At 50.3% G+C, this 144,179-nt stretch overlaps 1 pseudogene; it reads left to right on the top strand.

The window, feature by feature from the left end:
• Positions 1–75,241: 75,241 nt before the first annotated feature.
• On the top strand, positions 75,242–139,621 carry LOC141157703 (cytochrome P450 4B1-like; annotated as a pseudogene).
• The last annotated feature ends 4,558 nt before the right edge of the window (positions 139,622–144,179 follow it).

Here is a 144,179-nt window from a genome sequence, read left to right as displayed (position 1 = left end):
TAAATTAGAACAGAATTCATGCTTCTTTCTTTAGCTGCTTTTTGGCTGGACTCCAGAATGTGACCGATCTCTGCTGTAGTTACCCTCTGACACAGCTCGATATAACACACACGTCCTCCTCCTCGTCCACCTTTTCTCCAGATATTAGGGTGGAGTCATTATACAACCAGCTTGTAAATTAGTAATCGGGAAATGCCTTTTGCCATACTTACCTGAGCACAGACATAACAGATTATGGATAATCGGTCTGAGATTGATTATATCTAATAAACCTCTCACCTACTATGTGCCGATTATATTACCAATTTCTTCCCATTTCGACACCATGGCTTGGTTACGGCTGCTTCACTCCGTTTAGCTCCAATACGAAATCTGTTGCACAGCCCCCAAGCAATATTGTATGGATTAAAAAAAGCACATGTTCATTAATGTCAAGTTATCAAGTGCCATTTATAATACTGATGGCCTTCATTGTGGTGGAAGCTCAAGAAACCCTGGTGCAGCTGCTACTTTTCCTATTTGTGGCACCCTGCTGTTCACAGGTACCACAGGACCCAGGGTGCATGGATGGACTTCTGTACAAGAGGCCCTCATTACATACAAACACCTCCACCCTTCCACCTCATACCACCAGAGGGAGCCCGTTTGGGATATATATATGGAGGGTGGAGCCAGGCAGTCAATCAGTGAGAGAGAGTCAGACAGAGTCAGGGAGTCTGAGATCATGCTGACGCTGAGAGCAGCGAAGACGCAGCACGTCTGCTGCTGAGTTCTGAGGGCCCCGAGTGTGGCCGAAGGCAAAAGGAGAAAGGAGAGAGGAGTTTAGGGGGCAGAGGAGCATCATAGGCTCACCCCGAATATACAAACCGGACACCGGGTCCGCGCCTACAGGGCCCTTTATACCCAATAGGGACCACCGGCATTCCAGGAGGACTACAAGTCCCTGACAGACCTGAAGCTAGACCCATTACAGGACCAGGAATGACGAAGGCCCCGGCGATCAGGGATAGTGGTTTCCAGCAGAAGGTCCCACTACCGAGCGACAGGTGAAGTAACAGCACGACACATAAGCTAGGCCCAGTTGTAGGCTGGCCAGGAGCATACAGAGAGGCAGGCACGAACCAGGAGACCTTATATCCGCTAACTGGGGAGAAGTCCTGAAGTGCACCCATCCTACTGAGTACCCTGGACCGTACCTGACATCCGCTCCAGTAAAGGTATTGAAGCGAATCCCCTGTCTCTGTCAATTACTCCTGCTGTGCCATCCCACCTGCACTACAAGTCCCAGCATCACCACCCACCAAACTCCACACTGCCCCGGGGGCCCGCTTCACCTGTGGGGAGCAGAAACACCTCAGCTGCCATCCCAACACCCCGGAGGTCTGAAGCAGCGCTGGTAATCATTACCAGGTACCACAGGTGGTGTCACAAACTATTTACTTTATTTTTATGTCTATCCAAGTTACAATCCCCTTTTTGGTTGACCGCCCTGGGCCACGGACTGGGCCAGCCACTGTGACATATCCCCCCAGCATCCATAGGACCGGCTGCCGAGTACCCCATTGCCCCGGGGGCGCGTCATATTCCCTCCCTACTGATAAACCCTTTATGTATGTGTGGCACCCCAGGGGTCTGGTCTCCACAGTAATAGCAATGTTATGTCTGAGAGCAGGTGGGAGGTCTCTTGGTCAGGAATCCTACGCATGCCACACCTCCTGCCCAGTCCTGGGAGGGGAAGAACTTCCCCTATATAAAGCTGGGGCTGAGGCAGGGTTAGGGAGTAGAGAAGAGTAGAGAGAAGAAGAGGAGCAGCATAGGAAAGAAAGATCAGGAGCTCAGTGGGAGCAGTGCTAAAAGGAATCAGGGGCTGGCAGCTGAAGAGCTCGCCCTGATTGAAGAGTTACCACCGGACCCGGAGTCCGAGGCTGTGGGGATTAACCCAGACCCAGCAGCAGAAACCGCCCGGCAGGGGATTTCAGGTCCTCTGGCCAAGAAACCCGAAGGCACGGTCACACGCGTGGGACCAGCACCGCCGTCGTGGAGCGGAAGCCACTAGAAGGCCCCGAGTCACTGGCCATACGGGTGAGCACCACACGGTACACTCAGGGACGTGGGCTACTTTTACCCGCCTCTAGCAAGGTAACCAGAAGAGTACAATTAGTTGGGGAGGCCTACAACTCCGCCTGGCCAGGGGAGATCCCATCTGCTCAAAGACTGACCAGGCCCCGATCGCTAGCCAGTACTCCGGGAGGGTCTATCTTTATCACCAGTAAAGACCCTGAACTACACCGCATCGTCTCTGAGTGGTTCCTGCTACCCCCATCATCCACGTCGGCTGCCCTGAGGCCATACCCCTCCCGTTGGGGGTTATACCATCTACGCTGCACTATCCTACCACCGGCCTCAGCGGTCTGCCCTGCAGCGGCAGCTCCATAGCTGCATTCAACGGGTGGCGTAGTCGTCCTACATCTACTGCTAATATACCGCCACTTAGTCTGACTCCCTGGGCACGGACCGGGTCACCGCCACGAGACTACTACCCCCAACAGGCCCGGCTCCGGGTAGTCCCCGCGTGCGCAACGCTACACCAAGTAGGCCCAGGGGTGCGTCAACTTTTGGCGTAGTCGGCAGGATTTCGTGCCCGCAACCACCGGGTACTGCGTGCCTGAAAAAGACTGTTCAAACTTACCAGTGGTGAAGATTCCCGCCATCCGTGGAGGTTTCCCGCCATCCGGCGCCATCTTCTACCTTCTTCCCGCCTTCCGTGGAGTTTTCCCGCCGTTGGACGCCATCTTGAAGACGCCGCGCGGGAAGAAGAGGGGCGTGGACTCCGAAAGCGCGCGAGAACTGAAGCCCCGCCTCACGTCCGGACGTTGCGCAAGGTCCTGGAAGGAGCCCAGCAGAAGCCGACGTCACAGGAGCGCGACGGAAGATCCTCAACCCTGACGATCCACTGCGGAGCCGCGGCCTACGGAAGAGGATCATCGCAAGGTAGGCCACGGTCCACTAGGGGGGAGGAAGATGTCGGATACGGAGGAGAGCTTCACTGCCTCAACCCCCGCCAGCGCCACCGCTGCTGCAGTCATGCCTTTCACCATGCCCTATATCCCGGGAGCAGCCTGGCTACCCCAGTACTCAGGGGAGTCACATACCCTGAATGACTTTAAAGAAAAGCTGGATAGCCTCTTCCAGGTGTACCCCCTCACAGAGGAGCAAAAAGTGAGCATCCTGGTGGCCCAACTAACCGGGGCAGCCCAAAGGAAGGTAAAGTCCTGGCCACCTGGGAGGAGGACTGTCGCAGGGATACTAACCCGGCTGAGGGACACCTTTGATACCCGCACCTCAGCCGAGATTAAGCTTAGATTCTATGGGTGCAAGCAGCGAGCACATGAGAGTATAAGGGACTATGCACTAAACCTACAAGAGGCCCTGAGAGCCATTAAGCAGACCGACCCTGACGGCGTGGGAAACGAGGACAGGCTGTTGACCGAACAATTTATAGAGGGACTATATTGCAATGCCCACCGAACCCAGTTGCGGCAATGGCCTTACAGGATCCTCATCTGGACTTTGCACAGTTCAAGGACAGAGCCATCCGGGTGCTCCGAGAACCGGCACCGGGTGGCGTGGTGACCCACAGGCGCCCTACTACCGCTTACCACCAGGAGGCGGCGCCCTTGTCGACAGGGCCTGTGGGAGCGGACGCGCAGGCTTTGAACAATGACCCGGCTCCGGACCTGCACCATCAGGTCCAAGAGCTAGCTAAAAGCGTTGCTGCGCTAACCCGAACTGTGCAGTCTTTACAGGTTTCCACTCCAGGGAAGATCCAGCTGGCATCCGGACCGGAGGACATCCCGTGGCGTCGACCAAGGAGGACCCCACCGGCCAGAGGAAGACCCAGCGACCGGTACAACGAGGACGGACAACCCATCTGCCGCCGCTGCAATCAACCCGGACATATGGCAAGGTACTGTCCTTTAAACTGGCACAACCTGGGGTAGAGGGCCAACCCCCAGGAAAAAGATCACCAGGCCCATCGAACTGGCGCGACAAATATGTGGGAGGACGTCCAGTCTTGCCTGTGGTGCTGGATGGCATTCCTATGAGTGCCCTACTGGACACCGGGTCACAGGTCACCACCATCCCGTACGTGCTCTTCAAGCAGTACTGGAATGACTCGGATATAACCCGCTACCCTGACGACGACTTGAGTATCATTGCCAGCAATGGTCAACCCGTGCCGCAGATTGGATTTAAAGAGATGACCATTAAAATCGGTAGAGTCGAACTGGCAGCACAGGGATTGATCATTGTGGACATTGACAAGCGTGAGAGTCACCCAAAGATAACTCTAGGAACTAATGTGATTGAAAATTGTCTTGCAGAGGTGATTTTCATTTTACAGCAGGTTGCCAAGAACGCCAGCTCCGGCCAGCAGCGAGTGCTCCAGAAAGAGATCCGGGCACTGATGCGACGGCAACAAGTGGAACTCTCCGGCGGTGAGATTGGTAGCGTAAGAATGTGTGACCCTTTCCCTATTGCCATGCCCCCGAAAAGTGAAATGATGATTTGGTGCCGGGCAGCTATTGGTCTGAGAGGTAGAGATTACCAGGCCATGGTAGAGCCAGTCTACTCAGACAGTAGGCCCACCATTTTGACAGCCCGGGGGGTAGTTGATGTACGCCATGGGAGGGTGCCCGTTCGTATAATAAATATCGGGAAAAGGGAAGTATACCTGCCCCGGTATGCTACGCTAGCCAAATTATATACTATCAACCAAAATTCTATACAGTCTGTGGAACCCTTGCCTCCATCTCATCCGGAGGAAGGTAACGGCTCTGAGAAAATAATGGAGGATTGGTGTCAGCAACTACATTTGGGTACTGACTCCACTCCCTCCCACCAGAAACAGGGAGTCTACCGGGTGGTTCAAGAGTACGAGAGAGTGTTTAGTAAACACCCGTTAGACTTCGGGCGAGTAAAGGGGGTAGAACACCACATCCCCACGGGAGACCATCCTCCCATAAAAGAGAGGTATCGACCCGTACCCCCTGCACACTACCAACACGCCAAGGGGATGCTTAGAGACATGAAGGAGGCTGGGGTAATCAGGGATAGCTGTAGCCCCTGGGCAGCTCCACTAGTCTTGGTCAAAAAGAAAGACAACACCATGAGAATGTGTGTAGATTACCGGAAAATCAACCGTATCACACACAAAGATGCGTACCCCTTACCAAGAATAGAGGAGTCTTTGGCTGCTTTAAAATCTGCTAACTTCTTCTCCACCTTGGATCTCACTAGCGGGTACTGGCAGGTTCCTGTAGCAGAGGCGGATCGGGAGAAGACCGCATTCACCACCCCGATGGGACTTAGCGAGTTTACCTGCATGCCGTTTGGACTCTGCAACGCACCAGGAACCTTCCAGCGACTGATGGAGTGCTGTCTGGGACACCGGAACTTTGAGACGGTCCTGTTATACCTGGACGATGTCATCGTCTACTCCAAGACCTACGAGGACCACCTGAAGCACCTGGCGGAAGTGTTCGAAGCTCTGGCAAGTTACGGCCTAAAGGTGAAACCCTCCAAGTGTCACCTCCTGAAGCCAAAGGTGCAGTACCTGGGACACGTGGTGAGTGCTGACGGAGTGGCTCCCGACCCTGATAAGATCACCGCAATTAAGGAATGCCAAGCCCCTCCAGCGTAAAGGAAGTGAGGCAGTTCCTCGGGTTGGTAGGCTACTACCGAAGGTTCATTCCCGGTTTCACCAAAAAGGCAGCTCCTATGCAGGACCTCCTGATAGGCCAGTCCAGGAAGGCCAAGAACCAGAAGCCACCCTTCAGATGGGAGAAGCTGGAAGAAGAGTCCTTCCGCCAGCTGAAGATGGCCCTCACGGGGGATGAAATCCTGGCGTACCCGGATTACAGCCAGCCCTTTATCCTCTACACCGACGCCAGTAACATCGGGCTAGGAGCCGTACTATCCCAGATCCAGCAGGGGAAAGAACGGGTTATTGCTTACGCCAGCCGAAAACTGCGACCCACCGAAAGAAACCCTGAGAATTACAGCTCATTTAAGCTAGAGTTCCTGGCAGTGGTGTGGGCAGTCACCGAACGCTTTAAGCACTACCTCGCTTCTTCCCGGTTCACCGTGTACACGGATAACAACCCGTTGACACACCTGGACACTGCAAGACTCGGTGCCCTAGAGCAGAGATGGATGGCCCGCTTGTCCAACTATGAGTTTACAATCAAATACCGGGCAGGACGCTCCAATACCAACGCAGACGCCCTGTCCAGGATGCCAAACCTACCGGACGTAGGGGAAGATTCAGAGGAACTGGAAGAAGTTGAGCTCCCCGCGTTCCACCGTCATGGGACTATCCAGTATTCCCACCGTGTAAGGAGTAAGCAATCCGCTACGTTCAACCCCTTACCTCATTACAACTGGGAGGAGACGCAAGACAGTGACCCTGCCGTCCGACTGGTAAAGGAGATGCTGACTCGGCCAGATGCACGCCTTGACCCAGATGCTCCGGAGGAAGCCAAGCAACTGTGGGCTGAGAAGAGTCGACTGTTCCTTTATAAGGGAAAGTTGTGCCGCAGAATGGTTAACTCCCGGACGCATGAACTAATCTGGCAAGTAGTGGTGCCAAGAAGAGACGCAGCTATGGTGATGGAGGCATATCACGACGGAGCTGGGCATTTCAGATGGAAGAAGCTGGAGTTCCTGCTGCGTGGGCGGTTCCATTGGGTAGGCATGAGAGGAACCATCGAGAGCTGGTGCAGAGACTGTGGCCCATGCAACTTAAGAAGGAGGGACCGTGCCAGCCAGAAGACTCCCCTGCGGTCCATCATCACCAGACAGCCGTTGGAACTGGTAGCCTTGGATCATGTAAAGCTGACCCCAAGCAGAAGTGGCTACGTCTACGCGTTAATCATCGTGGATCACTACTCCCGGTTCTTGGTTGTCGTCCCCGTCAAGGACTTAACGGCTCACACAGCAGCTAGAGCCTTCCAGCAGCACTTCTGCCGTCCGCATGGATACCCGGAGCAGGTGCTGACGGACCAGGGGCCCGCCTTTGAAGCGGAGGTCTTCCAGGAGTTCTGCACCCTGTATGGATGCCGGAAGATAAGAACAACACCCTATCACCCGCAAACTAATGGACTTTGTGAGAAAATGAACCAGGTGGTGATAGATCTCCTGAAAACATTGCCCCTGGAGGAACGCAGTCTGTGGCCTGAGAAGCTGCCCGACCTGGTGGACCTATACAACCACATCCCTGTAGGTTCCACCAACTGTACCCCGGCTTACCTAATGAGGGCAAGACCTGGTAAGCTTCCTGTTGATCTGGAGATGGGAGTCCTGACACCCGAGGACACTTCACCAGAAGCAGACTGGGACACAGAGAGGCAGCAGCAGTACCGGAAAGTACAGGAGAGCGTGGAGCGAAGTCTCTGTCAAGCTAGGGAAAGACAAGAGAAAACTTACAACCAGTATGCTCCCGCTGTTCCCCTGGTGCCCGGAGAGCAGGTCTTGAAGAGGAAAAGACGGCTCCACAAGTTGGACGACCAGTGGGAGAAGGACCCGTACACCGTACTGCCCTCGAGCCACGACAACCCAAAGATCTGTACAATCAGTAAAGACGGAGGGGAAACCACAGCCATTGTATCCCGGGATCACCTGAAGAAGTGTCCTGAACAGCTACGGAACCCTGAAGAGGAACAAGAAGACCCTCGACCCGTAGAGGAAAGGGAAGATATGGTTAGTACTGTGCTCGGAGACTTCCCTCGGTCTTGGACTCAAGTCAATGGTGCTGTTGTGGTACCCGTCCTCACGTTCCTCCAACCAGCATCCCAAGTGCCTACGGAGACACAGGTAGAACTGGAAGAACAGCCGGTCCAGGAGGCAGAAGACCCTACACAAGCAGACCCGGAGAATCAACCCTCTGCTTATAGTGAGCCTGCCATACCCCTAGTGAGCCAAAGAGTCCGTAGACGGCTGCCCAGTTTACCCTTGACAGCTCCTATACCCTGTAGCTCAGGACCAGTCAGCCAGCTCCGTAGGTCCACTAGGGTCACTAGAGGCCAGCTGCCCATACGGTGGAGGATCTAAATGTTCAAGCTATTTTATTAATGTTTACCTGTTTATTGTTGCTTGTGTATAATTATGTGTTTCTAGTTATTTGTAGGAGTCTTTGGTGGATTTACCGGGAATCCTTTGTGCATATAGTTGGAGCGTAACCCAGGACGGACTAAAGACTGTTAAGGACTCGGGGCAGGACAGACCCCTACCTGGTTACGTCTCCCTGTTCTTGGTGAAATGGACACCTTTGTTTTCTTCAAAGACTGCACCCGGTTGCGGACGTTCCGTGACCATCCTAATGTGTTTTTCTTTATTGTACTGTTTCTGTTTTTACTTGTTATGTTTTACAAAAATATGTTTAGTCCCGGAGTACTAAATTTCACTAGGGGGGAATGTGGCACCCCAGGGGTCTGGTCTCCACAGTAATAGCAATGTTATGTCTGAGAGCAGGTGGGAGGTCTCTTGGTCAGGAATCCTATGCATGCCACACCTCCTGCCCAGTCCTGGGAGGGGAAGAACTTCCCCTATATAAAGCTGGGGCTGAGGCAGGGTTAGGGAGTAGAGAAGAGTAGAGAGAAGAAGAGGAGCAGCATAGGAAAGAAAGATCAGGAGCTCAGTGGGAGCAGTGCTAAAAGGAATCAGGTGCTGGCAGCTGAAGAGCTCGCCCTGATTGAAGAGTTACCACCGGACCCGGAGTCCGAGGCTGTGGGGATTAACCCAGACCCAGCAGCAGAAACCGCCCGGCAGGGGATTTCAGGTCCTCTGGCCAAGAAACCCGAAGGCACGGTCACACGCGTGGGACCAGCACCGCCGTCGTGGAGCGGAAGCCACTAGAAGGCCCCGAGTCACCGGCCATACGGGTGAGCACAACACGGTACACTCAGGGACGTGGGCTACTTTTACCCGCCTCTAGCAAGGTAACCAGAAGAGTACAATTAGTTGGGGAGGCCTACAACTCCGCCTGGCCAGGGGAGATCCCATCTGCTCAAAGACTGACCAGGCCCCGATCGCTAGCCAGTACTCCGGGAGGGTCTATCTTTATCACCAGTAAAGACCCTGAACTACACCGCATCGTCTCTGAGTGGTTCCTGCTACCCCCATCATCCACGTCGGCTGCCCTGAGGCCATACCCCTCCCGTTGGGGGTTATACCATCTACGCTGCACTATCCTACCACCGGCCTCAGCGGTCTGCCCTGCAGCGGCAGCTCCATAGCTGCATTCAACGGGTGGCGTAGTCGTCCTACATCTAGTGCTAATATACCGCCACTTAGTCTGACTCCCTGGGCACGGACCGGGTCACCGCCACGAGACTACTACCCCCAACAGGCCCGGCTCCGGGTAGTCCCCGCGTGCGCAACGCTACACCAAGTAGGCCCAGGGGTGCGTCATATGCTCAGTCATGTTGTACAGCTATACTCTTGACTGTGGGTAGAAATTTAAAGGGAATTGCACCCTTCACCATAGTGCATACTACTCATCCAAGCTCTTCCCTGTCTCAGCCCTTGAAGCACCAACTGGTGTCTTAAGTCGTCCATTTCTCCTCAACTGTAGGGAAAGTTGGTGGAGCATATGATGGTACGTTGCCAAAGTCTCTTTTGTTCTGCAAAAGAGCTAGTGTGCATACTATTCTCCCATGGAGCATTTCCTATAATAGAAAAACAAGGGTAGTTTCCGGCACAACCGGCTGGATAAAAAATATAAGTTTATTGAATCAAGTTAAAAGTCCATTAAAAGTTAAAAACCTCGATTTTTTTATCCAGTTAGTTGTGCCGGAAACTACCCTTACATAGTTACATAGTTATGACGCACCCCCTGGGCCATATTCTTTAGGGGAATACCCGGAGCCGGATCAGATGGGGGTTGTAGTCTCCGAGTGGCTGTGACCCGGTCCGTGCCCAGGGTGTCAAGCTCAGAGTATGTGGCAGTCCTACAGATGTTACAAAGTTCTTTATGTCGACTACGCCACCCGTTGGATTGCGGTCACTACGGCCGCCGCTGCAGCAGGGTCCGCTGAGGCTGATGGTGTTGGTGCAGCTTTAGATAGTATAACCCCCAACGGGAGGGGTATGGCCTCAGGGGGTCAGGTGCAGAGGATGGGGGTTGTGGTGGTGCAGCGTAGATGATAAGTAAAGACAGAGTCGGGTTGTGCAGTTCAGGGTGTTTACTTACTGCAGATATTCCGGTCACTCCGGCCTTGAGTGACCACCCGAGCCGTGCTGCGTCCACCAGGTCCTGGATTCAGCCAACCCCCAAGCAAGTCCGGAGCGTGTCCCTGAGCCCTCCTTCTTGTCCTTTCTTCTGGCCGTCCCCACCAGGGATCCACCTAGGTCCAGCTCCCTCGGGCCTTCTGTTGGGAGACCCTTGGCCTTGGGTTCCCTGACCCTACACGTGGTTTGCCTTCAGGGTGGATGTAGTGGGTGGCCGTGGCAGATCCTGCCCACGGCCTCCGGTCTCTGGCTGAGGTATGCTTTAGCCCCCACCAGTTTGGGATCCGGTACCCTATTGCCAACTCTTCACCCTAGGGTTGTACTTGGGTTCTCAGAGTTCCTTCTGTCTCCCCCTCTCTGGGTCTTTCTTGTTCTCCTCTCTCACTCTCTCTGGGCCTTGGAGCTGCTCTTCTCCTCTGCTCTCTTCCACTGCTCTGCAAAGTCTTCACTACAACAGGCTGACTGACTGACCCTGATCTTAGATGGTGCCCACCTTAAATACTCCCTCTATGTGTGAGCTCAGGTGACCAGCACCCAATGAGCTCCTATCTTTACCCAGGCTGCTCCCCCTATCTGCCCCTACACTACTGGGATGTACCACCCCCCCTCCCACTCCAGCCAGGAACAGACTCGGTCGTACCTGCACATTTCTAAGTGGGAGTACCGTTGGTCTGTTCCTCGGAAATGGGATGTGTGTAGTGCATGCAGCTTTCTGAGCTCAGTTCCACACTCCATCCTTACCCGGGAGTGGAATATCACACCTCTGGGTTGAGGTGCAATACCCCTGTAGCAGCCGAATCCTCAGGGTGCTACAGTTACATAGTTTATAAGGCCGAAAAAAGACAAGCGTCCATCCAGTTCAGCCTGTTTTTTTTCTGTGTCAACTGCAATTGTCAAAAGATACGGCACCCACTGGATTCTAATCACAGCAACGGATACATCTATGTTACCAGCGTGAACAGCTCTAACCCTTCCCCTCTCCCCTAATTCCTTCATTTCCTATAAGAATTTATTCTGAACTGGACTTTTTAAGAACTAGTACTTTCCAAAGACCAAGCAAGAACAAGCCCAACAATAACTCCCCTTCGACAGCCAAGCCCCAGAGCTACCCCATCACCAGCGCCAATCACTGGTCTAACTGACACCTCACATGCACTAACACCATCTCCATCTTCAGTGTCAGGCTCAGATGTTGGCGCCTCTTACTCTTAGTTGGCAGCCAAGGAACCAGTCTTTGCTGCTTTTGCCTTTTGCGATGCCACCGATGTGTATCATGCCTTGTCAATCCCAGCATCACAGAACCCAAAAGTGCACAATCCTCACTAAATACATCATCACACACAATGTATAGAGTAAATGTATACATTATATTATACAGAAGAAGCTGCTGGGAGCCTACAGCGCTTTCACGGGCCCTAAACGTCACTGGTTGTATGGTAATGCCACTGAGGTGGGCTGTATTTTAATTTTCTGCTTTTGTTTTTCTGTTGCTCAAAAATACAGATTTGTAACCAAATTTGGGTGACTTATTGTTTGCGCACCATGATAACTCCTTGGGTAAAGAATACCTCTACTTTTGACCCTACTGCACACTTGGCGGTACCATTGTTGTACAACTCCGGGAAAATTTTGTGCAAGGGTCCAAGTTTAATTAAATGGACCCATGCATGATGCTCTGTTACGGATCCGGGTGGTGGAACCTCTGTGCTGCGGTGCAAGGAGGGGACAGAGGGGCGTGACTAAGTATCAACTCGGTCTGACCAAGGTCGCACGGTGGCTCAGTCGACTCAGTGAACCAGGGAGGAACCGAGCAGAGGGACCAGGTGCCACTCTGGGACCGACCTTGTATGAGAGCAGGTGACTCCCACGGGTCAGAAGGCATGAACTGACGGGTACAGCGGATGAGCTTCGGCTGGCAGGCTGACGGGTAGTCCGGGTAGACAAGCAGGCTGATTAGGCAGATAGTCAGGCGAGTGTTCTGCGTAGGCAAGCTGGCGGCACAACAGGTGGCTGGCTGGTGCTTCCAGGTAAGCGGGCTGGCAGGCATGGCAGGAAAAAGGCGGGTGCTTCCAGGTAAGCGGGCAGGCAGGCACGGCAGGTAACAGGCAGGTGCTTCCAGGTAAGCAGGCAGGCAGAGCCCATAGACAGACTGGCGGACTGGACTGTAGACAGATTGTTGGACTGAAGATAAGTCAGGCTAGCGGACTGAGCAGAAGATCAGACTGGCGAACAGGAGTGACTTGCAGAGGACCTGGGGGCTGAAGCAAAGTAAGAATCACAAAGCAACAACCTTGCACGGGCACCTCCATATTGGAGGAGGTGCCTCTTATAGGGAAAGCCCTCCGGTGATTGGCCGGGGACTTTTTAGGACGGCGCGCGCGGCCTCTTTAAGAGGGAGGGAGCATGCGCGCGCGCCCTAAGCGCAGAGCCAGGGAAGCTGCTTGCACCAGCAGCAGCTGCAGGGAGGCCGGAAGACGCTGGAGCAGGACCGCGGCGGTAAGGGGGACGGTGTCTCTGCCTGGCAGGGGGCAGAGACGCCGATGCTACATGCTCTACTGGTCTGGTTGGGTGGTAACATCAACTGGTGCCATGCTGGAAGGTCAGAACCCATAAAACTGTAGGCATTTTTAAAGGCTTATTCCCTTTACAGTGCTCGACTATCCCAGTTGATTCCAGTCCCACAGAGAATAATTGGAGTAGCAGCCCCCTACTACTCATCAACGGGCCATTTCAAATGCCCCATTCTTAAAAAAAATGAATGGGGGGTGCCACATATCGTTTGGAAAAGTGATAACTTTCAATAATAGGAATAATCCTTTAATGACGCCTCGGCCATTTAACCCTTTTATCATTGTGGTCCGTGGCCTGGCATGATCAAAAGGGAATCCTCAAATTTATTCATAAGACCTAGTGGTAGAAATTTAGGGCTGCCTATCATTTGCAAAGCGTTTTTCTATACTATATGGCCTGCAAAGTGCTACTGATCTGACCAGTGGGGGTTTGGGTCAGGAGATTTCCACTGATCGCTGAAAACACTGCTCAGAAAGGTGCAACCTCCTGCAGGAGCGCATGCACAGAGCAGTGTAGGGGCTCTACAGTAAGTCTATGGGTCCAAACATCAATTTGTGAGAGTGGTCTAAGAACCCATAAACTTACTACTGAGCCCATACACTGCTCTTTGCATGCGCTCGTGCAGGAGTTGCGCCCCTCAGAGCAGTGATCAGTGGGGGTCTCAGGATCCAAAACCACATTGATTAGCAGCACTATACAGCCAATATAATTTTTAAAACGTTTTTGCAAATGACAGGTAGCCTTTAAGTCTTGGGACTAGTACACTAGCTATCTCACATGCTGCAGTTTTAGGTTGTGTTTGTATGTATTGTGCAATGACTGGAGAGCTTCACCTTTGCTTCGCATGCCATAAAATTGCTACTTACTGTGTATTAATTAGAGACAGAGAATTAAAAAGGGATCAAACTCCAGAGCAGTGGGCAACGGGCAAGTAATTAGTTCTTGCATTTTGATAGGACAGTGAACCATGTCCTCTATTTGGACTTTTCTTTTTGTTTGTAGACTTTTATGCTCTTTGTGTGACTTTTACGTTGCTTGAAGTCTTCAAGGTTTATGTGAGGTCGCGGATCCAGAGCTCTTATCCTACTGATAATGTAGGTGTTACATGACATCACTGACTGAAGTGAGCACGGTATCTCTTTATAATCAGCAAAGTCAAGTTCTCGTTTAATCATTGTCTACACTGGGTGAAAGTTTCAAAATTCATTGCTAAATTGGGATGAAGATCCGTATGAGCCGCCAAGCAAAACACTGAAGGGGAATGTCATTTTTCAATTGTTTTGAAACAAGGATAGTGGAAAATATTTTAAAATATTCCTCTCTCCCTTCCCTCCTACTTTCTTTCCTGATTCTTCAAAAAAGAGCAAAATGACATTATCGCCAAATGTATTCTAGACCATCAGAGAGGTCCAGCTCACGGTGCGGTTTTCCACCTCTGTAGGCCAACATCTTCTAACTTTTTCAAATTTCTGTGCACATTTTCGTTATATGGACAATACATTAGGATATAATTAGTAACTAATGCATCCAATGGCTTAAATGGGCTTTCCAACCCTACAGGATTGATGACCTATCATATAAATAAATGAATATGCAAAACATTTTGACTGTTCCATCCCCGGGACCCATTTGCTAGGGAGCCACACTCTAAAGCTCCCAGGCCTTCTTGATCCTGGTCCTTGGTTGGGTTGAGACGTTCCTCGTCTGCAACCTCCCTCTCGTCCCATAGATCGGGGTACGAGAGCTGTGTCCCATGCCGGTGCAGGCGCACACAGGATCTGCGCTCCCGGAGGGAAGTCACTTTACACACAGTTCATGACAGCACAGTACGACCACTTGACAGACACACTGTCAGAGACCACACAGGTCTGTAGAGCTGGGCAGGTCCACACAGGACCAGAGCTGAACCACCGAAGAACCAAGAAGAGACTCTTCACCGAAGGACAGAACGAAGGACCAAGATCTAAGATGGCATTCTGTTAAATATGAAATTGGAAGTGTCACAAACTAACTGTTCCTCCACCCACACCCACTAACTGGTTCCTACCACTTTGTGTTCCCCAGTCTCCCTGTAATCAGGGGAGCAGCACTAGTGCATACTAGCTCCCTCTGGTGGGAATGTGTGGTGTTGGATGCAAAACTAGGTAGCTACCATCACACCGGACTTACCTCAGAGGAGGAACACCACACTCCATTAAAGAAGTGCAACATTCCTGTGGCGGCCGAACCCTCAGGGGCGCCACACTACTGCTTTAAATTGATTTTGTAACTATATATTTGCCTCATTTTATGTTATTTAAATTTCTATGTCTTGTAATATAGCGTGAATATTTTTTTAAAATGTACATACTATTGCCCAAAGGGCAGCTTTGCTTTTTCCTTCATAGTCCCATGAGTTGGTAAGTAACATTTCCAAAATTTACTATATATAACCAGGCTTTCATATTCACAAGTTTGTGGCTCTGGAAGTCCTAAAAAAATTAGACTTGAATGGAAACCCCAACTGAGCCATTCATCTAAATGAGGTACTTTTGTGGTCTATCTGGCCTCTGTAACCAGCAGTGTTCATTAGTGTTGAGCGAGCACTAAAATGCTCGGGTGCTCGAAACTCGGGTCGAGCTCGCCGTGATACTCGGGTGCTCGACCCAAGCAACGAGCCCAATGTTAGTCTATGGGAGACCTGAGCATTTTTGCGGCGGCACCCCCGGCAGTCTGTAGAAAGCCTAAAAAGTGCCCAAAATGATAGTGACAGTGCTCAAAAGACATGGGGACAGCATGGGCATCGCCCCAGGAAGCATTTCTGACCCCCAACGCAATGCTGTCAACAACGTGGTCAGAGGTATTAAGCCACTTTTACGGGCTCACAATAAAACGTTCAAAAACGAAACTGAAATGGTTTTCCTGTGAAATATGTCAAGGAACTTCCTTTCCAGGGTAAAGACTTGTGTAAAAGGTAAAATAAATAACCAAAAACAAAAATACTCCTCCACACCTTGGGCTATGTTCACAAGTATTTTTATGCGGTTTTACACTTTTGTATTGCTTTCAACCGTGACAAATGTATTCACCGGGAAATGTCATTTTAACATTTTACAATCTTATCTGGCCATGTGGTGTGTGACACATGCATACAGTGCTGAAAAGACATGGGAACAGCATGGGGAAGACCCCTGGAAGCATCTCTGACTCCCAGGTCACTGCCTAAAAGTGTGCCCATCAGAAGTGATCCTTTCCGCATCAGAAGGAGCAGACTTGCAACTATCCCCGTGCAAGTCCTTGTCCCAGGGCAGTGTTCAATTGTACCTCCCCCATTCCTTGCAATGCAAGCGCAAGCATGCAGCCTGCCACCCACCCCCAGGCTGCAATACCATACTGCTAGCTTGCTTGCACTTGAAATGGGGCCTTTTAGTTTGGAGGAGGCCGAAGCTGGCCACTACCTCACGGCTGCTTCGGCAGCGAGGTATCCATACTCAGTCCCCAGCCGGCCGGCGGCTGGGTATCCACGCTCGGTCCCCAGCCGCCAGGGGGCGGCCGGGTGTCCATACTCGGTCCTCAACCGCCCCGCGGCCAGGTGTCCACACACGCTCCCTAGCCGCCTGGGGGCAGCCGGGTGTCCATAAACAGTCCCCAGCCGCCCCCATTTCTCTTTGGAACATCCCCCTACACACTTTTCTTAGCCCGGCCTGCTTTAGGGCAGCATTGGACGAGCCCACCAGAGAACCAGACTCCTCCAGTGGGCCCTGGCTTCTCCATCAGGGGAGTTGAGAGTGCCAAGGTGAGGAGCATGATGATGATGATAGAAGTTAGCATCTGCTTTGTTTTCTTGGAATGCAAACGTAGGTGTGCAACCAAACACCCACCCACCCCCAGGCTGCAATACCATACTGCTAGCTTGCACTTGAAATGGGGCCTTTTAGTTTGGAGGAGGCCGAAGCTGGCCACTACCTCATGGCTGCTTCGGCAGCAAGGTACCCATACTCAGTCCCCAGCCGCCCGGCGGCCGGATGTCCATGCTCGGTCCCCAGCCGCCAGGGGGCAGCTGGGTGTCCATACTCGGTCCCCAGCCGCCCCCATTTCTCCTTGGAACATCCCCACACACACTTTTAGCCCGGCCTGCTTTAGGGCAGCATTGGACGAGCCCAACAGAGAACCAGACTCCTCCGGTGGGCCCTGGCTTCTCCATCAGGGGAGTTGAGAGTGCCAAGATGAGGAACATGATGATGATGATGATGATGATGATGATGATGATGAAGTTAGCGTCTGCTTTGTTTTCTTGAAATGTAAGTGCATGTATGTAGTAGTGGCTAGTCCTGAGGTGGTCAGTGTTTTGGCGCATATCCTACCTCCTCCGAGGATTGATGGATATTTTCCTGCTACTATCCCAGTTCTATGACTCCCGTTAAATCACTGCTTCAGGTGATGAATGATGGATGAGGTGGTGGCAAAGGAGAAAGAGCAGGAGGAACAGGGACTATTCACATCAATATCAGGTCAGTCAACCACACATGTCTTGTAGGATATGTTTCTGTACCAAAAGGAGCGGTTCGGCTACACAGTTAAAGGGCATGCAGTGAGTGCAATGCCTACCAAAAATTTCGAGGCACTCCAATGCCCCTTGGAAGTGACATGGAGGTCAGAGGGCCTTAACTAAATCGTTTTTTCCATTTATAGCAACTGGGTCTCCTGTGCACTGTTGACCTAAGCAGTGAATGGAAGGCTTTCCAAAAATTATGAGGAAATGCAATGCCCCTTGAAACAGACGAGGATTACAGCATACTAAAAACCTTCTACCCATTATTGGGAAGTGGGTCTCCCTTAGTGTTCGCCTATGCATTGAAAAGCAAAAGCTGACTAAAATTAGGAGGAAATGCAATGCCCGTTGGAAGAATGGTGGAGGTCGCAGTGAAATAAAAAGACAATATCAATGCCCCTTGGAAAAGTGGTGGAGGTCGCAGTAGCTTAACAAGATGGTTTTAATACCCCTTGGAGAAGTGGTGGAGGTCGCAGTAGCTTAACAAGACAGTTTTAATGCCCCTTGGAAGAGACATGGAGGTCGCAGTAGCTTAATAAGACGGTTTTAATGCCCCTTGGAAAAGTGGTGGAGGTCGCAGTAGCTTAACAAGACTGTTTTAATGCCCCTTGGAGAAGTGGTGGAGGTCACAGTAGCGTAACAAGACGGTTTTAATGCCCCTTGGAAGAGATGTGAAGGTCGCAGTAGGTTAACAAGACGGTTTTAATGCCCCTTGGAGAAGTGGTGGAGGTCGCAGTAGCTTAACAAGATGGTTTTAATGCCCCTTGGAGAAGTGGTGGAGGTCGCAGTAGCTTCTTCTTTATCTCTCTCACCTAGGCTCTTCTCCCACGATTGCTCAGTTTGGCTGGACGGCCAGGTCTAAGAAGACTTCTGGTGGTTCCAAACTTTTTCCATTTAAGGATTATGGAGGCCACTGTGCTCTTAGGAACCTTGAGTTATGCAGAAATTCCTTTGTAACCTTGGCCAGATCTGTGCCTTGCCACAATTCTTTCTCTGAGCTCCTTGGGCAGTTCCTTTGAGCTCATGATTCTCATTTGGTCTGACATGCACTGTGAGCTGTGAGGTCTTATATAGACAGGCGTGTGCCTTCCCAAATCAAGTCCTATCAGTTTAATTAAACAGCTGGACTCCAATCAAGGAGTAGAACCATCTCAAGGAGGATCACAAGGAAATAGACAGCATGTGACTTAAATATAAGTGTCTGAGTAAAGGGTCTGAATACTTATGACCATGTGATAATTCAGTTTTTCTTTTTTAATAAATTTGCAAAAATTTCTACAATTCTGTGTTTTTTTTTCAGTCAAGATGGGGTGCAGAGTGTACTTTAATGAGAAAAAAAATGAACTTTTTAGAATTTACCAAATGGCTGCAATGAAACAAAGAGTGAAAAATTTAAAGGGTTCTGAATACTTTCCGTACCCACTGTAAGTATTAAATATAATGGCACATTATGGTTAAAGGGAATCTATCACCAGGTTTTCCCAATATAAACTAAGACCACCACATTTACTGCCTCTTTTACAGTAGTCTAGCAACCTGTATATAGTCTCCAACCCCCTCTACATATCTCCAAAAATATCTTTTATTATCCCCCCATATGGCATGCTCCAGTCCAATGGACGTCTCTGGTCTTGCTTGGCCCCTCCTCTCTCCTACCACATTTGCTGCCTCTTTTACTGTAGTCTATCAACCTGCATATAAGCCCCCAACTCCCTCTGTATATCCCATAAAAAACTTTTTAAAATCCCCTCTCATACGGCACGGTTCGGTCCAATGGGAGTTGCTAGTCTTGCTCGGACTCTATCCTATGTCACACAGGGCCTCAAATCTTGCTCTTGCGCAGGCGCACTTCTCTCTGTCAGAGTAAAGTCCTGTAGTGTGCACGCGCCGGCTTTACTTACAGATCATCGGCGCTCTTTGGCCTCTCGGCAAATTATAAGACTTTGCTCTGACCTCAACAGAACAGAGAAATTCTCCTGTGCAGGAGAACAATTAGGGGCACTGAGTGGATCACATTGGACGTGTCATCCACTTGAAGCAGAGCAGGAGGACGGTGTTTGCGGAGAGAGAGGAGACTCCGAGAAAGACCAGCAACGCACTTCAGACCGGACTGCACCGTATAGGGAGATTATAAAAAGTATTTTGGGATATACAGAGGAGGTTGCTTCACAAGAGGACATCACGTCACGGGGATGCGAAGAGAAGGTGAGTATTTTTTTTTAAAACCAGTGGCTATAATTTTACTTGGACGACTATGGGCTGTGCATTATACTATATGGATCACTATGGGCTGTGCATTATACTTTATTTATGATTATGGGCTGTCCATTATACTTTGTGGAGGACTATGAGCTGTGCATTGTACTTTATGGATGACTATGGGTTGTGCAATATACTACATATATGACTATGGGCTGTGCATTATACTTCATGAATGACTATGGGCTGTGCATTATACTTTATGAATGACTATGGGCTGTGCATTATACTTTATGAATAACTGTGCGCTGTGCATTATACTTTATTTATGATTATGGGCTGTCCATTATACTTTGTGAAGGACTATGGGCTGTGCATTATACTTTATGAATGACTATGAGGTGCACTATATTATATGGAGGACTATGGGGTGTGCATTCTACTTTATGTATGACTATGGGCTGTGTATTATACTATATGGAGGACTATAGGATGTGCCTTCTACTATATGGAGGACTATAGGATGTGCCTTCTACTATATGGAGGACTATGGGCTGTGCATTATACTATATGGAGGACTACAGGGAGTGCATTATACTATATGGAGGACTATTGGGAGTGTATAATACTATATGGAGGACTAAGGGGAGTATATTATACTATATGGAGGACTATGGGCTGTGCATTATACTATATGGAGGACTATAGGATGTGCCTTCTACTATATGGAGGACTATGGGCTGTGCATTATACTATATGGAGGACTATTGGGAGTGTATAATACTATATGGAGGACTAAGGGGAGTGCACTATACTATATGGAGGACTATTGGGAGTGTATAATACTATGTGGAGGATTAAGGGGAGTGCATTATACTATATGGAGGACTATGGGCTGTGCAGTATATTATATGAAGGACTATGGGCTGTACATTATACTTTCTGGATGACTATGATGTGCATTATACTTTATGGATTATTATGGGTTGTGCATAATGTGGCGCCCCTGAGGGTTCGATCGCCACAGAGGTACTGCACCTCACCCAGAGGTGTGGTATCCCCTTCTCTCAGGCAAGGAGGGAGTGCTGCCCGGAACCCCTACACCCGCATTCAACACTACACTGCTCCAGGCCAGCTGGAAGGGCAACATTCATGTGCGCAGCTGCTGAGCCCTGTCCCTGGCTGGAGTGGGGGGGAACCCAAAGGTAGGGGGAACCAGTGGTGGGTGTGGGTGGAGGAAGCAGTTTAGGGGAGCACTATAGAGTGAGATATAAAAGGGAAGCCATCTTAGGGTGGCAGGTTCAGTCAGTGGAGAACAGTCTGAGAGCAGAGTCTCTTTAGGAGCTCTGCTCCACAAGTAGGGCCCAGTCCTAGAGGCCCATGAGGGGAGCAGAGGAGTAGGCTCCAATCTACAGAAGGGATCCTATGGGGTACGGCGAGTGCAGGACGGCACCCGTAAGCCCCGAGTCTGTCAGAAGACAGAGGGATCGTAGGCAGCAAGAAGGGGACCGGCCCCTGGTCCTGCCGTGTAGCTCCAAGTCTCGGCTGGGAAAACCGGAGGCTTCTGGCTTATATAGTCAGTTGCCGAAGCCTCACTCTAATCCCTGTGAGGGTCAAGCAGGTCCGGGAACTCCAACAAGACAGGAGGGACTTCAGAGCACCCGAGCGGGATTGAGAGTGGGAAGCGCAGGGCAGGAGGGCGAAAGACCCAGCGTGAAGACGGTCTAGCTAGGAACACAAGAAAGTGGGGTTCTGTCAGGTACTCCCAAGCTGTCTGAGGAAGTGCTGAACCCCTGCCTGGTGAATGCAGCGCGACGTGGGAGGCTGACACCTGTACAGTGCACCAGTGGAACTGTCATAAGAATTGTGAGTAAAGACTCGGATGACTGCACCGCACTGCCTCCGTCCATTCTTTCATCTGCGCCACCTCTCCCTCCTGGCACCACAACGCCCAGCGCAACCTACACTACCTACACTGCCCTGGAGCTAGCTCTACCTGTGGAGAGCCACACCACCCCTGCTGCCGTAACACCAGCTCCAGAGGACTGCTCCCCAGCGGCGGCACCCTTTAGCCGCAATCCACAGGTGGCGTCACGAACACTTTCCAAATCCCCTATAAATAATATAAATAATTCCCCCCTTTTTGATTGACCGCCCTGGGTCACGGACCGGGCCAGCCACCGTGATATCCCCCACCGGCATCAATAAGAGGCCCGGCTGCCGAGCACCCCACGGCCCAGGGGGCGCGTCACATTATACTTTATGGAGGACTATAGGCTGTGCAGTATATTATATGGAGGACTATGGGTTGTGCATTATACTAGTTGGGGGACTATGGAGGATGCATTATACTATAGAGATGACTATGAGCTGTGCGTTATACTATATGGAGGACTATGGGGAGTGCTTTATACTTCTGCAATGGGCCCCTTTGATTTCTATGTACGCCCCGGGTGAGTATAATAGTTTATTTTATTCTTTACATTAAAGAACAGCGGTAGAATGAGGGACATATACCAAGATGGGGGATATATACCAGGATGGGGCCAGGATGAGGGACATATGTACCAGGATGGAGGGTGCATATATATATATTTATTCAGGATGGGGGGGACCCAGTCCAAATCTTGCAACGGGGCCCATCAGATTCTATTTATGCCACTGCCTGAAAGTGTAACCATCGTTTTAATTTTTATTTCCAAAATCAATAGTTCACATGAAAATAAACAACATTGTAATATCTTATCAGAGAGATCTGTTTCTTTCTCCTCCAGGACTGATCTTTCACTCTCATTTCATGGGCAAAATCTGTAAAATCTGATAGATATTACACATAAATTAAGAATATTGAGAATGAACAATCAGTCCAGGAGGAGAAAGAAGCAGATTTCACTTATAAGATATATTACAAAGTTTCTTATTCTCATGTTTATTATTGATTGATAAATAAAACGACGGCTACTCTTTAAATCAGTCAGATAATATACTATTAATATACTCATGAATAGTTTATAGTAAATTAGAACAGAATTCATGTTTCTTTCTTTAGCTGCTTTTTGGCTGGACTCCAGAATGTGACCGATCTCTGCTGTAGTTACCCTCTGACACAGCTCGATATAACACACACGTCCTCCTCCTCGTCCACCTTTTCTCCAGATATTAGGGTGGAGTCATTATACAACCAGCTTGTAAATTAGTAATCGGGAAATGCCTTTTGCCATACTTACCTGAGCACAGACATAACAGATTATGGATAATCGGTCTGAGATTGAATATATCTAATAAACCTCTCACCTACTATGTGCCGATTATATTACCAATTTCTTCCCATTTCGACACCAGGGCTTGGTTACTGCTGCTTCACTCCGCATAGCTCCAATACGAAATCTGTTGCACAGCCCCCAAGCAATATTGTATGGATTAAAAAAAAGCACATGTTCATTAATGTCAATTTATCAAGTGCCATTTATAATACTGATGGCCTTCATTGTGGTGGAAGCTCAAGAAACCCTGGTGCAGCTGCTACTTTTCCTATTCCTTCCCTACAGATAAGCCCTTTATGTATACTCGGTCATGTCGTACAGCTATACTCTTGATTGTGGGTAGAAATTTAAAGGGAATTGCACCCTTCACCATAGTGCATACTACTCATCCAAGCTCTTCCTTGTCTCAGCCCTTGAAGCACCAACTGGTGTCTTAAGTCGTCCATTTCTCCTCAACTGTAGGGAAAGTTGGCGGAGCATATGGTGGTACGTTGCAAAAGTCTCTTTTGTTCTGCAAAAGAGCTAGTCTGCATACTATTCTCCCATGGAGCATTTCCTATAAGAGAAAAACAAGGGCAGTTTCCGGCACAACCGACTGGATAAAAAATCTAAGTTTATTGAATCAAGTTAAAAGTCCATTAAAAGTTAAAAACATATATTTTTTTATCCAGTTAGTTGTGCCGGAAACTACCCTGTTTTTTTTCTCTCTCTCAACTGCAATCGTCAGCAGATACGGCACCCACTGGATTCTAATCACAGCAACGGATTCATCTATGTTACCAGCGTGAACAGCTCTAACCCTTCCCCTCTCCCCTAATTCCTTCATTTCCTATAAGAATTTATTCTGAACTGGACTTTTTAAGAACTAGTACTTTCCAAAGACCAAGCAAGAACAAGCCCAACAATAACTCCCCTTTGACAGCCAAGCCCCAAAGCTACTCCATCACCAGCGCCAATCACTGGTCTAACTGACACCTCACATGCACTAACACCATCTCCATCTTCAGTGTCAGGCTCAGATGTTGGCGCCTCTTACTCTTAGTTGGAGCCAAGGAATCAGTTATTGCTGCTTTTGCCTTTTGTGATGCCACTGATGTGTATCATGCCTTGTCAATCCCAGCATCACAGAACCCAAAAGTGCACAATCCTCACAAAATACATCATCACACACAATGTATAGAGTAAATGTATACATTATATTATACAGAAGAAGCTGCTGGGAGCCTACAGCGCTTTTCCGGGCCCTAAACGTCACTGGTTGTATGGTAATGCCACTGAGGTGGGTTGTATTTTAATTTTCTGCTTTTGTTTTTCTGTTGCTCAAAAATACAGATTTGTAACCAAATTTGGGCGACTTATTGTTTGTGCACCATGATAACTCCTTGGGTAAAGAATACCTCTACTTTTGACCCTACTGCACACTTCATAGAATCATAGAATGGTAGAGTTGGAGGGGACCTCCTGGGTCATCTGGTCCAACCCCCTGCTCAAAGCAGGATTCACTAAATCATCTCAGACAGATATCTGTCCAGCCTCTGTTTGAAGACGTCCATTGAAGGGGAACTCACCACCTCTCGTGGTCGCCTGTTCCACTCATTGATCACCCTAACTGTCAAAAAGTTTTTTCTAATATCTAATCTGTGTCTCCTACCATTCAGTTTCATCCCATTGCTTCTAGTCTTTCCTTGTGCAAATGAGAATAAAGATGATCCGTCTACAATGTGACAGCCCTTGAGATATTTGTAGACAGCTATTAAGTCTCCTCTCAGTCTTCTTTTTTGCAAGCTAAACATTCCCAAATCCTGTAACCGTTCCTCATAGGACATGGTTTGCAGACCGGTCACCATTCTGGTCGCTCTTCTCTGAACTTGCTCCAGTTTGTCAATGTCTTTTTTAAAATGTGGTGCCCAAAACTGAACACAGTATTCCAGATGAGGTCTGACCAAAGAGGAGTAAAGTTCGATAATGACTTCACGTGATCTAGACTGTATGCTTCTGTTAATACATCCCAGAATTGTTTTTGCCTTTTTTGCTGCTGCATCACACTGTTGACTCATGTTCAGTCTATGATCTATTAGTATACCTAAGTCTTTTTCACATGTACTGTTGCTTAGCTCTATTCCTCCCATTTTGTATATGCTTTTTTCATTTTTATTGCCCAGATGTAGTACTTTGCATTTTTCCCTGTTAAAATACATTCTGTTAGTTACTGCCCACTGCTCCAGTTTATTTAGGTCTTTTTGAATCCTCTCTCTCTCTTCTCTAGTATTAGCTATCCCTCCTAGCTTTGTGTCATCAGCAAATTTAATCAGTTTATCCTCAATTCCTTCATCTAAATCATTGATAAAGATGTTGAACAATACAGGTCCCAGGACAGAGCCCTGTGGTACCCCACTTGAGACATTCATCCAACTGGATGTGAAGCCATTTACGACCACTCTTTGAGTCCAATCACTAAGCCAGTTATGAATCCACCTAACAGTTGCCTTGTCCATTCCATACTTGGTAATTTTTTCAATAAGGATGGTGTGAGATACTTTGTCAAATACTTTGCTGAAGTCAATATATACTATATCTACAGCATTTCCCTGGTCCACCCAGTCAGTGATTCTGTCATAGAAGGAAATTAAGTTAGTCTGACATGACTTGTTAGTTACAAACCCATGCTGACTCTGGTTAATCACTTCATTCTTATCCAGGTACTTACATACATGTTGTTTAATAATTTGTTCAAAGATCTTTCCTGGTATAGAAGTGAGACTCACAGGCCTATAGTTCACTGGGTCCACCTTCTTCCCCTTTTTGAAGATAGGAACATTTGCTCTTCTCCAGTCTTCTGGGACTTCTCCTGTTCTCCAAGAATTTTCGAAGATTACGGAAAGAGTGGTTCTAAAATTTATTCTACGATCTCCTTCAGTACTCTGGGGTGTAATTCATCTGGACCTGGAGACTTGAACTCATTTATGTTAGTTAAATATTCCCTCACAATCTCTCTCTTTACAGATAACTTGGATTCTTCTATTCCTTTAATAGGACAGTGAAGATCAGTTGATGTTACATTTTCTTTCTGAGAGAAAACAGATGCAAAATAGGAATTAAAAAGTTCGGCCTGCTCAACATCCTTTCTTACCATTTCACCATTTTCATCCTGTAAAAATCCTATAGCATCTTTGACTTTTCTTTTACTTTTTACATACCCCAAAAATCCTTTTTTATTGCTTTTGACATCTCTTGCAAGCCTTAATTCATTGTCAGCTTTAGCTAACCTGATATGTGCCCTTCAGGTTCTGCAGACTGCATTATAATCTTCTTTAGATATGCCTCCCTCTTTCCATTTGATAAACATTTCTTTCTTTCTTTTTAGCATGTGTTTAAGTTCTGTGTTCATCCATCCTGGTTTCCTTAAATGCTTCCCATTCTTCCTACTTTTTGGGATTGTTAATGATTGTGCTTTGAGAATCTAATTTTTAAAAATTTCCCATCCTTCCTGGACATTTTTGTCCTTAAGGACATCCAGCCATTGGAGCCCTCCTATTCTCTTTCTGAGTCACTTAAAATCTGCCTTTCTGAAATCTAACCCTGAAGTTTGAGTCTTCACATGTCTTCCTCCTCTAGTTATCCAAAATTCTATAATAGCTTGATCACTGCCTCCTAGGGTCCCAGCCACTTTTACCTCCTCAACCATTTCCTCCCTGTTTATAAGGATTAGATCCAAAGTAGCAGATCCCCTTGTTTTCTGCCCTACCTTTTGGAAGATAAAGTTGTCAGCAAGAGAGGATAAGAATTAGCTTGACCTCTTAGCTTTACTTGAGAGAGATTCCCAACAAATGTCTGGATAGTTGAAACCTCCCATGACCACTACGTCATATTTTTTGGAGAACTTGGTCATTTGATACATAAAGAGTTCATCCATATCTTCAGCTTGCCCAGGTGGCCTGTAGTAAATGCCTACAATGGTGTCCTTTCCGTTGTTTTCTCCTTGTATTCTCACCCAAACAGTTTCCACAGAACTCCCAGTCTCTGAAGCTTCAATCTCTGTGCAGATATACGCTTTTCTAACATACAATGTGACACCTCCTCCTCATTTATCAAGTCTGTTTCTTGCAAATAAGTTGTATCCTTTTAGCCTTGTATTCCAATCATGTGTATCGTCCCACCAAGTTTCAGTGATTCCAATAACATCATATTTCTTTTCCTGCATTAGTAGTTCCAATTCTCCTTGTTTTTTGCCCATGCTTTGTGCATTTGTGGCGCCCCTGAGGGTTCAGTCGCCACAGAGGTACTGCACCTCACCCAGAGGTGTGGTATCTCCTTCTCTCAGGTAAGGAGGGAGTGCTGCCCGGAACCCCAACACCTGCATCCAACACTACACTGCTCCAGGCCGGCTGGAAGGGCAAGACGCAATGTGTTTCCTGCTTAGCCCTGTCCCTGGCTGGAGTGGGGGGAACCAAAGGTAGGGGGAACCAGTAGTGGGTGTGGGTGGAGGAAGTAGTTAGAGGGAGCACCATCACAGTAGGTATATATAGGGAAGCCATCTTAGGGTGGCAGCACACAGTAGGGGAGCAGTTCAGAAGAACAGCTCAGGACAGTTCAGAAGAACAGTCCGGGGGCAGAGTCTCATCAGGAGCTCTGCTCCACAACTAGGACCTAGTGTAAGAGGCCCAGGAGGGGAGCAGGGAGTAGGCTCCGTTCTAAGAAAGGATCCTAGGGGGTATGGCGAGTGCAGGGCGGCACCCATACGCCCCGAATCTGTCAGAAGACAGAGGGATCATAAGTCGCATTCTAATTCCAGTGACGGTCAAGCAGGTCTGTGAACTCCGACGGACAGGAGGGACTTCAGAGCACCCGAGCAGGATTGAGAGTGAGCAGCACAGGGAAGGAGGGAGAAAGACCCAGTGTGAAGTCGGTCTAGAGAGGAACACAAGAAAGTGGGGTTCTGTCAGGCATTCCCAAATCAACTGAGGAAGAACTGAACCCCTGGCTGGTGAACGCAGTGCGACGCGAGTGGCTGTAAGCTGACAGTGCACCCTGAGGAACTAAAGAACTGTGAGTAAAGACACGGATGACTGCACCGCACTGCCTCTGTCCAATTATTTTGTCTGCGCCATCTTTCCCCCTGCACTACAACGCCCAGTGCAACTTCTACTTCCTACACTGCCCTGGAGCTAGCTCTACCTGTGGAGAGCCACACCATTCCTGCTGCCGTATCACCAGCTCCAGAGGACTGCTCCGCAGCGGCGGCTCCCCTTAGCCTCATTCCACAGGTGGCGTCACAAACTTTCTAAAAATCCCCATATAAAAATATCCCCCTTTTGCACTGACCACCCTGGGTCACGGACTGGGCCAGCCACCGTGATATCCCCCAGCAGCGACAAGAGGCCCGGATGCCGAGTACCCCACGGCCCTGGGGGCGCGTCAGCTCTGGCGTCACGAACAGGATACATGACCAGCCCGTATCGGCGGGTGAAGTGTGCCTAAAGAACTGTGTTATGTTACTGAACGTGGCGCCTGCCCCAGAAGAACGGACGCCATTATGTGCGTGCTAAAGGACAACAATACGGAACCTCCCATCGTGGGCCGGGTCCCAGAATGGCGCCAAAACCATACCCTGCCCCTTGCAACAGTGACTGTACTCATAGATGTGTCCATCAAGGCAGGGAGGCCGTCACAGGGAGTGACCGACAGCAGATTGCCATGGGACGGCCCCCGAAAGAGGAGGAGGAGACAAGGAATGGAGACAGGGTGTGGTCCTAACCAGTCTAGACAGACCGTGTGACGCCTCTTCTCGGAAGCCCTTTATTTACCGTGGGAGATGGGGGACTCGGAGTCGGGTCCTATGACGGAGAAATGGGGTGCAGCCGTGGCCCGGACCCGACCCGTGCTCAGGGCTGTCACATTAAAAAGGATGGTGTGGGCTTATCCGGGTTGAGTGGCTGATTTACGACTACGCCACCTGTGGCACCTGGTGAAGGCCACCAGCGCCGCTGAAGTCTGCTGAGGCATGGTGTCACGGTGGCCAAAGTTATTACTACTCCCCACAGGCGGAGCAAGGCCTCAGGGCAGAGGGACAGGAGGATGGGGGTAGTAGTAGAGGAGATCGGGCGCCGCGTCGTGCGGTGTAGCGCAGAATAAACAGTCAGGAGGCCATAGGGGTGAACTTCCAAGGCTTTACTCACTTTAGAGTTGGCAGAAGGAAGGCGACTCCCTGCTCCCCGCAGAGTCCTGCGGTCACCAGGGACGGGGGTCCGACAACCTCCGAGTAAGTCCAGCATTCCATCGGGACCCTTCACCAGAGTGTTCCTGAACTACAGACCGAATCCTTTCCTGACCGTGTGTGTGTGTGAATAGGCCGGGTCTCCCTCTGAGCTCCTCTCAGAACAAGGGTACGGGTGGCAGCTCCGCTCCGTCCGATACCCGGTGGGATCCGCAGAGCCTACCGGGCTTTCCCGACCAGGACATGGAGTAGCAAGGTCGGGTGTCGGGGCCGGTACCCCTCTTGCAGCCGGACTCCCTCTGAATACATCAGCATGGCAAGGACAGGTGGCGTACACCGCTCCGTCTGCATCCTGCCTGGGATCCATTTGCTATGGAGCCACACTCTTAAGCTCCGGGCCTTCTTGGTCCTGGTTCTTGACCGGGTCGAGACATTCCCCGTCTACAACCTTCCCCTCGTCCCAAGGCCGGGACACGAGGGCTGTGTCTCCATCCGATGCGGGCCCACACAGGATCCGCGTTAGGGTGGGAGATCACAGTACACTCAGCAGATGACAGCATAAAGACAGTCAAGTTGCGATCAGTGTACAGTCAAAAGAACCAAGAGCCAAAATGGCTTTTTATTAAATATCAAATTTAAAGTGTAACTATCTTGTAAGTCCTCCACCCTCACCCACTAACTGGTTCCCCTCACTCTTGGTTCCCCAGTCTCCATGTAACCAGGGGAGCAGCACCTAGTGCATTCTAGCCCCCTCTGGTGGAGAAATGTGGTGTTGGATGCAAGGGTTGGGTCCCGACCATCACGCTGTTCTTACCTCAGAGGAGGAACACTACACTCCATTAGAGAAGTGCAGCATCCCTGTGGCGGTCGAACCTTCAGGGGCGCCACAACCGCACCCAGCAGCCAGCATGGACGGAAGCCAAAATCAAGCCTCCGCCTCTGGCCTGCAACAGCAAGTGCCCCCCCTCAACCTGGAGGGAGCGACAAGCAAGCTGTCCCCGGAGGATGCTGAATTCCTCCAAGCAGAGGTGCAGGAGCTGAGCCGCAGAGTCAAGGAGGAAGAGGACATGCCCCTGCAGCTTGAGGCTGATGACCCGGCCGGGTCAGCCAGCAAGAATCAGAAATACCCCAGGTGGGATTCCCACTATTAATCCAGCAAGTGGGACTGAACACTGCGTACATAGTCACCCGTAAGGGTGCAGTAGTTGAAGTTTAAAATAATGTTTCAAAGAGTGTGTGTTTCCCTAATTACTAGTGTTGAGCGAACATGCTCGACACTGCTCGGTACTCGCCCGAGCATCACGCTACTCGGGATGTTCGGCGAGCACCGAGCATTTCCGGGTTACTCGGGCGGGAGCTCGGGTCTCCGCCTTGCATGTTTGGCGCTCTTTACAGAGCCAATGAACATGCAGGGATTGCCAGCCAGTCACTGTAATGCCGCAGCCATGTTGTTTGTGGGCATTACAGTGATTGGCTGGCCGCACAGCGTCACCTCGAGTATTTAAAACCGGGCGCCGCCATCTTGGACACAGTCGCTCCGGATCAGACAGTGTAGGGACAGCGCTGCTGATTTAGGGAGAGATATATCCTGCAAAATAGTTAGTGTAGGGTCTGTAAAGGCTGCCAGATCAAACAAACAGTCCTTCTCAGGACTAATATCCATCCCAGGTATATCAGGCAGGCAGGCTGTATAGGAGACGCAGTGGTTATACCAGCAAACGCTGCATTACAGTCCTGTGTGCTGCTCCTGTTGCTGAAATTGCTGGACTTAGCTCCAGGTCCCGGGGGCCAGGAAAAATCCTTTTTTTTAATCTAAATCCTCTTTTTTTTTCCTCCTTCACAATGTACAAATACCCATCTTATTAACCTTTTGGTCCCCCCCCCCCCCAAAAAAAAAGTTTGCCTCTGATTTTTCAGACACAAATATATCTTTTGAAAATAGCCTGGTGTAGGCCAGAGAGACAGAAGTGTGCTTTTGCTGTTCCACGGTAAAAAATCTCTATTATCCTGCTTTTTGCATTTTTTGCTGTAAAAAAAAAAATAGTGTCTCCCTGATTTTTCAGACACAAATATATCTTTTGAAAATAGTCTGGTGTAGGCCAGAGAGACAGAAGTGTCCTTTTGCTGTACCACGGTAAAAAAGCTCTATTATCCTACTTTTTGCATTTTTTGCTGTAAAAAAAAAAAAAAAATAGTGTCTCCCTGATTTTTCAGACACAAATATATCTGTTGAAAATAGTCTGGTGTAGGCCCGAGAAATACAAGTGTGGTTTTGCAGTTCCACGGTACAAACCTCTGTATTATCCACTTTTGGGCCATTTGTATCTAAAAAAAACAGTTTGAGTGTGTCGCTCACGGTTCAGCCGCAAATATATATATATTTTAAAAAGCCTGGTATACACCAGTAAATTATTACTGTGGTTTTGATGTTCCACGGTAAAAAATCTCTATTATCCTGCTTTTTGCATTTTTTGCTGTAAAATAAAAAAAAAAAAGTGTCTCCCTGATTTTTCAGACACAAATATATCTGTTGAAAATAGTCTGGGGTAGGCCAGAGAGACAGAAGTGTGCTTTTGCTGTTCCACGGTAAAAAATCTCTATTATCCTGCTTTTTGCATTTTTTGCTGTAAAAAAAAAAAAAATAGTGTCTCCCTGATTTTTCAGACACAAATATATCTGTTAAAAATAGTCTGGTGTAGGCCAGAGACAGAAGTGTGCTTTTGCTGTTCCCCGGTAAAAAATCTCTATTATCCTGCTTTTTGCATTTTTTGCTGTAAAAAAAAAAAAAATTAGTGTCTCCCTGATTTTTCAGACACAAATATATCTGTTGAAAATAGTCTGGTGTAGGCCCGAGAAATACAAGTGTGGTTTTGCAGTTTCACGGTACAAACCTCTGTATTATCCACTTTTGGGCCATTTGTATCTAAAAAAAACAGTTTGAGTGTGTCGCTCACTGTTCAGCCGCAAATATATATATATTTTAAAAAGCCTGGTATACACCAGTAAATTATAACTGTGGTTTTGCTGTTCCACGGTAAAAAATCTCTATTATTCAGGTTTTGGTAGTTTTTTCTGTAAAGAAAAACAGTAGTGTCTCCTGACTGTTGTGACACAAAAATATATCTGTTGAAAATAGTCTTGTGTAGGCCCGACATCCCAGTGTGGTTTCGCAGTTCCACGGGTCAAATCGCTGTACTATCCAGTTTTGGGCCTTTGGTATCTAAAAAAAAAGCAGTTTGAGTGTGTCGCTCACTGTTCAGCCGCAAATATCTCTATTTAAAAAAGTGTGGTATACCCCAGTAAACAATAACTGTGGTTTTCCTCTTCCACGGTTCTAATCTACTCTTTATTACCCTTTTTCCATTGATAGTGCAAGTGTAAGCTATTTTACTTCATTTACAATGGGCAAGGCGCGTGGCAAGGGAAGTAGAAGTGGACGTTCTGGTGATGGTTCGTGCAGAGGACGGGGCCGTGGCCAAGGTGAAAATGTGCCACAACCAACAGCCACATCTTCTCGCTCCCACTTCTTGACCGAATTACTAGGGAAGCACAGAACAACACCAGTATTGAGAACTGATCAGTGTGAACAGGTTATTAATTGGATAGCAGACAATACTTCCAGTTACCTGGGCACCACCACCTCCGGTCTGTCTTCCACACGGTCAACTCTTAGTAGCCGTGAGTCTCGACCGCATACTCCTCCTCACCCTGATGCTCCTTCCTCCCACCATGCCGAGTGTCGTCAGACAGCAAGTGATCCCAGACTTGGACACTCTGAAGAGCTGTTCACTGGTCCATTTCCATATTTGGGCCCCTTGCCTGATACGCTTGAAGTGGTGGAAGAGGAGATCCCATGTTGCGATGCCCAAATATTTGAACAGCCACGGCCACAGGAAGTCGACGTTGGCAATCTGTCACAAGAGGTGGACGATGACGAGACACAATTGCCAGGAAGTGAGGAGGAGGATCGTGGTGCGCAAGTGGAAGAGGAGGAGGTGGTGGATGATCTAGTAACTGACCCAACGTGGAAGGAGGACATGCAGAGTGAGGCCAGCAGCACACAGGGGGAGGGAGGCAGAGTACCCCAACAGGCAGGAAGAAGCAGTGTGGTGGCCGCAGACAGAAGGCAGGCAACCGTTCCCCGTAACACCAACATGAGGGACGTTGCCAGTACAAGCGGTAGGTCTTCCAGAGTCTGGAATTTTTTTAAAGACTCTGCTGATAACCCCAAAAAGGCCATATGTTCCACCTGCCATTCCAGCATCAGCAGGGGTGACAAAACTACCAGCTTGACCACCACCAGCATGATCAGGCACATGGCAGCAAAGCACCCGACTTTGTGGGGCGAAACCCAGGGTCCACGACCAGTGTCAGCGGGTGTCACCACTGCTTCTTCCACTGTTGTGCGTGCAATAGAACCCCCTGTTGTGTGTGCAAGGCAATCCCCTGTCCATACTGCATGTAAAGATGCCCCCTCCTCTCAGTCTTCACTTGTTATGGCAGTTTCTCAAGAAACAGCATCAACGTCCACGTCCACGTCCCACCGCAGCGTTCAATTGTCCATATCCCAGACCTTTGAACGAAAGCGGAAATTCGCAGCTAACGCCCCACAGGCCACAGTCCTAAATTCGCACATTTCACGACTGCTTGCATTGGAAATGCTGCCTTTTAGGCTGGTGGAGACGGAATCCTTCCGCAATCTTATGGCGGTGGCCGTCCCTCGGTACTCGGTCCCCAGCCGACACTATTTTGCCCGGTGTGCCATCCCCGCACTACACAAGCACGTGTCCCAAAGCATCTGCCGTGCCCTCAACAACGCAGTTACTGGGAGAGTCCACCTGACAACGGACACGTGGACAAGTGCTTGTGGCCAGGGATGGTACATCTCTCTGACGGCACACTGGGTAAACATAGTGGAAGCCGGGACCCAGTCGGACCTTGGGACGGAACACATCCTCCCCACACCGAGGATTGCGGGCCCTATGTCAGTCAGAGTTGCCCCCACAGTGTACAGCTCCTGCGCATCCTCCTCCTCCTCCTCCTCATGTTCAGCCTCCATCTCAGATATCACCACATCAGTTACAAGCTGGAAGCATTGCAGTACTGCCTCCGCCAAGCGGCAACAGGCTGTGCTGAAACTCATAAGCTTAGGTGATAAACCTCACACTGCTTGTGAGTTGTGGACAGTTGTGAAAGAGCAGGCAGATCTGTGGCTGAGACCGCTGAACCTACATCCCAGCATGGTCGTGTGTAACAATGGCCGTAACCTGGTGGCGGCTCTGAGGCGAGGTGAGATCACACACGTACCATGCATGGCTCATGTGCTTAACCTCGTGGTTCAGCGGTTTCTTAAATTGTACCCCGAGTTGCCAGATCTGCTCGTGAAAGTACGCCGCCTGTCAGCTCATTTTCGCAAGTCGGCTACAGCTTCCGCCGCCCTTGCTGTGTTGCAGCAGCGTTTGCAGCTTCCGGCACACCGACTGGTGTGTGATGTCCCCACACGTTGGAACTCTACCCTCCACATGTTGCAAAGGATTTGTGAGCAGAAGAGAGCAGTTGTGGAGTACCAGCTGCAACAAGGCCGTCGATATTCAGGTCAGACTCCACACATAAGACATCAGGAGTGGACCTGGATGTCTGACATATGTACCATCCTGACAAACTTTGAGGAGGCCACCAAGATGGTGAGTGGCGATGACGCCATCATTAGTGTCAGCATCCCACTTGTCTGTCTATTGCAACTCTCTCTGCAGAGAATTAAAGAGGAGGCATTGCAGCCAGAGTATGATGAGATGGATCAAGAAGCCGTAGCGGGCGATTACACACAGCCCAGCCTCATCTCATCCCAACGTGCATTGGGAGACAATGAGGGAGAGGAGGAGGAAGAACAGGAGCTGCTATCATGCGTTGTAGACGGTAGTACCTGTACAAGTGTCATACCGTCGGTTCAGCTTGGGTGGCCTGAGGACAGGGGGGATGTGGAAGAGGAGGAGGAGAGCATGGTCAGTCGTCATCTTGGTGAGGACACGGAAATCTTGCCCGTTACCAGTCTGGCACGCATGGCTGACTTTATGTTACGCTGCCTTAACCGTGACCCTCGCGTTGTCAAAATGTTGGGTGACAGTCATTACTGGTTGGTGACACTTGTAGACCCCCGCTACAAGGAGAACTTTCACTCTCTTATTCCTGAGGTGGAGAGTTCGTTGCCCAACCAAGGCGTACAGGCGAGAGAGATGCAACTCCAATCCAGCAGAGGCAGGGGAACACTGTCAACGTTCTGGGACAGTTTTCTGACACCCGCCCAGCTTACAGGCCCTGAGGCGCGGGGTACTCTCACAAGGAGTGGAAAGTTTCAAAAGATGGTGAGGGAGTACCTTGCCGATCGTACCAGCGTCCTCCGTGATTCCTCTGTGCCTTTTAATTATTGGGTATCCAAGCTGGACACTTGGAATGAACTCACTCTGTACGCCTTGGAGGTCCTGGTCTGCCCTGCCGCTAGCGTGCTATCGGAGCGTGTTTTTAGTGCCGCTGGGGGAATTATAACTGATAAGCGCACTCGCCTGTCAACTGACAATGCTGACAAGCTGACACTTATCAAAATGAACAAGGGCTGGATTGGGCCAGACTTCTCATCACCACCAAATGACAGCAGAGTAACATAAAGTCAAATCCACTGTGTTATTTCGGGAGGTGTATTCACATGCACCACTTCACACCCACACATGGGTATACACTTCCTCGTTTCGGCTGTTTAATCTTCTTCTCCTTATCCTCAGCCTCCACCACCACTATACCACCAGGGTGCCAGCATTGCAAGTTCCTCCATCCTAATTTTTGGCAGCTTTTGCTGGGAAAGCATAAGCAAATACCATGGGACACCCACTCCCCAATAATGGGACTTATGTTTGTAATATGCTGTACTGCATGGCTCTTGTAAGGGGCATTGCAAGTTGCTCCGTCCTAATTTTTGGCAGCTTTTGCTTGCAAGGCATAAGCAAATACTATGGGACACCCACTCCCCAATAATGGGACTTATGTTTGTAATATGCTGTACTGCATGGCTCTTGTAAGGGGCATTGCAAGTTGCTCCATCCTAATTTTTGGCAGCTTTTGCTGGGAAAGCATAAGCAAATACTATGGGAGACCCACTCCCCAATAATGGGACTTATGTTTGTAATATGCTGTACTGCATGGCTCTTGTAAGGGTCATTGCAAGTTGCTCCGTCCTACTTTTTGGCAGCTTTTGCTGGGAAAGCATAAGCAAATACTATGGGAGACCCACTCCCTAATAATGGGACTTATGTTTGTAATATGCTGTACTGCATGGCTCTTGTAAGGGGCATTGCAAGTTGCTCCGTCCTAATTTTTGGCAGCTTTTGCTTGCAAGGCATAAGCAAATACTATGGGACACCCACTCCCCAATAATGTTTGTAATATGCTGTACTGCATGTGACGCGCCCCCTGGGCCGTGTGTACACGTGTGTGGGATACCCGGTGCCGGGTCTCTGGGGTCTGTAGTCTCCGTGGCGGTGACCCGGTCCCGTGGCTCAGGCTGGTCAAACCAGTGGCAGTCTTTCTTAGGTTTTGAGGTTAATTGTCCGACTGCGCCACCCGTGGATTGCGGTCAGGGAGCACCACCGCTGCGAGGCAGACCGCTGAGGCTGGTGTTGTGTGCGCAGCATAGAATGGGATAACTCCCCTCGGGAGGAGTATAGCCTCAGGGCAGTGAGTGTGGATGATGGGGGTGATGGTGCACGAGCGCAGCAGGAACGACTCAGAGTCTTTGCAGTGCAGTTCAGGGTCTTTACTGATGATTATAAGGTAGACCCTCCCGGGAGTACTGGCTAGCATAAGAGGCCTGGTCAGTCTGTGAGCAAGCAGGAGTTCCTCTGGCCAGGTGGAGTTGTAGGCCTCCCCGTCTGTCTGCACTCTTCCTGGCTACCTTGCTGTAAGCGGGTAGAAGTAGCCCACGTCCCTGAGTGTACCGTGTAGTGCTCACCCGTATGGCTGGTGACTTGGGGCCTTCTGTTAGCCTCCGCTCCACGACGGCGGTGCTGGTCCCTTGCTTGTGACTGAGCCTCCGGGCTTCTATGGCCAGAGGACCTGAAATCCCTTGCCGGCTGGTTTCTGCTGCTGGATATATAAGTCCTCACAGCTTCGGACTCCTGTGTCCGGTTCCTATTGTCTTCTGCCAGGGCGAGCTCTGCTCAGCTTCCAGCCCCTGGTCTTTAGCTCCTAGCTCCTACAGAGCTCCTTGCTGTTACTTTCCCTTGCTCTCACTCTGACTCTGACTGTTCTCTGACTCACTCAACCCCGCCCCAGATCCAGTTTATAAGGGCAGAATTCTCCCCTCCCAGGACAGGGGCAGGAGGATGTTGCATGTTTAAGGGATCCTGACCAGGAAACCTCCCACTTGCTCTCCGACGTAATATCTCTATTACTGTGGTGACCAGACCCCTGGGGTGCCACACATGGCTCTTGTAAGGGGCATTGCAGTTCCTCATAATTTTTGGAAAGCCTTCCATTCACTGCTTAGGCCAACAGTGCACGGGAGACCCAGTTGCTATAAATCGAAAGAAAGGTTTAGTTAACGCCCTCTGACCTCCATGTCATTTCCAAGGGGCATTGGAGTGGCTCGAAATTTTTGGTAGGCATTGCACACACTGTATGCCCTATAACTGTGTAGCCGAACCACTCCTTTTGTTACAGAAACATATCCTACAAGACATATCTGGTTGACTGGCCTGATATTGATGTGAATGGTCCCTGTTCCTCCTGCTGTTTCTCCTTTGCCACCACCTCATCCATCATTTATCACCTGAAGCTTTGTTTTAACGGGAGTCATAGAACTGGGATAGTAGCAGGAAAACATCCAGCAATCCTCGGAGGAGGTAGGATATGCGCCAAAACGCGGACCACCTCAGGCCTAGCCACTACTACATACATGCGCTTGCATTCCAAGAAAACAAAGCAGATGCTAACTTCTATCATCATCATCATGCTCCTCACCTAGGCACTCTCAACTCCCCTGATGGAGAAGCCAGGGCCCACCGGAGGAGTCTGGTTCTCTGGTGGGCTCATCCAATGCTGCCCTAAAGCAGGCCAGGCTAAGAAAAGTGTGGGGGAAGGTGACAGGAGAAATCAGGGCGGCTGGGGACCGAGTATGGACACCTGGCCGCCACCTGGCGGCTGGGGACCGAGCGTGGACACCCGGCCGCCGGGCGGCTGGGGACTGAGTATGGATACCTCGCTGCCGAAGCGGCCATGAGGTAGTGGCCAGTTTCGGCCTCCTCCAAACTAAAAGGCCCCATTTCAAGTGAAAGCTAGCAGTATGGTATTGCAGCCTGCGGGTGGGTGGGTGGTTGGCTGCATATTTTCGCTTGCATTGCAAGGAATGGGGGAGGTACAATTGAACACTGCCCTGGGACAAGGACTTGCACGGGGATAGTTGCAAGTCTGCATCTTCTGATGCGGCAAGGATCACTTCTGATGGGCACACTTTTAGACAGTAACCTGGGGGTCAGAGATGCTTCCAGGGGTCTTCCCCATGCTGATCCCTTGTCTTTTCAGAACTGTATGCATGTGTCACACAGAACATGGCCAGATAAGGTTGTAAAATGTTAAGATGACATTTCCCGGTGAACGCATTTGTCACGGTTGAAAGCAATACAAAAGTGCAAAAACGCATGAAAAATGCTACTTGTGAACATAGCCCAAGGTGTGGAGGAGTATTTTTGTTTTTGGTTATTTATTTTACCTTATACACAAGTTTTTACCCTGGAAAGGAAATTCCTTAACATATTTCACAGGAAAACCGTTTCAGTTTCGTTTTTGAACGTTTTATTGTGAGCCCGCAAAAGTGGCTTAATACCTCTGACCACGTTGTTGACAGCAGTGACCTGGGGGTCAGAAATGCTTCCAGGGGCGATCCCCATGCTGCCCCCATGTCTTTTGAGCACTGTCACTATCGTTTTGGGCACTTTTTAGGCTTTCTACAGACTGCCGGGGGTGCTGCCGCAAAAATGCTCGGGTCTCTCATAGACTAACATTGGGCTCGTTGCTCGGGTCGAGCACCCGAGTATCACGGTAAGCTCGGCCCGAGCTTCGAGCACCCGAGCATTTTAGTGATCGCTCAACACTATCAGTCGTCATCTTGGTGAGGACACGGAAGTCTTGCCCGTTACCAGTCTGGCACCCATGGCTGACTTTATGTTACGCTGCCTTAACCGTGACCCTCGCATTGTCAAAATGTTGGGTGACAGTCATTACTGGCTGATGACACTTTTAGACCCCCTCTACAAGGAGAACTTTCACTCTCTTATTCCTGAGTTGGAGAGGTCTACAAAAATGGGGCAGTACCAGAAGGCCCTTGCTGCAGAACTATTAAAAAAATTCCCATCTGAACACAGTAGCGGCAGAGGTCACAGTTCACTGCCCAACTAAGGCATACAGGTGAGAGAGACGCAACTCCAATCCAGCAGAGGCAGGGGAACACTGTCAATGTTCTAGGACAGTTTTCTGAGACCTGCCCAGCTTACAGGCCCTGAGGCGCAGGGTACTCTCACAAGGAGTGGAAAGTTTCAAAAGATGGTGAGGGAGTACCAGCGTCCTCCGTGATTCCTCTGTGCCTTTTAATTATTGGGCATCCAAGCTGGACACTTGGAATGAACTCACTCTGTATCCCTTGGAGGTCCTGGCCTGCCCTGCCGCTAGCGTGTTATCGGAGCGTGTTTTTAGTGCCGCTGGGGGAATTATAACTGATAAGCGCACTCGCCTGTCAACTGACAATGCTGTCAAGCTGACCCTTATCAAAATGAACAAGGGCTGGATTGGGCCAGACTTCTCATCACCACCAAATGACAGCAGAGTAACATAAAGTCAAATCCACTGTGTTATTTCGGGAGGTGTATTCCCATGCATCGCTTCACACCCACACATGGATATACGCTTCCTCATTTCGGCTGTTTTTTGCTCTTCTCCTTATCCTCAGCCTCCACGACCACTATACCACCAGGGTGATCGTGGTCCATGTTGCCAGCATTGCAAGTTCCTCTGTCCTAATTTTTGGCAGCTTTTGCTTGGAAGGCATAGGCAAAGACTATGGGAGACCCACTCCCCAATAATGGGAATAATGTTTTTAATATGCTGTACTGCATGGCTCTTGTAAGGGACATTGCAAGTGCCCCCTTCCTAATTTTTGGCAGCTTTTGCTTGGAAGGCATAGGCAAAGACTATGGGAGACCCACTCCCCAATAATGGGAATACTGTTTTTAATATGCTGTACTGCATGGCTCTTGTAAGGGGCATTAAAATCGTCTTGTTAAGCTACTGTGACCTCCACGTCTCTTCCAAGGGTCGTTAATATTGTCTTTTTATTCCACTGCGACCTCCACCACTCTTCCAAGGGGCATTAAAAGCGTCTTGTTAAGCTACTGTGACCTCCACGTCTCTTCCACAGGGCGTTGATATTGTCTTTTTATTCCACTGTAACCTCCACCACTCTTCCAAGGGGCATTGATATTGTCTTTTTATTCCACTGCGACCTCCACCACTCTTCCAAGGGGCATTAAAACCGTCTTGTTAAGCTACTGTGACCTCCACGTCTCTTCCACGGGGCATTGATATTGTCTTTTTATTCCACTGTAACCTCCACCACTCTTCCAAGGGGCATTAAAACTGTCTTGTTAAACCACTCTGAACTCCACGTCTCTTCCAAGGGGCATTAAAACCATCTTGTTAAGCTACTGTGACCTCCACATCTCTTCCAAGGGGCATTAAAACTGTCTTGTTAAACCACTCTGAACTCCACGTCTCTTCTAAGGGGCATTAAAACCGTCTTGTTAAACCACTCTGAACTCCACAGCTCTTCCAAGGGGCATTGACATGTTGTTTTTAATTACCTCTAACCTCCACGACTCTTGCAACGGGCATTGCATTTCCTCCTAATTTTTGTCAGATTTTGCTTTTCAATGCATAGGCGAACACTAAGGGAGACCCACTTCCCCAATAATGGGTAGAAGGTTTTTAATACGCTGTAATCCACGTCTGTTTCAAGGGGCATTGCAGTGCCTAATAATTTTTGGAAAGCCTTCCATTACCTGCTTAGGCCAACAGTGTACAGGAGACCCAGTTGCTATAAATGGAAAAAACGGTTTAGTTAAGGCCCTCTGACCTCCATGTCACTTCCAAGGGGCATTGGAGTGCCTCGAAATTTTTGGTAGGCATTGCATTCACTGTATGCCTTATAACTGTGTAGCTGAACCGCTCCTTTTGGTACAGAAACATATCCTACAAGACATGTGTGGTTGGCTGGCCTGATATTGATGTGAATGGTCCCTGTTCCTCCTGCTCTTTCTCCTTTGCCACCACCTCATCCATCATTCATCACCTGAAGCTTTGTTTAACAGGAGTCATAGAACTGGGATAGTAGCAGGAAAACATCCAGCAATCCTCGAAGGAGGTAGAATATGCGCCAAAACGCTGACCACCTCAGGCCTAGCTGCTACTACATACATGCGCTTGCATTCCAAGGAACAGAAAGCTAAGGAGGTGGATGGCCTCATGATCATGAATAATTTACTCGTTGTGTAGGAGGCCGACCACTGCTGCTGTCTACCTTCTGAACTTTGTGTTGAAGCCTGATTGACCCAGGACCCGCAATCCTCTATGTCTGGAGGACGTGTTGCATCCCAGTGTCCAACTGTGTCCCGGCTTCCACAATATTAATCCAGTGTGAAGGCGTCAGTGAGATGGACCATTCCTGGCCACATTCACTTGTCCACGTGTTTGTGGTTAGGCTGTCCTTCCCACTAAATGCACTGGGGAGGGCACAGGTAATGTTTTGGTATGCGCGCTTGTGTATAAGGTGCACCGGGACAAATAGGGGTGGCTGGGGACCGCTTATGGACACCCGGCCACCCCCACGCGGCTGGGGACTGTGTGTGGGCACCCGGACGCGGAGCGGCTGGGGACTGAGTATGGACACCCGGCCGCCCCCTAGCGGCTGGGGACCAAGCGTGGACACCCGGCCGCCGAGCGGCTGGGGACTGAGTATGAATACCAGGCTACCGACGCAGCCATGACGTGGTGGCCAGATTTCACCTCCACATGCCTAAAATGCCCAATTTCAAGTGCAAGCAAGCTAGCAGTATGGTATTGCAGCCTGGGGGTGGGTGGGTGGCAGGCTGCATACTTGCGCTTGTATTGCAAGTTATGGGGGAGGTACAATTGAACACTGCCCTGGAACAAGGACTTGCACGGGGATAGTTGCAAGTCTGCATCTTCTGATGCGGCAAGGATCACTTCTGATGGGCACACTTTTAGGCAGTGACCTGGGTGTCAGAGATGCTTCCAGGGGTCTTCCCCATGCTGTTCCCATGTCTTTTTAGCACTGTATGCATATGTCACACAGCACATGGCCAGATAAGGTTGTAAAATGTTAAAATGACATTTCCCGGTGAATGCATTTGTCACGGTTGAAAGCAATGCAAACGTGCAAAAACGCATAAAAAATGCTACTTGTGAACATAGCCCAAGGTGTGGAGGAGTATTTTTGTTTTTGGTTATTTATTTTACCTTATACACAAGTCTTTACCCTGGAAAGGATGTTCCTTAACCCCTTTCCGACCTGGTCAGTAATAGTACGCACCAGGTCGGGAAGGCCGGTTCAGCGGGGGCTCTGGCGGTGAGCCCGCACTGAAGCGAGCACATGTCAGCTGATTATTGGAATCGCAATCCACCCGCGGCTGTTAACATGTTAAATCTCTGACAGTGGCATTTAACTCACGCTTCCGGGAGTCCTAAGCTCCGCCCATCAGTGACCCCGTCACGTGATCGCGGGTCACCAATGGATGGGCATGACAACTCAGGGTCTGCAGCAGACGCCTGTGGTTGTCATGTCTCAATTGCTATGAGCGCCACCTAGTGGTCAGCGCTCATAGCAAGTGAGCATTTCTCCTGCATACAAGCGATCTGCTCATCGCTTGTATGCAGTAGAAGCAATCAGACAACTGCTGCTTCTAGTCTCCTCTGGAGACTATAGGAGCAAGCAGAAAGTGTAAAAAAAAAGTTTTTAAAAATATTAAAAAAATAAAAAATATATAAAAGTTTAAGTCACCCCACTTTCGCCCCATTCAAAATAAAATATATATATATAAAAAAAAAAACACATACACATATTTGGTATCGCCGCGTTCAGAATCGCCCGATCTATCAATATAAAAGAAGAATTAATACAATCAGTAAACGGCGTAACGAGAAAAAAATTTTAAACGCCAGAATTAAGTTTTTTTGGTCGCTACAACTTTGCAATAAAATGCAATAACGGGCGATCAAAACATCGGATCTACCCCAAAATGGTATCAATAAAAACGTCAGCCCGGCACGCAAAAAATAAGCCCCACCTGGCCCCAGATCCCGAAAAATGGAGAAGCTAAGGGTCTCGGAAAATGGCGTCATTTTTTTTGGTTTTTTTAGCAAGCTTTGGATTTTTTTTTCACCACTTAAATAAAAAAGAACCTATAAATGTTTGGTGTCTATGAACTCGTAACTACCTGGAAAATAATTATGGCAGGTCAGTTTTAGCAGTCTGTGAACGTGGTAAAAAAAGGACCCAAAAAACAACTGTGGAATTGCATTTTTTTGCAGTTTCACTGCACTTGGATTTTTTTTCCCATTTTCCAGCACATGATATGGTAAAACCAGTGATGGTGTTTAAAATTACAACTCGTCCCGCAAAAAATAAGCCCTCACATGGCCATATTGAACGAAAATTAAAAAAGTTCTGGCTCTGGGAAGAAGGGGAGCAAAAAAAGAAAACACAAAAACAGAAAGACCCATGGTCGTTAAGGGGTTAACATATTTCACAGGAAAGCACTTTCACTTTTGTTTTTGAACGTTTTATTGTGAGCCTGTAAAAGTGGCTTAATACCTCTGACCACGTTGTTGACAGCAGTGACCTGGGGGTCAGAAATGCTTCCAGGGGCGATCCCCATGCTGTCCCCATGTCATTTGAGCACTGTCACTATCGTTTTGGGCACTTTTTAGGCTTTCTACAGACTGCCGGGGGAGCCGCCGCAAAAATGTTCGGGTCTCCCATAGAGTAACATTGGCCTCGTTGCTCGGGTCGAGCACCCGAGTACTAATTACCCATCAGGGTATATAGATTCCAGGCTGGGGACTGTGAACAGCCAAGGACTGATTATGTAAATAGTTCTGCACTTCTAAAGGTGCACCCTATTGGTTTTATATCAGCAACAAATGACCTCAGAAGAAAAACCCGTTTGGCGTGGCGGAAGACGTGGTCCTGCACAAGGATCATCTATGCCTTGCAGCCACGCCCAGGGCCTACGTTGAGGGTTTGCGGACGGGTCCCTCATGCTTCTACTTTTACACCCTGTTGCAGAATTTTGTATGGAAAAATGCCTATAATGTTTGATTAATGTAACCTGTAACGTTCAAAGTGAAGTGCCTCCCATAAAGGGAAGAAATGTTTTTGTTATTGTCTTATATACGATGCATCTAAAAACTGCATGTCATGTATACCATGTTTTGCTCTGTTCCAGCCCGCAGACGTGCTGTGTTTTACCAGGGGGGAGTGTGGCGCCCCTGAGGGTTCAGTCGCCACAGAGGTACTGCACCTCACCTAGAGGTGTGGTATCTCCTTCTCTCAGGTAAGGAGGGAGTGCTGCCCGGAACCCCAACACCTGCATCCAACACTACACTGCTCCAGGCCGGTTGGAAGCGCAAGACGCAATGTGTTTCCTGCTAAGCCCTGTCCCTGGCTGGAGTGGGGGGAACCAAAGGTAGGGGGAACCAGTAGTGGGTGTGGGTGGAGGAAGTAGTTAGAGGGAGCACCATCACAGTAGGTATATATAGGGAAGCCATCTTAGGGTGGCAGCACACAGTAGGGGAGCAGTTCAGAAGAACAGCTCAGGACAGTTCAGAAGAACAGTCCGGGGGCAGAGTCTTATCAGGAGCTCTGCTCCACAACTAGGACCTAGTGTAAGAGACCCAGGAGGGGAGCAGGGAGTAGGCTCCGTTCTAAGAAAGGATCCTAGGGGGTACGGCGAGTGCAGGACGGCACCCGTACGCCCTGAATCTGTCAGAAGACAGAGGGATCGTAAGCCGCATTCTAATTACAGTGACGGTCAAGCAGGTCTGTGAACTCCGACGGACAGGAGGGACTTCAGAGGACCCGAGCAGGATTGAGAGTGAGCAGCGCAGGGCAAGAGAGAGAGAAAGACCCAGTGTGAAGTCGGTCTGTGGCACCCTGCTGCGCATTGGTGCCACAGAACCCAGAAGGGTGCATGGATGGACTTCTCCACAAGAGGCCCTCACACATTCACACACCTCCACCCTACCACCTCAGACCACCAGAGTGAGCCCGTTAGGGATATATATAGGGAGGGTGGAGCCAGGCAGCTCAGTTTGTGTTTAGTGTTCAGAGAGGGACACAGCTCAGAGTTGAGCAGAGAGCGTGCTGACGCTCAGAGAGTAGCTAAGAGAGTGTAGCACCCTGAGGATTCGGCTGCTACAGGGGTATTGCACCTCAACCCAGAGGTGTGGTATTCCACTCCCGGGTAAGGATGGAGTATGGAACTGAGCTTAGTAGGCTGCATGCACTACATACATCCCATTTCCGGGGGACAGAACAACGGTACTCCCACCAGTATATGTGCAGGTACGACAGCGTCTGTCCCTGGCTGGAGTGGGAGGGGGGTGGAACATCCCAGTAGTGTAGGGGCAGATAGGGGGAGTAGTCTGGGTAAATGTAGGAGCTCATTGGGTGCTGGTCACCTGAGCTCACACATAGAGGGAGTATATAAGGTGGGCACCATCTTAGGACAGGGTCAGTCAGTCAGTCAGTCAGTCAGTTAGTGAGTCAGTGAGTCAGCAGTACTCCAGGAGAGGAGAAGGAAGAGGGACCCAGAGGCGCAGGACGAGAGGGGACCCCAAGAGCCCGTATGAGAACTGATAAGGGTGAAGGGTCGGCAAAAGGGTACCGGATCCCAAGCTGGCAGAGGCCAAAGCACACCTTAGCCAGGAACCGGAGGTCGTGGGCAGGATCTGCCACGACCCTCACCAAATCCACCAGAATGGCACACCGAGCATAGGGTCAGGGAAGCCAGAGAAGGTTCAACCACCAAGAGACCCGAGGGAGCCGGACACAGGTGGATCCCTGGTGGGAACGGCCAGAAGAAGGGAGAGTCAGAAAGGAGCTCAGGACCATACTCAGGAATTGCCCGGGAGTTGGCCGAGTCCAGGACCTGGTGGACGCAGCACGGCTTGGGTGGTCACTGCTGTACAGAGTGACCCGAGCAACACCAGTGAGTAAAAACCCTGAACTGCATTTCATGCCTCTGAGTCTCCTTGCTGCACCTTCACAACCACCATCCTCCACGTCTGACCCCCTGAGGCTATACCCCTCCCGTTGGGGGTTATACTACCACAGCTGCACACACACCACCAGCCTCAGCGGACCATCCTGCAGCGGCGGCCTTTTGACCGCAAACCAACGGGTGGCGTAGTCGACACTAAAAACATCTACAAGGACTGCCGCACACTGAGTTTGACACCCTGGGCACGGACCGGGTCACAGCCACTCGGAGACTACAACCCCCATCTGATCCGGCTCCGGGTATCCCTAACAACATGGCCCAGGGGGCGCGTCAACTTTGGCGTAGTCGGCAGGATCACGTGCCCGCAACCACCGGGTACTGCGTGCCTGAAGAAAAGTTCGCATTTACCTCAAAAAGAAGTCTCCCGCCGGTTCCGGAGGGTCCCCGCCATCGGACGCCATCTCGGATCAGTTCCCGCCATTTGCCCGTCATCTGCAGTCTTTTCCCGCCATCCACAGAGTTTCCCGCCATTGGGAAGCGGTTCCCGCCATCTGAGAAGATTTCCCGCCTTGGCAGAGCGGACGCCATTATGGGCGTGCCAAAGGATGGCAAGAGGCCACCTCCCATCGTGGGCCAGGACCGAAAATGGCGCCAAAAGTGGAAACCGCCCCCACCAGCAGAGACTGTGATGATTGATATGTCCATCAGCGTGAGAGAACTGCCCCTGGGACTGGCAATCACAAAGTTGCCCCAGGACCGCCCTCAGTATGGGCGTATACAGAACAAAAGAAAGAAGATGGAAGCAGCTTGGAGGAGTCTGGAGGAGAGTCCAGAGAGAACACACCCGGAGATGGAGGGAGAGTCAGGCAGCACCGACCCAGTGGTCAGGAGCCTGTTGCAGGTCGCCACTCCAGAAGGCCTGCTGGAGATCCTGGCGCAGCTCCCCGGAGATCGGGAGCGTGCACAGACCGCGCTGGAGGGCCTAGCACGAAGGATGGCCCGGGTGCAGCAGGAAACACTGGCGGAGTGGACCCGAGAGATGGCCCGGCAGGCCGGAGCCCGCCAGCGAAGCATGCCACCCGCAGCGAGGAGCAAGTCCACCTCTGAGGACGGCGAAGGATGGACGACGGCCGGAGACGACGCCGCGGAGGGAGCCGAAGAGATGAAGGCAGGTAAGGGAGACGACAACATCCCGTGCCCAGAAGCCGTAAACCTGCCCCAGCTCCCCGTCGCAGAGCCCGAAGCCCCATTCACCGTTCCCGTAGCCGCTGCGTCATCGCTCCAAGCTAGGCCTCAAGCGGCCGGAGCCGCGGCCACGCCCCCTGTGACGTCACGGGCCTCAATTCTGAGCACGGCCAAGCAGGAAGCGCCACCGGCCTGGTCGCAGGGCCGAGTACCCCCGGGCGCAGCAGTACCAACAGCGCCCTATACCACAGCCGAGCCACCGGCCTGGTCTCTGGGCCAAGTAACCCCGGGCGCCGCCGTCTTCACGGTGCCCTTCACCTTCAGGGTGCCCTTCACCTTCAGGGTGCCCCAGGCCTGGTCGCAAGGCCTGGTGAACCCGGGCGCCGCTACCACCACCGCGCCCTCAACGTCCACAGCGCCACACCTGGGTGAAGACCTGTTTGCCCAGCAGACTTGCCCGGATGGGCAGCCCCCTGTGTGGCCACCGGAGTACCACCATCCCCGACTCCGGAAAGAAAGACCCCTGGATGAGCCCCTGATCCCGGCTCCGGCGCCCGCCAAGATCACCCCACTCTCGTTGGAGGAAGCCCAGTTCGAGTGGGACTTTACCGGTGAGGACCTAATGGGATTCACCGAGGAGACCCGGGCAGCCGCAGCCCAGCGTGCGGAGTGCTGCCGGCAACAGTTGGAGGTTTTTGCTAAGGAGCGACGAGAGAGGCGGGTCCGCGAGGAGCGGCTCCAAGTGAAGAGCGCCGAGCAGAAGAGCCGAGCCCGCAGAAACCCCCGTGCTGCCCACGGTCCCCGTGCCAGCGGGACTGTAATAAAATTCCAGTTGGAGCACGGGTGGGGTTTCATCCGGGACCACAAGACCCCCGGCGACGTCTTTGTCACCCGCAGAGACGTTGAAAGTCATCTGCCGGAGGGACACAGAGGTCGTGACCTATACCTGGGTGATGAGGTCACCTTCACCCGGCATCAGTGCGCCAAGGGCCCGTATGCCCTGCATGTGCATAGACTGACTGAGGAGGAGCTACGGGGTGAGGAGGATCAAGAGGACCCGGACGGGTCTAAAGATTACCCTCAGCCAAGAGCACACCGCCACTGATGAACTGTAAATAGAATATGTAAATAGTTACCCGTGTGGGTACAAAAACTGCTGCTACCAAAGTGTAGTCCCCGTCGGGACCAGCAAGTGAATACCCGTGTGTCCCTATCCCCTAACAGGCTGAGGACTGTGAACAGCCATTCCTTTTCCTCACTGGCCGAGGACTGAGAGCGGCCATATTCCCCTTTTGTACATAGTTGCGCTTTTTAAGGCGCCCCCTACCGGTTTTATAGGAAACTGTTGTTTTTTCTACCAGAGACTGTGGCACTTTACCCGGTCACAAGTTGCACCGTGGCCGGAGGAACAAGAAAAAGTTTTATGCTGATGATATAATGTTTATATGTTCTATATGTTTATGTTATGAAAAAAAAAAAAATTGTATGTTTTTGGATGTTTATTCTTTTACAGCCCGAGGACGTGCTGTGATTTACCAGGGGGGAGTGTAGCACCCTGAGGATTCGGCTGCTACAGGGGTATTGCACCTCAACCCAGAGGTGTGGTATTCCACTCCCGGGTAAGGATGGAGTATGGAACTGAGCTTAGTAGGCTGCATGCACTACATACATCCCATTTCCGGGGGACAGAACAACGGTACTCCCACCAGTATATGTGCAGGTACGACAGCGTCTGTCCCTGGCTGGAGTGGGAGGGGGGTGGAACATCCCAGTAGTGTAGGGGCAGATAGGGGGAGTAGTCTGGGTAAATGTAGGAGCTCATTGGGTGCTGGTCACCTGAGCTCACACATAGAGGGAGTATATAAGGTGGGCACCATCTTAGGACAGGGTCAGTCAGTCAGTCAGTCAGTCAGTTAGTGAGTCAGTGAGTCAGCAGTACTCCAGGAGAGGAGAAGGAAGAGGGACCCAGAGGCGCAGGACGAGAGGGGACCCCAAGAGCCCGTATGAGAACTGATAAGGGTGAAGGGTCGGCAAAAGGGTACCGGATCCCAAGCTGGCAGAGGCCAAAGCACACCTTAGCCAGGAACCGGAGGTCGTGGGCAGGATCTGCCACGACCCTCACCAAATCCACCAGAATGGCACACCGAGCATAGGGTCAGGGAAGCCAGAGAAGGTTCAACCACCAAGAGACCCGAGGGAGCCGGACACAGGTGGATCCCTGGTGGGAACGGCCAGAAGAAGGGAGAGTCAGAAAGGAGCTCAGGACCATACTCAGGAATTGCCCGGGAGTTGGCCGAGTCCAGGACCTGGTGGACGCAGCACGGCTTGGGTGGTCACTGCTGTACAGAGTGACCCGAGCAACACCAGTGAGTAAAAACCCTGAACTGCATTTCATGCCTCTGAGTCTCCTTGCTGCACCTTCACAACCACCATCCTCCACGTCTGACCCCCTGAGGCTATACCCCTCCCGTTGGGGGTTATACTACCACAGCTGCACACACACCACCAGCCTCAGCGGACCATCCTGCAGCGGCGGCCTTTTGACCGCAAACCAACGGGTGGCGTAGTCGACACTAAAAACATCTGCAAGGACTGCCGCACACTGAGTTTGACACCCTGGGCACGGACCGGGTCACAGCACTCGGAGACTACAACCCCCATCTGATCCGGCTCCGGGTATCCCTAACAACATGGCCCAGGGGGCGCGTCAAGAGCAGCACGCTGGCTGCTGTGCTTAGGCGAGCCAAGGCCTACAGCACGTGTGAAAGCCTAGTGAGGGCCTTGAGGGCCAAAGGCAAGAGGAGAAAAAGAAGTAACAAGGGGGCAGAGGACCATACCAGGCTCACCCCGATATATATACCGGACACCGGGTCCGCGCCTACAGGGACCCTTAATACCCAGTAGGAACCACCGGAACCCCTGGAGGACTACAGGTCCCAGGTTCACCAAGTGCTGATTGCAGTATCAGGGATAGGAGTCACGGAGGCCCCAGCATCCAGGGAGAGTGATCTCCAAAGAGAAGGCCCTACCACTAGGTCAGCAGGTGCAAAGAGAGACAGTAACCAAGCTAGGCCTAGTTCCAGGCAGGCCAGAAGCTTAGCGAGTACAGCAACGGATCAGGAGGCCCTATACCCGCTCACTGGGGAGAGTCCAAAAGTGCGCCCTTCACCTGGAGAACCCTGGTCCGTGCCTGCAGCATCACCAGTAAAGGTACTGAAGTTTACCCCCGAGTGAGTGTCCGTCTTTCCTCGGGAACATCCTGCCGTCTCTTCCCTGCATCATCATTCATTACACCCTGCGCTGCCCTGAGGCCTGCTCCACCTGTGGGGAGCCATTCCATCACAAGCTGCCCTACCATCTGCCTCAGAGGACTGCTCCGCAGCGGCGGCACCCCTTAGCCGCATTCCACAGGCACATGTCTGTAGGTGTATTCTTGCACCTTCTTCCTATTGGTCTGCATCCCTGCCTCCCTTCCCTTGCCAGTGCGCTCCAACGTGGAACGCTTGGCTGAGGTGATCTATTTTCTGTCTCTGCTCTTCTGTGTCGTCACTTCTGGGATTCCCTGGTCATGTGCATCGTATTGATGCGTGCGTGCTCTGAAATCCCCTGACTGTCTGGGCACTTCCTGGTCTGTGTGTGCGGTGGTGCGTTCCACTGTGAACCGCACGCCATTCCCCTCCAGCCAGGTGCAGACTTCATTATGAGACACAGTCTGTTTGCACATGTTCTCAATGGAAACTACTAAAACATGGATATGGGACTACTTCCTGGGATCCTCTCAGTACTGCTTGATGTGTGGACTTTGAAATTATTTTAACCTTTCATAATTCATCTCATACTTTGTCCTCAACCTCTCCACCTTGTCCATTTGGGATTTTTGACTTTCTTTTAGTATATATATGTGACACCCCAGGTGTCTGGTTGCCACAGTGATAGAGATATTACGTCTGAGAGCAGGTGGGAGGCCTCTTGGTGAGGAATCCTATGCATGCCACACCTCCTGCACAGTCCTGGGTGGGGAAGAACTTCCCCTATATAAAACTGGGGCTGAGGCAGGGTTAGTGAGTAGAGAAGAAGTAGAGACAGAGAAAAGAAGCAAATATAGGAACAGAACATCAGGAGCTCTGTGGGAGCAGTGTTACAAGGAGTCAGGTGCTGGCAGCTGCAGAGCTCGCCCTGACTGAGAAGATTTCTTACCGGACCCGGAGTCCGAGGCTGTGGGGACTAACTCCTACCCAGCAGCAGAATCCGTCAGGCAGGGGATTCCAGGTCCTCTGGCCAAGAAACCCGAAGGCACGGTCACACGCATGGGACCAGCACCGCCGTCGTGGAGCGGAAGCTACTAGAAGGCCCCGAGTCACCGGCCATACGGGTGAGCACCACACGGTACACTGAGGGACGTGGGCTACTTATACCAGCCTCTAGCAAGGTAGCCAGAAGAGTACAGTTAGTTTGGGAGGCCTACAACTCCGCCTGGCCAGGGGAGATCCCATCTGCTCAAGGACTGACCAGGCCCCAATCGCTAGCCAGTACTCCGGGAGGGTCTATCTTTGTCACCAGTAAAGACCCTGAACTACACCATACCGTCTCCGAGTGGTTCCTGCTACCCCCATCATCCACGTCGGCTGCCCTGAGGCCATACCCCTCCCGTTGGGGGTTATACTATCACGCTGCACAATCCTACCACCGGCCTCAGCGGTCTGCCCTGCAGCAGCAGCTTCTTAGCTGTACTCAACGGGTGGCGTAGTCGTCCAACATCTACCGCTGATACATCGCCGCTCAGTTTGACTCCCTGGGCACGGACCGGGTCACCGCCACGAGACTACAACCCTCAACAGATCCGGCTCCGGGTAAGCTCCCGCGTGCGCAACGCAGCGCGACACAGGCCCAGGGGCGCGTCATATACCTCCAGCATCTGGGACACCAACATTACACCCCTGATGAAGCCATAAACATTTGGTGTAACGCGTAGGTTATTTATATTTCTTTTTCCTTTTCTCTGTGCATCTCTACTATTTATTTGGTACTGTCTTTATTCCTATATTATTATTATTATATACTTGATTCATTTATGGGCTTAGATATTGGAGCTTATATATTTTTTTTTCTATGCTCCTTGATTAATTTATTTATTTGTATCATGCCATATATGCTTTAGTGATATTTGGAATTATGTACCATCATTATTGATATATACCGATTGTGCACAGACTTATGATATATTATTGTTTTGCTTATTTATAATTTTTTTTCCTTTTTGGGTGATTTTTTCTTCCTGTTTTTTGTCCTATGTGTTTTTTAATCATGTTTTTTATTAGAATGTTCCATTTTCTATGTCTTGAGAATAATAAAATTTTGCATATATTTATATATTATCGTTCCTATATCTGATTATTTATTATATTTGGTGCCCTTGAGTTGTCCCAATTTTCCTTTATTTTGCTCTTTTGCATTCCACAGGTGGCGTCATGAACACTTATAATCCCCTATAAATATTCTCCCCTTTTTTACTGACCGCCCTGGGTCGCGGAACGGGCCAGCCACCGTGATATCCCCCAAGCAACTAGAGGCCCGGCCGCCGAGTACCCCACGGCCCAGGGGGCGCGTCAGCTTTTGGCATCACGAACAGGATTCCGAGCTAGTTTCCACCAGGTACTGTGAGCCTTAAGAGACTGTGTTACTCTCTGTGGTGAGGTTTTCCTGCCATTCCCGAGATTTCCCGCCATTGTCCGCCATCTTCCTGTCGCCGCGCGGGAAGAAGAGGGGCTTAACCGCGGGAATCAGAGAGGCGTAACCGCTGGAAGCTCGTGAAGTTGAGGACACGCCCCTCCCCTGACGTCTTACCAGGAAGCGTCAGGTCCTGGAAGGAGCCGGAGGACACTCTGACGTCAGACGCGAGCGACTCAAGGACCTGGAAGAAGACCGTCGCCCGCGGAGCTGCGGCCTACCTGATAAAGAAAGTGAAGAAGGTAGGCTCCGGTTCACTAGGGGGGCGCAACCAAGGCCGACGACCAGCACCGGTTAACGCTCCCGTTGATACCCATGGCCCTGCCGTATTTCCCTGGAGCGAAGTGGCACCCCCAGTATAATGGCAAACCGGAAAACCGGACACCCTGTCCGGATTCAAGAGAAAAATATGCGGTGTGTTAGACATGTATTCTATGACCGGTAAACAGAGAGCCGCTGTTGTGCTGGGACAATTGACTGGTGCTGCGGAGCGGGAAGTTGAAACCTGGCCAGCCGCAGACCAGGAATCATTATCCATCATCTTTAAGAGACTGCAGGCTGTGTTTGAAAACCGCACGAGACGGATCTCCGGATGAGGTTCTACAACTGCGTCCAGAAGCCTGAGGACAGTGTCCGGGACTATGCCTGGCGCTTACAGGAGGCCCTGCGGGCCCTGAAACAGGTTAGTCCAGCCAGCATACAAAATGAAAATAAAATGCTGACGGAACAGTTCATCCGGGGGTTGAGGTCCCAGGAGGAGAGCAGAACTGTACCGTGGTCGGCCTTAGACCATCCAGATGCCACCTTTGACACCCTTAAGGACATGGCTATAAAGGGTCTGCAACCCCTGGAAACATCAGATACTGCTGTCCAACGTTACCAGGGTGGGGACACCCCAGTGCCCGCAGCACCCACTGCTCCTTCATTAACGGCTGAAACAAAGATGCAAACAGTGCCTCCTAGTGAGCTGGACAACCTGCGCTCCGAAGTGTGCCAGTTAAGTAAAACCCTGGCCACTGTCCTGAGCACCCTGCAGCTACAGACGGAGCCTGAGCTGGAAGGAAGGATCCTACTCGCCGACAGCCCTGAGGATGTCCCCTGGATGAGGAGAAGAAGTAGGACAACGCCACCCCGTAGGAGGACAACGCCACCCCGGAGGAGGACAACGCCACCCCGTGGGAGGACGACCAACATCGCCCTCCAGGAGAATTCATCTGCTACCGCTGCCAGAAGGCAGGCCACACAGCGCGGAACCGTCCTTTAAACAAGCAAACCCTGGGGCCGAGGGCCGACACCCAGGAGTAGATCAACCAGGCCCATCAAATTGGTACCATCGGTTCGTGGGAGGAAGACCTTTCCTGTCCATTGTGCTGGATGGCATCGCGACACCTGCCCTGCTGGACACTGGATCTCAGGTAACCATCATGCCTGATGTCCTCTACAAAAGGTTCTTGTCCATAGACGAACTCCAGCCGCCATCCCCGAACTTCTCCGTGTATGCCTCTAACGGCCTTCCTCTTAACCTAGTAGGGGTTAAGAATGTAACGGTGAAAGTGGGGAGAGCGGAGCTAAAGGACCAAAGACTAATTGCAGTGGAGTCTAATCCTGGTGATACAGACTTGTATATGATACTTGGTACAAATATTGGTAACTGTTTGGGAGAAGTGTTGTTTTTGCTCCAACAGATTGCTGACACCGCTAAACCAGGGCAGAGGAGGGTGCTCCAGAAAAAGATCCGCCCCCTTATGTACCAGCAACAGGTAAAGCTATCAGGTGGTGAAATTGGTAATGTACAGGTGACAGACCCGATACCCATTGTGATCCCCCCGATGAGTGAGATTCTGATTTGGTGTAGAGCAGCAATAGATCTCAAAGGACGGAGCTACCAGGCGGTAGTGGAGCCCATTAGTTCGGAGCATAGACCTACACTCTTGACTGCCACAGGGGTAGTGGATGTACGCAATGGGAGGGTGCCCGTACGCCTCCTAAACTATGGGGAGGACGAGGTTAGATTACCACGCTACGCCACTGTTGCCAAACTGTACACAGTAGATAACAACTCCATACACAAGACGGAGTCCTTAACCTCACCAGACGAAATGGAGGATAATGACCCGGGAACCCAGGTGGAGGATTGGTGTCAATAGCTCCATGTTGGGACAGACACCACTCCTGCCCATCAGAAACAGGGTGTACACCGGGTGGTTCAGGAATATGAGCGGGTATTCAGTAAACACCCACTTGATTTTGGGAGGATTAAAGTGGTACAACACTATATACCCACAGGTGATCATCCGCCCATCAAAGAACGTTATAGGCCAATCCCACCAGCACACTACCAGAAAGCGAATGAAATGTTGCATGACATGAAGAAGGTAGGGGTAGTAAGGTATAGCTGTAGTCCCTGGGCAGCTCCCCTGGTCCTAGTCAGGAAAAAGGATGGAAGCATGAGAATGTGTGTAGATTACAGACAGGTAAATCGCATAACACACAAAGATGCATACCCTTTGCCCCGTATAGAGGAATCCCTGGCTGCATTAAAGTCTGCAAATTACTTCTCCACCCTTGACCTCACTAGTGGGTACTGGCAAGTAGCTGTTGCTGAGGAGGATCGGGAGAAGACGGCCTTTACTACCTCGATGGGACTCTGCGAGTTCAACAGTATGCCGTTCGGACTCTGCAACGTTCCAGAGATTGATGGAGTGCTGCCTGGGACACCACAACTTCGAGACTGTACTGCTATACCTGGATGATGTGATAGTGTACTCCAAGACGTATGAGGACCATTTGAAGCACCTGGCGGAGGTATTTGAGTCGCTGTCCAGGTATGGGATGAAATTGAAGCCTTCCAAGTGCCACCTGCTCAAACGGAAGGTTCGGTACCTGGGGCACATTGTCAGTCCAGAAGGAGTAGCACCAGACCCAGAGAAGGTCACTGCCATCCAGAAATGGCAGGAGCCGAAGAATCTGAAGGAGGTACGTCAGTTCCTGGGACTGGTCGGGTATTACCGGAGATTTGTGAAGGACTACACCAAGAAGGCAGAGCCTTGGAAAGATCTCCTGGTAGGACAGTCCAACAGAGGCAAGAACCCCCCCTTCCAGTGGGGTAAAGAGCAGGCTGAATCCTTTGCAGTGATGAAAGAGATCCTGACTGGCGAAGAAATCCTGGCCTACCCTGACTACAGCCAACCTTTCCTGCTGTACACTGATGCCAGCAACGAGGGACTAGGAGCTGTGTTGAGTCAGAAGCAGTGTGGCAAAGAGAAGGTGATTGCCTATGCTAGCAGGAAGCTTCGTCCGACAGAGAGGATCCAGAAAACTATAGCTCCTTCAAGTTGGAGCTCCTGGCCTTGGTCTGGGCCATCACTGAACGATTCAAGCACTACTTGGCCTCCAGTAAGTTCACGGCCTATACTGACAACAACCCCCTGACACATCTAGAGACAGCCAAGTTGGGAGCCATGGAACAACGTTGGATGGCCCGGCTGTCAAACTATCAGTTCACCATCAAGTACCGGGCAGGCCACAAGAACGCCAACGCCGATGCCCTGTCCAGAATGCTTAACCAGTCGGACACTGAAGAAGAAGTGGATGACCTGGAGGAGATTGAGCTACCTGCCTTCCACAGAAATGGGATGGTCCACGAGCAGCGCACCTCCAGGAGGTATCGTGGTAAGACACTAAACCAGTTACCTCATCACAGGTGGAAGAGGACCCAGGACAGTGACCCGGTTGTCAGCCGTATCAAAGAACTGATAACCCAGGAGGGTTCCTCCCTGGAGAAGGACGATTCTCCACAAGCCAAGCAACTGTGCAATGAGAGAAGCCGGCTGTTCATCCATAGAGAGAAGCTGTGCTGAAGGTATGTCAACCCTAGGATCCATGAGATGGTATGGCAGATCGTAGTGCCCAGGACAGACATCCAGATGCTGTTAGAAGCCTACCACGATCAAGCAGGGCACTTGGAAGAAGCTGGAAACCCTCCTGAAGAATCGGTTTTATTGGGTTGGAATGAGGAGCTCCATAGAGAGGTGGTGCCGGGATTGTGGACCCTGTAGCCTCAGAAGAAAAGACTACAGCAGCCAGAAGGCACCCCTGCAAGCCATCAAGACAACCCAGCCCCTGGAGATTGTCGCTCTGGACCACGTCAAGCTGTCACCCAGCAGGTCAGGCTACTCGTATGCCCTGACCTTGGTGGATCACTACTCCCGGTTCCTTGTGGTAGCCCCCGTCAAGGATCTGACGGCAGAAACTGCAGCAAGGACGTTTCAAGCCTACTTCTGCAGGCCCCATGGATACCCGGATAAGGTGCTGATGGATCAATGTCCTGTCTTTGAAGCCGAGCTGTTCAAAGAGTTTTGCCATCTGTACGGGTGTAAGAAGATCCGGACTACACCATACCACCCTCAAACCAATGGGTTATGTGAAAAGATGAATAGCATAGTCATCGACCTGTTGAAGACCTTACCTCTAGAAGAAAGAAACCAGTGGCCAGACAAGCTACCTGACCTGGTAGATCTGTACAATCACATACCTGTGAATTCCACCAATTGTACTCCAGCGTACCTCATGAAAGCAAGACCCGGAAAGTTGCTCATGGACCTGGAGCTTGGAGTGGTAGAGCCAGAAGCAGATATGTCCATTGAAGACTGGGATGGGACCCGACAGGAGCAGTACAAGAGAGTGCAGGCCTGTGTCGAAGACAGTCTAAGTAAAGTAAGAGATAAGCAGGAAGCACAGTACAACAAGAGTGCACCAGCCGAACCCTTGACACCTGGAGAAGTTGTGCTGAAACGAAAGAGAAGAAGCCACCAACTTGATGACCAGTGGGAAAGAGAACCTTACACTGTGTTGAATTACAGATTTGACAATAGAAAAACCTGTCTAATTAGCAAAGACGGAGGAAGAACAACTGCAATGGTATCAAGAGACCATCTGAAGTTGTGCCCAAGTCCGCTGAAGCCCCAGGAGGAAATGCCTCTCACCGTACCGGAGGAGCCTAAAGAAGAAGTACTCCATACTGTCTTAGGAGATTTCCTGGCAGATTGGCCTCAACTGGATGGAGCGGTAATAATACCTGTGCTACACTTCTACCAACAGCCAGAAGACTCTCCACTGCAAGTAGGACCTGTAAGTGCCCCAGAAGAGCCTGTTCAGGAAGAATCCCTGGAAAAATGAGCACCGGTAGAAGCAGAGCTAGTAGGCCCAGTAACCAGTGTACTTGCCAGTCCCGTAGAGAGGTTAAGGCAGTCTTGCAGTCCACCAACACATAGAGTGGAAAATAGCGCAAGCATCCACACTACACGCATCCCCGTACTACGTAGGTCATCGCGTAGCACAAAAGGCTAGACCCCTGCCAGGTATAAGGAGTAAGTAAAAAATACCTGCAGTGTAAATAGTTGCCCAGTAGAGTATTGCATAATGTTTATTGTATAAACTGAGATATATGTGTTTATTTAGTTACCCGTAAGGGTACAAGGACTCGTAGGCTGAGGACTGTGAGCAACCCAAAAACTGTCATGTACATAGTTGCACTCCCTGGAGTGCCCCTTAAGTGACCACGGAACAAAAACCCATTTGGCGTGGCAGAAGACGTGGTCCAGCACCTGGATCACTTATGCGCTGTAGCCACACCCAGGGCCTACGTTGAGGATTTTCAGGCGGGTCCCTCATGTTCCTTCATCGGTGAAATGGACACCAGGTTACGGGACTTGCTGTAACTCTATTGTTATTGTATTATAATGTTACCTGTAACGTTCAAGAAAAGTGGCTCCCATAAAGGGAAGAAATGTTGATGTTATTGTTTAATCTGTTTTGAGAAAAATGCTTCAGTCCAGGAGTACTGAGTTTTACTAGGGGGGAATGTGGCACTCTCCTGCGCATTGGTGCCACAGAACCCAGAAGGGTGCATGGATGGACTTCTCCACAAGAGGCCCTCACACATTCACACACCTCCACCCTACCACCTCAGACCACCAGAGGGAGACCGTTAGGGATATATATAGGGAGGGTGGAGCCAGGCAGCTCAGTTTGTGTTTAGTGTTCAGAGAGGGACACAGCTCAGAGTTGAGCAGAGAGCGTGCTGACGCTCAGAGAGCAACGAAGAGAGCAGCACGCTGGCTGCTGTGCTTAGGCGAGCCAAGGCCTACAGCACATGTGAAAGCCTAGTGAGGGCCTTGAGTGGGCCAAAGGTGAGAGGAGAAGGAAGAAGTAACAAGGGGACAGAGGAGCATACCAGGCTCACCCCGATATATATACCGGACACCGGGTCCGCGCCTACAGGGACCCTTAATACCCAGTAGGAACCATCGGAACCCCTGGAGGACTACAGGTACCAGGTTCACCAAGTGCTGATTGTAGTATCAGGGCTAGGAGTCACGGAGGCCCCAGCGTCCAGGGAGAGTGATCTCCAAAGAGAAGTCCCTACCACCAGGTCAGCAGGTGCAAAGAGAGACAGTAACCAAGCTAGGCCTAGTTCCAGGCAGGCCAGAAGCTTAGCGAGTACAGCAACGGATCAGGAGGCCCTATACCCGCTCACTGGGGAGAGTCCAAAAGTGCGCCCTTCACCTGGAGTACCCTGGACCGTGCCTGCAGCATCACCAGTAAAGGTACTGAAGGTTACCCCCGTGTGAGGGTCCGTCTTTCTTCTGGGACCATCCTGCCGTCTCTCCCCTGCACCACCATTCATTACACCCCGCGCTACCCTGAGGCCCGCTCCACCTGTGGGGAGCCATTCCATCACAAGCTGCCCTACCATCTGCCTCAGAGGACTGCTCCGCAGCGGCGGCACCCCTTAGCCACATTCCACAGGTGGCGTCACGAACACTTATAATCCCCTATAAATATTCTCCCCTTTTTTACTGACCGCCCTGGGTCACGGACCGGGTCAGCCACCGTGATATCCCCCAAGCTACCAGGGACCCGGCTGCCGAGTACCCCACGGCCCAGGGGGCGCGTCAGGTCTAGAGAGGAACACAAGAAAGTGGGGTTTTATCAGGCATTCCCAAATCACCTGAGGAAGAACTGAACCCCTGCCTGGTGAACGCAGTGCAACGTGGGAGGCCGTAAGCTGACAGTGCACCCTGAGGAACTAAAGAACTGTGAGTAGAGACATGGATGACTGCACCGCACCGCCTCTGTCCAATTATTTAGTCTGCGCCATCTTTCCCCCTGCACTACAACTTCCACTTCCTACACTGCCCTGGAGCTAGCTCTACCTGTGGAGAGCCACACCATCCCTGCTGCCTTATCACCAGCTCCAGAGGACTGCTCCGCAGCGGCGGCTCCCCTTAGCCGCATTCTACAGGTGGCGTCACGAACTTTCCAAAAATCCCCATATCAAAATATCCCCTTTTTGCACTGACCGCCCTGGGTCATGGACCGGGCCAGCCACCGTGATATCCCCCAGCAGCGACAAGAGGCCCGGCTGCCGAGTACCCCACGGCCCCGGGGGCGCATCACATTTGTATAAAAACATTTTCGTTTGTGATTGGTTTATCTGTAGAACGAGCAAGAAAGCTTGTAAAAGAACTTCAACATGACGTTTCAAGGATGGAGCGAGACTGCCATCTACTGGCCAGAGGCAGTCAAGCGGAACCAAAATATACAAGGGAAGCTGCAGGGAGGGCAGATTCAGACGCTGGACCCGATCAGGTGACTTCCAGGAAGGAGTTCAGAGAGATAAGAGGCCAGTGCGCCAAACCTGAGGGGTCTTTGGCGCCAAGCAGCAGAGAGGAGCAGACGTGCTCCCTGCATCCTGAGAAACCCCGCGTGACAGGCCAAATCCAGAGGCCTGAGAGTTGCTCCAGCCGGGCACCGGTAAAAGAGCTCCGGATCCCTCACAGTTGTGACTCAAGTGCTGTGCCTGCTGAGGATACTAGGAACCTTATCGCGGTGCTGAGTGAGTTCGCGGAACCCGACGTCGGCCGCCGACAAGGCTCGAGAGACTGCCTCCAACGGCCAAGCAGAGAGGAGCTGCATACGTGAGCAGGGCCGTCACTTCCACTGCTCACCCACGGTACCGGGGACAATTGGGTTTAAGTACTTAGGTTGGGAGAGGAACGGTTGAGGCTAAAGTAGCACAACGTGATTTAATTGAATTCATCCGGAAAGAGACTCACGGCCTAGCGGGAATAACCGGTGACCCCCGCTAGGGCCAAATTCACAGTTAAAGAACTTGTGTGGTGTCTCTCATGCTTGAGGGCATCACCTTACTTTAAGAGACTGCGCCTTATTTTAAGAGACTGCTCCTTACTTTGAGAAATTTCGTATTTTTCTGATATTTCAAACCACTGTTCATTACCCTTGTTGCTAATCCCTTGTTTCAGTTTACCTGTTGTATAAAACTGTTTACAAACATCTCTGACTGTTCTCGCCTTGTGTCTCTGTGCGTTGCATTCCGGCACCTGCATTACATTTGGCGTAGTCGGCAGGATGCAACATTCAGACGCAGAGATGGCGGATCAGTCTGTGACTGGGTCCGGCCGGAGCCATATACCCCTGGGGGCTATGCTCAGCCATCTTCCCAAGTTTACAGGGGATGGCATGTCACTTTGGGACTGGGCAGAAAGACTGAGAAGTATGCTACGTATGTATCCCCTTGACCCTCTAGCCCAGGCGAAGCTGGCCCTCCTAACCCTTGATGGAGAGGCCCGACAGACTGTGATGTACCGCCCACCTGGGGACCGTGACACCGTGGATAAAGTGATAAAAATTCTAGAGGACATGCACGGTGACACTACAGATTTGGGACACTTGCGCTTACGGTTGTTTCAGCAGGTCCAAGGGGAAAATGAGACAGTAAATCAGTATGTTAATGCATTACAGGAAGTGACGGCCCATATCACTAAGAAAACTCGAGATGGGAACCGAGGACTGGGACCATTGGATGAGGTGTTGCGTGATCAACTGATTGCTGGCTTGAAAGACCCTTCCCTGAGGCAGATCCTGAAGGAGCGGTTGCGATTGAGCCCTGATATGGGCTTCCTGGAGGTAGGGGCTGAAGCTAGAGTCCTGGAGAGAGAAGTTCCTGTTCTCAAAGCCACAATTAGAAGTCATGAGGCAATTGCTCTTGGATTCACCAACCAAGAGTCTGATTGGGTACGGGAAATACGTCAGGAAATTCGAGACATTCGGGGTGAGCTGAATTCTATTAGGAAGACTCCTACTGCCCCCTTGCCGACGGACCGTACTGCTCAACGCGGACGGAGACCAGAACTAGAAAGACGTTCCTATCCGGCCCCAGCACGACATGTACCCGACCTATCGGCAGAACGAGGACCGGAGTGCTGGACCTGCGGAGGTAGGGGGCATATCTCCAAAGACTGTCCCAACAGAGAAAGGAGGAGGAGGGGACAGCCGTTAAACTAAAATGCCCCACGGTTGTGGAGCATACTGTGGGGTCTCGAGCTTCAGAGAGTAGAAGAGGGAGCTCTGAAGACATTGTCTCCCAGAGGCCCATTATCTGGGCTGAATTCAATGGGCAGTGGATCCGCTGTTTGATGGACACCGGGTCTCAAGTGACCACTATGCCTGAGACGTACTTCCAAAGTCACTTTCCTGAAGTCGCTCGTTCCTGCCGGGAACCCACTGTCAAACTGGTGGCGGCTAATCAACTACCTATCCCAGTAGCGGGAGTAGTATGGATGTCTGTGCGGGCATGTGGAAAGGACCTCGGTCGAAAAGGGATCGTATTGACCACCGGGCCCAGAGGCGATGGGCCCATTGTAACCCTGGGCATGAATGTGCTGAAAGAAGTCGGACAGTTCCTGGCTGAGGGCTGTAGTAAAAACAACTGAACCCTCGCCACTCGAGACCCAGCTAACAAGAGAGTGTTCCAGCACCTCGTGCGGGTCAGTCAGATTCAAAAGCTGCCCACTACCTCCCAGTACCTTGGTAAAGTATCGATACCGCCCGAAGCCACAATGACACTGCCGGTGGGACAGATTGTACTCACTTTGCCGGTGCTGGCACATGTGTCCTTAGAGGGCGTGGACATTCAGGTTGAACCAATGGAGGGAGAAGAAGCGCCCTCTGGACTCCTGATTGCTCGAACTCTGGCCACCGGTCGAGTACCCATGCGCTGCATCAATTTAAGTGGCACCAGTTTACAGTTGTTGCCCCGACAAGAGGTGGCGCGAGTGTGCGTAATGCCGGAGGCCCTTACTAGAGCTGACGCTATAGGGCTGGCACCTGTGGAAGGAAAACCATGGACCCTAGAGGTGTCCCTCAATAGCCAGGAACATGGAAGAGAACCGTTGGCTGGACGCCACCTCCTGGAAGAAATGGAAGCTAACCTGACTGAGTTTTCTGCTGGACAAGTAAAGCAGATCGAACAACTTCTACAGCGATATCAGGGAGTGTTTGCACAGCATGAAGATGATTTTGAGTGCACTCGGGACATTTAGCACGAAATACCCACCAGAAATACTGCTCCCATCTGAGAGAGATATCGGCAGATCCCGCCTCAAATGTACCAGGAGGTGAAAGAGCTGTTGGCCCACATGTTGAGGAACGCTGTGATCCGTGAAAGCCAGAGCCCCTGGGCGGCTCCGATCGTGCTGGTCCGAAAGAAGGACGGTACCCTGAGATTCTGCGTGGACTATCGAAAGCTGAATGCCTGTACAGTACGGGACTCCTATCCACTCCCCCGAATCGAAGAGTCTCAATCTGCACTAGGGAGCGCCAAATTCTTCTCCTCCCTCGACCTGGCCAGTGGCTATTGGCAGGTCCCAGTAGCTGAGAAGGATCGTCCGAAGACAGCTTTTGTTCTCCCTATGGGCCTGTTTGAGTTCAATCGAATGCCGTTCGGACTAACAAATGCGCCAGGAACCTTCCAACGGCTGATGGAGAGATGCTTGGGGGACCTCAACTTTGAAGCCACTTTAATATATCTGGACGATATAATTATCTATTCCGCAACGTTTGAGGATCATCTCCGCCGATTGGAACAAGTGTTAGAACGGCTACAAAGGCACGGCCTGAAAATTAAGCCTCGTAAGTGTCGTCTCTTCAAACGAGAAATTGAATATCTGGGGCACACTGTGTCCAGTGCAGGGGTGCACCCCACTGTGGAGAAAGTAGCTGCCGTGCAGAAGTGGCCCACGCCCGCTAATCTAAGGGAACTAAGGGCATTCCTGGGGCTTGCTGGATACTACTGCAGATTCATTAAAGACTTCGCTAATATTGGGATCCCGCTCAATGAATTGCTGAGAGGAACAGCCGGGGGAGCCAAGCGGCAGCCCATTCAGTGGGGCCCACGACAAGAAGAGGCATTCCGAGCATTGAAAATGGCGCTAACAGATGCCCCGATTCTGGCCTACGCTGACTTTTCGCAGCCTTTCATGTTGTACACTGATGGAAGCTTGCATGGGTTGGGAGCAGTGCTGGCTCAAGTACAAGGAGGAAAAGAGCAAGTGATCGCATATGCCAGCAGGTCACTCCGAGATACGGAGAAGAATCCAGACAACTACAGTTTGTTTAAGCTGGAGCTACTGGCACTGGTGTGGGCCTTGACCGAGAAATTTGCTGAGTACCTGTCAGGGTCAGAAGTGCAAGTGTGGACAGATAACAACCCTTTGGCCCACTTGGAGAACGCCAAACTGGGCGCGTTAGAACAGCGGTGGGTCGCAAGGATGTCCAAATTCCAGTATAAAATCGCCTATCGGTCCAAGGCCCTGAACACACATGCAGATGCCCTGTCCCGGGTCACTCAGGTGGGGCCGAAGAAGGACAGAGATGAGGAGCTCGAAGGTGACGAGATCCCGGATTTCAGCCAGTTCGCCGCTGCTGTGGTCGACGCCCAAGAGACCAGAGAGGAGCCGAGGCCCACTCAGATTCTGGGCCGTTCAAGAGACGAATGGATACATCTGCAGCAATCCGACCCGGAGCTAGCAAAGTTGAGAGAATGGGTCGCCCTTAATCAGAGACCCGACCAGGAAACCAGAGCCACTTCACTTCCAACTACCCTACAAATCCTAGGCCAGTGGGTGAGGCTCCTCCTGAAAGACGGCTTGTTATGCCGAAGAATCCAGTTGCCTCGAGAGTTTGATGTTACCTGGCAAGTGGTAGTTCCAGGAAAGCTAGTAACACAGCTAGCCCAAGAAGCTCATAGAAGAGGTGCTCACTTCGGAGTAGAAAAGACCTTCCGGTGGTTGCAACGGCTGGTGTATTGGCCTCAACTGCGACAAGAAGTCGAGGGGGTCTGCCGAACATGTCGCCAGTGTGAGTTGAACAAGCCCCCGGAGCAAAGAGCTCCCATTCAGACCATCCGAACTTCTGCCCCCTTGGAAGTCTTGATGATTGACTACTTGATGGTAGGAACTTCATACAACGGTTATGGACACTGTTTAGTCATGACTGATCACTTCAGCAAGTTTGCAGTAGTGACGCCCACTAAAGATCAGACGGCAGAAGCCGCAGCCAAGGCCATCTGTCAAGATTTCATCCGGATTTATGGGTGCCCGAAACGAATACATTCTGACCAGGGGGCCTGCTTCCAAGGACGAGTGATGGATGAGCTATCTATGGGATCGGCCGTTCCCAGACAACGCCCTACCACCCGCAAGGGAACGGTGCATGCAAGCGCTTTAACCAAACCCTGTTGCAAACGTTGCGAACACTGGAAGCGGACAAAAAGATGAAGTGGCCCGAATTCGTGTCCGAGCTGGTGTGGGTGTATAATAATCGAGTTCATGCAACCACCGGCTACACCCCCTACATGTTGCTGTTTGGAAGAAGTGGCCGAGAAATCACCGAACTGGAGCTAGACTCAGAAGACCCTGGTCCGGGCAGTAGCCCAAGTACCTGGATTCGAGAACACCAGCGTCGACTCCATACCGTGAGAAGACTGGTTGCTCAGAAGTTTCAGGAAGTAGAGCATGCAGTTCGGCCCCCAACCACAGGTGGATCGCTTCAGCCAGGAGACCGAGTGCTGGTGAGGGCTAAACGATTTGGGAGTAAGCTGGACCATCGTTGGGAGGCAATACCATATCGGGTGGTGAAGAAAGTTCACCCAGACAACCCCGTCTACGAGGTTAGGCCCGAAGGGGATGACGCCGCGACATCCAGGGTGTTGCACCGTAATATGTTGAGACCTTGCTCCTCTGAAGCAGAAGTCTGTAACGAGGCTGGGCACTCAGATGTGTTGGCTGAAGTGCCACATACAGGAACCTTGGGGGATGAAGAAGGGTGGGCCACAATGCAGTTGGGCCTGTCAGAACCGTTGGTGCAACTCCCGAGTGGAAGTCAGAATGAGTCAGGAAATGATTTGCAATCCCCAGTAGTTGATTCCTCGGATCTCCCGAAGTCTCCTCCGCAAGAAGAGCCCCACCGAACTGAGTGGGCTAATGCCGGAATTCCTCCTAACCGGTATGCTCAGGAGTTTATCTGGTCTTGAATCCAACAGAAAACGCAGGAGTGTGCCCAACTCCTGTCTGAGCTTGCACTGCCTGGAAGGAGACATCAATTCTGCGAGGAGTCCACTCGCCCGAGGACTGGCGAGCAAAAAAGAGGGAGGAATTTAGAACGAGCAAGAAAAGAAAGCTTGTAAAAGAACTTCAACATGACGTTTCAAGGATGGAGCGAGACTGCCATCTACTGGCCAGAGGCAGTCAAGCAGAACCAAAATATACAAGGGAAGTTGCAGGGAGGGCAGATTCAGACGCTGGATCCGATCAGGTGACTTCCAGGAAGGAGTTCAGAGAGATAAGAGGCCAGTGCGCCAAACCTGAGGGGTCTTTGGCGCCAAGCAGCAGAGAGGAGCAGACGTGCTCCCTGCGTCCTGAGAAACCCCGTGTGACAGGCCAAATCCAGAGGCCTGAGAGGTGCTCCAGCCGGGCACTGGTAAAAGAGCTCCGGATCCTTCACAGTTATGACTCGAGTGCTGTGCCTGCTGAGGATACTAGGAGCCTGATCACGGTGCTGAGTGAGTTTGCGGAACCCGACGTCGGCCGCCGACAGACGAGGCCTGGACTCCCCTATCTAAGGCTCGAGAGACTGCCTCCAATGGCCAAGCAGAGAGGAGCTGCATACGTGAGCAGGGCCGTCACTTCCACTGCTCACCCGCGGTAACGGGGACAATTGGGTTTAAGTACTCAGGTTGGGAGGGGAACGGTTGGGGCTAAAGTAGCACAACGTGATTTAATTGAATTCATCCGGAAAGAGACTCACGGCCTAGCGGGAATAACCGGTGACCCCCGCTAGGGCCAAATTCACAGTTAAAGAACTTGTGTGGTGTATCTCATGCTTGAGGGCATCACCTTACTTTAAGAGACTGCGCCTTACTTTGAGAAATTTCGTATTTTTCTGGTATTTCAAACCACTGTTCATTACCCTTGTTGCTAATCCCTTGTTTCAGTATACATGTTGTATAAAACTGTTTACAAACATCTCTGACTGTTCTCACCTTGTGTCTCTGTGCGTTGCATTCCGGCACCTGCATTACATATCTTCCTCCCATATTTTTATTATTTAATTTTTTTTGTCTTTGTTCTTCCTTTCCACTTCCAGTAGCAGAGATCTCAATAGTATTTGTCAACTGTATATCTTTTTCTGGCCTTTGGCTTCCCTTCCCACATTGTTCTAGTTTAAAGCTCTCCTGATGAGTGTAGCAATGCGACTTTCAAATACATGTTTTCCAGTCTTCGTAAGGTGCACCCCATCTCTAGCAAGTAGTTCATCATACAGGTACTTGCTTAATGATAACTTGGCGGTACCATTGTTGTACAACTCCGGGAAAGTTTTGTGCAAGGGTCCAAGTTTAATTAAATGGACCCATGCATGATGCTCTTTTATGGATCTGGGTGGTGGAACCTCTGTGCTGCGGTGCAAGGAGGGGCCAGAGGGGCGTGACTAAGTATCAACTTGGTCCGACCAAGGTCACACGGTGGCTCAGTCGACTCCGTGAACCAGGGAGGAACCGAGCAGAGCGACCAGGTACCACTCTGGGACCGACCTTGTATGAGAGCAGGTGACTCCCACAGGTCAGAAGGCAGGAACTGATGGGTACAGCGGATGAGCTTCAGCTGGCAGGCTGACGGGTGGTCCGGGTAGACAAGCAGGCTGATTAGCAAATAGTCAGGCGAGTGTTCCGAGTAGGCAAACTGGCGGCACAACAGGTAGCTGGCTGGTGCTTCCAGGTAAGCGGGCTGGCAGGCACAGCAGGTAACAGGTGGGTACTTCCAGGTAAGCGGGCAGGCAGGCACGGCAGGTAACAGGCTGGTGCTTCCAGGTAAGCAGGCAGGCAGAGCCCATAGACAGACTTGCGGACTGGACTGTAGACAGACTGTCGGGCTGAAGAGAAGTCAGGCTAGCGGACTGAGCAGAAGATCAGACTGGCGAACAGGACTGACTTGCAGAGGACCGGGGGTTGAAGCAAAGTAAGAATCACAAAGCAACAACCTTGCACGGGCACCTCCATATTGGAGGAGGTGCCTCTTATAGGGAAAGCCCTCCGGTGATTGGCCGGGGACTTTTTAGGACGGCGCGCGCAGCCCCTTTAAGAGGGAGGGAGCCCGCGCTCTAAGCACAGAGCCAGGGAAGCTGCGTGCACCAGCAGCAGCTGCAGGGAGGCCGGAAGACGCTGGAGCAGGACTGCAGTGGTAAGGGGGACTGCGTCTTTGCCTGGCAGGGGGAAGAGACGCCGATGCTACAGTACCCCCACCTTTACGCCCCCTCTTTTTCAGGCCAGCAAGAAATTTTTTAAGAAGAAGAGGGGCATGGATGTTCTCCCTGGGTTCCTAAGACCTCTCCTCCGGGCCAAACCCCCTCCAATCCACCAGAACAAAGGTTTTTCATCTTACCCTTTTGGTGGCCAAAATGTTCTCTACCTCATAGACGCCCTCAGTGGAAACTGGAGCTGGAGTGGTACCTGGATCGTCAGAAAAATAATTAAGAACAACTGGTTTGAGGAGAGATACGTGGAAGGAGTTGGGAATCCGTAAGGTGGCCAGGAGTTTTAGCCTGGATTGATTTGCTTGAGAACCTCAAACGGACCGATGAACCGCGGACCCAACTTATACGATGGAATTTTGAGCCGAACATGTTTGGAGGAGAGCCAGACCCTGTCTCCCGGACGAAAAAGAGGTGGATCCAGACGTCTCTTATCGGCATGTCTCTTCATCCGTTCAGAGGACTGAAGAAGTGCGAATCTAGTGTTTTCCCAAATAGTAGAAAATTCGCTGACCAGAGACTCCGCGGCAGGATTGTCCACAGAAGCGGAGATGGGAAACGGGATCCGGGGGTGTTGACTGTAGACCACAAAGAACGGGGATTTGGAAGAAGACTCACTCTCATGGCTGTTATAGGAGAACTCGGCCCATGGTAGGAGCTCAACCCAATCATTATGGTTAGCATTGACGAAATGCCGGAGAAAGCTGGTAAGGACCTGGTTGATACGCTCCTCACCATTGGACTGAGGATGATAAGCAGAGGAGAAATCCAGGGTGACATCCAACAGCTTACACGTAGCTCTCCAGAAGCGCGAAGTGAACTGGACCCCGTGATCAGACACAATGTGGAGGGGTAGGCCGTGGAGACGAAATATGTGAAGGATGAAGTCCTTAGCCAGCACAGATGCGGACGGGAGACCAGGTTGAGGGATGAAGTGGGCCATTTTAGAAAAGCGGTCAGCGACCACCCAAATGACGGTACAACCGGCAGAAACAGGGAGATCCGTAATAAAGTCCATAGCAATGTGTTGCCAATGGGGCGGAAGGTACAGGTAGAGGCAGGAGACGGCCAGCGGGCAGATGCCTGGGAACTTTGTTATGGGCACAGGAGGAACAAGCCGAGACGAAATCCGCAACATCCTTGCGTAGCGAAGGCCACCAGTAATGCCGGGCGATGAGCAGAAAGGTCTTCCTCTGGCCAGCATGGCCGGCTAGTTTGGATGAATGATCCCAGAGAAGAACCTTCTTACAATCCGGAACCGCTACAAAAGTCTTACCGGGTGGAAGACGAGACAGGTCAAACGGGGCCATTACTCTGGAGGGGTCGATGATATGCAGAGGCTCCTCCTCTTGGTTGGAGGACAGGAATGAGCGGGATAGAGCATCGGCTTTAACGTTCTTGTCAGCAGGGCGGTAATGTAGAGAAAAGCAGAATCGGGCAAAGAACAGAGACCACCGGGCCTGACGTGGATGGAGCCTCTGGGCGTTTTGTAGATAGGCCAGGTTTTTGTGATCTGTGTAGATGATCACCGGGTGCAGAGCCCCTTTCAGCAGGTAGCGACACTCCTTCAGCGCCAATTTGTTGGCAAGCAGCTCACGATCTCCTATGGAGTAGTTGCGCTCAGACGAGGAGAAGAGCTTGGAGAAAAAGCCGCAGGTTACCATTCTCCCGGACGGGGATTTCTGGGTGAGCACCGCTCCGGCTCCGGAGGAGGAAGCATCAACCTCCAGGAAGAACTGCTTGTTACAATCCAGGCAGTGCAGCACAGGGGCGGAGGAGAAAGCTTGTTTTAGGGAGACGAAGGCCTCCTTCACTTCGGAAGTCCATTCCTTGGGATTTGCTCCCTTACGGGTGAGCGCGGAGATGGGAGCGGTCCGGGAGGAGGAATGAAGAATGAAGAGGCGGTAATAATTTGCGAAGCCCAGGAATCGCTGAATTGCCTTCAACCCCTCCAGTCGGGGCCATTTTAAGACAGCAGAAACCTTCTTGGGATCCATCCGAAGACCAGTCTCGGAGATAATATATCCAAGGAACGGAAGGGAAGTCTGCTCGAAGAGACATTTTTCAAATTTTGCGTAGAGACGATTCTGCCGGAGCCAAAGCAGAACCTGACGAACATCCCTCCGGTGTGAGGGCAGATCCGGAGAGAAGACCAAGATATCGTTAAGGTACACCACTATGCAAGAATACAAGAGGTCAAGGAAAATGTCGTTAACTAGCTCCTGGAAGACGGCTGGGGCATTACAGAGACCAAAGGGCATCACGCAGTATTCATAGTGACCGTCCCGGGTGTTGAATGCCATCTTCCACTCGTCTCCCTGGCGGATCCGGACCAGATTGTACGCCCCACGTAGATCGAGCTTGGTGAAGACCCTCACGCCTTTAAGGTGGTCGAACAGCTCCGAGATGAGACGCAGGGGGTACTTATTTTTGATGGTAATTTGGTTAAGCCCCCTGTAATCGATACACAGCCGTAGCGAGCTGTCTTTCTTTTTAACGAAGAAGAATCCTGCTCCAGCCAGGGAAGTATATTTGTGAATGAATCCCCTAGCAAGATTCTCCTCGATATACTAAGACATGGCTCGGGTTTCAGCCAGTGACAAGGGGTAGATACGACCGCGGGGAGGTGAAGCACCAGCTACCAGGTCGATGGGGCAATCATACGGCCTATGAGGTGGTAGTGTCTCGGCTCCCTTCTTGTCGAAGACATCCGCATAGGACCAGTAGGGTGCCGGCAGACCAGGTAGATTAGCTGGAGTAGACGGAGGTCGAGCTGGGCGAACCAGAACCAGGCAGGTCTCATGGCAATCCTGCCCCCAACGGAGCACCTCACCGGATCGCCAATTCAGAACGGGTTCATGTTTCTGTAGCCAGGGTAGACCTAGCAAAAGGGAGTGAGAGAGTCCGGATAGCACCTGGAAGGAGATCCTCTCCGAGTGCAGCATTCCCACCTGAAGGGTTACAGGCTCTGTGACGAGCAAGATGGTCACCGGAAGGAGTCTTTCATCAACGGAAGCGACTGCCAATGGTTTAGCCAGACGTTTCATGGGAATCTGATACTTCTCCACAAGGGACTGAGAAATGAGATTCCAAGTGGCTCCGGAATCCAGGAAGGCAGTTTCAAAGAAGCGGGTCTCTCCACAGGAAATAGAAACGTATAGAGTCAAGGACAGAGAGGATTTACTCTTGCCTAGGACGACCTCTCCAAGCGGTCCTAGATACTGGAATTTCCCGGCTTCACCGGACAGGAACGGATCAGATGCTCCTTACTACCACAGTAGAAACAGCTCCCCTTGGCTCGGCTTGTTTCTTGGTGAGACTTGAACATCTTGGTCTGGTCGATCTGCATGGGTTCGGGCGATTGTGCCGGGGAGTTGCTGGTTGGGAGGCAGGTTTCTGGAAAACAGGAGCGAGACGAGGAAATCTTCTCTCCCAGGTAGTCTCCTTAGCTAGTTCCAGGAAACGGATGTCAATCCGGGTAGCTAGTGACACCAGGTCATCCAGGGTGGTAGGAATATCCTGGCCGGCTAACTTGTCCTTGATCCGTCCAGAAAGACCCTCCCAGAAGGTGGACACCAGGGCCTCGTTGTTCCAGGCAAGCTCAGATGCGAGGGTACGGAACTGTATGGCATACTAGCCCACGGTGAGACTCCCTTGGTGGAGACGGAGCAATGAGGAGGCAGTAGAAGTCCTTCGTCCAGGCTCATTGAAGACCTTCCGGAAGGCAGTGAGGAAAGCCTGAAGATCGGACACCAGGGGAACCCCTCTCTCCCATAAAGGGTTTAGCCATGCCAATGCTTCCCCAGTGAGGTGAGACATGATGAACGCCACCTTGGCCCGGTCGGAGGGAAACTGATGTGCCAGGAGTTCAAAGTGCAGCGTGCACTGGTTCAGAAAACCCCGACATAAGACGGGGTCACCCCCAAAACGAGGAGGCACAGAGAGCCGGGGTCCAGAGGTGGATGCCATGGCACCAGTAGGCTGAGGCGCCGCCGGAGCGTGTGCCACTCGGCTCGCGGCGGACATAGGTGGGACGGACAGCGTGTCCAGGCGGGAGTTGACAGACCGCAGGTAGGTCAGGATGGTTTCCTGTTGGGATCTCTGACGAGAAACCTCCTGGTACAGGTCAGCAAGCGAAGGAGCCTGGGGGCCACCGGGTTCTATGGCCCGTGCAAACTGTTATGGATCCGGGTGGTGGAACCTCTGTACTGCGGTGCAAGGAGCGGCCAGAGGGGCGTGACTAAGTATCAACTCGGTCCGACCAAGGTCGCACGGCGGCTCAGTCGACTCTGTGAACCAGGGAGGAACCGAGCAGAGGGACCAGGTGCCACTCTGGGACCGACCTTGTATGAGAGCAGGTGACTCCCAGGGGTCAGAAGGCAGGAACTGACCGGTACAGCGGATGAGCTTCGGCTGGCAGGCTGACGGGTGGTCCGGGTAGACAAGCAGGCTGATTAGGCAGATAGTCAGGCGAGTGTTCCGGGTAGGCAAGCTGGCGGCACAACAGGTAGCTGGCTGGTGCTTCCAGGTAAGCGGGCAGGCATGCACGACAGGTAACAGGCAGGTGCTTCCAGGTAAGCGGGCTGGCAGGCACGGCAGGTAACAGGCAGTTGCTTCCAGGTAAGCAGGCGGGCAGAGCCCATAGACAGACTGGCGAACAGGACTGACTTGCAGAGGACCTGGGGGCTGAAGCAAAGTAAGAATTACAAAGCAACAACCTTGCACGGGCACCTCCATATTGGAGGAGGTGCCTCTTATAGGGAAAGCCCTCCGGTGATTGGCCGGGGACTTGTTAGGACAGCCCGCGCGGCCCCTTTAAGAGGGAGGGAGCACGTGCGCGCACCCTAAGCACAGAGCCAGGGAAGCTGCTTGCACCAGCAGCAGCTGCAGGGAGGCCGGAAGATGCTGGAGCAGGACCGCAGCGGTAAGGGGGACGGTGTCTCTGCCTGGCAGGGGGCAGAGACGTCGATGCTACATGCTCTACTGGTCTGGTTGGGTGGTAACATCAACTGGTGCCATGCTGGAAGGTCAGAACCCATAAAACTGTTGGCATTTTTAAAGGCTTATTCCCTTTACAGTGTTCGACTATCCCAGTTGATTCCAGTCCCACAGAGAATAATTGGAGTAGCAGCCCCCTACTACTCATCAACGGGCCATTTCAAATGCCTCATTCTTAAAAAAAATTAATGGGGGGTGCCACATATCCTTTGGAAAAGTGATAACTTTCAATAATAGGAATAATCCTTTAATGACGCCTCGGCCATTTAACCCTTTTATCATTGTGGTCCGTGGCCTGGCATGATCAAAAGGAAATCCTCAAATTTATTCATAAGACCTAGTGGTAGAAATTTAGAGCTGTCTATCATTTGCAAAGCGTTTTTCTATACTATATGGCCTGCAAACTGCTACTGATCTGACCAGTGGGGGTTTGGGTCCCGAGATTTCCACTGATCGCTGAAAACACTGCTCAGAAAGGTGCAACCTCCTGCAGGAGCGCATGCACAGAGCAGTGTAGGGGGCTCTACGGTAAGTCTATGGGTCCAAACATCACTTTGTGAGAGTGGTCTAAGAACCCATAAACTTAATACTGAGCCCATACACTGCTCTTTGCATGCGCTCGTGCAGGAGGTGCGCCCCTCAGAGCAGTGATCAGTGGGGGTCTGAGGACCCAAAACCACATTGATTAGCAGCACTATACAGCCAATATAATTTTTAAAACGTTTTTGCAAATGACAGGTAGCCTTTAAGTCTTAGGACTAGTACACTAGCTATTTCACATGCTGCAGTTTTAGGTTGTGTTTGTATGTATTGTGCAATGACTGGAGAGCTTCACCTTTGCTTCGCATGCCATAAAATTGCTACTTACTGTGTATTAATTAGAGACAGAGAATTAAAAAAGGGATCAAACTCCAGAGCAGTGGGCAACGGGCAAGTAATTAGTTCTTGCATTTTGATAGGACAGTGAACCATGTCCTCTATTTGGACTTTTCTTTTTGTTTGTAGACTTTTATGCTCTTTGTGTGACTTTTACGTTGCTTGAAGTCTTCGAGGTTTATGTGAGGTCGCGGATCCAGAGCTCTTATCCTACTGATAATGTAGGTGTTACATGACATCACTGATTGAAGTGAGCACGGTATCTCTTTATAATCAGCAAAGTCAAGTTCTCGTTTAATCATTGTCTACACTGGGTGAAAGTTTCAAAATTCATTGCTAAATTGGGATGAAGATCCGTATGAGCCGCCAAGCAAAACACTGAAGAGGAATGTCATTTTTCAATTGTTTTGAAACAAGGATAGTGGAAAATATTTTAAAATATTCCTCTCTCCCTTCCCTCCTACTTTCTTTCCTGATTCTTCAAAAAAGAGCAAAATGACATTATAGCCAAATTTATTCTAGACCATCAGAGAGGTCCAGCTCACGGTGCGGTTTCCACCTCTGTAGGCCAACATCTTCTAACTTTTTCAAATTTCTGTGCACATTTTCGTTATATGGACAATACATTAGGATATAATTAGTAACTAATGCATCCAATGGCTTAAATGGGCTTTCCAACCCTACAGGATTGATGACCTATCCTGTCCTTGGGGTAGGTCATCAATATCAGATTGGTGAGGATCTGACAACTGTAACCGGAACACTTAAAAACAAAATTGCCTTCTGGTGTCTCTTTCATGGTCCCAAAATATCCGTCCGTGTTAATTTAGCAAAGAAGTGCATTCAAAAGTCTGATCCCGATGGACCATCTACGTTGAATTCTGGTGGGACAAGTAAAAGTTTTAGATGAGATCTTTCTCTTTCTTAACAGTTCAAAAGAGATGGAAAAGATTTGGATATTATAAATGAATATGCAAAACATTTTGACTGTGCCGTCCCCATGTGGATGGGGAATTTCAGAGTTTCTCTCATGGTTTATCACCCAGAATACATCAAGGCCATTCTGTCCAGGCAAGGTGAGGAAAGACAATAATTTTATCTTTTTTTTTTCTTTATCGTGTTTCCAATCGACTTTGTTTTATATGATTTATGTTCTTTTTTTTGGCATTGATTATCAAATTCTCCCAACCTTGTAATTATTTACACCAGATGGTGTCCAGTAGCTGTACCTCTATCTGCAGCTCAGCCCTCATGCATTGTTTCTTCTCTCATACTACTGCTTTAAATTGATTTTGTAACTATATATTTGCCTCATTTTATGTTATTTAGATTTCTATGTCTTGTAATATATCGTGAATATTTTTTTAAAATGTACATACTATTGCCCAAAGGGCAGCTTTGTTTTTCCTTAATAGTCCCATGAGTTGGTAAGTAACATTTCCAAAATTTACTATATATAACCAGGCTTTCATATTCACAAGTTTGTGGCTCTGGAAGTCCTAAAAAAATTAGACTTGAATGGAAGCCCCAACTGAGCCATTCATCTAAATGAGGCACTTTTGTGGTCTATCTGGCCTCTGTAACCAGCAGTGTTCATTAGTGTTGAGCGAGCACTAAAATGCTCGGGTGCTCAAAACTCGGGCCGAGCTCGCCGTGATACTCTGGTGTTCGACCCGAGCAACGAGCCCAATGTTAGTCTATGGGAGACCCGAGCATTTTTGCGGCGGCACCCCCGGCAGTCTGTAGAAAGCCTAAAAAGTGCCCAAAACGATAGTGACAGTGCTCAAAAGACATAGGGACAGCATGGGCATCGCCCCAGGAAGCATTTCTGACCCCCAACGCAATGCTGTCAACAACGTGGTCAGAGGTATTAAGCCACTTTTACAGGCTCACAATAAAACGTTCAAAAACGAAACTGAAATGGTTTTCCTGTGAAATATGTTAAGGAACTTCCTTTCCAGGGTAAAGACTTGTGTAAAAGGTAAAATAAATAGCCAAAAACAAAAATACTCCTCCACACCCTGGGCTATGTTCACAAGTAGCATTTTTTATGCGTTTTTGCACTTTTGTATTGCTTTCAACCGTGACAAATGCATTCACCGGGAAATGTCATTTTAACATTTTACAATCTTATCTGGCCATGTGGTGTGTGACACATGCATACAGTGCTGAAAAGACATGGGAACAGCATGGGGAAGACCCCTGGAAGCATCTCTGACTCCCAGGTCACTGCCTAAAAGTGTGCCCATCAGAAGTGATCCTTTCCGCATCAGAAGAAGCAGACTTGCAACTATCCCCGTGCAAGTCCTTGTCCCAGGGCAGTGTTCAATTGTACCTCCCCCATTCCTTGCAATGCAACCGCAAGTATGCAGCCTGCCACCCACCCCCAGGCTGCAATACCATACTGCTAGCTTGCTTGCACTTGAAATGCAGCCTTTTAGTTTGGAGGAGGCCGAAGCTGGCCACTACCTCATGGCTGCTTCAGCAGCGAGGTATCCATACTCAGTCCCCAGCCGGCCGGCGGCCGGGTATCCACGCTCGGTCCCCAGCCGACAGGGGGCGGCCGGGTGTCCATACTCGGTCCTCAGCCGCCCCGCGGCCAGGTGTCCACACAAGCTCCCCAGCCGCCTGGGGGCAGCCGGGTGTCCATAAATAGTCCCCAGCCGCCCCCATTTCTCCTTGGAACATCCCCCTACACACTTTTCTTAGCCCGGCCTGCTTTAGGGAAGCATTGGACGAGCCCACCAGAGAACCAGACTCCTCCAGTGGGCCCTGGCTTCTCCATCAGGGGAGTTGAGAGTGCCAAGGTGAGGAGCATGATGATGATGATAGAAGTTAGAAGCTGCTTTGTTTTCTTGGAATGCAAGCGTAAGTGTGCAACCAAACACCCACCCACCCCCAGGCTGCAATACCATACTGCTAGCTTGCACTTGAAATGGGGCCTTTTATTTTGGAGGAGGCCGAAGCTGGCCACTACCTCATGGCTGCTTCGGCAGCAAGGTATCCATACTCAGTCACCAGGCGCCCGGCGGCCTGGTGTCCATGCTCGGTCCCCAGCCGCCAGGGGGCAGCTGGGTGTCAATACTCAGTCCCCAGCCGCCCCCATTTCTCTTTGGAACATCCCCCCACACACTTTTCTAAGCCCGGCCTGCTTTAGGGCAGCATTGGATGAGCCCACCAGAGAACCATACTCCTCCGGTGGGCCCTGGCTTCTCCATCAGGGGAGTTGAGAGTGCCAAGATGAGGAACATGATGATGATGATGATGATGAAGTTAGCGTCTGCTTTGTTTTCTTGGAATGTAAGCACATGTATGTAGTAGCAGCTAGGCCTGAGGTGGTCAGTGTTTTGGCGCATATCCTACCTCCTCCGAGGATTGCTGGATGTTTTCCTGCTACTATCCCAGTTCTATGACTCCCGTTAAAACACAGCTTCAGGTGATGAATGATGGATGACGTGGTGGCAAAGGAGAAAGAGCAGGAGAAACAGGGACCATTCACATCAATATCAGGCCAGTCAACCACACATGTCTTGTAGGATATGTTTCTGTACCAAAAGGAGCGGTTCGGCTACATAGTTAAAGGGCATGCAGTGAGTGCAATGCCTACCAAAAATTTTGAGGCACTCCAATGCCCCTTGGAAATGACATGGAGGTCAGAGGGCCTTAATTAAATCATTTTTCCATTTATAGCAACTGGGTCTCCTGTGCACTGTTGGCCTAAGCAGTGAATGGAAGGCTTTCCAAAAATTATGAGGAAATGCAATGCCCCTTGAAACAGACGTGGATTACAGCATACTAAAAACCTTCTATCCATTATTGGGAAGTGGGTCTCCCTTAGTGTTCGCCTATGCATTGAAAAGCAAAAGCTGACTAAAATTAGGAGGAAATGCAATGCCCGTTGGAAGAACGGTGGAGGTTGCAGTGGAATAAAAAGACAATATCAATGTCCCTTGGAAAAGTGGTGGAGGTCGCAGTAGCTTAACAAGACGGTTTTAATACCCCTTGGAGAAGTGGTGGAGGTCGCAGTAGCTTAACAAGACGGTTTTAATGCCCCTTGGAAGAGACATGGAGGTCGCAGTAGCTTAATAAGACGGTTTTAATGCCCCTTGGAAAATTGGTGGAGCTCGCAGTAGCTTAACAAGACTGTTTTAATGCCCCTTGGAGAAGTGGTGGAGGTCGCAGTAGCTTAACAAGGCGGTTGTAATGCCCCTTGGAGAAGTGGTGGAGGTCGCAGTAGCTTAACAAGACGGTTTTAATGCCCCTTGAAGAATGGTGGAGGTCGCAGTAGCTTAACAAGACGGTTTTAATGCCCCTTGGAAAAGTGGTGGAGGTCGCAGTAGCTTAAAAAGATGGTTTTAATGTCCCTTGGAAAAGTGGTGGAAGTCACAGTAGCTTAACAAGATGGTTTTAATGCCCCTTGGAAGAGACGTGGAGGTTGCAGTAGCTAAACAAGACGGTTTTAATGCCCCTTGGAAGAGACGTGGAGGTTACAGTAGCTTAACAAGACGGTTTTAATGCCCCTTGGAGAAGTGGTGGAGGTCGCTGTAGCTTAACAAGACGGTTTTAATGCCCCTTGGAGAAGTGGTGGAGGTCGCAGTAGTTTAACAAGATGGTTTTAATGCCCCTTGAAGAATGGTGGAGGTCGCAGTAGCTTAACAAGACGGTTTTAATGCCCCTTGGAAAAGTGGTGGAGGTCATGTAGCTTAACAAGACAGTTTTAATGCCCCTTGGAGAAGTGGTGGTGGTCACAGTAGCTTCACAAGACGGTTTTAATGCCCCTTGGAGAAGTGGTGGAGGTCGTAGTAGCTTAACAAGACGGTTTTAATGCCCCCTGGCAGAGACATGGAGGTCGCAGTAGCTTAACAAGACGGGTTTAATGCCCCTGGGAAAAGTGGTGGAGGTCGCAGTAGCTTAACAAGACAGTTTTAATGCCTCTTGGAAGAATGGTTGAGGTCGCAGTAGCTTAACAAGATGGTTTTAATGCCCTTTCGAAGAGAGGTGGAGGTCGCAGTAGCTTAACAAGACAGTTTTAATGCCCCTTGGAAAAGTGGTGGAGGTCGCAGTAGCTTAACAAGACGGTTTTAATGCCCCTTGGAAAAGTGGTGGAGGTCGCAGTAGCTTAACAAGACGGTTTTAATGCCCCTTGGAGAAGTGGTGGAGGTCGCAGTAGCTTAACAAGACGGTTTTAATGCCCCTTGGAAGAGACGTGGAGGTCGCAGTAGCTTAACAAGACGGTTTTAATGCCCCTTGGAAAAGTGGTGGAGGTCGCAGTAGCTTAGCAAGACGGTTTTAATGCCCCTTGGAGAAGTGGTGGAGGTCGCAGTAGCTTAACAAGACTGTTTTAATGCCCCTTGGAGAAGTGGTGGAGGTCGCAGTAGCTTAACAAGACGTTTTTTTTTTTCTAAACATCATTTTTATTAGATTTTTTCAGAAAAACAAATACATAAAAAGACGTATGAATCAAAGCCATAATGCACAATACTAAGGAGCTTGTACAAAAATCAGGTACAATAAGTAATCAATAAGTTCCGATTAGCTGGCCTAACAAATACACATCTAAACAAAAAAAAAAAAATACCAAGATTAAGTGTTAGCAAGTTACAGTCATCTTCAATCAAGGAAATTAAGTAATTTTCAGTAAATTGTGTTGATTAACTCCCCTGCTTTAGTTAACGCGTAAAAGTCCTAGGCTGTTGTTTAGATCCTCCAGAATATACCATTCTGTAGAAGTAAATGGTTGGACAATTTTATTCTTTTCAGTCAGAGAGCAGCATGTTATAATAAACTGCTTCCATTTTGACAGAAACTTCCCAGCTTGTTGTTCTTTGTTACTAAGGGCATCTAATTGTTCTACTCCCATAAAATGTTTTAATTGGATTATTAGCTCTGCTATAGGGGGAATGATAGGGTCTAGCCAATGTTTGAGTAACTGTTTTTTTGCCAGGAAGAGTAGAGTATGAAGCAGTTTTGGGGGGTCTTTTGATTTTTTGTCGGAATTTTCTGGGTTGTTCCAATGATGGAGTAGGGCTAAGTATGGAGAGAGAGTGTACCCTGGACCCCAAATATTATTCATCAGGTCTGAGACTTGGTTCCAGTATACTGTTGAATCAGAGCAGGACCATAAGCCGTGCATAAGGTCAGAGTATGGATGATGACATTTAGGGCATGCAATCAGTCTATTTGACAAGGGATCTTTTTTCGGTATATTAAAAGCGTAAATGGCCCCGTGTATTATTTTATACTGAGTTTCCCTCCATGATTCGTTTATAATGTACTTTCTAAATATCTTCCAGCCTAGTCTGATCTTAGTGGGAATTTCAACGTCTTCAAATTGTTGCTTCCAATATTTAAAGAAAATGTCAGGGTGAATCTTTAATAAATTGGGTTTCATAGCCGAGTAAAGACTAGATATTGAAGGAGTACCTGTTGGGGATAATAAAATTACATCTAATTCATTTTGCAAGGTCTCGAAGGTAACATCCCTTAAGTTTGACATAATGGATAGTCTAATTTGTTCAAATTGAAGGCCATGATGAAATGGTAGATTATACTTATCCATACACTCTGGGTACGTCAACCATCTCCGATTGCTTGGGTGAAGTAGGTGAGATATGTTATGAATACCTGCTTGCTGCCATTTAGAAAATAATTTATTTTCACATCCCTGTGGAAATTCTGGATTCTGCCATAGCGGCAGGTGCTTAGAAATTCTGAAGGAAAGGCCATATTTTTTCCTAACCGCTTTCCAAGTGGAAATGGTGTCTTTAAAAGTTACTTATTTTTTGATTGCTGGGGGTAGGGAAGAGTAGCGAGAGTGTAAAAGTGCAGTTAAATTAAAGGGGTAAGCATAGTCTGATTCCAAAGAGTAATCAGAGTACGTATGTCTTTTGTGGAGCCAGTCAATTATGTAACGAAAAAGGCAAGCAAGGTTGTAATTCCTGATACTTGGAAAATTGATACCTCCATTATCCTTGGATGACATAAGTTTGTCTAAACTAATCCTAGGACGTTTTCCTCTCCATATAAAATGACTAAAGGCCCTATTAAGTGTGATTACATCAGAGTGTTTCAGTAGCAATGGTAGTTTGGAGTTGATACATAATTTTAGAAGTACTGATCATCTTAACGAGATGCGCCCTACCTAAAAAAGACAAGGGCAAATCCTGCCACGATTTCAATTGATCAGTGATTTTTTTGATGAGGGGGGGATAATTTAACACATATAAAGAGGATGGCAAACGGCCTATTTTTATGCCTAAATAGGTGATATGAGATGTAGCTATATTAATATCATAGAAAGATTTTTTGGGGTAGAGTTTCATTCCTTTTTCAGTTAATGGTAGCAATTCACATTTTTTAGCATTTATTTTGAATCCAGAATAAGTGCCAAAATTTTCAAGTAGATCCAACACTAGAGGTAAATGTAGAATGGGATCCGACATAAACAAAATGATGTCGTCTGCAAAAAAAGGCTGCCTGAATTGATTTTTTGTTAAATTGGATGCCTGAAAAAGTTTTAGGGTCTGATAAAATATGAACTAGGGGTTCTAGTGCCAGGTTAAAAAGTAAAGGGGATAAAGGACACCCTTGTCTTGTTCCCTTTTCAAGGGGGAACGGAGTGGATAGAAAACCCGGGGTATACACCTGGGCTTTTGGAGACATGTATAAATTATGAATATAATTAAAAAAAGGGCCTGACAATGACATCTTGGTTAAAACCATATATAACCAATCCCAGTTTATATTATAAAAGGCCTTTTCGGCGTCAAGGGAGATAATTGCCGTGGACCCTTTTAAATCAGGTGTAGAGTGGATTTTATCAAGCGCCAGTAAGACTTTCCTAATATTTAGCGTGGCTGAGCGACCCTTAACAAAGCCTGCTTGTACATGAGATATAAGGTGAGGTAAGGGAAATCGGTCTGTATGAATTGGGGGATAATGGATCTTTGTCTGGTTTTAGTAGTAATTTGACATAAGCCATATTTGCGGAAGGGAAAATGGGATTGCCATTAATTATTTTGTTGAAGATTGATACAAACAATGGGGAAATCTCTTCCGTTAAGGATTTAAAGAAGTCAGACGTGTATCTGTGGCGCCCCTGAGGGTTCGGTCGCCACAGAGGTATTGCATCTCACCCAGAGGTGTGGTATCTCACTCTCAGGTAAGGAAGGAGTATGGCTCAGGACCCTAACACTACATCCACTACACCACATTTCCGGGGGACAGGGCGATAATGCTCCTATGGGAGAGCACAAGTGTCCCTGATCCCTGGCTGGAGTGGGGAGGAACCACTTAGAGAGGGGGAACTAAATAGTGGATGGGTGGAGAATGTAGATCCTGGGAGCACTGTAGTAGGAGGTATAAAAGGTAGGAACCATCTTGGTTCAAGAGTGGTAGTAGTAGAAGTCAGAGTGGAGAAGTGACAGGAGCAGAGGCTCTGCACGAGCTCTGCTCCAGAGGCGGGCCTAGTCAGGAGGCCTGAGCCTGAAGGAGGGAAAAGGGGAGCAGGAGAGGCTCCAGGACGAGAAAAGAAGGGACCCCAGGGGTACGGGCCGTGCAGTAAGCCACCCGTACGCCTGCCGCTGCCAGGAGGTAGGGGGGTCAGGCCACAGAAGGGGAACCGGGTTCCCCAGCCAGCAGAGACTACAGGACTCAACTGGGAACTGGAGGCTGCAGCACTTCAAGTACAGCAGGCCGTCCACACCAGCCACCAGGAAGGTAGCCGCATAGGGCCAGGGGACGGAACACACGTCGCCCTCCAAGGCCCGAGGACACTGGACAGAGGTGCCGCTAGGTGTGAGGTACAAGGAGAGAGGACACACAAGAGGGGGTCCTGCTAAATGCTCCAGAGATACCTGAGGGTCGACTGAGCCCCTTACTGCATGAGCACAGGACGCCCCGGGCTCTTACACTGGCCCTGTAACTGGAACTGTTTAAACCGTGAGTAAAAGATCTGGGACTGCACTGTAACGACTCCGTGTTATCATTACTGATCCCGACACTATCACTACCATCATCCATACACGCTGCCCTGAAGCTACACTCTTCCTGTGGGGAGTCACATCACCTTGCTGCACACACCATCAGCTTCAGTGGACTGCTCCCCAGCGGCAGTTCCCAATAACCACATCCCACAGGTGGCGTAGTCGGACTATATATAACAGAGACACATAGACTACCCTGGTTTGACCGCCCTGGGTCACGGACCGGGTCGCCGCCACGGTGACTACAACCCCCAGCATCTACGAGGCCCGGCTCTGGGTATCCCCACGGCCCAGGGGGTGCATCATATCCATCAGGTCCAGGGGCCTTGTTTGGTTTCAAATTTCTAATTGTATTAGTAATCTCTTCTAATGAAATAGGTTTATTTAATATAGATTTATGTTCCTCCGAAAATAAAGGTAGTTTGACCTTATCTAATAGTGTATCAGAGAGGGACAAGGATTGTTTTGGATTTTGGTATAGGTCCTTATAGAATGAGCCTAAAATCTTATTAATTGATTTAGGGTTCGTATGAATAACCCTGTTGATATCTCTTAATTGGAAAATTCCCTGTGGCTTTTTCATACCTTTCGCTAAATTGGCCAACATTCTCCCTGATTTGTTGCCAAACCTATAAAAGTATGCTTGTGTTTGAGATAAATGGAATTTTTCTCTCATATCTGCGTATCGGTTGAATTCAGATTGTTTTTGAGACCAGTGTGTTATATTAAGAGGGGAAGGGTCAAGAAGAAATGTAGTGTAGGCATGTTTCAGTTCAGAGGACAGTTCACCATATTTCTTCATAACTCTTTTTTTGTGAGAAAAAGTATACGCCAAAATTTTCCCTCTAATTACCACCTTGGCCGATTCCCATAATAATGTGGGGTTATCTTGCCGAATTGTCAGATAAAAATTCGCTCCACCATATCTTGAGAGAGGAAATAAATGAGTCGTCTTTGCAAAAGTAATCTGGAAACCTCCATAAGAAGTCAGGGCCTCGAGGGAAATTTTTTAATAATTCCAACCCTACTGGGGCATGATCAGAAATAGCAATATCACCAATTTGCACCGTTACTAATTTAGCTAACAGAGAGGGAGATACGAAAAAATAGTCAATACGGGACCAAGAGTCCTTGGCATGTGAGAAGTGCGTATATTCTCTATTACTAGGGTTCAGAAACCTCCATGAATCAATTAAATGGCAAGTAGACAAAAGAGGTGCTAGTGCTTTGTCATGTGAGGTTATTGATTGCGGAGTACCAGCAGTGTTTTTCCTATCCTCGTGCACCGAAACCACAGAGTTAAAATCTCCACCTACTATTTTGTTAGGGTTGGGGTCAAGTAGGAGTCTAGTCTCCAATTGTTTGAAAAAAGATTTGTTGCCTATGTTAGGCGCATAAAAATTATAGATAGAGAAGGTTCCACAAGAAGTAGATAGTGTTAATTGGATCAGCCTCCCCTCTCCATCCTGCTGCTGACTTATAACCTGGTGTATAAATTGTTTATTGATAAGAATTAAGACTCCAGCCTTTCTATCTAAGGACGATGAACCATAGACACTAACCACCCACAATTTTTTCATCCGGGGGAAATCTGCTTCCGGTAGATGCGTTTCTTGTAGGAGGGCTATGTCGGGCTTTAAACATTTTAAATGTCTAAGGACCTTCATCCATTTTTGGGGAGAACGCAAACCCTTAACATTCCAAGATATGATATACATATTCAAAGACTGTAAAGATAAACATGCTTGGTGAGCAACTTACAAAATAATGATGACGTGTAGTTAGATTGTGTACTAAAGAGCATAGCTCGAACATGTGAAACATTTTTGTAGCACCCTGAGGATTCGGCTGCTACAGGGGTATTGCACCTCAGCCAGAGGTGTGATATTCCACTCCCGGGTAAGGATGGAGTGTGGAACTGAGCTAGTAGGCTGCATGCACTACACACATCCCATTTCCGGGGAACAGACCGATGGTACTCCCACTAGAGAAATGTGCAGGTACGACAGTGTCTGTTCCTGGCTGGAGTGGGAGGGGGGTGGAACATCCCAGTAGTGTAGGGGCAGATAGGGGGAGCAGCCTGGGTAAAGCTAGGAGCTCATTGGGTGCTGGTCACCTGAGCTCACACATAGAGGGAGTATATAAGGTGGGCACCATCTTAGATCAGGGTCAGTCAGTCAGTCAGTTGTCAGTCAGTCAGACAGTCTGTCTGAGAGCCTGAGAAGCAGAGCAGAGGAGAAGAGAGAGAGACCCAGAGGCGCAGAGGGGACCCCAAGAGCCCATAAGAGAGCTAATAGGGTGAAGGGTCGGCAACAGGGTACCGGATCCCAAGCTGGCAGAGGCTACAGCACACCTTAGCCAGGAACCGGAGGTCGTGGGCAGGATCTGCCACGATCACCCACTAAATCCACCCGGAAGGCAGACCAAGAATAGGGTCAGGGAGCCCAGAGGAGGCTTGACCAACAAGAGGCCCGAGGGAGCCGGACTTAGGTGGATCCCTGGTGGGAACGGCCAGAAGAAGGGAGAGACAGAAAGGAGCTCAGGACCACACTCCGGAGTTGCCTGGGAGTTGACCGAGTCCAGGACCTGGTGGACGCAGCACGGCTTGGGTGGTCACTGCTGTACACAGTGACCCGAGCAACACCAGTAAGTAAAACCCTGGAACTGCATTTTATGTCTCTGAGTCTCCTTGCTGCACCTTCACAACCACCATCCTCCACGGCTGACCCCCTGAGGCTATACCCCTCCCGTTGGGGGTTATACTACCTAAGCTGCACTCACATCATCAGCCTCAGTGGACTCTGCTGCAGCGGCGGCCGTATTGACCGCAAATCAACGGGTGGCGTAGTCGACACAAAAGAACATCTAGTAACATCATAAGGACTGCCACACACTGAGTTTGACACCCTGGGCACGGACCGGGTCACAGCCACTCGGAGACTACAACCCCCATCTGATCCGGCTCCGGGTATCCCTAACAGCACTGGCCCAGGGGGCGCGTCAACTTTGGCGTAGTCGGCAGGATCACGTGCCCGCAACAACCGGGTACTGCGTGCCTGAAGAAAGGATCGCATTTACCTCAAAAAGAAGTCTCCCGCCGGTTCCGGAGGGTCCCCGCCATCGGGCCCCATCACAGGTCGTTTCCCGCCGGTTGTCCGCCATTTGCAGCTTTTTCCCGCCATCCATGGAGTTTCCCGCCACTGGGAGACGATTCCCGCCATTTCCAAAGATTTCCCGCCTTGGAAGAGCGGACGCCATTATGGGCGTGCCAGAGGGTGGCAAAAGGCCACCTCCCATCGTGGGCCAGGTCAAAGAATGGCGCCAAAAGCGGAAACCGCGCCCACCAACAGAGACTGTGATGCTGGAAGTGTCCATCAGCGTAAGAGAACTGCCCCTGGAACTGACAATCACAAAGTTGCCCCGGGACCACCCTCAATGTGGGCGGAGACAGAACAAGAGAGCAAAGATGGGTGTCGCCTGGAGCAGTCTGGAGAGAGCGCACCCGGAGACAAGACGTCTGGAAGAGAGTCCAGAGAGAGCCTACCCGGAGATGGAGGGAGAGTCAGGCAGCACCGACCCAGTGGTCAGGAGCCTGTTGCAGGTCGCCACTCCAGAAGGCCTGCTGGAGATCCTAGCACAGCTTCCCCGAGACCGGGAGTGTGCACAGACTGCGCTGGAGAGCCTCGCACGGAGGATGGCCCGGGTACAGCGAGAGACGTTGGCGGAGTGGAGCCGAGAGATGGCCCAGCAGACCGAAACCCGACAGCGGAGCACGCCACCTGAGACGAGGAGACAGACCGCCTCTGAGGATGGCGCAGGAAGAATGAAGGCAGGAGACGGCGCCGAGAAGGGAGCTGAACGGATGGAGGCAGGTAAAGGGGACGTCTCTACCCCGAGCCGGGAAACCGCGTGCCTGCCCCAGCTCCCCGTCGCAGAGCCCGAAATTCCCCCTGCCTTGCCCGTCGCTGCATCGTCACCGCCGCCGACTAGGCCTCAACCGGAAACCGCGGCCGCGACCCCTGTGACGTCACACGCCTCGACCTCGAGCGTGGCCAAGCAGGAAATACCACCGGCCTGGTCGCAAGGCCTAGTACCTCCGGGCGCCGCAATACCAACAGCGCCCCCTACCTCCGCGGAGCCACCGGCCTGGCCGCAGGGCCGAGTAACCACGGGCGCCGCCGTTCTTACGGTGCCCTTTTCCTTTAGCGTGCCCCAAGCCTGGTCGCAAGGCCTGGTCAACCCGGGCGCCGCTACCACCACGGCGCCCATAGCACCTAAAGTACCGCACCTGGGTGAAAATCTATTTGCCCAGCATACGTGCCCGGATGGGCAGCCCTTTATATGGCCACCGGAGTTTCACCATCCCCGACTCCGGAAAGAGAGACCCCTAGACGAACCCCTGATTCCGGTTCCGAAGCCCGCAAGGAGGACCTCGCCCCCGCTGGAGGAGGCACAGTTCGAGTGGGACCCCACTGGAGAAGACCTCATGGGGTTCACTCAGGAGACTCGGGCGGCCGCAGCGGAGCGTGCAGAGTGCTGCCGGCAGCAGCTCGAGGTCTTCGAGAGGGAGCGGAGAGAGAGGCGGGTCCGGGAACAGCAAGCGCAGATAAGGAGCGCGGAGCAGAAGAGCCGGACCAGGAGGAATCCCCGTGCAGCTCATGGTCCCCCTTCCACCGGGACTGTGATAAAATTCAACATGCAGCATGGATGGGGCTTCATTAGAGACCATCAGACCCCCGGCGACGTCTTTGTAACTCGCAGAGACGTAGAAAGCCATCTGCCGGAGGGACACAGAGGTCGTGACCTGTACGTAGGGGACGAGGCCACCTTCACCCGGCACAAGTGTGCCAAAGGACCCTACGCCCTCCATGTGCATCGCCTGACGGAGGAGGAGCTGCAGTGTGAGGAGGAGCAAGAGGACCCGGACGGGTCTGAAGAATCTAAAGAAGGAGCAGGAGGACACCGTCGTTGAAGTACGGTAGAGAGAGACTGTACATAGTTACCCGTCAGGGTATAAGAACTGTTCTAGTTAAAATATAGTCCCCGTTGGGACCAGTCAATTAAACTGAAACTCGTGTGTCCCTATTCCCACTGACCGAGGACTGAGAGCGGTCATTCCTCCCTAATACCTGGCCGAGGACTGAGAGCGGCCATATCCCCTTGTATATAGTTGCACTTCCTAAAGCGCCCCCTACCGGTTTTATAGGAAACCATTTTTCTTCAAGAGACTGTCGCACTTTTCCCGGTCACAAGTTGCACCGTGACCGGAGGAACCAGAAACAAGAATGTTATTTATATGAAAAGTTTATTGCTGATATATATATATGATGTTTTCTATGTTTATGTTTATGAAAAAAAAATTGTATGTTTTGGATGTTTATATCTTACAGCCCGAGGACGTGCTGTGATTTACCAGGGGGGAATGTAGCACCCTGAGGATTCGGCTGCTACAGGGGTATTGCACCTCAGCCAGAGGTGTGATATTCCACTACCGGGTAAGGATGGAGTGTGGAACTGAGCTAGTAGGCTGCATGCACTACACACATCCCATTTCCGGGGAACAGACCGATGGTACTCCCACTAGAGAAATGTGCAGGTACGACAGTGTCTGTTCCTGGCTGGAGTGGGAGGGGGGTGGAACATCCCAGTAGTGTAGGGGCAGATAGGGGGAGCAGCCTGGGTAAAGCTAGGAGCTCATTGGGTGCTGGTCACCTGAGCTCACACATAGAGGGAGTATATAAGGTGGGCACCATCTTAGATCAGGGTCAGTCAGTCAGTCAGTTGTCAGTCAGTCAGACAGTCTGTCTGAGAGCCTGAGAAGCAGAGCAGAGGAGAAGAGAGAGAGACCCAGAGGCGCAGAGGGGACCCCAAGAGCCCATAAGAGAGCTAATAGGGTGAAGGGTCGGCAACAGGGTACCGGATCCCAAGCTGGCAGAGGCTACAGCACACCTTAGCCAGGAACCGGAGGTCGTGGGCAGGATCTGCCACGATCACCCACTAAATCCACCCGGAAGGCAGACCAAGAATAGGGTCAGGGAGCCCAGAGGAGGCTTGACCAACAAGAGGCCCGAGGGAGCCGGACTTAGGTGGATCCCTGGTGGGAACGGCCAGAAGAAGGGAGAGACAGAAAGGAGCTCAGGACCACACTCCGGAGTTGCCTGGGAGTTGACCGAGTCCAGGACCTGGTGGACGCAGCACGGCTTGGGTGGTCACTGCTGTACACAGTGACCCGAGCAACACCAGTAAGTAAAACCCTGGAACTGCATTTTATGTCTCTGAGTCTCCTTGCTGCACCTTCACAACCACCATCCTCCACGGCTGACCCCCTGAGGCTATACCCCTCCCGTTGGGGGTTATACTACCTAAGCTGCACTCACATCATCAGCCTCAGTGGACTCTGCTGCAGCGGCGGCCGTATTGACCGCAAATCAACAGGTGGCGTAGTCGACACAAAAGAACATCTAGTAACATCATAAGGACTGCCACACACTGAGTTTGACACCCTGGGCACGGACCGGGTCACAGCCACTCGGAGACTACAACCCCCATCTGATCCGGCTCCGGGTATCCCTAACAGCACTGGCCCAGGGGGCGCGTCATTTTCAAATAACAATAAACCAAAGTTTTAAAGAACTGACCTAGCAAGAGCGTAAACATTTTTAACTGCTCGCTAGGGAAAAAACTATCTCCTGGGCCTCATTTCTGCCCAACCATGTGTGTAAAATAACAAATTACATTTAAATTTAGATCCCCCTTATTTAAGATATTTTATCAAACTTTTTCTTAAGCTATTGCCTCCAAAAAAAAAAGGTTTTTTTTTCTTCAGAGTCTCCAGGTAGAAAGGAGAAATTCATTTTATCAACGATTGTTATAGCTCTGGTCTCCTTTGTCTCCTCGTTTCGTGGGTCTCCCAGGGGACCGTGAGCTAGAGGGAGTTATCGTTTTGTGGGTCTGTTCAGGGCTGGCCCTTGGACCCAAGAGACCGCTGACAAAGGATTCTGCCGTATCAGGTGAGATAAATTCCCGGAAGGAGCCATCTGTGTCTTTCAGGCGTAGAGTAGCCGGGTAGCGGAGTTGAAAGCGGATTTTTTCCTTGTGCAGTCTGGTGCACAAAGAACTGAAGGACTTCCTTTTCCTGGTCACTTCAATGGAGTAGTCTTCAAAAAGCAAGATTTTATGGCCCTGAATGATCAATGGATGGTTTAACTGTTTGTATGCTCGGATAATGTCAGCTTTATCTTTGAAATCCAAAAATTTCATAATGACCTGTCTTGGTCTGGTTGTATTGTGAGCTCCAGAGACAGAGGGCGGAGGACCAATTCTGTGGACCCTTTCCACCCTTTTACCTTCAGGTAGTTTTAGAGCTTTTGGGACTTCATTCTCGCATAGGAATTTCAAAGTGTTTTGAAGATGCGATTCAGGTAGACCCACCAAGCGCAGGTTGCTTCTGCGAGAGCGGTTCTCAAGGTCATCAATACGGTCTCTCAGAATTGTGTTCTCACAGACAATAGCTAATATTTTGGAATGGTCCTCATTTGAATCATCTTCAATGCTCGAAATTCGTGTTTCCAGCTCAGTGAGCTGTTCGGCTTGTTCATCCTGTCTAGCTTGTAGATCCATCAGGGCCGTATTTAGAGTGGATTGTATTATGGTTTTGATTTCAGGAAGTAGTCTAGCTGTGACCTCAGCCGCTAGTTCCAACGGGTCCATTTGTGAATCCCCCTTCCTAGAAGTAGGATTGCGGGGCGTTTTGGGGGGTTGACGTAGATCCTCGTTGGATTGGGCGGGATGTTCCTCTTGGTCTAGAGTAGGAGCCATATTATGAAGCTTGGAGAAGTCAGAGTGATTGGAGAAGGAAGGTTGTTTTTGTCCGCTACGGAGAAGGTAGCGGTCCATATATGCCAAATATATAGTTCGAAGACGACCTTCAGCTGCGTGATGATTTCAAAGAATTGCTGAGCTGCCAGATCAAAAATCAGGAGCATGGAAGCAATGTACAGGGGGTGAGAATATGAGCAGATAATCCGAGATCACATGGTCGGTGCCTGAACCGGAAGACTCACAGAATCATAGTTTGTAAACAGTAATTACTTCATGATAAGAGATAATGAGATCGCCAGGGCAGGACAACTATTTTCCATTGACAATTTGTATACGTGGGGTCAAGGCTGGTTATTAGATGACAAAAAAAAAATGATACAGCAATATTCCTGTGTGCCTCAAGATGACGCCCAAAGTAAATGATGAAAAATAGTTGTTGTAGTTCAAATGACCACTGGATGGAGTTTTGATGTGATTAACAATGGAGGACAGTTATTTGGAGCTTAACAAATTCTCATATAAAATATAAGAGATGGCCCTGTAGTGAACAGAGTACAAAGGAGAGCCTCAAGGCCTTGATGCACTGTTTGGGCCAAATTTTTCACTGCCACATTGAAGTTGCAGAAATCCACAGAGATGTGAGGGCCCCAGGTTGTTTTTCAGCTCCCAGCCTCTCTCCACTTCAACTCTACCCCTGCAGGGCCGATACAAAGCCCGGGATCAGCAGCCTCCCAACCATACACCACACACCTTCTGAGGGAAAGTCCCGACGCCCCGCTCCGCAGGACTCCACCGAGGACGCAATGCAAACAGGCCGCCCCGCCGACTCCGGACCACCAGGGCAGATGAGGATGAGGTAGGTGACACTTCACCAGTGATCAGGGGGTGCCACTCCGAAGCGCTTACCCCTGGATAATATTGATTCCTGTCCGGGGAGTGCAGCAGAAGCAGAGGCAGGATCCCGGGACGCGTCTCCTCGTGTTTAAGATGGCGGCCGCTCACAGGCCAGGACTCCGTAGTCAGATTGAAGCTCCGGTATCTTTCACCAAGGAGTCTACAAGACGGTTTTAATGCCCCTTGGAAGAATGGTGGAGGTCGCAGTAGCTTAACAAGATGGTTTTAATGCCCCTTGGAAGAGACGTGTGATGCGCACAGGGGATGGGGATGACTCGGCGCCCGGGCCTTGTTGCCTGGTCTTGGGGATGTCGCGGTAGTCAGCTCCCGGGCCCGTACCCTGGGCCTCTCTTTAAAAGGGTGGATAATTATGTGAAAGTTCGTGATGCCACCTGTGGTGTCTGGTGAGGATCACCAGCGCTGCGGCAGCCCACTGTAGGGTGAAGGGTGCATATCAGGATTCTCCCCAGTGAGCGGGTATAGGACCTCCTGTTTCTTGCCGTTGTGTAGTACATTTCTGACCTGCCTGGAGCTAGGCCTAACTTTGTCTCTGTCCTGCACCGGCTGACTTTGTGGTAGGGCCTTCTCTTGGAGTACACGCTCCCAGCTTGCGGAGCCTCCGTGACTCCTGGCTCTGGTACGTATCAGCTATTGGGTGATCCTGGGACATGAAGTCTTCCAGGGGTCTCCGGTTGTCTCTACAGGGGAATATACGGCCGTGTAGATGCGGACCCGGTGTCCGGTATATGTTTTCTGGGGTGAGCTTGTACAGCTCCTCTGCCCCCAATGCTACTCACTCCTCTAGCCTTCAGCTGCACTCGAGGCCCTCACTAGGCTATAGACACTAGCGGCAGCTTGCCGCCCTTCACCGCTCTTATGGCGTCGGCACGCCTTGGGCTCACTAATTGAGCTCTCTCTGGACTGAGCTCCACTGCAGGCTGACCTCTCTCAGGCTTCTCTACTGCAGGAACTGAACTGAGAACTCTGTCCCTCTCTGGCTCTGAGCAGGGACTCTGTTCTCTAGACTGAGCTCGACTCTGTATTCAGACCTGTACTTGCTGAACTCTCCAGAGGAACTGACTGCCTAGCTCCACCTTCCCTATTTATATCCCTATCCGGGCTCCCTCTGGTGGTCTGAGGTGGAAGGTGGAGGTGTGTGTATGCTATGAGGGCCTCTTGTGGAGGAGTCCGTCCATGCACCCCTCTAGGATCTATGGCACTAATGCGCAGCAGGGGCGCCACATTCCCCCCTAGCAAAACTCAGCACTCCCGGGCTGAAGTACATTTTGAAACAACAATATAGCATGAACTACAACAATCTTCCCTTTATGGGAGGCACATTCTTAAACGTTGCATATAACATTAATAAGTAATAAATAGATATATGTATTGGAATAAGCAAGTCCAAGTCTCTTCCGGAGAGGTTGCTCAAAGGGGCACTCCAAGGAGTGCAAATATTTATAAAGAAAAGTCTTTGGGCTGCACATAGTCCTCAGGCACAGAGTTCTTAGGTACCCATACGGGTAATGAGAAGTAAATTGGTAAAGTGTCCATATCACTTGAATTGTCCATTAATGAAGGCAAAAATATAAATTAAATGCATATAAAAGGCAATGAATACATGGCAATATACAAGATAATACAGTAATATACAATACAATGCTATATAATACCCCAGGGGTAACTATTTACACTGTCAGAGTTTCCTTCTTTACTCTCTGTATCTGACAGGGGGTTGACCTAGTGTACTACGTGTAGACCTACGTGGTACTGGGATGCGTGAGGCACTAGTATTTGCACCACTTCCCATTCTGTCAGTACTAGGTGTGGAGCGACTGCAGGGCCGCCTTAACCTCGCTACAGGACTGGCAAGTATACCATTGGCTGGGCCTTCTTGCTCTGCTCCAACCGGGGATCCTTCTTCCGGGGATTCTTCTTGTGCAGGCTCTTCTGAAGCACTTACAGGCTCTACTTGCTGTGGAGGGTCTTCTGGCTGTTGAAAGAAGTGGATCACAGGGATTATTACTGCTCCTCCTGTAGCATCGGCGTCTCTGCCCCCTGCCAGGCAGAGATGCCATCCCACTCACCTCCTCGCTCCCCGCGCTCCCCGCGCTGCGTTCTCCAGCGCTCCTCTTCCTGCTGCCGGCGCGCGCAGCTCCCTGGGCACTGTGCTTAGGGAGCCCTCCCTCTTAAAGGGGCCGCGCGCGCCGTCCTAAGGAGTCCCCGGCCAATAGCCGAGGGGCCTCCCATATATAAGGCACCTCCTCCAAAATGGAGGTGCCCGGGCAAAAGTTGTTGCACAGTGTTTCTGACCTCTGCTTCAGCCCTGAGGTCCCGCTGCTAGCCTGACTACCAGTCCTGCCCGCCAGCCTGTTACCTGCCTGTTACCTGCCTGTTACCTGCCAGCCCGCTCACCTGGGAGCACTTGCCTGTTACCTGCCTGTTACCTGCCGTGCCTGCCAGCCCACTCACCTGGGAGCACTTGCCTGTTGCCTGCCTGTTACCTGCTGTGCCTGCCAGTCTGCTCACCTGGGAGCACTAGCCTGTGACCTGCCTGTTACCCACTTGTTACCTGCCGTGCCTACCCGGAGGCTCCTGCCGTCACTCGCCGTGACCACCTGCCAGCCCACCTAGAGACTCCTGCCGTCACTTGCCGTGTCTACCTGATAGCCTACTGGGAGGCTTCTGCTCGCCAGCCTGCCTGCTGTGCCTACCTGCTATTCCGGTCAGTCCCTGCCATCTGTACCGTGGGAGTCACCTGCTCCCTTACAAGGTCGTCCCCAGAGTAGCACCTGGTCCCTCTGCTCGGTCCCTCCCTGGTCACGGAGTTGTTAGCCGCCGTACGACCAGGGTCGGTCCGAGTTGATACTTAGTTACGCCCCTCTGGGTCCCTCCTTGCACCATAGCACAGAGGTTCCACCTCCCGGACCCGTAACAGTTTGCTCGGGCCATGGAACCCGGTGGCCCCCAGACCTCCACAATCTCCGACCTGCACCAGGAGGTCTTACGTCAAAGGGCTCAACAGGAGTCGGTACTGTCCTTCCTGCAGTCTGTTAACTCTCGCCTAGGCGCTTTGTCCGATCCGTCTGTGTCCGTCTCTGGTCAAGCAGCGCCTGCTTCCGCGGCACCACAACCTAGTCCTACTATGGCGTCTGGCTATGGACCCCGGCTCTCGGCACCTCCACGTTTTGCTGGCAACCCAGCCTTAGCTCGAGGTTTCATAAACCAGTGCACCCTGCACTTTGAACTCTTGGCACATCATTTCGTCTCCGAGCGGGCCAAAGTGGCATTCATCATGTCCCATCTCACTGGGGAGGCACTGGCGTGGCTAAATCCCCTGTGGGAGGGAGGGGATCCCCTGGTGTCCGACCTATCGTCTTTCCTCGCTGCTTTCCGGAAAGTCTTCGATGAACCAGGACGAAAATCCTCTTCAGCCTCCTCTCTGCTACGTCTCCGCCAAGAGAGTCTCACCGTGGGCCAATATGCCATACGGTTCCGTACCCTCGCTTCTGAGCTTGCCTGGGACAACGAGGCTCTGGTGTCCATCTTCTAGGAGGGTCTTTCCGGTCGGATTAAGGACGAGTTAGCCGGTCGGGACATTCCTACCACCCTGGATGACCTGGTGTCACTAGCTACCCGGATTGACATCCGTTTCCAAGAACTTACCAAAGATACTACCCGAGAGAGAAAGTTTCCTCGCCTTGCTCCTACTTTCCAGAGACCTGCCTCTCAACCAGTCACTCCCCAGACCAGACAATGTGAACTGAGGTCTAAGATGGCAGACATACAAGAAACAGAGGCATGTTCACACTAGCAAAAAAGAAGCAAGACAAAAATATATCTCATACCCTACCATAATTATATATAAATGTAAAGCAAAATTGCATAATAAATATAGGGTACTTAGTGAACTATTTTTGATCAAAAAAAGTATACAAGCCGTCCCACCAGCGGCAAGGTGACCCTAAATTGGGACGGTACCTATACTGCCTATATTAAAAACCTTACTGTATATCAAAGTTGATTTTTGTCTTGCTTCTTTTTTGCCAGTCACTCTCCAGGCACACTCAACCGAACCTATGCAGATCGACCAGACCAAGATGGTCAAATCTCGCCAAGAGTCACGCCGAGCCGAGGGGAGCTGTTTCTATTGTGGCAGTAAGGAGAACTTCATCCGTTCCTGCCCGGAGAAGCCGAGAAACTCCAGTGTCTAGGACCGCTCGGAGAGGTCGTCCTAGGCAAAAGTAAGCCCTCTCCGTCCCTGACTTTGTCTGTCTCTATCTCCTTGGGAGAGAACCGTCACTTTGAAATTGCTCACCTGGATTCTGGAGCTGCTGGAAACCTCATTTCCCAGTCCCTGGTAGAGAGATACCGGATTCCCACCAAACCTCTGGCTGAACCATTGTCAGTCGCCTCCGTGGATGGAAGACTACTTCCGGTGACCATCCTGCTCGTCACTGAACCCATAACCCTGCTGGTGGGAATGCTGCACTCTGAGAAGATCTCCTTCCATGTGCTGTCAGGACTCTCTCACTCCCTATTGCTAGGTCTACCCTGGCTCCAGACACATGAACCCGTGCTGAACTGGCAATCCGGTGAAGTACTCCGGTGGGGGCAGGATTGCCATAGAACCTGCCTGGTTCCGGTTCGCCCAGCTCGTCCTCCACCTACCCCGGCTAATTTACCCAGTCTACCAGCACCTTACTGGTCCTATGCAGATGTCTTCAGTAAAAAGGAAGCAGAGACACTGCCACCTCATAGGCCATATGATTGCCCGATCGACCTGGTACCCGGCGCCACTCCACCCCGTGGGCATATTTACCCATTGTCGTCAGCCGAATCCCGGGCCATGTCGGAGTACATTGAGGAGAATCTGGCCAGGGGATTCATCCGGAAATCTACCTCCCTGGCTGGAGCCGGATTCTTCTTCTTCAAGACGAAAGATGGTTCGCTACGCCCCTGTATTGACTATAGAGGTCTCAAACAAATCACGGTAAAGAACAAATACCCCCTGCCGCTCATCTCCAAGTTGTTTGACCGTCTTAAGGGAGCTAGGATCTTTACCAAGCTAGATCTACGTGGGGCGAATAACCTGGTCCGAATCCGTCAAGGAGACGAGTGGAAGACGGCATTCAATACCTGGGACGGTCACTATGAATACCGTGTGATGCCCTTCGGTCTCTGCAATGCTCCTGCCGTCTCCCAAGAATTAGTCAACGACATCTTCCGTAATCTTCTTTACTCTTGCGTGTACCTGGATGATATCTTGGTCTTCTCTCCGGATCTTCCCACACACCGGAGGGATGTTCGTCAGGTCCTGCTTAGGCTCAGGCAGAATCACCTCTATGCAAAATTCGAGAAGTGCCTCTTCGAGCAGACCTCTCTTCCTTTCCTGGGCTATGTTATCTCCCAGACAGGCCTACGAATGGATCCCAAGCAGCTCTCTGCTGTCCTAAAGTGGCCCCGTCCAGAGGGGTTGAAGGCGATTCAGCGATTCCTGGGCTTCGCCAACTACTATCGTCTCTTCATCTCGCACTTCTCTTCCCGGACTGCTCCCATATCTGCGCTCACCCGTAAGGGAGCAAATCCCAAGGAATGGTCGCCCGAAGCTGAGGAGGTCTTCCTTTCCTTAAAGCAAGCCTTCTCCTCTGCCCCAGTGCTGTACCGTCCGGACTGCAACAAACAGTTCTACCCGGAGGTTGATGCTTCCTCCTCCGGAGCTGGAGCGGTGCTCACCCAAAAGTCTTCATCCGGGAGAATGGTAAGCTTCTTCTCCAAACTCTTCTCCTCGTCTGAGCGCAACTACTCCATAGGAGACCGAGAACTGTTAGCCGTTAAATTGGCGCTGGAGGAGTGGCGTTACCTGCTCGAGGGGACTCTGCACCCGGTGGTCATCTATACTGACCACAAAAACTTGGCTTACCTTCAGAACGCCCAAAGACTCATTCTGCGTCAGGCCGGGAGGTCTTTGTTCTTTGCCCGCTTTAACTTTACCCTACATTACCGCCCGGCGGACAAGAACGTTAAAGCAGACGCCTTGTCCCAATTCTTCCTGTCTTTCGATCAAGAGGAGGAGCCTATGCATATCATCGAGCCCTCCAAAGTGATGAATGTGGCCCCCTTGGATCTGTCTCGTCTCCCACCCGGTAAGACGTTTGCAGCGGTTCCGGATCGTAAGAAAGTTCTTCGCTGGTGTCATTCATCCAAACTAGCCGGCCATGCTGGCCAGACGAAGACCTTCCTGCTCATTACCTGGCATTACTGGTGGCCTACCCTGCGCCAGGATGTGGTAGACTTCGTCACGGCCTGTTCATCCTGTGCCCGCAACAAGGTTCCCAGACATCTTCCTGCCAGCCATCTCCTGCCTCTTCCCATATCTGCTGCCCTGTGGCAACACATTGCTATGGACTTTATTACTGATCTCCCTGTTTCCGCCGGTTGTACTATCATTTGGGTGGTCGCTGACCACTTTTCTAAAATGGCCCACTTCGTCTCTCTGCCTGGTCTCCCGTCTGCATCCGTGCTGGCTAAGGACTTCATCCATCACATCTTTCGTCTCCACGGCCTCCCTCTCCACATTGTGTCTGATCGAGTGGTCCAGTTCACTTCGCGCTTCTGGAGAGCTACGTGTAAGCTTCTGGATGTCACTCTGGATTTTTCCTCCGCTTACCATCCGCAGTCCAATGGCCAAGTGGAGCGTATCAACCAGATCTTTACCACCTACCTCCGGCACTTCGTCAACGCTCACCATACCGATTGGGTGGAGCTCCTACCATGGGCCGAGTTCTCCTACAACAACCATGAGAGCGAATCTTCTTCCAAGTCCCCGTTCTTTGTGGTCTATGGACAACATCCCCGGATTCCGTTTCCCGTTTCCGCTTCAGTGGACAACCCGGCTGCGGAGTCTCTGATCAGCGAATTTTCCACTATTTGGAAGGACACTAGATCCGCACTTCTTCAATCCTCCAAGCGGATGAAGAAGCATGCTGATAAGAGACGTCTGGATCCACCTCAATTCGGTCCGGGAGACAAGGTTTGGCTCTCCTCCAAACATGTTCGTCTCAAAATACCCTCCTATAAGTTGGGCCCACGGTTCATCGGCCCTTTTGAAGTCCTCAAGCAAATTGACCAGTTCACACTTCTTTTGGGTCTTAACTCCGTGTTGTTGATACCGCGGTAATACGGTGCTCACGTGTTCAACATGCTCCCGGAAGGTTTTGCTGTGTACTAGATTGTCATCCAAGTACGGCTGGCAGATATCGTCCCTCAATCCTTCCAAACAGATCTATGCTCCTCTGAAATTCTGCTGGAGCTGAACTGAGCCCAAACGCTATGCGGATCCACTCATATAACCCCCACAGTGTGAGGAATGCTGTCAAGGGTCTACTGGACTCTTCAACAAACCCTTGATGGTATGCTTTACCCTGATCGAGGAGAGAGAACCAGGTACTTCCTAATAGGCAATCCAGCATATCTTGAATCTTTGGTATCGGATGCCGATCAGGTACTGACTTTCGGTATAGTTCCCGGTGCTCACAGCAGAGTCTCAACGTACCGTCCTTCTTCCTAACACAAACAATAGGACAGGAATAAGACGACTTCGACTTTTGGACCCAACCTCTGTTGATTAGATCTTGTAAATATTCTTTCACTTCACCGTGTAATAGTTTCGACACAGACATGTAATTTCTGGTTACGGGGGTCGTGTCTTATAAATTGATTTTCAATTGCAACAATGGGATACAGCCTATATCAGAGTCATCTTTAGACAATGCATGACACTCTTCTCTCAGCGTCTGTTTTGCTATCGCTATATCTTCAGCACACAAGTGTTCCAGGGATACTGGGGGATCCCAGGACCCTGAGGTGGGTCGTGCAATTTCCTCCCCTGGGCAACTCCTGTTCCTTGGTGGGGAGACTGAATTCACGGTAGACCCCTGGGCAGGTCTCACACTGGCTGGATATACCGTTTTAACGGTTTCAATTTGATCTAACACAGTCTTTGGATCCAGTCTAATTTCGTGTTTCGTTGTATTCATCACAGGTACTTTCACTGGAACAAACCCACAAGTAGGAATCGTAAGCACAGTGTCACCTTGAACTAGGCCTTCCGGAAGTTCTGAGGAGTCTTTTGGCACGAACAGTCTTTTCTGGACTTTTCTTCCCGTTTCTACTCGGATTCCACACCTCACCCCCACCACTTGGTTTGCAGGGATGATGGTTGGGCGCCAGCCTTCCTTGACTTCTTTTAGGTCCATTGTATTCTGTGCTTTCTTTACTCTATAAGTCACGTTTTCCGCCACGGCTTTGGGCATCGTAAGTGATGTGGCAATTGCATCCACCACCAGCATCCCTGACTTGTGTTTTGTGATGACCTCACAGATTACATTATAACCCAGGATAGGATCCTCTGCCACGTTCTGATCACTGGTCCCGAGAAGGGGACCAAAAGCTCAATGGTGTTGCTGTTCTTTGTGGCCCTCAGTTGGAAAGAAACTTCCACCCAGCCTATGAAAGGGATTTCGGTCTGGTTGACAGCTTTGCCATGGAGTCTCACTTGTCCTAGGAGTTCTTTTAACGACCGAAGGCAGGTATGTGGCAGGTAGCACCTTCTCCATTCTTCATTTAAAAGGCTCACTTGGGCTCCTGTGTCCCACAGTGTTTTACCAGGAGTCCATCTAGCTGGCACTGTATAAAGCACCTTTCATCGATTAGGCTGATGAGGCTATCTTTACTGACTGAGGAATCCTCCTCCCAGGGGTACATCGTTTGACCTCCGCACTGGGCATTAAGTAACTGATGCCCCTGTCTCTCTTGCAGCTGTTGTAGACGGGAACACACTTGGGGATAGTACTGACACAGCCATTTTACCTCATGGGCCGTTCTGGAGTTTGATGAGATTTGGATTTGCTTCTGGGAAACCCCTCCGTGTCACGGTTACCAGTCGCCCCGCACTGGCAACCTCCTGTCTTTTAACTCAATCGACCATGACCATTGGCATTCCTTGGCATAATGTCCTTCCTCACCAAATCTTAGACAATGGACACACACTGTACTCTGATTTGATGAACAGAACGCTTCACAAGCCGGGTATCTTCTGTTTTGAAACCCACTGCTGGGTCTGAGGGATACCGGTTCTGGCATGGAACGAATCAACTTTTTCATCTCAATCAACTCGGCTCGCAGTCAGCGCTGGCGGTCCTCTCTTTTGGTGGTGATTTAAGGTTCCCTCTTGAAGGTGGCACTGGAGGGTCTCCATGATGATTTTCAGACTGGCCACCGGGGATCTCCAAGTTCAGCTGATTCATTTTGGTGATTTTAGGAGCAGAGCCTTTCTTTAACTTCTGTTCGCTCTCTGGCTCCAAACTAGCTGCCTCATTCATTTTTTCAATTAGGACTTCGTCCAGAATGCTAGGATCTTCTAGGTACTGTTTCAGCTGCAACTTGATGTCTTTGCTGATTAACCCCTTTCCCAATGATCTCAAGAACTTCTTATGGATTAGTCCAGCATCAAACTTCTCCTCCGCTTCTACATCTCTGGATGCAAAAAACAGTCTATCCTTCCTTCAGTTCAATTGCTCTGAACAAGAAACTTTGGGGTGATTCATTATTTTTCTGTGAGAGGTTAATGAGTCGGGGGAACAATTCTGTATTACTCTTTTCTTTATAGTGCCCTTTTAAAATCAACTTCAGCATACTACGGAGGTTCAGTCCTGGGCTGATCACTTTCACCACCCCCTCAACGATCTCATCTGGCTGGTAGCCTTTCTCTAAGCCTGCATCTGGTGCAACAAGTTCATATAAGACAGTTTCTCTTTCTGTTCACACTCTCCAATCTGTCCCAGGATCTTGAATTCTTTCCTTATGGTGATTTGTGGTGTTAGAGAGGACTGTCTTCCTGATTTATCTAACCAAAGCAGGGTAAAGGTTCTGTCTGAGTCTGTGACCCGTTCAGATGTTTTGGTTGATTCCTGCAGGGCTGTTGTTAGGGCTTTGAATTGTTCTTTCCATTCCTGTAGTTCTTTCTGCGGATGGAGATTCTCGCTTTTGGTAATGGTGCCTCCCCTCCATCCTCCAACTTCAACTTGGTTAGAAACTGTGTTAGCTCCTGGAGGAACGTCCCCATGATGTCTTCAGCTTCTTCCTCCCCGAGCTCATCCATTTTTGCATTAATGGCAGCTAACAGTTGCCTGCGGTTGTGTGCTTTAGAAATCTGTTCTTCTGACATCTTTATATGTTCTGCTACTGTTCTCAATTCTTCACAGGTTAACTAAAGAAGCAGCTCACTAATTATATCCATTTGTATTTCAACATTCATTGCTGCTAGTGAGTTTTCTTTAGGGCTAGTCCCCTTTAACTGGTGTAGCAGAGTTGAATTGAGGTGCTGTGCTGCTGTGTTTTTCCAGACACTTTTCCTCTTCTTGCTCTACACTCTAATTCTTACTCAGGATTCCCCATATGGGCCACCAATGTTACACGCACGCCACTCGGTTCAGATAGGGCAAGATGGATTTGAATTCTTTGGAATCCTAGAGGAACCGTTATTCTGGGCGACCATAGGCTGCAACTTCTCTCAGGCACACGATAGATGATCCCTGTGACACAATTCCTTCCAGTCCTTATCTTTCCGCCCAATAATACTTTCCACTGTTAGTTCAGGGAGTTTATCTGACCTGTGTTTAGTTTCTCTCCTAATCTAAATCCTGTTAAGTTGCCTTCTGTCAAATACAGATAACACACCACCTTTCTCTTTGGCTTCAGCCAGACTACCATAACAAGTTCCCCACAATCCCCCTGGGGCTCTGCTAAAAGACTCCCTGTCTCCTGTGACTGTGTTAACCCCTCTAGTTTCTGGATGCTTCTGGAGCACAACACTTCCTGTCTCCTATGCTTGTGTTACTTCTAATAGTTGCTGGATGCTTTTGAAGCAACAGCTCTACTTCTGCATGTCACACTCATTATGACAGAGAGTTTGTCATTCTTTTATCTGTCTTTTGTTGAACTCCTCTGTGCAGATTCATGACCACAGACAACATCACAGCTGAACTTTCATGTGATCATAAATAAGCTGAGAGGAGCTGATCAGAGACAGCAGATTAAATGACAGACAGTGTTGCTTAAATAAAAAGTACACCATAATAATAATGACGTATTCTTAGGTCAAGTCATCAATATCAGATGGTTGAGGGTGCTCCTAAAATCCTTATTTTAATTTGATGATTTTACAACCACTTTGACATGGATTTTCACAGTAAGTACACCAGTGTCACCAAATCTCACAGATCTATTTAATAGTGCATGCATTTTGTGTTGTGAAATCTAGCGACAGATCCCCTTGAAACAAAAAAGGCGGCCACACTAAGTTGTTTATATATACAGTTTAAAGTCTAATAAAACCTCTTTAAACTCCTTTAATAGAAAAAGCAGAAAAAGTTCAATGTAGATATCAGGTGAGGAAGTAGCTAACTTCTCCTCTACTTTTTTTTTTTAATAGAAACTCATAAAGCTGGCAGCCTGGGAGATAACTGCATGAAAACAACTGTAACACATTGAATTATAAATGTAATATTTATATTATATTTGTTCTGTACAGAGAATGTGATCAAACTGAGGAAAGAATCACTAAAACAGGAGACAGAGCTGGAGAAGATCAAGCAGAGACATTTGGACTTTCTGGACATTCTTATGTGTGGCAAGGTACTGAAATAATCCATATATAATTTATTATATATCCAGGGAATATTCATTTTGCTGATACAGAGTGTCTGTAAGTCCTTTATCTCACTGAGTGATTTACAAAACTTTTCAGAGCTCAATCTCTCTGCTCTCTACCAACCTTCTCTTAGTAAATGTTTTTTCCCAGCAATATGCGCTCCTGAAGGATGATGATGGAACTTGATATTCGGATTCAAAGAATTTTTATTTCAAACTAAAATACAACCGGTTTCGACTTCTTTGAGTCTTCCTCAGGTATAACATCATGCATATAAACAGATCTATCTACCCACATTTTATAGCAGATATCCCTGCTTGTCATTTTGGGTGGAGACTGAAAGATCTGTTTTTCAGACACACCCAGATACTCAGATATGCAGGATTTTGCACTCTGAGGAATCTAACAAAACCCATATACTAAATGACTTTCATACAGTTTTAAAAAAAAAATTTTTTTACACACAAATTTTTTCTTTTTTTTCCTCCTTTCCTTCCTTCCTTCACACAGAAAGCATTTTCTTTTCTAAAAACACTATAAATATAATTATAATTTTACCATATATAAAATGTCTTCTAAAATGTTATTGAACATACTAAAAGTGTGATTTCATACAGAAATGTAAAATCCTGCAAAAATGTACATTATGACAAAATTTAAAACCTTTTCTTTCTTCATATTAAAACCATTATCAAATACAATTTAGTAAGAAAAAAAACTATATATATATATAAAAAAATAATAATAAAAAAAAAATATATATATATATAAAAAAATATATATATATATATACACACATATATATATATATATATATATATATATACACATATACACATACATGCATATATGCATATATACACACGAAAAAATATATACACACACATATATATATATATGCATGCACATGCATACCTGTCGACATTTGCATGTCAAATACCCTCTATAATATCATTTAATCCATCTGGGTATAATGTACCCAGACGGAAGATCCAATATGATTCTTTCCGGTTTAAATTTTGTACCCTATTAGTACAATTCTCAGGTATTTGCTCCAACGGGGTCGCGGAAATATTAAATATTTTATTTTGCTTCAAACATAAGTGCCGAGATAAGCTCTGTTTTAAAAACCCATTTTTGGTATTGTGCCTGTGGCCATTCATACGGGATCGTAGGGACTGGATGGTCCGACCCACGTATTGCAGGCCACAGGTACAGGTAATGACATATATTACAAAATCACTATCACATGTTAATTTTTGTGTGATTGCTATAGTTTCACCCGTACTGTACGATGTAATGTACTGAGTCATATGATTGATGATTTTGCAGGTACAACATTTTCGGGAGCCACATCGATGGACCCCCGATTTGAAAGCATCCGTTTTATTTGTCCTAGTTTTTTCTTTTTTCTTAATACATTCCTGTTCCCCATCTTTGGTCATTCTGAGATTACTAGGGGCAATTATACCCTTCACTGTTTGGCCCCTACGAAAGGTAATATTGGGTCTCTCTGGTAGAAGTTTTTTCAAAAATGTATCCTTTTTCAACAAGTACCAGTATTTATTTAAAATGTTTCTTATCTCCGTATTACTACGATTGAAAGCGGTAATAAAGTTATACTGCCACCCATCTTTTTTTCTTTCCTTATTCTTGTTAATTATCTGCTTGGGCTTTTCTCCTCCTTCCTTCGTTATCCCCTCCTCCACATCCTTATTTTTGTTATTCTCTCTAGATAAGCACTCCTGCTGAGTTCTTGCTAGATTAGTTCTGTATGCTGCCATAATTAATCGTTTTGGATATTTCTTATCTGTAAACCTATTGATCAGAATTTTTGATTGTTCCACATAATCTTCTTTATTTGTATTATTTCTCCTAATTCGACGAAATTGGCTATAAGGAATGTTTTGCTTCCATTTTTGATGGTGTGCGCTCCGAAAATCAAGGAAGCCATTAGTATCAGTTTTCTTAAAGTACGTTTTCGTGCTGATTTTTTTATTTTTATGGGATATTTCTAAATCGAGGAAATTTATTTTTTCTTTATTGACCTGTGCAGAAAACGTGATCCCCCAGTCATTCCTATTTAATGTCGTGATGAATTCTCGAGCTTCAACCTCAGTACCTTTCCAAAAAATGATTAGATCGTCAATATAGCGACGATAATATAATATGTTGTTACAGTGGGGGCGCTGACACAAGGGCGATGAGGACTCGAAGCATCCCATGAAAAGATTTGCAAAACTTGGGGCTACCCGAGTCCCCATCGCTGTGCCAAGCCGCTGTATATACAATTGCCCCTGGAAAGTGAAAAGGTTATGTTCCAATATAAATTTTAGACCCATTATTAAAAATCGTCTCTGATTTTCTGGCATATCTACTATCCCATTCAAATAATGTGAAACTGTCACATTACATCGATCTGCACTTACAGGATCTAGTTAGAAAATTACCCTCTTTTCTCCTAGACTCCAGTCAATTAATAAAAGAATGTGAAAATTTTGCATGGGAAGAAGATTACATGCTCATAACCTTAGACGTACATGCTCTCTACTCCAATATTGAACACATATTGGGAATCAATTCAGTTTCACATTATTTGAATGGGATAGTGAAAGACCACCAGAGCTTTTTCACCCCACCACATGAAATTTCCAGCAGACCAATAAATAAGACATCTCCATTAGTGATGAGCAAGCATGCTCGTTACTCAAGATTTAAGAGCATGCTCGGGTGTTTTCCGAGTATCTTCAGCATGCTCGGGTGTTATGTTTGAGTGCACATGATTTGCGACTGTTTGACAGCTTTAACATATGTGAGGAATGCCTGTTTCTTAGGCACTCCTCACATGTATTAAAGCTGTCAAACAGTCGCAAATCATGCACACGGCATGACTAAAACATAACACCTGAGCACGCTGAAGATACTTGGCGAGCACCCGATCATGCTCGCCGAAAGGGTTAACAGAACATGCTCGCTCATCACTAACCTCCATCCCAACTCTGAGCAAAAAAGTATCACAAACTGACCCAGAACTTGGATAAGCCACAATCTCACAAAAATATGTATTTTCACATAGCACAATGCATTAGGTAGCAGACAGTAAAACACAGCAACATATTTCATGCACAAAACAGAGTCCAGGGGAAAAGGTAACGCTCCGGTCCCTACCTTGTACCTCTATTTGGGTTAGTATAACGTAAGATAAGATGGTGTCAATTATTCTAAAAAAATATGTAATGTTTTAGCAGTGTTATAAAACTCACAAGAAGTTCTACTCATCTTGTGTTAAAGTAGAGAAGGAATTTGCTCCACCCATGGACAATCCCTTTAAATATTATCCAAACATTTCCAGTAACAGAGATGTGTCTGTATTTATCAGGATGAAAATGGTCAGGGTCTATCTGATGAAGATCTGCGGGCAGAGGTCGACACGTTCATGTTTGAAGGACACGACACAACAGCCAGTGGCGTCTCCTGGACATTATACTGTATGGCTAAATACCCCGAGCACCAGGAGAAATGCCGGGAGGAAATCAGAGAGGTCCTGGGAGATCAGACCACAGTCGAGTGGTAATAACTCTCTATATATTATATCCTGGTTGCCAGTGGTGTAACATGAAGCTCATGGGCCCCAATGCAAAAGCTCCAAATTATTGCTCCCAATTATTGCAAGTCTTTAACAGTGTTGGTCTTTTCATTTAGGTTAAAGAGACTTTTGGAGCACCTTGGGCTCCAAGGCCTGGGTGCGATTGCAACTCCAGCATCTATTGTAGTTATGCCCCTGCTGGTTGCAGTAATGAGCCCCTTGTACCATTTTATGTGCCTATGTTTAGATTACTACTCAGTCTATATAGAAAATGCAACAAAGAAATTAGATGATGTTGGTTGTAGATCCCGGGTTTGAACCCTTGAACCTGTGCTTTGTGGTCGGCTTCCCTGTCCGCCGAGCCACATCAGATACACTTTTTCTCCTGGTGTTTAGTTTCTGATATCCTTGCTTTAGTCTTTTTAGGGTAACAGGTGTTTTCATTTACTCATTTATCTGTCCTATCACTTTTTGGGTGCAGCTGTATATACATTCCCCCTGCTGGTATTTCCTGCTGGTGATCGTCTCATTTGGATGTCCACCCATACTGCTTTACCATAAGCCAGTCAGTGAAAGACCAGCTAGGGTTTACCTCTCTGCAGTTTTTGTTCTTTACCCTGCACCTATCTTCTGTTTCGTTTTACAAAGTAGGCCGCATATTCTCTCTAAGTACGTACATAATCCTTTATTTTGCATTTCGTGGTTTGTTTTAATCACTCTGGGATCTTTCTCTATTCCAGCGCACTTTCCCTTCCGTAGGTAATTTGCACACTGCTCTGCCCTCCAGTTCTTTAGGAGGAACGTGAAGCGCTCGATGGCCTTTCAGACAGCATAGGTCTGAGTTGCTATTGTCTAGTCTGTGGTTAGGGCTATCTCAGCTCTCACAGGAACCACTAGGCACTGCGGGGTCAGGATCTCTAGTCTGTACTGGAACAGGCAGGGTCAGTTATAGTTTTTAGTGTGTTACCTATTCTCCCGAGTGAGTATAATCCATTGTAAATCTCATAGTTTCCCACAATTGAGCAAATTGTGAAAAAGTGGTGCAATGAATATTAGATTCACAAAGTGGTCCTAACTCTTTTGGTCCTTACAAGTGACGCACCCCCTGGGCTGTGGGGTACTCGGCAGCTGGGCCAGTCGATGCTGGGGTATGTCACAGTGGCAGTGACCCGGTCCGTGACCCAGGGCGGTCAATAAAAGGGGAAAAGTAAAAGGGGAATAAAGTTTTTTGGATAATAATGTTCATGACGCCACCTGTGGTATGCGGCTATATGGGGCCGCCACTGCAGTGAAGATCCTCTGGAGCTGATGGTGACCCAGCAGAGTTGGTTCAGCTCTCCACAGGCAGAGCTAAGCTCCAGGGCAGTGTAGATGATTTGTATGAGGTAGATGTTGCTGTGCTGTGTAGTGCAGGGCTGGTGATGGCGCAGCAATAATTCCAGGACACAGTGGGGTGCAGTCTTCAGGTTTTACTCACGGTTGTGCAAGACTCCAGGTTACCAGGACCAGTGTGTAACCTCCCACGTCGTCCTGTGTCCACTAGGGAAGGGTTTCCTCAAACTCTCAAATATCTCAGGAGTACTTAAATGGGACCCCGTTCTATGTTCCTTTCTCGGTCATCTTCCCTGAGCTGGCTCTCGCCCTCCTGCTCTGCGCCTCACAATCAGTGTCCCAAGTCAGTAGCCTCGGATCTTGTCGGGCGACGTGCAGTCCCCTGGATCCTACGCGGACACCTTTTCGGCGATGTAATTGTGGTGGTTGGCCGCTGCACCTTGCAAGTACAGCAGCCTCCGATTATCTAGCTGAGCCTGGTTGCTCTGGGTGAGATGCAGTACCTCTGTGGCGACTGAACCCGCAGGGGCGCCACATAAGGTAACAGTGACTTTCCCCTCACTAGGAATAAATTGTGATCTTCGGTCAGTCCATGATTTTGCTAGAACCAAATGTAGCTGTAGAGCATTACCTTTGAAGATAAATTATGGAAAACGTCCTATTAATTAGACAGGGAAAGTCACAGCAACAGTAGCTTCATAGTTTAAAAAGACCCACCAAACAGCTACTCATATCTCAGCTTTCTGAGTCTCCGGGAGTCTCCTTTAATCATTTTGCAGGACATTTTCTTTGGAGGATCAATTCTGGGAAGTTCATAATCAAAGTTTTGACAAGAATTTACCTGACTTTAGTTTTCTTGCCACTATAGTCAATGAGGAGCTCCTCATGGGCGTCGCTTTTTTTACATCATTTACATGTATGGTAATATTATGTACACTGCTTAAAAAAATAAAGGAACACTCAAATAACACATCCTAGATCTGAATGAATGAAATATTCTCATTGAATACTTTGTTCTGTACAAAGTTGAATGTGCTGACAACAAAATCACACAAAAATCATCAATGGAAATCAAATTTATTAACCAATGGAGGCCTGGATTTGGAGTCACCCCCAAAATTAAAGTGGAAAAACACACTACAGGCTGATCCAACTTTGATGTAATGTCCTTAAAACAAGTCAAAATGCGGCTCAGTATTGTGTGTGGCCTCCACGTGCCTGTATGACCTCCCTATAACACCTGGGCATGCTCCTGATGAGGCTCAGTATTGTGTGTGGCCTCCACGTGCCTGTATGACCTCCCTACAACGCCTGGGCATGCTCCTGATGAGGCTCAGTATTGTGTGTGGCCTCCACGTGCCTGTATGACCTCCCTACAACGCCTGGGCATGCTCCTGATGAGGTTTCGGATGGTCTCCTGTGGGATCTCCTCCCAGACCTGGACTAAAGCATCCGCCAACTCCTGGCCAGTCTATGGTGCAACGTGACGTTGGTGGATGGAGCGAGACATGATGTCCCAGATGTGCTCAATCGGATTCAGGTCTGGGGAACGGGTGGGCCAGTCCATAGCTTCAACGCCTTCATCTTGCAGGAACTGCTGACACACTCCAGCCACATGAGGTCTGGCATTGTCCTGCATTAGGAGGAACCCAGGGCCAACCTCACCAGCATATGGTCTCACAAGGGGTCTGAGGATCTCATCTCGGTACTTAATGGCAGTCAGGCTACCTCTGGCGAGCACATGGAGGGCTGTGCGGCCCTCCAAAGAAATGGCACGCCACACCATTACTGACTCACTGCCAAACCTGTCATGCTGAAGGATGTTGCAGGCAGCAGATCACTCTCCACGGCGTCTCCAGACTCTGTCACGTCTGTCACATGTGCTCAGTGTGAACCTGCTTTCATCTGTGAAGAGCACAGGGCACCAGTGGCGACTTTGCCAATCCTGGTGTTCTGTGGCAAATGCCAAGCTTCCTGCACAGTGTTGGGCTGTGAGCACAACCCCCATCTGTGGACGTCGGACCCTCATACCACCCTCATGGAGTTGGTTTCTAACCGTTTGTGCAGACATATGCACATTTGTGGCCTGCTGGAGGTCATTTTGCAGGGCTCTGGCAGTGCTCCTCCTCTTCCTCCTTGTACAAAGGCAGAGGTAGCGGTCCTGCTGCTGGGTTGTTGCCCTCCTACGGCCCCCTCCACGTCTCCTGGTGTACTGGCCTGTCTCCTGGTAGCATCTCCAGCCTCTGGACACTACGCTGACAGACACAGCAAACCTTCTTGCCACAGCTCGCATTGATGTGCCATGCTGGATGAGCTGCACTACCTGAGCAACTTCTGTGGGTTGTAGAGTCCATCTCATGCTACCACAAGTGTGAAAGAGCAACCAACATTCAAAAGTGACCAAAACATCAGCCAGAAAGCATTGGTACTGAGATGTGGTATGTGGTCCCCACCTGCAGAACCACTCCTTTATTAAGGGTGTCTTGATAATTGCCAATAATTTCCATCTATTGTCTATTCCATTTGCACAACAGCATGTGAAATTGATTGTCAATCAGTGTTGCTTCCTAAGTGGACAGTTTGATTTCACAGAAGTTTGATTTACTTGGAGTTATATTCTGTTGTTTAAGTGTTCCCTTTATTTTTTTGAGCAGTGTATATCATTTTTCTTTCTTGTTCTTGTCAGGCAGGGAAGACTTGAGTAAGCTGCCCTACACCGCAATGTGTATTAAGGAGAGTATGCGTCTCTACCCTCCTGTGCCGGGAGTGATTTGTGAACTTAAAGAACCAATTACATTTTTACTTATTTTATTTTATTTTTTTTAAATCCAATTAAAAAATATATAAAAGATTAATAAAATCCAAAACAAAATTTGAATCCAAGTTAAAGGGATTAAAGGCATATGGATGCCAGTTGAGCGATCAGACGATCTTATGGGTCTGGCAACCATGGCAAGTAGCTGGTTGAAACTAATCTTATCTTGATGATATAATGGAATCTGCTAAATTCAATCATTTTCAAAACCAATAAATGAGTTGTTCTTGATGATATAATGAATCGAGCCTTTTTTTATATTTTGAGTCAAATTATCATAAACCTCTCCAGTGTCTTTTGATGTGACAGGCACCATTGCATTTCTGAGGTTTTTTTTTTTGCATGAACAGGTCTCCCAGTATGTGGGATAACCCTGAGGTAATTATACTCTATAAAATCACTTTAATGAAAATGTAGATAAGCCAACATAGATCGGGCCTTTTGTTTTATTAAATGTATGTATTTCGGGTTAAAAATCATTTTTGCAATTAGATTCCATTAAAAATGTTGTACTGTTTAGCTTTTATAGACTTTATGTTTTCCTGTAACTAATTTCAACTTTAATGGGGTCTGTGGTTATAACTCAGCCGAAAGAAGCTCAAAAAAGTTACATTTTGAGTTAGAAACTCACCCATTGGTCCGACGGGATGAGCTCACTGATGAGTTCTCAGTTAGCCCATTCTGCAGCCAGTAATAGACAGTGTAATACAGAAGGCAATAGGAGGCAAACGATTCCGAATTTTTAGCGAAACGCAATTGCAAAAATATATTTTTATCTAAAAATGCATACAATTAAGAAAGAATAATGTCCCCAAGCCCTTTAAGATCCTTGGATCAGACTATAAACTTAACCTCCACACTCCCAGCTCTCACAACTTCCTTTGCATCCATGCTTTCAAAGCCAAAATGGTGATCCCACTCTGATGGGAGTCATACGGCTTTATCGTTTCCCTACTATAAGGCCACGTTCAGTATTTGGTCAGTATTTTACATCAGTATTTGTAAGACAAAACCAGAAGTGGGTGTTAAATACAGAAGTGGTGACGTGTTTCTATTTTACTTTTCCTCTGATTCTTCCACTCCTGATTTTGGCTTATGACGCGCCCCCTGGGCCGTGGGGTACTCGGTAGCCGGGCCGGTCAGTGCTGGGGGATGTCACAGTGGCGGCGACTCGGTCCGTGAACCAGGGCGGTCAATAAAAAGGGGATTATAGTTTTTATGTATAATGTTCGTGACGCCACCTGTGGTATGCGGCTATATGATGCCACCGCCGCGTTGCAGATCCTCTGGAACTGATGGTGACGCAGCAGAGTTGGTTCAGCTCTCCACAGGCAGAGCTTAGCTCCAGGGCAGGATGTAGTGATGTTATGATGAGGTAGATGTTGCTGTGCTGTGTAGTGCAGGGGATGGCGCAGATAATAATTCTAGGAAACAGTGGGGTCCAGTCTTCAAGGCTTAGGCTGTGTGCCCACGATGCGTTTCTTAAGCATTTCCGCAGCGGCAAAAACGCTGCAGAAACGCTTAAAAAATGCATGGTAGAAGGCCTGCCATGTCCCTCAATGATAATCCGCATGTGCTGTGCACATGCTGCGGAAATTTCCGCTGCGGATTACCATTGCGGAAAAAAAACGCAGCATTACCAATTATTTTGCGGAAGTGCTGTGTCTTCGCCGCCATTGACTTGCATTAGAGCGCTCCAATTCCACAAGACTGCATCTGTACTTGCGTAATTGGCGCGTTCTAATGTGCGGATTGTACCCGGGTGTGGAGGACAGGAGACTCTCATCCACACCCAGGTACCATTAAAAAAGCCGTAAAAAAAAGAATAAAATAAAAAATAAATATATACTTACCTTCTGGCAGCCCGCGGTGCGCTCCTCCTTGCTTCCCGGCACTTTCTCGATGGAATGAAGGACCTGCGCTGACGTCAGAGTCATGTGACGGGTCAAGCGACGCTGACGCCGGCAGGTCCTTCACTCTACCGCTGCCGGCAGCCGGGACGGTGAAGCAAGACAGCGCGGGCCATGGGAGGGTAAGTATATATATATATATATTTTTTTTTTTGACATTCTCTCGGTCACACTATATAAATCCATGCTGTTTGCATGGATTTATATAGTGTGACCAAGTTGTCAAGCACTTTCCAAGTGATGCTAAAATCTCTTGGAAAGCGCTTGACAACCCGCATGCGGAAATGCAAGTGAAGAACGCTTCACATCCGCATGTCCCTAGCAGGAAAATGCATGTACAATCCGCATGCGTTTTTTTCTGCCAGGGAGATGCAGAATCCTGAGCATTTCTGCATCGTGGGCACATAGCCTTACTCACAGTTGTTGAACTCCAGGTTACCAGTACCAGAGTAACCTCCCATGTCGTCCTGCGTTCACCAAGGAAGGGGTTCAGCAATCTGTCAAGTATCTCAGGAGCACTTAAATGGGACCCCATTCTGTGTGCCTTCCTCGGTCGTCTTCCTGCGCTGGCTCTCACCCTCCTGCCCTGTGCCTCACAATCAATGTCCCAAGCCAGTAGCCTCAGATCTTGTCGGGCAACCTGCAGTCCCCTGGACCCTATGCCGCCACCTTTTGGCGATGTAATTGTGGTGGTTGGCAGCTGCACCTGGCAAGTACAGCAGCCTCTGGTTTCTAGCTGGGCCTTGTAGTTCTCCACTAGTTTAGGGGCCGGCCCTCTCTGCGGCCTGATCCCTCCACGTCCGTGTAGATTCGGGCGCACGGGTGGCTTCCTGCACTCACCGTGCCCATGGGATCCCATCTGTCTCTGGAGCCTTCCCTCTGCTCCCGTCCTCTCTCACTCTCTCTCCTGAGTGGAGCTCCTTCTGAGCTCCCACTCCAGCTCTCTCCTCACTCTGCACTCCTGCTCCCAGCACTGAAGCAGGAGACTGGCCCTCCTCCACTGCTCTCCTGAGCAGGACTGTCTCTGACGCGCCCCCTGGGACATATTCCTTTTTGAGAGGAATACCCGGCACCGGATCAGATGGGGGGTTGTAGTCTCCGAGCGGCTGTGACCCGGCCCCGTGCCCAGGGCGTCAAGCTCAGTGTTATGTGGCAGCTTTACAGATGTTACTAAAGTTCTTTTGTGTCGACTACGCCACCCGTTGTGATGCGGTCACTGTGGCCGCCGCTGCAGCAGGGTCCGCTGAGGCTGATGGTGGGTGCGCAGCTTGGTGAGATAACCCCCAATGGGAGGGGTATAGCCTCAGAGGGGACAGGCGCAGAGGATGGGGGTTGTGGTGGTGCGGTGCAGCCGGCAATGAAGACAGACTCGGGTTGTGCAGTTAAGGGTGTTTACTTACTGCTGATGTTCCGGTCACTCCAGCTGCTAGTGACCACCCGAGCCGTGCTGCGTCCACCAGGTCCTGGATCCAGCCAACCCCCAAACAAGTCCGGAGCGTGGCCCTGAGCTCTCCCTCTGTCCTTTCTTCAGCCGTCCCCACCAGTGATTCACCTAGGTCCAGCTCCCTCGGGCCTTCTTTTGGGACACCCTTGGCCCTGGGTTCCCTGACCCTTCATGTGGTTTGCCTTCAGGGTGAATGTGGTGGGTGACCGTGACAGACACTGCCCACGGTCTCCGGTCTCTGGCTGGGGAATGTCTTTGCCCCCACCAGCTTGGGTTCCGGTACCCTCTTGCTGACTCCTCACCCGGTGTTCTAATTTGGGTTATTGGGTCCCTTCAGTCTTCCCCCTCTGGGTCTTTCTCTTTCTTTCTCCTCTCTCTCTCTCCAGGGCTGCTGTTTCCTTCTCTCTCCTCTCCAACTGACTTGTTCTCAGCGTCTGACCCTGATCTAAGTTGGTGCCCTCCTTATATATCCCTCTATGTGTGAGCTCAGGTGACCAGCACCCAATGAGCTCCTAACACTACCCAGACTGCTCCCCCTATCTGCCCCTACACTACATGGGATGTACCACCCCCCTCCCACTCCAGCCAGGAACAGGCTCGGTTGTACCTGCACATTTCTAAGTGGGAGTACCGTCGGCCTGCTCCTCTGAAATGGGATGTATGTAGTGCATGCAGTCTATCTGAGCTCAGTTCCACACTCCTTCCTTACCCGGGAGTGGAATATCACACCTCTGGCTGAGGTGCAATACCCCTGTAGCAGCCGGATCCTCAGGGTGCTACATTCCCCCCTGGTAAATCACAGCACGTCCTCGGGCTGTAAGACAAAACACCACAAAAACAACAATTTTTTTTTTTTTTTTCATAAACATAACCATATAAAACATTATATAAAACAGTAGATATATATATATAAATAACATTCTCGTCGTCTCTTTCTTTCTTCCTCCTCTGGTCACCGTGCAACTCGTGACCAGGTAAAGTGCGACAGACTTTTGAAAAGCAGTTTCTCATAAAACCAGTAGGGGGCGCCTTAGAAAGCGCAACTATGTACAGGGGAATTTGGCCGTTCTCAGTCCCCGGCCAAGTAAAGGGAAAGGGATGGCTGCTCACAGTCCTCAGCCTGTAGGATGAAGGGGTTAACGGGTAAACAGTTCACTGGTCCCAACGGGGACTATTTTAGCAGCAACAGTTTCAATTTTACGGTTTCAGTTTCAATTCACTGTGCCCCGACGGGCAACTATATACAGCTCCTACTCCCGTCCTCAACGACGGCTCCCTCCTGCTTTTTCTTAGTGATACGGTGTTGCTTCAGACCCGTCCGGGTCCTCTGGCTCTTCCCAGATGCGGCACTCTTGGTCCTATGGGCGCGGTGATGGTGGCGCCCGGGTTGCCCAGGCCTTGCGGCCAGGCCTGGGGCACCTGGAAGGTGAAGGGCACCGTTAGGACGGCGGCGCCCTGGGCTACCTGGCCTTGCGGCCAGGCCGGGGGCTCCGCGGAGGTAGGGGGCGCTGTTGGTGGTGCGGCGCCCGGGGGTACTAGGCCTTGCGACCAGGCTGGTGGTAATTCCTGCTTTGTCACGCTCCGGGTCGAGGCGCGTGACGTCACAGGGGTCGCTGCGGCGGCTTCCGGTCGGGGCCTAGTCCATAGCGGTGACATGGCGGCTACGGGCACAGCAGGGGGACTTTCGGGCTCTGCGACGGGGAGCTGGGGCAGGTAAGCGGTGTCACGGCTTGGGGTATAGGCGTCCCCTTTACCTGCCTCCATGCGTTCGGCTCCCTCCTCGGCGCCGTCTCCGGCCTTGGGTCCTCCCGCGCCATCCTCAGAGGCGGTCTGCTTCCTCTTCCAGGGTAGCGTGCTCCGTTGACTGGTCTCTGCTTGCTGGGCCATCTCCCGGCTCCACTCCGCCAGTATCTCACGCTGTACCCGGGCCATCCTCCTTGCGAGGCCCTCCAGGGCAGTTTGTGCACACTCCCGGTCTCGGGGGAGCTGCGCTAAGATCTCCGCTAGACCTAGCGGGGTTGTGGACTCTAGCAGGCTCCTGACCATCGGGTCGGTGCTGCTCTGCTCTGCTTCCGGCAGGCTCCTGGCCAGCGGGCCGGTGCTGCTCTGCCCTCCTTCCTCGGTCTCTAGCAGACTCCTGGCCAGCGGGCCGGTGCTGTTCTGCTTTCTCTCCATCTCCGGGTAAGCTCCTTCGCTACTCCTCGTTAGACCTCTTGCCTCCGGGTGCGCTCGCTCCAGACTGCTCCAAGCGACACCCATCTTTTCTCTTCTCTTTCGTCTCCTCCCACTTCGAGGGCGGTCCCGGGGCAACTCGGTGACTGTCAGCTCCAGGGGGAGTTCTTTCACGCTGACAGACACCTCCAGCATCACAGTCTCTGTTGGTGGGGGCGGTTTCCACTTTTGGCGCCATTTTCTGTCCTGGCCCACGATGGGAGGTGGCCTCTTGCCCTCCTTTGGCACGCCCATAATGGCGTCCGCTGCTCTTCCAAGGCGGGAAATCTGCGGTTTTGGCGGGAAGCGTCGCCCAGTGGCGGGAAACTCTGCAGATGGCGGGAACAAGCTGGAAATGGCGGACAATCGGCGGGAAACGACTGGTGATGGAGTCCGATGGCGTGGACCCTCCGGAACCGGCAGGAGTCTTCTTTCTGAGGTAAACTTGCACTTTTCTTCAGGCACGCAGTACCCGGGTGTTGCGGGCACGTAATCCTGCCGACTACGCCAAAGTTGACGCGCCCCCTGGGACATATTCCTTTTTGAGAGGAATACCCGGCACCGGATCAGATGGGGGGTTGTAGTCTCCGAGCGGCTGTGACCCGGCCCCATGCCCAGGGCGTCAAGCTCAGTGTTATGTGGCAGCTTTACAGATGTTACTAAAGTTCTTTTGTGTCGACTACGCCACCCGTTGTGATGCGGTCACTGTGGCCGCCGCTGCAGCAGGGTCCGCTGAGGCTGATGGTGGGTGCGCAGCTTGGTGAGATAACCCCCAACGGGAGGGGTATAGCCTCAGAGGGGACAGGCGCAGAGGATGGGGGTTGTGGTGGTGCGGTGCAGCCGGCAATGAAGACAGACTCGGGTTGTGCAGTTAAGGGTGTTTACTTACTGCTGATGTTCCGGTCACTCCAGCTGCTAGTGACCACCCGAGCCGTGCTGCGTCCACCAGGTCCTGGATCCAGCCAACCCCCAAACAAGTCCGGAGCGTGGCCCTGAGCTCTCCCTCTGTCCTTTCTTCAGCCGTCCCCACCAGTGATTCACCTAGGTCCAGCTCCCTCGGGCCTTCTTTTGGGACACCCTTGGCCCTGGGTTCCCTGACCCTTCATGTGGTTTGCCTTCAGGGTGAATGTGGTGGGTGACCGTGACAGACACTGCCCACGGTCTCCGGTCTCTGGCTGGGGAATGTCTTTGCCCCCACCAGCTTGGGTTCCGGTACCCTCTTGCTGACTCCTCACCCGGTGTTCTAATTTGGGTTCTTGGGTCCCTTCAGTCTTCCCCCTCTGGGTCTTTCTCTTTCTTTCTCCTCTCTCTCTCTCCAGGGCTGCTGTTTCCTTCTCTCTCCTCTCCAACTGACTTGTTCTCAGCGTCTGACCCTGATCTAAGTTGGTGCCCTCCTTATATATCCCTCTATGTGTGAGCTCAGGTGACCAGCACCCAATGAGCTCCTAACACTACCCAGACTGCTCCCCCTATCTGCCCCTACACTACATGGGATGTACCACCCCCCTCCCACTCCAGCCAGGAACAGGCTCGGTTGTACCTGCACATTTCTAAGTGGGAGTACCGTCGGCCTGCTCCTCTGAAATGGGATGTATGTAGTGCATGCAGTCTATCTGAGCTCAGTTCCACACTCCTTCCTTACCCGGGAGTGGAATATCACACCTCTGGCTGAGGTGCAATACCCCTGTAGCAGCCGGATCCTCAGGGTGCTACATCTCTGACTGAACTCCTTCTAGATGGTTCCCTGCTTTCTTATACTACTCCTTCTCAAGTGCTCCCCTAAACTCCTTCCTCCACCCACACCCACTACATGGTTTTGCCCTCCAGCTAGAGACCAGGGACTGTGCTCTCCATTAGGAGCAATCTCGCCCTTCCCTCTGAAGTGGAGTGTAATGGATGTAAGTGTGACACCCCAGGGGTCTGGTTGCCACAGTAACGTAATGTTATGTCTGAGAGCAGGTGGGAGGTCCTTTGGTCAGGGATCCTGTGCATGCCACACCTCCTGCCCAGCCTTGGGAGGGGAAGAACTTCCCCTGTAAAAACCCGGGGCTGAGGCAGAGTTAGTGAGTCCAGGAAGAGGAGAGACAAGAGCAGCATAGGAAGCAGCAGAGTCACCAGGAGTCAGGGGCTGGCAGCTAAAGAGCTCGCCCTGACTAAGAAGATTCTTTACCGGACCCGGAGTCCGAGGCTGTGGGGACTAACTTCTACCCAGCAGCAGAATCCGTCAGGCAGGGGATTTCAGGTCCCCTGGCCCAGAAGCCCGAAGGCCCGGTCACACGCGTGGGACCAGCACCGCCATCGTGGAGCGGAAGCCATTAGAAGGCCCCGAGTCACCGGCCATACGGGTGAGCACCACACGGTACACTCAGGGACGTGGGCTACTTACATCAGCTTCTAGCAAGGTAGCCAGAAGAGTACAGTCAGCTTGGGAGGCCTACAACTACGCCTGGCCAGGGGAGATCCCATCTGCTCAAGGACTGACCAGGCCCCGTTCGCTAGCAAGTACTCCGGGAGGGTCTATCGTTGTTACCAGTAAAGACCCTGAACTCTACCATACCGTCTCTGAGTGGTTCCTGCTACCCCCATCATCCACGTCGGCTGCCCTGAGGCCATACCCCTCCCGTTGGGGGTTATACTATCACGCTGCACCATCCTTCCACCGGCCTCAGCGGTCTGCCCTGCAGCAGCAGCCCCCTGGCTGCACTCAACGGGTGGCGTAGTCATCAACCATTTTCTACCAATAGACTGCCGTTCAGTTTGACTCCCTGGGCACGGACCGGGTCACCGCCACGAGACTACAGCCCTCAACAGATCCGGCTCCGGGTAAGCTCTCGCCTGCGCAGCGCGACACAGGCCCAGGGGCGCGTCAACTTTGGCGTAGTCGGCAGGATAACGTGCCCGCAACCACCGGGTACTGCGTGCCTGAAAAGCAAAGACTGTTCAAACTTACCAGTGGTGAAGATTCCCGCCATCGGTGAAGATTCCCGCCATCCGGCGCCATCTTCAGCCTTCTTCCCGCCATCGGTGAAGTTTCCCGCCATCCGGCGCCATCTTCAGCCTTCTTCCCGCCATCCGTGGAGTTTTCCCGCCATTGGACGCCATCTTGAGGACGCCGCGCGGGAAGAAGAGGGGCGTGGACTCCGAAAGCGCGCGAGATCTGAAGCCCCGCCTCACGTCCGGACGTTGCGTAAGGTCCTGGAAGGAGCCCAGCAGACGCCGACGTCACAGGAGCGCGACGGAAGGTCCTCAACCCTGACGATCCACTGCGGAGCCGCGGCCTACGGAACAGGATCATCGCAAGGTAGGCCACGGTCCACTAGGGGGGAGGAAGATGTCGGATACGGAGGAGAGCTTCACTACCTCGACCCCCGCCAGCGCTACCGCTGCTGCAGTTATGCCCTTCACCATGCCATATATCCCGGGAGCAGCTTGGCTACCCCAGTACTCAGGGGAGTCACATACCCTGCATGACTTTAGAGAAAAGCTGGATAGCCTCTTCCAGGTGTACCCCCTCACAGAAGAGCAAAAAGCGAGTATCCTGGTGGCCCAACTAACCGGGGCAGCCAAAAGAGAAGTAAAATCTTGGCCACCTGGGAGGAGGACTGTCGCAGAGATACTAACCCGGCTGAGGGACACCTTCGATACCCGCACCTCAGCCGAGATCAAGCTTAGATTCTACGGGTGCAAGCAGCGAGCGCATGAGAGTATAAGGGACTATGCACTAAACCTACAAGAGGCCCTGAGGGCCATAAAGCAGACCGACCCTGATGGGGTGGGAAACGAGGACAGGCTGTTGACTGAACAATTTATAGAGGGTTTATATTGTAATACCCACCGAACCCAGTTGCGGGCAATGGCCTTACAGGATCCCCATCTGGACTTTGCACAGTTCAAGGATAGAGCTATCCGGGTGCTCCGAGAACCAGCACCGGGTGGCGTTGTGACCCACAGGCACCCAGCTATCACTTACCACCAGGAGGCGGCGCCCTTGTCGGCAGGGCCTGTGGGAGCTCATGCGCAGGCTTTGGACAATGACCCGGCTCCAGACCTACACCATCAGGTCCAAGAGCTAGTTAAGAGCGTTGCTGCGCTAACCCGAACTGTGCAGTCTTTACAGGTTTCCACCCCAGGGAAGATCCAGCTGGCATCCGGACCGGAGGACATCCCGTGGCGTCGACCAAGGAGGACCCCACCGGCCAGAGGAAGACCCAGTGACCGATACAGCGAGGACGGACGACCCATCTGCCGCCGCTGCAATCAACCCGGACATATGGAAAGGTACTGTTCTTTAAACGGGCACAACCTGGGGTAGAGGGCCAACCCCCAGGAAAAAGATCACCAGGCCCATCGAACTGGCGTGACAGATATGTGGGAGGACGTCCAGTCTTGCCTGTGGTACTGGATGGCATTCCCATGAGTGCCCTACTGGACACCGGGTCACAGGTCACCACCATCCCGTACGTGCTCTTCAAGCAGTACTGGAATGACTCGGATATTACCCGCTACCCCGACGACGACTTGAGTATCATCGCCAGCAATGGTCAGCCCGTGCCACAGATCGGATTTAAAGAGGTGACCATCAAAATTGGTAGAGTCGAACTGGCAGCACAGGGACTGATCATTGTAGATATTGACAAACATGAGAGTCACCCAAAAATAACTCTAGGAACTAATGTAATTGAAAATTGTCTTGCAGAGGTGATTTTCCTTTTACAGCAGGTTGCCAGGAATGCCAGCTCCGGCGAGCAGCGGGTGCTCCAGAAAGAAATCCGGGCACTGATGCAACGGCAACAAGTGGAACTCTCAGGCGGTGAGATTGGTAGCGTAAGAATGTGTGACCCTTTTCCTATTGCCATGCCCCCAAAAAGTGAAATGATGATTTGGTGCCGGGCAGCTATTGGTCTGAGAGGTAGAGATTACCAGGCAATGGTAGAACCAGTTTACTCAGACAGTAGGCCCACCATTTTGACAGCACGGGGGGTGGTCAATGTACGCCATGGGAGGGTGCCCGTTCGCATAATGAATATCGGGGAGAGGGAAGTGTACCTGCCCCGGTATGCCACGCTAGCCAAATTATATACCACTAATCAAAATTCTATACAATCTGTGGAACCCTTGCCTCCATCTCACCCGGAGGAAGGTAACGGCTCTAAGAAAGATATGGAGGACTGGTGTCAGCAACTACATTTGGGTACTGACTCCACTCCTTCACACCAGAAACAAGGAGTCTATCGGGTAGTTCAGGAGTATGAGAGAGTGTTTAGTAAACACCCGTTAGACTTCGGGCGAGTCAAGGGGGTAGAACACCGCATCCCCACGGGAAATCATCCTCCCATAAAAGAGAGGTATCGACCCGTACCCCCTGCACATTACCAACACGCCAAGGGGATGCTTAGAGACATGAAGGAGGCTGGGGTAATTCGGGATAGCTGTAGCCCCTGGGCAGCCCCGCTAGTTTTAGTCAAGAAGAAAGACAACACCATGAGGATGTGTGTAGATTACCGGAAAATCAACCGCATCACACACAAGGATGCGTACCCCTTACCTAGGATAGAGGAGTCATTAGCTGCTTTAAGATCTGCTAACTTCTTCTCTACCCTGGATCTCACTAGCGGGTACTGGCAGGTTCCTGTAGCAGAGGCGGACCGGGAGAAGACCGCATTCACCACCCCGATGGGACTTAGTGAGTTCACCTGCATGCCGTTCGGACTCTGCAACGCCCCAGGGACCTTCCAACGATTAATGGAGTGCTGTCTGGGCCACAGAAACTTCGAGACGGTCCTGTTGTACCTGGACGATGTCATCGTATACTCCAAAACTTATGAGGACCACCTGAAACACCTGGCGGAGGTGTTCGAAGCTCTGGCGAGTTACGGCCTAAAGGTGAAACCCTCCAAGTGTCACCTCCTGAAACCAAAGGTGCAGTACCTGGGACACGTGGTGAGCGCTGACGGAGTGGCTCCCGACCCTGATAAGATCACCGCAATTAAGGGATGGCCAAGCCCCTCCAGCGTAAAAGAAGTGCGGCAGTTCCTAGGGTTGGTAGGCTACTACCGAAGGTTTATTCCCGGTTTCACCAAAAAGGCGGCACCTATGCAGGACCTCCTGATAGGCCAGTCCCGGAAGGCCAAGAACCAGAAGCCGCCCTTCAAATGGGAGGAGCTGGAAGAAGAGTCCTTCCGCCAGCTGAAGATGGCCCTCACGGGGGACGAAATCCTGGCGTACCCGGATTATAGTCAGCCCTTTATCCTCTACACCGACGCCAGTAACATCGGGCTAGGAGCTGTACTGTCCCAGATCCAGCAGGGGAAGGAACGAGTAATCGCCTACGCCAGCCGAAAACTGCGACCCACCGAAAGGAACCCCGAGAATTACAGCTCATTTAAGTTAGAGTTCCTGGCCGTAGTATGGGCAATCACTGAGCGCTTTAAGCATTACCTCGCTTCTTCCCGGTTCACCGTGTACACGGATAACAACCCGCTGACACACCTGGACACGGCAAGACTCGGTGCCCTGGAGCAGAGGTGGATGGCCCGTCTGTCCAACTACGAGTTCATAATCAAATACCGGGCAGGGCGCTCCAATACTAACGCGGACGCCCTGTCCAGGATGCCCAACCTGCCGGACGAAGGAGAAGATCCGGAGGGACTGGAAGAAGTTGAACTCCCTGCGTTCCACCGTCATGGGACTACCCAGTATTCCCACCGGGTAAGGAGTAAGCAGGCTGCTACGTTGAACCCCTTACCTCACTACAACTGGGCGGAAACGCAAGACAGCGACCCTGCCGTCCGACTGGTGAAGGAGATGCTGACTCGCCCGGAGGCTAGCCTGGAATCAGACGCTCCAGAGGAAGCCAAACAACTATGGGCAGAGAAGAGTCGACTGTTCCTTTACAAGGGGAAGTTGTGCCGCAGAATGGTTAACTCCAGGACGCATGAACTACTCTGGCAAGTAGTGGTGCCACGAAGAGACGCAGCCATGGTGATGGAGGCATACCACGACGGAGCTGGACACTTCGGGTGGAAAAAGCTGGAGTTCCTGCTGCGCGAGCGGTTCCACTGGGTAGGCATGAGGGGAACCATCGAGAAGTGGTGCAGAGACTGTGGCCCGTGCAATCTGAGAAGGAAGGACCGGGCCAGCCAGAAGACTCCCCTGCAGTCCATCGTCACCCGGCAACCGTTGGAACTGGTAGCCTTGGATCATGTAAAACTGACCCCCAGCAGAAGTGGCTACGTCTACGCGTTAACCATCGTGGATCATTACTCCCGGTTTCTGGTTGTCGTCCCCGTCAAGGACTTAACGGCTCAAACAGCAGCTAGAGCCTTCCAGCAGCACTTTTGCCGTCCACACGGGTACCCGGACCAAGTGCTGACGGACCAGGGACCTGCCTTTGAAGCGGAGGTCTTCCAGGAATTCTGCAATCTGTATGGCTGCCGGAAGATACGGACGACACCCTACCATCCGCAAACTAATGGACTTTGTGAGAAAATGAACCAGGTGGTAATGGATCTTCTGAAAACGTTGCCCCTGGAAGAACGCAGTCTGTGGCCTGAGAAGTTGCCCGATCTGGTGGACCTATACAACCACATCCCGGTAGGTTCCACCAACTGTACCCCGGCTTACCTAATGAGGGCAAGACCTGGTAAGTTACCTGTTGACCTGGAAATGGGAGTCCTGACGCCCGAGGACACTTCACCAGAAACAGACTGGGACACAGAGAGGCAGCAGCAGTACCGGAAAGTACAGGAGAGCGTGGAGCGAAGTCTCTGTCAGGCTAGGGAAAGACAAGAGAAGACTTACAACCAGTATGCTCCCGCTGTTCCCCTGGTACCCGGAGAGCAGGTCTTGAAGAGGAAGAGACGGCTCCACAAGTTGGACGACCAGTGGGAGAAGGACCCGTACACCGTACTGCCCTCAAGCCACGAGAACCCGAAGGTCTGTACCATCAGTAAAGACGGAGGGGAAACCACAGCCATTGTATCCCGGGACCACCTGAAGAAGTGCCCCGAACAACTGAGGAACCCTGAGGAGGAACAGGAAGACCATCGACCCGTGGAAGAAAGGGAAGATATGGTTAGTACCGTGCTCGGGGACTTCCCTCGGTCTTGGACTCAAGTCAATGGTGCAGTTGTGGTACCCGTACTCACCTTCCTCCAACCATCATCCCAAGAACCTACGGAGCAACGGGTAGAGCTGGAAGAGCAGCCGGTCCAGGAGGCAGAAGACTCCACCCAAGCGGAACAGGAGAATCAACCCTCTGCTTATAATGAGCCTGCCGTACCCCTAGTGAGACAAAGAGCCGGTAGACAGCTGCCCAGTTTACCCTTGACAGCTCCTACACCCTGTAGTTCAGGGCCAGACAGTCAGCTCCGTAGGTCCACTAGGGCCACTAGAGGCCAGTTACCCGCACGTTGGAGGATCTAAATGTTTAAGTTGTTTTATAATGTTTACCTGTTTATTGTTGCTTGTGTGTAATTTTGTGTTTCCAGTTGTTTTAGGAAACCTTCGTGGATTTACCGGGAATCCTTGTATATATAGTTGGAGCGTAACCCAGGATGGACTAGAGACTGTTAAGGACTCGGGGTAGGACAGACCCCTACCTGGTTACGTCTCCCTGTGTTGGTGAAATGGACACCTTTGCTTTTCTTCAGAGACTGCACCCGGTTGCGGACACGCCGTAACCATCTTATTATGTTTTCTTATTGTATTATCAATGTTTTTACCTTGTTATGTTTTTCTAATTGTGTTTAGTCCCGGAGTACTAAATTTTACTAGGGGGGAATGTGACACCCCAGGGGTCTGGTTGCCACAGTAACGTAATGTTATGTCTGAGAGCAGGTGGGAGGTCCTTTGGTCAGGGATCCTGTGCATGCCACACCTCCTGCCCAGCCTTGGGAGGGGAAGAACTTCCCCTGTAAAAACCCGGGGCTGAGGCAGAGTTAGTGAGTCCAGGAAGAGGAGAGACAAGAGCAGCATAGGAAGCAGCAGAGTCACCAGGAGTCAGGGGCTGGCAGCTAAAGAGCTCGCCCTGACTAAGAAGATTCTTTACCGGACCCGGAGTCCGAGGCTGTGGGGACTAACTTCTACCCAGCAGCAGAATCCGTCAGGCAGGGGATTTCAGGTCCCCTGGCCCAGAAGCCCGAAGGCCCGGTCACACGCGTGGGACCAGCACCGCCATCGTGGAGCGGAAGCCATTAGAAGGCCCCGAGTCACCGGCCATACGGGTGAGCACCACACGGTACACTCAGGGACGTGGGCTACTTACATCAGCTTCTAGCAAGGTAGCCAGAAGAGTACAGTCAGCTTGGGAGGCCTACAACTACGCCTGGCCAGGGGAGATCCCATCTGCTCAAGGACTGACCAGGCCCCGTTCGCTAGCAAGTACTCCGGGAGGGTCTATCGTTGTTACCAGTAAAGACCCTGAACTCTACCATACCGTCTCTGAGTGGTTCCTGCTACCCCCATCATCCACGTCGGCTGCCCTGAGGCCATACCCCTCCCGTTGGGGGTTATACTATCACGCTGCACCATCCTTCCACCGGCCTCAGCGGTCTGCCCTGCAGCAGCAGCCCCCTGGCTGCACTCAACGGGTGGCGTAGTCATCAACCATTTTCTACCAATAGACTGCCGTTCAGTTTGACTCCCTGGGCACGGACCGGGTCACCGCCACGAGACTACAGCCCTCAACAGATCCGGCTCCGGGTAAGCTCTCGCCTGCGCAGCGCGACACAGGCCCAGGGGCGCGTCATAAGTATGTGGGTCCCGGGCAGTACTGCATCCTTACCTAAGAGTGGGATACCACACCTCTGGGTGAGATGCAGTACCTCCGTGGCGACTGAACCCGCAGGGGCGCCACACTTACAAATACTGATGAAAAATACTGACCAAATACTGAACGTGTGAACGTGGCCTAAAGGAAAGAAACACCGGAGCCCTCCATGTTTGCGGTGCCATTGCACCCAGTGTCCATCAAACAAGATTCTGCCCTGCACTGACTGGAGCCATTGCACTGGGTCCTGATATAAACCCTCCATATGCAGCGCAGGGTCTTTATACACTCTATATACTTATTAATTAACCCTGTTATTTTGTATCCTGAAGCAATTATTTATATCACCAGGTTTATGGTTTATTTTATGATTTTAGGTTTTTGATCCACTGAGGTTTTCACCAGAGAATTCATAAAAGAGACATTCACATATGTATGTCCCATTCTCAGCTGGAGCAAGGTAAGACATCTAAGAGATATAATATATATATTCTATGACTAAGTACTTTTAGCCAGAAACACGTCAGAAGAATGGACATGTTTTTTAATCATGTGTGGCGCCCCTGAGAGTTCAGTCGCCACAGAGGTACTGCACCTCACCCAGAGGTGTGGTGTCTCCTTCTCTCAGGTAAGGAGGGAGTGCTGCCCGGAACCCTAACACCTGCATCCAACACTACACTGCTCCAGGCCAGCTGGAAGGGCAAGATGCACTATGTTTTCCTGCTGAGCCCTGTCCCTGGCTGGAGTGGGGGAACCCAGAAGTAGGGGGAACCAGTAGTGGGTGTGGGTGGAGGAAGCAGTTTAGGGGAGCACTATAGTGTGAGATATATAAAGGGAAGCCATCTTAGGGTGGCAGTTCAGTTCAGAAGAACAGTTCAGGAAGACAGTCCGGGAGCAGATTCTCAGTAGGAGCTCTGCTTCACAAGTAGGGCCCATTCCTAGAGGCCCAGGTGGGGAGCAGAGGAGTAGGCTCTGTTCTAAGAAGGGATCCTAGGGGGTATGGCGAGTGCAGGAAGGCACCCGTACGCCCCGCATCTGTCAGAAGACAGAGGGATCGTAGGCCGCAAGAAGGGGACCGGCCCCTGGTCCAGCCGTGCTACTCTACGTCCCGGCTGGGAAAACCGGAGGCTTATGGCTTATATAGACAGTTGCTGAAGCCTCATTCTAATCCCCGTAAGGGTCAAGCAGGTCCGGGAACTCCGACGAGACAGGAGGGACTTCAGAGCACCCGAGCGGGATTGAGAGTGGGAAGCGCAGGGCAGGAGGGAGAAAGACCCAGCGTGAAGACAGTCTAGCTAGGAACACAAGAAAGTGGGGTTCTGTCAAGTACTCCTAATCTGCCTGAGGAAGTGCTGAACCCCTGCCTGGTGAACGCAGCGCAATGTGGGAGGTTGACACCTGTACAGTGCACCAGTGGAACTTTCATAAGAACTGTGAGTAAAAACTCGGATCACTGCACCGCATTGCCTCCGCCCCTTCTTTCATCTGTGCCATCTCTCCCTCACAGCACTACAACGCCCAGCGTAACCTACACGTACTACACTGTGGAGAGCCACACCATCCCTGCTCCCGTAACACCAGCTCCAGAGGACTGCTCCGCAGCGGCGGCACCCTTTAGCCGCAATCCACAGGTGGCGTCATGAACACTATTCCAAAAACCCCATATAAATAGAAGTCCCCCTTTTTACTGACCACCCTGGGTCATGGACCGGGCTAGCCACCGTGATATTGACGCGCCCCCAGGGCCGTGGGGTACTCGGCAGCCGGGCCTCTGGTTGCCGGGGGATATCACGGTGGCTGGCCCGGTCCGTGGCCCAGGGCGGTCACTCAAAAGGGGGATATGTATATATGGGTTTTTTGGGATTATTCGTGATGCCACCTGTGGTGTCTGGTGAGAATCACCAGCGCTGCAACAGTCCTCTGAGGCAGATGATAGGGGCAGCTTGAGATGGGACGGCTCCCCACAGGTGGAGCAGGCCTCAGGGCAGTGTAGATAAATGGAGGAGGTGCGCTGGGCGTTGTAGTGCAGGGAAGGAAATGGCACCGGCGAAAAAAAGGAGCGGAGGCAGCTCAGTGCAGTCATCCAAGATTTACTTACAGTTCTTAGACAGTCCACAGGTGCACTGTACTGGTGCAAGCCTCCCGCGTCGCACTGCGTTCACCGGGCAGGGGTTCAGTCCTTCCTCGGGCAGCTTGGGTGTACCTGGCAGAACCCCACTTTCTTGTGTGCCTCTCTAGACCGACTTCACGCTGGGTCTTACTCCCTCCTGCCCTGCGCTTCCCACTGTGAATCCTGTTCGGGTGCTCTGAGGTCCCCCCTGTCCGTCGGAGTTACACAGACCTGCTTGACCTTACTTGGATTGGAGTGGGGATTTGGTTACTGGCTATAGAAGTCAGAAGCCTCCGGTTTTTCCAGCCGAGGTTTGAAGTTGCACGACTGGGCCAGGGGCCGGTCCCCTTCTTGCGGCCTAGATTCTCCTGACACCTGGCAGGTTCGGGGTGTACGGGTGCCGCCTGCACTCGCCATACCCCCTAGGATCCCTTCTTCAGAACGGAGCTTCCTCCCTGCTCCCCTCCTGGGCCTCTGAGGCTAGGCCCTGTTTGGGGAGCAGAGCTCTGACTGAGACTCTGCTCCCGGACTGTCTTCACTCTCTCCTCTCCCTGACTGGACTGCACTATTCTAAGATGGCTTCTTTTTATATCTTTACTGTATGAGTGCTCCCCTAAACTACTTCCTCCATCCACACCCACTACTGATTCTCCCTACCTTTGGGTTCCCCCCACTCCAGCCAGGGACAGGGCTCAGCAGCTGCGCTCTGCATGTCGCCTCTCCAGCCGGCCTGGAGCAGTGTAGTGTTGGATGCAGGTGTTTGGGGTTCCGTGCAGCACTCCCTCCTTACCTGAGTGAAGGGAGGCACCACACCTCTGAGTGAGATGCAGTACCTCTGTGGCGACTGAACCCTCAGGGGCGCCACAATATCCCCCGCCGGCATCCACAGAGGCCCGGCTGCCGAGTACCCCACGGCCCAGGGGGCACGTCACACGGATATCCTATATTTTTTTACTAAGATGGAATAAAGATCACTCTGTTCTTTATATACAGTGCCTACAAGTAGTATTCAACCCCCTGCAGATTTAGCTGGTTTGATAAGATGCAAATAAGTTAGAGCCTTCAAACTGCAAACGAGAGTAGGTTTTATGAACAGAAGCATAAATCTTACAAACCAAAAAGTTATGTTGCTCAGTTGAATTTTATTAAATTTTAAACATAAAAGTGTGGGTCAATTATTATTCAACCCCTATGTTTAATATTTTGTGGAATAACCCTTGTTTGCAATTACAGCTAATAATCGTCTTTTATAAGACCTGATCAGGCCGGCACAGGTCTGTGGAGTTATCTTGGCCCACTCCTCCATGCAGATCTTCTCCAAGTTATCTAGGTTCTTTGGGTGTCTCATGTGGATTTTATTCTTGAGCTCCTTCCACAAGTTTTCAATTGGGTTAAGGTCAGGAGACTGACTAGGCCACTCCAACACCTTGTCTTTTTCCCTATTGAACCAGGCCTTGGTTTTCTTGGCTGCGTGCTTTGGGTCGTTGTCTTGTTGGAAGATGAAATTACGACCCATCTTAAGATCCTTGATGGAGGAGCAGAGGTTCTTGGCCAAAATCTCCAGGTAGGCCGTGCTATCCATCTTCCCATGGATGCGGACCAGATGGCCAGGCCCCTTGGCTGAGAAACAGCCCCACAGCATGATGCTGCCACCACCATGCTTGACTGTAGGGATGGTATTCTTGGGGTCGTATGCAGTGCCATCCAGTCTCCAAACGTCACGTGTGTGGTTGGCACCAAAGATCTCGATCTTGGTCTCATCAGACCATAGAACCTTGAACCAGTCTGTCTCAGAGTCCTCCAAGTGATCATGAGCAAACTGTAGACGAGCCATGACATGACGCTTTGAAAGTAAAGGTACCTTACGGGCTCGTCTGGAACGGAGACCATTGCGGTGGAGTACGTTACTTATGGTATTGACTGAAACCAATGTCCCCACTGCCATGAGATCTTCCCGGAGCTCCTTCCTTGTTGTCCTTGGGTTAGCCTTGACTATTCGGACAAGCCTGGCCTCGGCACGGGAGGACACTTTCAAAGGCTGTCCTGGCCGTGGAAGGCTAACAATAGTTCCATAAGCCTTCCACTTACGGATGATGCTCCCAACAGTGGAGACAGGTAGGCCCAACTCCTTGGAAAGGGTTTTGTACCCCTTGCCAGCCTTGTGACCCTCCACGATCTTGTCTCTGATGGCCTTGGAATGCTCCTTTGTCTTTCCCATGTTGACCATGTCTGAGTGCTGTTCACAAGTTTGGGGGGGGTCTTAAATAGTCAGAAAAGGCTGGCAAAAGAGATCTTTAATCCACACATGTGAAGCTCATTATTCTTGGTGCCTGAACTACTTCAAAATACTTTAGGGGGACCAAACAGAATTCTTGTGGTTTGAGGGGTTGAATAATAAATGACACTCTAAATTAACTTTTAACGTTTTTAAAAAAAAAAAAAAAAAAAAAATTTGCTGCAGTGCATTTCCCACTTCCAGGCTGATCTACAGTACAAATGTCACAATGCCAAGTTAATTCCGCATGTGTCAACCAGCTAAATCTGCAGGGGGTTGAATACTACTTGTAGGCACTGTATATATATATATATATATATATATATATATATATATATATATATATATATGTACACAGTACAGACCAAAAGTTTGGACACACCTTCTCATTTAAAAATTTTTCTGGATTTTCATGACTATGAAAATTGTACATTCACACTGAAGGCATCAAAACTATGAATTAACACATGTGGAATTATATACTTAACAAAAAAGTGTGAAACAACTGAAAATATGTCTTATATTCTAGGTTCTTCAAAGTAGCCACCTTTTGCTTTGATGACTGCTTTGCACACTCTTGGCATTCTCTTGATGAGCTTCAAGAGGTAGTCACCGGAAATGGTTTTCACTTCACAGGTGTGCCCTGTCAGGTTTAATAAGTGGGATTTCTTGCCTTATAAATGGGGTTGGGACCATCAGTTGTGTTGTGCAGAAGTCAGGTGGATACACAGCTGATAGTCCTACTGAATAGACTGTTATAATTTGTATTATGACAAGAAAAAAGCAGACAAGAAAAACGAGTGGCCATCATTGCTTTAAGAAATGAAGTGACGCGCCCCCTGGGCCAGTGTTGTTTGGGGGATACCCGGAGCCGGATCAGATGGGGGTTGTAGTCTCCGAGTGGCGGTGACCCGGTCCGTGCCCAGGGTGTCAAGCTCAGTGTGTGGCAGTCCTTCAGATGTTACTAGATGTTCTTTTATGTCGACTACGCCACCCGTTGAATTGCGGTCAATACGGCCGCCGCTGCAGCAGGGTCCGCTGAGGCTGGTGATGTGTGTGCAGCTCAGGTAGTATAACCCCCAACGGGAGGGGTATAGCCTCAGGGGGTCAGGTGTAGAGGATGGTGGTTGTGGAGGTGCAGTGAGGATGGTAATCAGACTCAGAGTCGGGCTGTGCAGTTCAGGGTTTTTACTTACTGCTGTTGTTCTGGTCACTCCGGCCTTGAGTGACCGCCCGAGCCGTGCTGCGTCCACCAGGTCCTGGACTCGGCCAACCCCCAGGTGATTCTGGAGCGTGGTCCTGAGCTCCCTTTCTGTCTCTTCCTTCTCTCTGGCCTTCCCCACCAGGGATCCACCTATGTCCGGCTCCCTCGGGCCTCTTGTTGGTAAACCCTTGTCTCTGGGTTCCCTGACCCTATTCTTGGTTTGCCTTCCGGGTGGATTTAGTGGGTGGTCGTGGCAGATCCTGCCCACGACCTCCGGTCTCTGGCTAAGGATTAGGGCCCTCCACCAGCTTGGGATCCGGTACCCTTGTGCCAACTCTTCACCCTCTGATCTAATCTTGGGTTCTTGGAGTTCTCTCTTCTCCCCCTCTGGGTCCTTCTTTCTCCTCTCTCTCTCTGGGCCTTGGGGCTGCTCTTCTCTTCTGCTTTCCTCCACTGCTCTGCAAAAGACTGAGTGACTGACCAGCCCTCTACAAAAGACTTCTCTACAAAAGACCCTGTTCTAAGATGGTTCCCACCTTATATACTCCCTCTATGTGTGAGCTCAGGTGACCAGCACCCAATGAGCTCCTAGCATTACCCAGACTGCTCCCCCTATCTGCCCCTACACTACTGGGATGTTCCACCCCCCTCCCACTCCAGCCAGGGACAGACACTGTCGTACCTGCACATTTCTCTAGTGGGAGTACCATTGGTCTGTCCCCCGGAAATGGGATGTGTGTAGTGCATGCAGCCTACTGAGCTCAGTTCCACACTCCATCCTTACCCGGGAGTGGAATACCACACCTCTGGCTGAGGTACAATACCCCTGTAGCAGCCGAATCCTCAGGGTGCTACATTCCCCCCTGGTAAATCACAGCACGTCCTCGGGCTGTAAGAGAACAAACATCCAAAACATACAAATATTTTTCATAAACATCAACATATAAACATATAAAACATCACATATATTATCAGCAATAAACTTTTCATATAAATAACATTCTTGTAAACATTCCTGTCTCTGGTTCCTCCGGTCACGGTGCAACTTGTGACCGGGTAAAGTGCGACAGTCTCTTTAAGAAACACGGTTTTCCTATAAAACCAGTAGGGGGCGCTTTAGGAAGCGCAACTATATACAGGGAGAATATGGCCGCTCTCAGTCCTCGGCCAGGTAATGGGAATAGGGACACACGGGTTAACAGTTCACTCTTGTCCCAACGGGGACTTATTTAAAGCAGCAACAGTTCACTGTACCCCGATAGGTAACTATTTACAGTCTCTTTACCGTACTTTAACGACGGCGTCCTCCTGCTCCTTCTTTATCTTCAGACCCGTCCGGGTCCTCTTGCTCCTCCTCACACCGCAGCTCCTCCTCCGTCAGGCGATGCACATGGAGGGCGTAGGGTCCTTTGGCACACTTGTGCCGGGTGAACGTGACCTCGTCCCCTACGTACAGGTCACGACCTCTGTGTCCCTCCGGCAGATGGCTTTCTACGTCTCTGCGGGTCACAAAGACGTCGCCGGGGGTATGATGGTCTTTTATGAAGCCCCACCCATGCTGCAGGTTGAATTTAATCACAGTCCCGGTGGAAGGGGGACCATGAGCTGCACGGGGATTCCTCCTGGTCTGGCTCTTCTGCTCCGCGCTCCTTATCTGTGCTTGCTGTTCCCGGACCCGCCTCTCTCTCCGCTCCTTCTCGAAGACCTCGAGCTGCTGGCGGCAGCACTCTGCACGCTCCGCTGCGGCCGCCCGAGTCTCCTGAGTGAACCCCATGAGGTCTTCTCCGGTGGGGTCCCACTCAAACTGTGCCTCCTCCAGCGGGGGTGAGGTCCTCTTTACAGGCTTCGGAGCCGGAATTAGGGGCTCGCACATGGGCCTTGCTCTCTGGAGTTCCAGCTGAATGTACTCCTGGGGCCATGCAAAGGGCTGCCCATCCGGGCACGTATGCTGGGCAAATAGATTTTCACCCAGGTGCGGCACTCTAGATGTTGAGGGCGCGTTGATGGTAGCGGCGCCCGGGTTGACCAGGCCTTGCGACCAGGCTTGGGGCACCCTAAAGGCAAAGGGCACCGTAAGAACGGCGGCGCCCTGGGTTACTCGGCCCTGCGACCAGGCTGGTGGCTCCGCGGAGGTAGGGGGCGCTGTTGGAATGGCGGCGCCCGGGTGTACTAGGCCTTGCGACCAGGCCGATGGTATTTCCTGCTTTGCCGCGCTCAGGGTCGAAGCGCGTGACGTCACAGGGGTCGCGGCCGCGGTTTCCGGTTGAGGCCTAGTCTGCGGCGGTGACGATGCAGCGACGGGCACGGCAGGGGGAACTTCGGGCTCTGCGACGGGGAGCTGGGGCAGGCACGCGGTTTCCCGGCTCGGGGTAGAGACGTCCCCTTTACCTGCCTCCGTCCGTTCAGCTCCCTTCTCGGCGCCGTCTCCGGCCTTGAGTCCTCCTGCACCATCCTCAGAGGCGGTCTGTCTCCTCGTCTCGGGTGGCGTGCTCCGCTGACGGGTTTCGGTCTGCTGGGCCATCTCTCAGCTCCACTCCGCCAACGTCTCTCGCTGCACCCGGGCCATCCTCCGTGCGAGGCTCTCCAGCGCAGTCTGTGCACACTCCCGGTCTCGGGGGAGCTGTGTCAGGACCTCCACTAAGCCTAGTGGGGTCGTTGCTTGCAGCAGGCTCCTGACCACTGGGTCGGTGCTGCCTGACTCTCCCTCCATCTCCGGGTAGGCTTTCTCTGGACTCCTCTCCAGACTTCTTGTCTCCGGGTGCGCTCTCTCCAGACTCCTCCAGGCTGCACCCATCTTCGTTCTTTTCTTCTGTCTCCGCCCACATTGAGGGTGGTCCCGGGGCAACTTGGTGATTGTCAGTTCCAGGGGCAGTTCTTTCACGCTGATGGACACTTCCAGCATCACAGTCTCTGTTGGTGGGCGCGGTTTCCGCTTTTGGCGCCATTCTTCGACCTGGCCCACGATGGGAGGTGGCCTCTTGCCACCCTCTGGCACGCCCATAATGGCGTCCGCTCTTCCAAGGCGGGAAATCTTTGGAAATGGCGGGAATCGTCTCCCAGTGGCGGGAAACTCCATGGATGGCGGGAAAAAACTGCAAATGGCGGACAACCGGCGGGAAACGACCTGTGATGGGGCCCGATGGCGGGGACCCTCCGGAACCGGCAGGAGACTTCTTTTTGAGGTAACGGTGTACTTTTCTTCAGGTACGCAGTACCCGGTTGTTGCGGGCACGTAATCCTGCCGACTACGCCAAAGTTGACGCGCCCCCTGGGCCAGTGTTGTTTGGGGGATACCCGGAGCCGGATCAGATGGGGGTTGTAGTCTCCGAGTGGCGGTGACCCGGTCCGTGCCCAGGGTGTCAAGCTCAGTGTGTGGCAGTCCTTCAGATGTTACTAGATGTTCTTTTATGTCGACTACGCCACCCGTTGAATTGCGGTCAATACGGCCGCCGCTGCAGCAGGGTCCGCTGAGGCTGGTGATGTGTGTGCAGCTCAGGTAGTATAACCCCCAACGGGAGGGGTATAGCCTCAGGGGGTCAGGTGTAGAGGATGGTGGTTGTGGAGGTGCAGTGAGGATGGTAATCAGACTCAGAGTCGGGCTGTGCAGTTCAGGGTTTTTACTTACTGCTGTTGTTCTGGTCACTCCGGCCTTGAGTGACCGCCCGAGCCGTGCTGCGTCCACCAGGTCCTGGACTCGGCCAACCCCCAGGTGATTCTGGAGCGTGGTCCTGAGCTCCCTTTCTGTCTCTTCCTTCTCTCTGGCCTTCCCCACCAGGGATCCACCTATGTCCGGCTCCCTCGGGCCTCTTGTTGGTAAACCCTTGTCTCTGGGTTCCCTGACCCTATTCTTGGTTTGCCTTCCGGGTGGATTTAGTGGGTGGTCGTGGCAGATCCTGCCCACGACCTCCGGTCTCTGGCTAAGGATTAGGGCCCTCCACCAGCTTGGGATCCGGTACCCTTGTGCCAACTCTTCACCCTCTGATCTAATCTTGGGTTCTTGGAGTTCTCTCTTCTCCCCCTCTGGGTCCTTCTTTCTCCTCTCTCTCTCTGGGCCTTGGGGCTGCTCTTCTCTTCTGCTTTCCTCCACTGCTCTGCAAAAGACTGACTGACTGACCAGCCCTCTACAAAAGACTTCTCTACAAAAGACCCTGTTCTAAGATGGTTCCCACCTTATATACTCCCTCTATGTGTGAGCTCAGGTGACCAGCACCCAATGAGCTCCTAGCATTACCCAGACTGCTCCCCCTATCTGCCCCTACACTACTGGGATGTTCCACCCCCCTCCCACTCCAGCCAGGGACAGACACTGTCGTACCTGCACATTTCTCTAGTGGGAGTACCATTGGTCTGTCCCCCGGAAATGGGATGTGTGTAGTGCATGCAGCCTACTGAGCTCAGTTCCACACTCCATCCTTACCCGGAAGTGGAATACCACACCTCTGGCTGAGGTGCAATACCCCTGTAGCAGCCGAATCCTCAGGGTGCTACAGAAGGTCAGTCTGAAAAATTGGGAAAACTTTGAAAGTGTCCCCAAGTGCAGTTGCAAACCATCAGGCGCTACAAAGAAACTGGCTCACATGAGGACCGCCCCTGAAAAGGAAGACCAAGAGTCACCTCTGCTTCTGAGGTTAAGTTTATCTGAGTCACCAGCCTCAGAAATCGCAGGTTAACAGCCGCTCAGATTAGAGACCAGGTCAATGCCACACAGAGTTCTAGCAGCAGACACATCTCTTCAACAACTGTTAAGAGGAGACTTTGTGCAGCAGGCCTTCATGGTAAAATAGCTGCTAGGAAACCACTGCTAAGGACAGGTAACAAGCAGAAGAGACTTGTTTGGGCTAAAGAACACAAGGAATGGACATTAGACCAGTGGAAATCTGTGCTTTGGTCTGATGAGTCCAAATTTGAGATCTTTGGTTCCAACCACCGTGTCTTTGTGCGACGCAGAAAAGGTGAACGGATGGACTCTACATGCCTGGTTTCCACCGTGAAGCATGGAGGAGGAGGTGTGATGGTGTGGAGGTGCTTTGCTGGTGACACTGTTGGGGATTTATTCAAAATTGAAGGCTTACTGAACCAGCATGGCTACCACAGCATCTTGCAGCAGCACGCTATTCCATCCGGTTTGCGTTTAGTTGGACCATCATTTATTTTTCAACAGGACAATGACCCCAAACACACCTCCAGGCTGTGTAAGGGCTATTTGACCAAGAAGGAGAGTGATGAGGTGCTACGCCAGATGACCTGGCCTCCACAGTCACCAGACCTGAACCCAATCGAGATTGTTTGGGGTGAGCCGGACCGCAGAGTGAAGGCAAAAGGGCCAACAAGTGCTAAGCATCTCTGTGAACTCCTTCAAGATTGTTGGAAGACCATTTCTGGTGACTACCTCTTGAAGCTCATCAAGAGAATGCCAAGAGTGTGCAAAGCAGTCATCAAAGCAAAAGGTGGCTACTTTGAAGAACCTAGAATATAAGACATATTTTCAGTTGTTTCACACTTTTTTGTTAAGTATATAATTCCACATGTGTTAATTCATAGTTTTGATGCCTTCAGTGTGAATGTACAATTTTCAAAGTCATGAAAATACAGAAAAATCTTTAAATGAGAAGGTGTGTCCAAACTTTTGGTCTGTACTGTGTATATATATATATATATATTATTTATATATATATACACATACACACACACACTTTATGTATAGATAGATTGATAGATAAACAGATATATACATATAAGTTTTAGACTGGTATGGAAAACCTTCTACACAGTAAGAAGCTTTCAGATATAGAAGTGTTAATAATTTATTTTTAGCTATTTACAAAATACAAAGTGAATGAACAAAAGAGGAAATTAAATCAAATCAATATTTGGTGACCGCCCATTGTCTTCATCAATTCTTCTAGGTACATTAAACGCAGATTATGAAAGAACTCTGGAGGGAGGTTGTTCCAAACATCTTGGAGAACTGACCACAGGTTTTCTGTGTATGAGGTTTGTGCAAAACCTCCTGTCTCTTCATGTGATCCCATACTGGATGAAGTGAGATCAGGGCTCTGTGGGGGCTGGATTATCACTCCCAGGACTTCTTGTTCTTAATCACATTAGCTGTATGATTGGGGTCGTTACTACTTGTCACAACACCCAGATTATGATTGACTGCCCTGGAAGTTCTTATTGGTGTCCATTCTTCAGAAATAACAAGTTCATAGTTGTCAGCATTTCTGGGGACGTTTAAGTAGCTTTCAGGAACGCCCTCATTCCTCCAATGAACGCCTCCCATTTACGTCACTCCAGTGCATTCACTTTTGGGTGTGGTTTAAATGAACGCACCCTATTTCATACCAGTAGTCCCGAGAACTTAGCAACGATGAAATGTATAACATAAAGTGGTGAAAGTCATCAATAGAAAACAAAATCTTCATATTTTCTTCCCCCCAGGAACTGTATTGGACAGAACTTCTCTATGAATGAGATGAAAGTTGCCCTCGCACTGACGTTACCGAGATTCGATCTGAGTATAGACCCTAAGAATGAGCCAAAGAAGATCCCTCAACTCGTCTTACGTTCTGTGAACAGCATTCACTTGAACCTGAAGAAATTAGAAAAAGCTTCATAAATCCTGAAGACTTCCACCTCCGTGGTGTCTACTTGTAAGCGCTCGAGTTGAGCTGCTGCAATTTGTAAGAGAAATGCATATCATGAAATTAAAATGAATCGTGATAGTTCACCAAAATTCTACATAATTATTTATTTCCCTAAAGTTTGCCTCAAAAGCACAATTTTAGAGTCCTTAGTGTACAGTTAAACTCAATAGTGAGGTGATGAAGCTGTGATGTTGCCGAGAGCCATGGCGCTTGCACAAAACAAGCTGTTATCAACCTCTTGCTCAACAACCTCCTCCTGCACCTTGAGCAAGGTCTATTACCTGAAAGCCAGTAGGGTTTCCATGCTGAACGTGGGACGGCAGATAAGATATGGTCTTTGGGACACATCAACTCCAGGAAAGGTTCCAGGAGAAATGCAGAGAAGTTTTTGTGAACTTTGTTGAATTGACCAAGGCTTTTGATACAGTCACCAGAGACGGCCTGTGGAAAATCTTGGGAAAGATTGGCTGCCCGAGCAAGTTCAACAAAATTGTCCGGCAGCTCCATGATGGTATGATGGTGAAATTCCTGTATGATGGAGATAAATCAGAGGCCTTCCGAGATACAAACGGCATAAAACAATGCAGCATTCACACCCGACCCTGTTCACTATGTTATATTTTGCCATGTTGACAGATGCCTTTAGCAACTACAAAGACAGAATCCATGTCAGGTACAAGACTGACTACAACGTATTCAAACCCAGGTGCCTGAAGGCTGTTACAAAGGTGCATGAGACTGTAATCCGTGTCTTCTTGTTTGCTGATGACTGCACACTCAACGCCAGCACAGAACAGCGTGAAACGGACTGTTTTTCACAATCTTGCAATAACGTCGGTCTCGTTATCGATACTAGAAAGTCCGAAGTTATATACCAACCTGCTCCAGGAAAACCATACAAGTAGGCATGCATTAAGGTTAAGGAGCACAACCTCAAAGCAGTCAACAACTTTACCTACCTGGGTAGCACGCTCTGTTGCTCTCCCTTGTAGTGACCATAGATGCTGAGGTCAACAACAGAATTGCCAAAGCCTGCACCGTCTTTGGGAGACTCCATAAGAAGGTCTGAGAATGGAGGGGACTCAGCCCTTTCACCAAGCTGAAGGTCTACCATGTGTTGGTCCTTACCACATTTCTCTATGCCAGTGGGACCTAGACTGTCTACAGCCGGCATGCCAAACAGCTCAATCATTTACACCTGAGCTGTCTCCGTAGACTTCTCCACATCAGGTTGAAAGACAATGTCCCCGACACGGAAATCCTAAAATAAGCTGGTTTCTCCTGTTGAAAGCCCAAGCCACATGGGCTGGACATGTGGTCAGGATGCCAGACAGAGGGTTGCCTAAACAACTCCTGTATGGAGAACTGTGTCAGGGAAAGCGAGCAGTTGGGGGCAGTGGCATACTGCTAATGGCAGCAGGCCACGCCACTGTTATGGGGCCCGTGAGCCAAGGGGGCCCATGAGCCTGGGGCCCCAAAGCAGCGGGGAAACGAGGAGGATAGGTGAGTATTGTATTTATGGGGGGAGGGGAGGTTGTGGTGGTGGAGGAGCGGGGCACACGCAGTAGTCGCTGTTGCAGCTACCATGTGTGCCCGCTGCTTAAGGGAAATGAATATTCCCTCTTCTCCACTCCCATGGGCATGGAGAAGAATGAATATTCATTCTCTTTAGCAGCGGACATGGAGGAGCGCTGAGCCGCGGCTCCTGCTGACAGTGCCCACTAGTATAGAGAATGCATATTCATTCTTCTCCAAGCCCATAGTCCTGGCGTGGAGAGGAGTGAATATGCCGGCAGCTCACATCAGTGTCTGAGAGCGCGCGCTGCTCAGATGCTGACATGAGCTGCTGGTAGACAGGACGCAGCGCTGGAGCAGAGGTGAGGAAGGAAGGTGAGTATTACTGTTTTTTTTTATGTTTAAAGTGATTGGGCCATGCATACCAGGATTGGAGGATGAGGGAGCCGTGCATACCAGGATGGGGGAAAAGAGAGGGCCATGCATACCAGGATTGGGGGATGAGGGGGCCACGCATACCAGGATTGGGGGAAGAGGGGGCCATACATACCAGGATTGGGGGATGAGGGGGCCATACATACCAGGATTGGGTGATGAGGGGGCCATGCATACCAGGATTGGGGGATGAGGAGGTCATGCATACCAAGATGGGGGAGAGGAGGGGGTCATGCATACCAGGATGGGGGATGAGGGGGCCATACATACCAGGATTGGGGGATGAGGGGGCCACACATACCAGGATTGGGGGATGAGGGGGCCACACATGCCAGGATTGGGGGATGAGGGGGCCACACATGCCAGGATTGTGGATGAGGGGTGCCATGCATACCAGGATTGGGTGTGAGGGGTTCCATGCATACCAGGATTGGGTGTGAGGGGTGCCATGCATACCCGGATTGGGCTATAAGGGGGCCACACATATAAAAATTGGGGGATGAGGGGGCCATGCATACTAGGATTGGGTGATGAGGGGTGCCATACATATCAGGATTGGGAATGAGGGGTGCCATACATACCAGGATTGAGGGATGAGGAGACCATGCATACCAGGATTGGGGATGAGGGGTGCCATGCATACCAGGATTGGGGGTGAGGGGTGCCATGCATACCAGGATTGGGAGATAGGGGGTGCACACATACCAGAATTGGGGGATGAGGGGGTCACACATACCAGGATTGGGGGATAAGGAGGCCAAGCATACCAGGATTGGGGGATGAGGGGGCCATACATACCAGGAATGGGGGATGAGGGGTGCCATACATGCCAGGATTGGTGATGAGGGAGCCATACATACTAGGATGGGGAAATTTACCAGTAGCTGCGGCATTTCCTACCCTAGACTTATACTCGATCAATACATTTTCCCAGTTTTTTGTGGTAAAATTAGGGGCCTCGGCTTATACTCGGGTTGGCTTATTTAAAGTATACGCTATTTTAAAATCAGAGAGTACGTGGTGCCCATAATAGTGCAGGACTGTGGGTGCATTATACTATATGGGGGCTGCATTTCACCCTATAGGGTGTGTAATATACTGTATAGAGGACTATGAGGAGTGTATTATATTCTATGGAGGACCATGGGAAGTTCATTATACTATATGGTGGATTGGGATGGGGCGCATTATACTATATGAAGGATTATGCGGGGCGCATTATACTATATGGAGGATTATGGGTGGCATATTATACTATATGAAGGCTATGTGGGGCCATTATAATATTTTGAGGGCTATGTGGGGGGCCATTATACTGTATGAAAGCAGTTATACAGTGTGAAGGTTTGTGTGGGGTCGCTCATACTGTGTGCGGGCCATTATACTGTTTGGAGGGCTAGTGCGGGCTATTATACTGTATGTAGGCTCATTATACTGTATGGAGGGCTGCGTGGGAGTCACAGTTGGGGGATCATACTGTGTTGGGGTCACCATACTTTGCCTTGGGAGTTGAAGTGGGGTACAATAGGGTCATGATACTGCGCATGTGGAGGCTAATGTGGAGGATTGCACCATGGGGGTATCATAATGCGTTTGGGGGGCACTTTTGTTGGCATCATACTTTATGGGGGCAATGAAAGAGGGATCTAGGACTTCAGCTGGAGGAAAATTACTATGTAAAGGATGAAAAGTTGTGAGATCTGCTCTTCTGTGACACAGACAAATATTTATTTATTTTTTGGGGAAGAGGAGCCCAATTAGAGCTTCTGCTATGGGGCCCCATGATTTCTATGTATGCCCCTGGTCGGGGGGTAAAAAAAACATTACAAAGACAGCCTTAAAGCGTCCCTCAAAATCCTGAGAGTCAACATCAACAACAATAAACAATTGCTGTGCGGCTGGTATAACCCACACCAATGTCTCCTTACACTCCAGTAAATAATGTCTGCAAGACTCGGGTCACAAGACCATATTGTCTCTCATCGGTTGGATTTTGCTAATTACACTCTGGTCAGAGTTTGACCAGAATGTGATCCGAATTACAGATGCAAATTGGTCCCAGGAAAAAATTGAACATGTGCACTGCCCCATAGAGTAACATTGGTCGGAGTACGATGCAATGTTTTATCGGATCGCACTCGGACCGAAAATATGGTCATGTGCAGGAACCCTGATATATGTCAATAAACAGACCAGCAATGCCCCTTGTATACTGTAATGGAAACATTAGATTTTCTTCCACAACCATCCGGGGGGACATAATGAGAACAGTATGCTTGTGGAAATCAGGCCAATGCTTCCATTACAGTATACAGGGGTCTGTCAAGCTTCCTGCAGGAGATTGTCCTGATGAGCACAACACTCAGGCTGTGTGCCCACTATAGAATTTCCGCAGCAAAAACGCTTAAAAAACGCTTGGTAATACGTGCCCCATGGGCCCCAACGATAATCCGCATGTGCTGTTGTGGCACCCCAGGGGTCTGGTTGCCACAGTAATAGAAATATTATGTCTGAGAGCAAGTGGGAGGTTTCTCTGGTCAGGAGCCCTTTAGCATGCAACACTTCTGCCCAGACCTGAGAGGGGAGGAATCTGCCCTTATAAACTGGGTCTGGGGCGGGATTAGTTAGTCAGAGCCTGGAGAGGGAAAGTTA

This window comes from Phyllobates terribilis, unplaced genomic scaffold (genome assembly GCF_046119375.1).
Source record: "Phyllobates terribilis strain yellow unplaced genomic scaffold, ASM4611937v1 Scaffold_8__6_contigs__length_399053987, whole genome shotgun sequence".
Taxonomy (NCBI): domain Eukaryota; kingdom Metazoa; phylum Chordata; class Amphibia; order Anura; family Dendrobatidae; genus Phyllobates; species Phyllobates terribilis.
Note: the sequence above shows the minus strand (reverse complement) of the source record. Positions and strands in the feature narration are given on the sequence as shown.